Here is a 144,179-nt window from a genome sequence, read left to right on the forward strand (position 1 = left end):
GAATTGTCATAAGAAAGCATAATCAGAGTCTAATACTCTGGGGAATTGAGAACTTGTGTTCATATTTCATATCATATAGAGCATGTCTCTGAAGTGGTATGAACTCACAACCATATTGATATTATTCATCACGTTGCACAACAAACTACGCCAATTATTTATCTTGTTTATATTAGTACTATTGATTTGTTCAAAATTCCCTCGATAATGATTATTCATCCTGAATCTACTATAGGTTGACACACATTAGAGAAATGTTCACTCCACTTTCAATAGTATATGAATTGTGAAGACTATTTTGCACATAAAAGGTTTTTGAAGGGGAAAGATGTTCAAATTTGTAATAAGCACTTTGGAGCAAAGATTTTACAAACAATACACATATGCAAGTGTGGAGGCTCTTAGGAGACTCCTACGTAAGTAGACACGTAGTCGTAAACTTCTCCTCGAGAAAGCTCATTTTGTTCCTCTACCTTATGATTTAGATAGAATAGTGTTGAGAAAGGTTGTGTTGTTCATCTTAGATTCTTTGTTTAGAGGATGGGTTTGATGGATGGAAACTACCCTCTCTACTATTTTCTAATCTTTCTTATGGTTCTTAAGTTCAAATGGTGGAAACACTAGTTTTTATCTAAAGTAGTTTGGACTCTTAAACACATTTTAATGGAGAAACTTGTATGAAAATGGATTTAATCAAAGTTGAGATAAGTAGAGAAAACTTGTATATAAGAGAGGATGAAAACTTGTATTGAAAAGATTAAGGACTTGTATTGATAACATTAAAGCTTGAAGAACATGAAAATGGAGAATAAATAAATAATATTTAAATTAAAACATTTAATCTACTCTTAATGACCAAAGATTAGCTCTAGGGTCACACTACTCCTCACAAACCAAAATAGTTTGGACCCAAAAACATTGGATGGTTAATTCTCTGCATCTCTTTGGTTTATATAGGACACCAATGACACCTATGCCTTTCCTTCTAGAAACAACCTTTTAGCTTAGTGGGCTTTTGACATAAGCCCATACAATAGAAGTCTTGATTTGGTTTTAGGTCCCTGAGTCTGTAGCTTTCAGCCTTGAGTCCTTGAGTCTTTGACTTTGACAGTTGACTTGACTTTTGACTTTGACTTTCTGGCACTTTTGTTCCTAAGTTGGAATCTTCCCAAGCAGCGTGAATAACCATCCTTTTTGTGCTAAAATGCATGTATTAGGAATATGCATCCTAAATGGCCTGTATCCTGCAAACGGTAGCAAAAGCTATAAGTTGTTTGTTCATTAAGCATAAGAAGAGCATATTTGAAGCACTGTAAAGGTAATAAAATGCACATTTGGGGACTAATCAATTACCCCCAAATAGCATTTTACTTGTCCTCAAGCAAAATATGAGAGAGAAAAAACTAGGGTTTTTTAGACTTGGTCCTACGCATAGTTAGTTTATTAGACTATGGTCCAGAAAAGCTTGAATATTATACTTTAGTCCTAGTTCTGTTTGTTCACCGTTAGTCAAGTGAACTAGGACTAAAGTATAATATTCAAGCTTTCTGACTAGGACTAACAGTGAACAAACAGAACTAGGACTAAAGTATAATATTCAAGCTTTTTCGGACCATAGTCTAATAAACTAACTATCGTGGGACCAAAGTCTAAAAGGCCAAAAACTAAGATCACAAATGTGTGATATATTATACTAGGCTTGTTTTGGAGTGTGATTGCATTGACCATATGCAATAAGGCATTAAACTACTAGGACTTCCTTAGTGGACGAGCTTAAGTTTTGTGAGATTTTTCCAGAGAAGGTACTCACAAACTTTCTCTATTTAGTACAAAAGGCCTCGTTTCATTATTTATTCTCAGAGCTTTATACATCTCATTAGCGGGGAAATAAAGAAAATCTCCTTTGAACTCAGAATAATATATATACAGTAGTTTAATCATCTAAAGATAAACATGCAAAACATGAGCAGTGAAATGCAAAAGCGAGTCGTTTCCAAAACTTTTTGAAGAGCATCCTTAAGTTGGGATCTCACAGGGGTGTGTTGCAATCACAACTCTCTAATAGATTCACTAAAGTTTCATTTTCTCAAGTGCAAAGGGCACTTATATTCCTCACATACTCGAATGACGTCCAAAGAAACCGGGGTCGATTGATCACAATATTTACTTACTATCACACCATTCTATTCTTAGTTGAGCTAGAGGTCTTATATTAAGAATTTTAGGGCTAAGGTAATGGTTTAGAAATAAAAGGAAGGGAAAACAAACTCTGATAAGTTGAGAAATTGGGACTTCAGGATATTTGTAACTAGAGAAGAACCTCATTTTGTTCTTTGCTTCCGAATTTGTGATTCATTCTTTAGCCCTTTGGCTTTGTGACTCCATATGATTTTGAATTTTTGGGAGTTCTAACTTTGCTTTTGTTTCTTTTGAAATCGACTCCTTTTAATTTTGAACTTTTGGGAGATTTCGATCTTTGAATCTTTTCTTTATTTTTCTCTTTTGAAGCTTCTAACTATTTTGTTTTTGTACAAGACCTTCTGTTATCTTTTTTTTACAGATCATCAAATTCTCAACTTGTCAGCTGGGTAAGCTTTTTATTGTGTGTGGTAACGGTTCAGGGATTGATGGCGAAGAAAAAAAGGCATTTAGAAATTTGGTGAAGGCTCAAGGGGGGGTAACTAGAGGAAAAATATATTTTTAGGTTTTTAACGTTTATTTGGCTATATCGATCCAAAAATGACATAAATTCTCTCCTAGGATATGGCGTGGTGATCAAACAAGTGGACGTGTTATCTTTCTATCCGGACATCCTTGTGTCATCACTCAATAATCATTCAGATGAGGCTTTTGGCTAGATTCTCACAGGATATGGAACTTAACTGTTCTAACCTTGGTATCGAAAACTCACTGCTATATACAATCAAATGCTAATGCATGCCAATACTAAAAAGATACAAAAACTATTGTATGTATATTAGTCTGAGTTCGAAGAACGAATCTTTACCCTATTTCTATAATGAAACTTCTAAACCATTTATTCATCATAGAAATAGAAAAACAAGAATTTTAGTACTAAACATAAAAATATTTTTGGTGTTTTCGAAATATTTTAAGAAAGAAAGAACTATAGAAAATCTATCTAATATAAGAAATGCTATATAATAAATGCCTAGTTTTTGCAAATGTTACTATTCCACCCCCAAACAAAAATATGCTTTGGCCTCAAAGTATGAAGAAAAGGAAAGAGATTACCATAGGAACATGAGCAAAAATGGCAGTAACCTGTACTCTATTCTTTGTTATGAAAATATACCACCCCCAAACAATTTTGGAGCATCGGTTGATAGAAATAGAACAAGATGTACATGGGTTAATTATACTAAGGATTTACGTAATTATTCTACTAAGAAATACTTAACATGCATGCAGAATTATACTTAGAAGTTAAGAAATAAAAAGATGGGAAATACAAGTATGTAAACAACTATCAATATGAAATATGTGTGTGTGTGTGTGTGTGTGTGTTTTGAACAAGTTGTTTTTCTCAATCTAAATATATCTCTAACCATATAATTATACAAGATAATAAAATCATACATTTATCCAGTATCATTTTGGTTACTCTAGGGCGTAAGATTTTAATTTTTTATATCCTCAAGTTTTTGAAAAACTATGTAGAGATGTTTTAAAGATAACTCGTACAAAAGCTATGATTTCTAATACAAAGTTTGAAAACAAAACAAGTGATCTTAAATTAGGAAACTTTCGTGTTGGCTCTTTATTGAACCCAATCCAGTCAGACTGTGGCTTTGGGTGTTGCCTCCATGGTGCATTTGGTATATTGAAAGCACATACTTCTTGATGGTATGTTGGTGTGCAAGGGACAATTTGTATCTATGTGGGTTAAGCTGAGACAGAAAGTGCATGGTGATATGGGCGGCCCTTAGTAACACATAACTGATCCTCAAACCGCCCTTAGAAGAATGGAGATTGCGTACTTCTAAGGGTTGGTCTATGTGGAATTCATTGCCCGTTTTATTTTTATTTTTGAAAAATCACATGACTATTGATGTATCGAGAACCTTCTATTATAAGAACAGAGAAAAACAACTATTTTGAAAAAGAAATGTAAAATAAAGAAATGACAATTGTATACTCGCTCCATAGGATCACACTTACTCAAACAACGAGTAAAAAGTATTTTATAAAGAATATGCAAGATATACATAGACTAAGGTTCCGGCACTTACAACCACACACTCCAAGTGGAGTGGTCCAGTTACCTTAAGGATGCACTCCCATGGAATGCATCGAGAAAACACGATGTGTCTTTTATAGTCAAGATTATATGTGGGTTGGTTTAAGTCATATTCCCCATAACTATATGCATATGATGGATGATATGTTATTAGATATATACTAATAATCTAAATAGTTGGGGATATTTATAGAAAAACATATAAAAGTATACACCCCCAAACAGAATGAAATGATGCATTTAGAGTGTAAGATGCAGAATGATAAGAGAAAGTTTATGCAACCCTTCATTGAATTTATGCAGTAACTCGTCATTGAATTGTCCAAGAGAGTTTGAGTGTGGTTGATATCTATAAAATGAGTAGTTTACCTACGAAATGAACTATGAATTCAAAACGTAAGTAAACTAAACTTATCCTTTTACGTGGTTGATTATCAATTCTTCTACTCTCAATGCGAATTGCACTAAATGGAGTACGAAGTTCGTTCCACTCCTAGTTCCCTAGCATGGATTGTTTTCTAAAGTCTAACTAGTAAGCTCTTAAGTCAATGAGAGCTTTCACGAAATATTATACTACGATACTTAATTAAGATGATTACTAGAAATTAACTACAAATGCTATGGAAATACTATTGTTTGACTCTAGATAAGGAATTAGAGGGGAATTGAATCCACCTCGAATCTAACTTAATGACCTAGCATAGATTGTGGTATCTCGATTCTTACGTTTTCACGGCAAGAATTTCGAGTCTAATCCCTAGTTTTCATGGCATTTCTACCAAGTACTAACTAGCATGTGAGGTAAGCCCACCCATTCTCATGGCTTAAACACGACCTTCTAGAGTGGAATAGATTCTACAACGCGTTTCTATACTAAACAGCTAAGTTTTCATCAAGGCTTCATCAACCCCTCTAATGGAGGTTTAGCCTTGAGTCATCAATCTAACATTTACCATTGAATCTAAACTAAACATAATGTGAGAAATTGAGAATTACTTAATTTAGCAATAATGAATCTAATTTAATGGTTGGAATGAAACAAGAACAAGGATTGAAATTAGATCTAGAATGGAAATGACAAATTGAAATTGACAAACTAACTATTTTATTTATCTAATCAATCAAGAACAATGATCAGGAGATTTAATCTAAAACAAGAATTTAAATGGAACTAAAACTTAATTTAATTAATAAAACTAGATCTATAATTCTATATCTTAATTTAGGTCTAACTAGCTACCATTAACAAAGAGCTAAGCTTTTGTTTTTATACATCCAGATCCAAAATTCGTGCATGGGCTTGGAGCCATGGGTTGGGGGAGAATCGGGCCCAAAACCCAATTCTTTTCGATCCAAAAGGCCTCTTCAGCTGCAGTTGGCTTCCCCAGACTTTTCGTCCACTTCTGCTCCTCTGATTGGGTCAAGGCTTAAACCATTGGAAAGCTCTTTCCGAGCCGGTCGTTTTGACATAAGGTAGGCCTCAATCCAATGTCTGAGTCCAAAGATATGGCATTCGGAAGTTCTGATGGCTTTTGCTCCTTTATCTCGCTAATGGGGCACATTTCTGCACATAATGGACTTTGAAGCCTGAAATGCATAAAAACACGTAATCAGTATTAACTCTTACTTATTATTCACATAATTGGTCTAACAGTATGATTATTAAGGGGTTAAAACTACAGTTTTGGGCTCTTATCAAACCACCCCCAAACAGCATTTTGCTTGTCCTCAAGCAAATATGAGAAATTAGAATAAGTGACCAAAAATGGAGTTCTAACTACTCTCGTTTTATTTGAGTGCGATTGCATTGACCATATGCAACAAGGCCTTAAACCACTAGGAATTCCCTAGTGGACCGAGTTATAGCCTCGTGAGAGTTTTTCGATTGAAGGTACTCACAAACTTCATCTATACTACTGGCGACTAAGAAAATAAAACTATTGTTTCCTTATTCATGCTCAACTATCTATACATCTCTATAGCAATTACATAAGAATAACAGTAAAAAACCTAAGTTAATATATGCATAATAATCAATCATCTACAATAAACATATAACAATGAGTAATACTATGAAATGTTTAGCGAGGTTTGTTTTCGAGAACTTCGAATAAGCGTCCTTAAGTAGGTCCTCACATAAATGTCAAGACAAAACCTCTCGATTTTTTCCACTCAAGTTTAAGCTACTCCGGTGTAATGCGGTGGGCACACTTTACCTTACAATCTCAATGACAACAAAGGAAGCCGGGGTCGATCAAACACATCGCCACTTACTATCACACTAACCTATTCCTAATTGAGCTAGAGGTCTTTATTAGGTGTTGCGGGGATTAGGAGATGGTTTAAGAAGGAAGGAAATGGATATTCTAGAGGACAAGTCTGAGATAATAGAGTCTTCATATTATGTAACTAGAAAACCTTGTTATTTACTTTTGCTTCTACACTTTGTTTCCATCCTTAGCCATATTTTTTCTTTTCTTTGGCCTTTGACTCCTTTTTTTATTCTATTTTTTGGAGTTTTTATTTATTTCTATTTTTTTTTTTTTTTTTTTTTTTTTTTTTTTTTTTTTTTTTTTTTTTTCTCTTGGATGGAAACTTCTTTCCTTTATTTTCTGAAGCAACTAACTAATTTTTGTTTACACGGGTTTTTCTCTTCTTCTTTCTTCCTCATTCTATTCTCGGACTTATTCTAAATTGGGTAGGTTGATTTTTTATTTTGTTTTTTTTTTTTGTAACGGGGGTAAAGGAATTGTGGTTTATGGAAGGCTAAAGAAAGGCTCGAGAGGGCGACTAGCGGAAAATAATTCATAGGTTTGAATTTACGGCTATATCGATCCAAAAAGCGGCCTAAATTCTCGCTTAGGATATGGTTTAGTGATCAAGCAAGTGGGCGTGTGATTTCTCTATCCGGATTTTACTTCTCCCTTGTGTCATTTCTCAAATGTTTAGCTCATATAAGGCTTTAGGCTATATTCTCACAGGATTTGTAGAATAAGTACTCTAGCCTAGATTTTGAAACTTTCTTGCTAGCAATCATAGATACTCATGTAATAAATTTATAGATAGATGCAAAGATTATTACATACATATTAACCTAAGTTTCTAACAATTATTACGATGCAAATGACTCATTGAGACTTCTAGATTGTTAAGAGCATGGAGAAAGAAAACAATACCAATATTCCTAAGTGTAAGTGTATAGCATATTTTTTTTTTTTTATTTATATTTTTGAATTTTGAAATTTTAACTAGAAAACAAGTGCACATTATACATATCTCTATCCTAACAGGATGTCTTAATTACCGTGTTTCTATGCCCCCAAACAAAAGCATGCTTTGTCCTAAAAGCGTTTAAATAAAGAGGGTAGGAAAAATACCATTGAAACGCGGAAATTCATAAACATCGCAAAACAATGTTAGAGCGTACTAATATAGGAAATAAAAGCGACGCCTTAAACACTATAAGAGTTCCACCCATTATGGGGTTAACAGTAATTAAATTGCTTGGGACATAGCGGACACTAACTTAACTAAAACTTACGCACCCCGGCATTTACTCGTCATCCTCCTCTTCTATATGAGGTTCTTTCGCATCTGCCATGCCATAACAACTTGCCCGCCTTACGCCGTGTATCATCAACTAATGCTAACCTCTCTAGTGTTATTTGGTCTGATGGGGTGTAAGGAGCAACCAAATGTGGTTGCACCTGCCATCCCGACCAAGTCATGGCTCGGAATGATCTTACCACATGATTGGTGGGTCTCATGATTTCGACCCTTTTCCAATCGGTAATCGTGGTATCTGAGAATCACGGGTAGGCAAAGCGTAGCGTAAAGGCGGCAAACCAAGGCAGGCATAAGAAGGTACTTATGCCTCAAGGTATGGGCTCGCTTCAGAGTAGCAACTAAAACTCGGGGAATGTCATACCTACGACGTCCCTCAGCTAAAGCAAGGAAAACGTCACCAGCGGTATTATTGGCAGAAGTAAACTGCCGTTCCCCTAGAATGTTCATCATGATGAACAACATGGTTGTGCCTACATTCAGTGATAGGCTACTCAGGGCGATGTTATATTGGTCTTGGTCCATGATACGAAATACCCTCCCCATAATACTCATGGAAATAGGCATATTCATATAGGTATGAGTTATATCGTCATATATCCCCCGTGTGCATAGAGGTGGGGTAATGGCAATCCGAAACCAAAGCTATCAAGTGCTTATTGAATTCCATAGTCGTACCATCAATAGTAAGGGAAAATTTTTTGTTCTCCTTCTTGGGTACAAAAAAAGTAATATTATTATAGAAGAATTCAGTTAGCTTAGGTGAAAAGAATCGGCATCACTCACCGGAAGATGCCGCCATCCTAACTTGCAAGATCCATTTCGTGAACGATGCTCCATAGGTATAGGTTCCCATCAAGTCTTCAAAAGACTGTTCAGGAATGACTATAGGTGGTGTCATCTCAACACTACTTTGTAGAATAGCTGCGAAAACCTGGAAGAACCTCGGAAAATCTAAAATTCCTGTGTTTACTAAAGAGGCGGCTGGCTTCATTATAAGCCGAGTCGCTCTTTGGTTTTGGAATTACAGAGTTTGAGTTTGGTCGGCTCTCGATTGAAGGTAGGCTTCGGTGAAATTTTCGATTTCCGGTGTTGTTTGGCGCTGGTGGCTTCTACTTGGGCACGGGAGCGGTATCTCTAGTGAATTTTCGATTCTGATAAAAGAAAGGGTGAGGTGAGCTCTCTGCTTGAAGCGCTTGAAGCCTTCGTAGGTGCAGAAAGTGAGTTTCTAAGAAAAAAACAAAGAAAAACTAGAAAAATTTTGGAGTGAAAAGTGAAAGATGATTGTGGGGTGTAGTGTGGGTTGTGAGTGTAGTATGATGGAAGTTTAAATAGGTTCTGGGTTTCCAAAACGAATCGGCAAGTTACCAAATTGTTTTAAGGCAATTTCCGGAAATAGAAAACTGCCAAACCCGAAACCGGAAACTAACCATAGTTTTGATTTCCTAACAACCCTGGTATCTAAACTCTCCTACATATCCTGCTACCACTATTTTCAACTTTTACTCCAAGACAACCTTACGAAAGATGATCAAAATAAATTATATTAAAATACTATGAAATCCAAGCAATCTAAAACAAACAACTTACTACTCAAATCTACCTACTAAAATAAAATTCCACTAACTAAACAATAAAACGATAAGATAACAGGACACGACTGATGGTGAACACCTAGGCGTGTGAAGAAGATGGTCCCTGAGATGGAGACTGGTTCTGTGGTGAAGAATGGCTTGAGCCATCTGGCCTGCGGCGACGACGCTCATGCCTCTCAGACTCAGCTGAGACAGACTCATCCACGAGTGGCATACGTCGTAGCATCTCTATCCTGAACAAGCGCTGTGCTTCCATCTCAGTCTTGAGTACTGCATACTGGGCTTGGTGATTCTTGTGGATAACCTCCAAGTTAAACAATATATCTTGCTGACCCCTTTCGAGCATTTCAACTCTCGTCTGAAAGTTCGTTTGCTTATTTCGAATTACAATTTGTCTATGTCTAATGTCTTCACAGATACGATAACCGCATCGCAAACCAGTTTGCAGCATTATCATTCGCTCTAAATTAGAAGTATGACTATCAAAATTATCCTCAACCAACCATGTCATATCTTCCCCTACATTATCCGACTCAACTTCCTTCTCTGCAGACAACGGCCAAGTCTTTTGGATGCATTCCTTATAAATACTCGCATTAGAGGGCAATTTGATCTTAATAGGAACAGATCTAGCGACGGCTCTAAATGAGAGCATAATCTTAGTGATCAATACGGGAAGAGCGCCGGGCTCTTTCCCCCTCCTCTAATCACATTCAAAATTAAATCAAGGATGCAGAAATTATACTCCTTCGTTTGCAAATTCGAGAGAGCGTCGCGGAGACGAAGTCCGATGTCGCCGACTTTGTCTTTCGAGGGCGTTCTTACCAATCCACCGGCGGCGACCCGGTTGATTGGTTCTCGTGGTCGTCTGGCTTAGCGCAATGAGATATCGTATTGTATTCACCCTCTATGACCGTATCTTTCATCAAAGCAGGAACTGCAGTATCTTTGGGATTCTGTTTGGTCGTATCTAGGTTGGTTCTGGGGTGATTCCTAATAGCTCGACCAACAACCTGTCTCGTAACTTCCCTCCAGCGTTCTGCTATCCTAATGAAAATCCTATTTCCCTCCACTTCTCGTTTCTTATAAAACTGTTCTACCAAATCAAAGTGATAGAAATCCTCTGTCGAATACCACAGTCCGTTCCAATTTCTCTTAAACATCTCCGCGTCATAAAATGGCGCGAAACTGTCGGGCGCAAACGCGTTTTCCGGCAGAATTCTACGTCGTAGCGCCATTGCAGTTTGAACTGGTTTGGGGTTTGTAGATGGTGGTGGATTCGAGTTTGATGAACTCTAACTAAACCAACAGTGGTGGTTATGGTAGGTACGACGGTGGGTATGAAAACTTGAATTGGTGGATGGTTTAATGGTGGAAACGGTTGGATTGTGTGGAAGATTGGTGTTTCACAATAGGCGTGGGTGTCTGATTATTGTGATGTATTCTATTTTTATTATATATATATATATTTTTTTTATTTTGGTTGATAGGGTTTGGATTAAAATTTGTGTAAAGCGGCTGGAGAAGAAGAAGATCGCGATTTGGTTTTGGAAAGGTGGCTGGGTAGGTGTAGTGAAAGTCGGCCCAAGCCCAGTCGATTGTTTCGACTTTTCGTCGATTTTAAGCGCAATTTCAAACTAGATTTCCAGCCGTTATCGGTCCGATTCTTGCGAATGAGATATGGAAATGATCAGGAGAGAATTTCCAATCAATGATCCATAAAACACTCGATTCCAACCGGGGTGACGAATAAGATAGTGGAAAACGCCTCGTAGTGCGTGCATGACGTAAGTTATGCGAACTAATGAACACTAAATTAGATGACGTCAACCCCAATGAACTATACTAATGGACCTAAACAACCCAACTAGAAGGTTCGAACAATCCGGATGGAAAGACTGACTTCCCACCCCCAAACAAATTTTTAAACACAAAATTTGTTTACAACGTGGGTCGTTTAAAGTCAGATTCCCACGACTTGTTGGATTGCTATGTCTATGATTTTTAAGAATTTTAATTTTAATTTTATTTGTTAACAAACACGAAAAACAATAAATACACAATTCACTCCATAGAGGAACATGACTCAAAGATCGAGAAAACATGCGAAAGTGGAAAACGTGAATTGTGTGAACTGTGGACTTAGGATCCGGTACTTACAGCCACACACTCCATAGGGAGGGCCCGGTTACCTGAATGGTGTACTTATCGGTATATGGAAATGAAAGTAAGTACACCAATGACAAGGTCGATCCTCATAGGCGAGGGGTCTGTAAAAGGACTTCCTCCACATCGAGGGGACAAAGTTCGTGAAAATGTTTTAACCGTTGACCATTAACTTGAAAGGTACTTGTTGTCCTTGGGATTTACCAAGGTAATTGCCCGTAAGGGGGGTGACTTGATAACAGAAAAGAAAAGGACCGGACCAAGCGGGTTTTAGTTTCCACTGGGAAAATATGTAGGCGGGGAGTTGTAAAGCAAAACCTTTTTTCCGACCACAAACTCTTTCACATAAGATATGCTTATCATGAACACGTTTCATGTTGGCTTTATAATCCTTGGCGAGATCGTAAGAATCGCTCACGGATTTCTTCAAGCTCATTTAATTGTAACTGCGTTTGGACCGGCCTCATCAATATTGAAGTTAAGGCTTTTTATAGCCCACGAGCCACGGTGCTCTAATTCAACGGGCAAATGACATGGTTTCGAATACAAGTCTAAAGGGAGACATACCTATAGGAGTTTTGAAAGCAGTTCTATATGCCCATAAGGCATCCGATAGGCGCCGACCAGTCTTTCCTATCAGGGTTTACTGTTGTTTCTAAAATCTTTTTGATTTCCCTATTAGAAACTTCTACTTGTCCGCTTGTTTGTGGATGATAAGGAGTTGCTATTTTGTGTGTAACTCCATACTTTTTAACTAGGGATGCAACAACTCTGTTGCAAAAATGTGTTCCCCCATCACTAATGATGGCTTTAGGAATGCCAAACCGACAGAAAATATATTCTTTAATAAAAAATACAACGGTCTTATGGTCATTGCTACGACAAGCTAGGGCCTCTATCCATTTAGACACGTAGTCCACGGCAACTAGAATATAAATATAACCGTGGGAAACAGGGAAAGGGCCCATGAAATCAATACCCCAAACATCAAAAATTTCTACTATTAAGATTGGATTTAATGGCATCATATTACGCTTCGTGATTCGGCCAAGTTGTTGGCAACGAATACAGGTCTTGCAATGCACTTGGGCATCCTTAAAAAGGGTAGGCCAATAAAATCCACATTGAAGAACTTTAGCGGCTGTTTTCATTCCACTAAAGTGGCCACCACACTCTTTGTCATGGCAGAAGGATAGAACTTCATTATATTCCCACTGGGGAATGCAACGACGAATAATCTGATCCACACAATACTTAAAAAGGTAGGGCTCATCCCAATAGTATAACTTGACTCTGGGCAAGAACTTCTTACGTTCATTTCTTGACCAATTATGAGGCATAACATCAGCCGCTAAATAATTTCACGATGTCCCATACCATGGTGATGAAAAAATAGCATCTGGATGCTCATCGGGGAAAAGAGTCCGGTATGGACTCGGAATCACTAGTATCGTCATTTGTAAGTCTAGATAAAGTTGGTCGGCAACTCGTTTTCGACCCCTCTTTTGTCCTTTATTTCTAATGTGAACTCTTGCGGGAGAAGAATCCATCGGATTAATCTACGCTTAGCATCCTTCTTTGCAAGAAGGTACCTAAAAGGCTGCATGGTCCGTGTAAACTAAAGTTTTAGAACCAACCAAATAAGGGCCGAAACTTATCTAAAGCATAAATGACAGACTAAAATTCTTTTCAGTAGTTGTGTAATTCCGTTGGCGTCGTTTAATGTTTTACTAGCATAATAAATAACAGTGGACTTATTATCTATTTTACGTCCCAAAGGCGGCACCAACTGCATAGTCACTAGCATCACACATGAGTTGAAAGGTTTTGACCAATCGAGGAGGCTGTATAATAGGTGCGATGGTTAGGCGGCTTTAAGGTGTCAAAAGCCTGTTTTCTGATTAAAATTAAAATCAAAGATTGCATCCTTCAAAAGCAGGTTAGTTAAAGGCCTAGCTATTTTGAAAAATCTTTAATGAACCGCCTATAAAACCCCATGCATGGCCTAGAAAGGCTCTAATCTCACGGACGGTCCGTGGTTTAGGTAGAATTCGCTATCTTATCTAGTTTGGCTTTATCTACTTGATGCCATCACTAGATACAATATGACCTAGTACTATGCCCTTTTGACCATGAAATGACACTTTTCCCAATTTAAAAGCGAGGCTCTTTTCTTCACACCGTGTCAAAACCTTAGGCGGGTTAGACAAGCGGTCTGTGAAGGAGTCTCCATAGATAGAAAAATCATCCATGAAAACTTCCATAAAGCTCTACCATGTCACTAAATATATGAAGCATACAACATTTGGAAGGTACCGGGAGCATTACAAAGGCCAAAAGGCATTCGTTTATAGGCATATGTTCGAAGGGACATGTGAAGGTTATCTTTTCTTGGTCATCAATATCAATAATAATCTGAAAATAGCGGAGTAGCCATCCGGGGAAACAATAAAAGGCATGACCGGCCGGGCGTTCAAGCATCGATCTATAAATGGTAAGGGAAAGTGATCCTTTCGTGTCATAGCATTTTAAGCGTCGTAATCAATCTGATTCTCCATTTCATAGGACCTTGGTGACAACATAGTCACCCCTTCCCGTTACGATACCATGGTAATTCCGACTTCTTAGGAACTACATGAATGGGACTTACCCATTCGCTATCGAGATTGGGTATATAATACCGCGTCAGTAATCATAAAGACTTCTCCCTAACCACCTCTTTCATGGCGGGGTTCAAGCGGCCGAGGTTGCGCGAAGTCTTGGCGTTATCCTCAAATGTATCACGATGAGTGCGACATTAGGGTCAATGCCCTTAATGTCGGCTAAGGACCAACCAATCGCAGGACCGATGTTCCCTAATCACCCTTATTAAACATGTCTCCTCATCTTTAGTTAACAGAGAAGATATAATTATCGGGTGACTACCATCGGATCAAGTTGAATATATTTTAATTCGGGGAAGAGTTTTTAAGCGGTGTGTGCGGAATGTCGGTGATGTTTCATCGTGTCCTTATCTTGCGTAATGAATACTTGCCCGGTAGCAAGTCTTCGTACTCGATATATGGAGCAACCGGCCGGGTCTACAATTGGTGTGGACTCGGGATGGTGTTGACCTCCTCTAAGTAGGAGTCATTCACAAAATCGAAGTTCAAAAGAAAGGAATTTGTACATATTGTTTTCGGAAGCGTGTTGTTAAAATAATCTTGAGCTAAACTCTCGATCATGCTAACCTCCCCATCTATAGGCGAATCGGTAGCTGTTTCATCATTTTAAAAACATTTACCTCGGCGGAAAGATGGCCAAAAGATAAGGACATCTTTCCATCGCGACAATTTATAAAGCGCGTTGGCGGTTGCCAAGAAGGGCGCCCTAAGATGATCGATGCGGAGTCATTAGCGACTTACGTATCGAGGATAACAAAATCAGCGGGATAGTAGAAATCCACGAACCTTAACAAGCACGCGTTTTCCACTACACCTTTAGGATACTTAATTGACACGTCCGCTAATTGCAGCGTTATTTTTGTAGGTTGCATTTCTGTAGAACCTATTTGTTTATACAAGTATCACGGGGAGTAAGTTAACACTTCGCCCCCAGGTCTAATAAAGCGGTCGTCGTGTGGGAATCTCCTAAGGTGCATTTCTGATGGGGCGACCGGGTCCTTGTACTTAACAATTCCATTATTTTTCGGATAAAGTTGGGGAACTATTCGTTGGTTAAAAAGCGTCTTTGGGTATGTTAGTCTTACGCCTAGTAGTGCACAACTCTTTAAGAAACTTAAGCGTGGTTAGGAAGCTTTTTAATAGCTTCGAGAAAAGGGAGGTTTATCGTTAGATTCTTGAAAACGCGTTCCTAATTTCCTCAAAGTTTGTATCCCTAGTTAGCATGGCTAATTTTTGAGAGGCGGTGGTTTAAGCTCTATATTTCGCGCATATGGCTCTACTTTTTGTGTAACCTTGGCTTTCTGTTTCTTTGGTTGTGATTTAACCGGTACCTCTACCGTGGTAGGCTCCTCGATTTCTATTTCGGTATCTAGTTCGATATCGGTGTAGAGAATCTTGATGGGGTAACTATAAGTAGCTGATTACTTTGTTATCAACCACTCTTCCGAGCGGAGAGTGGTGATGGCATTTAGGTCACCTACGATTATAGTTTCCGTACTAGAATTACCGTTTACCTCAATTTTTGTGTTCTTTGTTTTAGGGTTTGGTATCGGTTGACACGGAAACACGCCTTTTGGTTGGGCTTTCTCTTGGGCTAAGCTGTTGTATGCCCCGATTTATGGATTGTAAGATCTGTTGGTTTGATTGAGTCATTGTTTGGAAAAGTTGTTGGGTAACTTTGTATAAAGGCGTCGATCTGATCCGGTTGTGTAGGTGTAGTAGTAGTCGGGTGGTGCATTTGGAACTATATCTCGTTGATTATTTATGGGTGGGTTGTGATAGTTAGTATTATTAACCTGAACGATACCTCTATTGGTATTATAATTATTATAATTATTCGACCTTGTGCTTGACCTTGCCTAGGTTAAGCTTTGGTTGTTATAATTATTATAATTCCCTTGACTTTGTCCTTGTCCTTGCCTAAGTGGAGCTTGGTTATAATTGTTTGCTTGCCTAACGTTTTGATTATTGTACCGGAGGTGTTACTTGTTGATTATTTCTCCAACCTGAAGTTGGGATGTTGTCTCAAAGGCGTTAGGAATAGGATAGTTATTAATAGAGTAAACATTATCTTGCTTTGGTGGTTGTTGTTAAGTAAGCTAGAGGACAATAATTGTCGTGGTGCTCGGACTCAAACAGAAATTACATGGGTTGGAGTTTACATTCATGGCGGGGATAGGCTTTTGTTGAGCGAAATAGCCTCTACTTTTTAGTTAGAGATTCGAGTAAATTTTTAAGTTACGGATCGGTTTTATTCTCAAACATACCGGTGGCCTTTCTTGTTGAAGAAGAACTATTTGGCCGGGGATATCATCACTACCCCCAATTATTATTCCGTTTAGTTTGGTCTTCTAAAAATTTGTAAGCCTCCAGAGGCTCCTTTACTTAGGAAACTACCCCCATTCATTATGTCAAGGACTTCTTTATGGTGATGTTGAAGTCCTTTGAAAAGGCACGAACTAAGCGTGTCTTTTGCTGGGTTATGGTGTGGACACTCTATAAGGAGATCGGTGAAAGCGATTCCATGCCTCGAGAAAATGATTCATGAGGGGTTACGCCGGAAGAAATGAATCTTGGAAAGCATTTCATCCGTCTTTAGGGGTGGGTAAAATGTTCCATAAACAATTTGAACAAGTTTAGCCCACGAGTCCTGCGAATTAGGCTTGGGCAGGCGTTAACCAAGACGCCCTTATCGGCTAATGTGAAAGGAAATACCCTTAGTTTAATCTGGGTACCAACCGTAGGGGGTGGTGGAATGTTATAAGGACTTGTTCAATCCTACGCGTAGCCGATAGGGTTTTCATGGTCTAACCCATGAAAAGCGGGTAGCAATTAAATATATTTGGGGGATTCGAAAATCCCCGTTGGGTCTGCTAGAGCGATGCAAGACTTAGGGCTATCGCTCAAAGCTTTGTAGAAGTCGGAGAGGAGTCTCTCTTTCTTCACCCATTATATGGGGGTATGGTGTGTGTGATATTAGCTAGAGGTGTCGTGGGTGGTGTACTAGATAGACTTGTTTGTTGTCGTGTAATTACGTTTGTTGTTTTGTTAGACCGGACCTTAATCTCATGCAAGACTAAGTTAAAGCTTAACTAAACATGCAACACTCCAAACAATTACGATATACTAGTAGAAAACCTCTAACTGGAAAATGCGAGGTATGGAAGAAAGGAATACGATAAGCGTCCTTGCCGGCTTATGAATAGCGTCTTGTATGCAGCGTGTTAGGTGTATATAAGAGATTAGAACACTGAAAAGCTTGACACTTCGAAGTTCGAATCAAAGCTGTGGAAATCCTGAATTTTCAGAGAAGCGGGCTGGCGCTTTCGGTATTGAAGCGTAAGGCGCTCAAAGGCAATGTCGAGCTCGGTAAGATAAGCGGGTCGGCTCTCTTTGAAGCGGGTAGCGCTCTCTTGTAAACGAAATTCGGTAAGAAGCGGGGCGCTCTCTTTTTGAAGCGTGTAGCTTCGATTGTATTTTCTCGGAATTTTTCCAAAACTGAAAGCGGCAAAACCGGTATGAATCAAACAAGGGTGGGTGGGTTTAATGGGACTTAAAATAACTACTTCTACAAAGAAAACAATGCTAAAAGTGCAACTAAGATGGCAAAATGGCGCACTTGATATCCAGTAAAATGAGTAGTTTACCTACTGAAATGAACTATGAATTCAAAGCGTAAAGTAAACTAAACTTATCCTTTTCGTGGTTGATTATCAATTCTTCTACTCTCAATGCGAATTGCACTAAATGGAGTACGAAGTTCGTTCCACTCCTAGTTCCCTAGCATGGATTGTTTTCTAAGTCTAACTAGTCGCTCTTAAGTCAATGAGAGCTTTACGAAATATTATACTACGATACTTAATTAAGATGATTACTAGAAATTAACTACAAATGCTATGGAAATACTATTGTTTGACTCTAGATAAGGAATTAGAGGGGAATTGAATCCACCTCGAATCTAACTTAATGACCTAGCATAGATTGTGGTATCTCGATTCTTACGTTTTCACGGCAAGAATTTCGAGTCTAATCCCTAGTTTTCATGGCATTTCTACCAAGTACTAACTAGCATGTGAGGTCGCCCACCCATTCTCATGGCGAAACACGACCTTCTAGAGTGGAATAGATTCTACAACGTTTCTATACTAAACTAAGCGACTAAGTTTTCATCAAGGCTTCATCAACCCCTCTAATGGAGGTTTAGCCTTGAGTCATCAATCTAACATTTACCATTGAATCTAAACTAAACATAATGTGAGAAATTGAGAATTACTTAATTTAGCAATAATGAATCTAATTTAATGGCTGGAATGAAACAAGAACAAGGATTGAAATTAGATCTAGAATGGAAATGACAAATTCGAAATTGACAAACTAACTATTTTATTTATCTAATCAATCAAGAACAATGATTCAGAGATTTAATCTAAAACAAGAATTTAAATGGAACTAAAACTTAATTTAATTAATAAAACTAGATCTATAATTCTATATCTTAATTTAGGTCTAACTAGCTACCATTAACAAAGAGCTAAGCTTTTGTTTTATACATCCAGATCAAAATTCGTGCATGGGCTTGGAGCCATGGGTTGGGCCAGAGAATCAGGCCCCCAAAACCCAATTCTTTCAGTCCAAAAAGGCCTCTTCAGCTGCAGTTGGCTTCCCCAGACTTTTCGTCCACTTCTGCTCCTCTGATTGGGTCAAGGCTTGGACCATTGGAAAGCTCTTTCCGAGCCGGTCGTTTTGACATAAGGTAGGCCTCAATCCAATGTCTGAGTCCAAAGATATGGCATTCGGAAGTTCTGATGGCTTTTGCTCCTTTATCTCGCTAATGGGGCACATTTCTGCACATAATGGACTTTGAAGCCTGAAATGCATAAAAACACGTAATCAGTATTAACTCTTACTTATTATTCACATAATTGGTCTAACAGTATGATTATTAAGGGGTTAAAACTACAGTTTTGGGCTCTTATCAGTGGTAGTAGTTGTTCTTCATGAGACTTAGATGATGCTACATATGGCAAACTGGGTTTTTCAACCACTTAAATAAAGGGATCATCGTATACTCTCAATAACTCATATTCCACCTTAGATTCTATTTTCTCTTTTTCTGGCACTTCAATCAATGCTGGGCTGTTCTAAACTGGAATGATATGATAGTCTCGGTAGTTTGTATGTTAGGCAAAGTCTCTTTACTAGGAAGGTTTAGAAAATTAGAAAGGATTTTGGCTTAAGTGCGAGCTTGAGGTTTCTTTAAAATGGTTTAGTGGTGCAGTCCTCAAAATTTGGTGGATTATTTATAAATAGAGGTTGGCTTTTCGAGATCAAGTGTTACATTGGGATGGTGATAGTTGGGTGGCGGTTCTTCATATGATATCAAGGACTCAGAGAACTCTTCATCTAGCTTTGGTGTTTCCACAAATTTGTGGTTCATATAGGCAATATTAAGGATGTCACAAATTTGTTCCATCGATAAGTCTTTAATGGCCAAACTAAAATTAGATCCACTTTCCACTATAGAATTTATATCCTCTTCTCCAGGCACTTCATTTTCTTTGTCCTCTTTATTTAGAACTTCATAAATTTTCTCAATGTCATCATCCAAGTTTGTCGAAGTTACTCTCCAACAAAGGTTCTAGAGTTCTTTTTTGAAAGTGTTCTCATGCATATAGTCATCATCATAAAATCTAGAATTCACCACGATAGTCGGTGGATGGTGATGTAGTTTTAATTGGTCATAAATATCAGGATGGGCTTTAGCAATTGGCTCTATTATAGCAACATCTTGTTCCTCTTTTTGGTTGGGTTCTGGACTGGTGGGAATAATATTAGTCTCAGATGTGGTATCGATTGAAATGGATTAGAGAGAATAGAAGGTCTTTGCTAGTTGTTGTATTTGAATTGTTTGCTCGACCATTGCTTGGTAAAGTTGGTCTTTAATAGATGGTGGAGTGGAATATGAATTTGAAATGGATGGTGATGTGAATGGTAATGGACTATTAGTGAACCCATATTCTAACTAACCGGGTGGATATATGGATGATGGTGACTATTTGTAGTGGAATTCATATGACTTAAAATGAGTCCAATTGGGTCTTTAAATGTTTAGACTTTTAGACTTTTGGTTTTGGGCCTTGGTTTTGGGCTTTTCCCTTGGTTTTGTCTTGTTTAATTTGGTTAGGACAATGGGTTGAACCCATTTTTAAACATGGGTTTGGGTTAGGACCTGTTTGGATGAACACGGTTTGGGATTTGGTGATCATTACGCTTTGACTGTTGGACCACCAACCCTTTGATTTGATGACCGTTGACTTTGTTTACTTTTTATATATTAAATTTTATGGATTAATCCAATGGTAGCATGTTGTGGAAGCCTGTATAAACTGTTTGTCATTATCTAAGAAAGATTTGACATTGATATAAGCAAGTATTGACACGTGGACGAGTGAAATTTTAAGAGACATGATATTCTTAAAACGCTATAAAAATGTTATGCGGTATGTTGGAGCAATTGTGACATTATGTGGTATGTTGAAATTGTGGTTCTGTTAAATGATATGATATGTTAAGATATCTATTAAATGCAATATCTTTGAGAAATAAATGTAAACGCTCCATCATTATATCTGTGAGATGTTACTATGAGGTAGTATAATATTTGTGGATATTTCCCAAGGGATTGTGACTTAGTGCAATAATTTATGTGGCACGTGAAAGAATGAAAGTTGTTATGAGATGTATTAAGATATTTCTAAATATGGTGGTTTAGTGCAATAATGTATTTGGCATGCACATGATAAAGTTAAATGGTTATGAGATATAAAGGTACGTTACCTGAATAAATTACGTAACGAAAATTCTAGAACCTAGCTACCACAACTCATGTGATTTGGCCCATGTGTTGGGCGTATGTGATATGATTGGCCCTTGTATAGGGTGTATGAGATGTTGATTGACCCATGTGTAAGGCAATCGTAGCCGAATAGTGGCTTGATTATTTCATTCACAAAATTAGACTGAGACGCGCGATATTTTATGCCGAATAGTGGCAGTACCCACATAATGACGTTCGTGTGGGGGTTACCTGGTATGTGATATCCCACTTAGAGTAATTACGCACGGAGTAGTTCATTACGTGAAGGGAGGCATGTGGATGTACATATTCGGCGTTGGGGAGCGATTGTGGTAGCCAGTGAAACTAGGTAAGACATAGAGACGACGTGATTCTAGAGACACTTGAAGAAACTTTAAACAATAATTGTGATGATATATCAAAGTATACGTTAAATCTATAATAAATGATTTATTGTGATTTAGGTTGCATTCACAATGGTTTTGCAGAAGGGTGGGTTGAATTGATTATTTATGCAGGTGTGACCCACTCTGTGATTTGGCTTACACCAGTGTAAGTAGAGAGTAAGTTTTAGTTTGGTTATTCTATTATTAGATATAGTTGATTTAGTACGGTTTGAAGCTAAGGCTCCTCAGTGGAGGAACTACCTGCCTTAATTATTGTATTTAAGAATGTTGTATTATTCGTTGGAAGTTAAGGCGCCTCGGTGGAGGAACTAACTGCCTTATGGATTGTGTATATATATGTATAAGTATATTTTGTATTTCAGGGTTACTCATACCAGCATTGTTTATAATGCTAACCCGATTTGCATGTTTGCTTATCGGGTGTGTTCATAAAATGAACCCAGTTGATAAGTCTTGACAGGATTAGTGTTGAAGACGGTTAGTTTCTTCTTGTGGTTTGCGTTAGCATCGCATTACAGGATATGTTTTGTTTTCCCTTGAGGTGCAATAGATTTTCAGTTGATACAATGTTTTTGTATTTTCTGTTGATACAATGTTTTTGTATTTTCATTTGTAATTATAATTAAAGAGTTGTTGAAAAGAAATTTGTAACTTAATCATATTTGTGAATCTTTGCAATGAAGAGGACTTTTGTTTATTCGAAATTTTTTATAGGTTGTTTTGGAAGGTGAGAGTGCATCACACCTCAAAAATCGAAGAGTCGGGAACAAATATTATTTTTCCGATTTTGTCGAAATTGGGGGTGTGACAGTTTGGTATTAGAGCATTTGGTTAACTTAAACTTAGGTGAGTCTAAGTGATCCTCGGATCGTGGTTTATGGGTAGTGTTTAGGAAATATTATTTTCAAAAATATTTGCACTAGTCGTTTTATTTTTATAAAGAAAAAAAAATATAAATAAATAAAGCGAGTCAATATTTTTCTTAATTTGTTTATATGTGTAATGTATATATTTATATTAGTTACTTTTGTGGAGTGCATATGAAATTTTTTTTTTTTTTTTTTTTTTTTTTATCATATGAGGAGAAGTTACAATTGTTATATGTTAATTATTAACGGATTTGATCAAAATGATGTGTGCTGCTATAATGTTGTTTTATTGTTGATGTTCATTTTCACATAGATTATGGATTAAGTGCGATAACATGTTTGTGAACTTTTTATTTGAGTGTTATATTATTATTCAAGAAACAAAGGTTATGATGTAGACACTCAATGAGAAGATCAGTGAACCGATTTCAGGCCTCTTAAAAAGATTCATGAGGATTCTGGCAGAAGAAATGAATCTTTTGAAGCATTTCATCTGTCTTGAGCGGTGGGTAAAACTGTTCCATGAATAATTGAACAAATTTGGCCCATGAGTTCACAGAATTAGGCGCTTGGGTAATTAACCAAGATGTCGCATTATCGGTGAGGGTGAAAGGAAACACCCTCAATTTAATTTGCTCCGAACCAACAGTAGGATGATGAAATGTGGTAAGAACTTGTTCTATCCTACGCATATGCTAATAAGGCTTCTCATGGTCTAACCCATGAAAAACTGGTAACAAATTAAATATATTCGGGGGGATTTGAAAATCCCCCATTGGGTCTGCAAGAACGATGCACGACTTAGGGCTATCGTTAAAGGCCTTGTAAAAATCAGAGAGAGGAGTCTCTGTTTCGTCAACCATTGGTGCAGGTGTAGTGTGTGGTATTCTAGATAGGTGTGTGCGTTGATGTTTGCGATAGATAACAGAAGATGGTTTACTAGTACCAGACCTTAATCTCATATAAGGCTAAGGCCAATAAAAAACAACCCACAAACAACAGTCAAACAACCCTGATATGCTAGAATTGATCCTCTAACAGAAGAGGCGAGGAGTGGAAGCAGGAGTACCTGAATGCCTCCTTGCTACACATTTGAATAGCGACTTGTATACGCAATCACACTGTATTCAAGAAGATAGAAACACTGAATAACTTAAATAAAATGAGTTGGAAACTAACTTGTGAAAATCGGGCAAATTCATAAGTGGGAGCGGGCGGCTTTGTAACTAGTAGAAGAAGGGTCTTGGTAGCTCTTGCCTTTACCAATGTCCAGTGTTTTTAGGGTGTGCGCTCTCGAGATAGCCTATTATGGGGTAGCTCCATGTAGAAAAAAAAAAAATTCTAAACCAAACAAACACGGTCGAGAACCAAACAAGGGTGGGTAGGTTTAATGAGATTTTTGTAGGGACGAAAAAATACTAAAGGAAACCAATTTAAAACAGAACTAAGATGGCAAATGGCGCCATTTGATAAATGTAAAAACTCTTGTTTACTCCTACTTAACTAATTAAACTTAAAAAAGTAAGTAAGCATTTGAATTTATTCTAAACTATCAAAGTTATCTACTCGTGAATCATGCAATAAATGGAGTAGAGAATTGTTCCACTCCTAGTCCTTTAAACGTAAGTTTCCACTAGTGTAATCGATACTAACAAAACTTAATGAGAGTAATGAATTGAATTAAACTAATATGGCAATTTAACTTAAATAAGATGTATTAACTTATACTATGATAATAGAATATTGAAATGTGAATATGGAGAAGGGATTAGGGAGATTTGAATCCACTTAATGTACTCCTAATATGCTAGTGTAGGTTATTGTTATCCTAATCAACTAAGATTAAGTGTTGATCCCTAATTATTCATGGCAATCTCTGCCAACTAATAATTAGTATGTGAGAAAGTCCAACCCATTCTCATGGCGAATCAACTATCTTACTAGAGCGAAACTCTTAAACGTAATAATTCTAACTAACACATCAAGTCTTCATCAAGCTTCATCAAACCCCTCTAATGGAGGTTTAGCTAGAAGTCATTAGACTATCATAAACATATAAATAAGAATGAAACATAATGAAGAACAAACTTTCTTTTATTAAACAAATGAATACTGAAGAACAATAACTTAACTTAAATTTAATCTAATAACTAAGTCTAAATTCTAACTATCTATCTCTAATTAATTATATCTATCTAAGTCTAAGTATATGGAGAGTTATGCCTTAGTCCTCTTTATATAAAAGAGGCTAGGTTTACAGTTTCGTGAATGGGCTTTGGAGCCATGTTTTGGGTCCTTAAATTAAGCCCAAAACCTAATTACATAAGTCCAAAAAGGATTTCTCTATTGGAAATTAATGCAATAGCCTTTTGGTCCACTTCTACTCCTCTGATTGGGCTAAGGCCTAGACCATTAGAAATCTCTTTCCAAGCCGGTCGTTTTGACATATAATAGGCCCAATTCCGAAGTCTGAGTCCAAAGATACGGCCTGCGGAAGTTCTGTTGACTTTTCTGCTCTATTTCTACCCACGTTGACTTTGACTTTTCAGCTTTGACTGGGCTTTAAAAAGGCTTTTTCTCCTTGAATCTTGGCCTTTAATCATAGAACTTCTTAGCAACCAACTTTTGCTCCTTTATCTCGCAAAAGTGACATGTTTTTTCACATATTTGACTCCAATACTTGAAATACATAAACGCACATAAACAGTACTAACTCATATTTATTATACACATAATTGGTCTAAATATAATGATATTAAGGGGTTAAAATTACAGTTTTGGGCTCTTATCACCACGTCCTTAGCTAACTCGAACGTGTGGCCATCCACGACAACCGTGATGCGGTCATCCTCCTCACTAAGCATATGATTATAAAATGAAAAAGTGAGAGAAGGAGAATAACTCGCACCTTCCAACAAAACCAAGCGTTCCCATCCTCTTCTTCTAATCTCAACCTTGAAGTGCACTTCAAACAGATAGAAATTAAAGAGGTTTTGAAAATTTTGCTCCGGCACGATTTTTAGAACTCAAGCCATTCAGAGTAGGGATTGATGAAATTGGGGTTTTTAGTTGGAATGGGGGTTGAAAATGGAGCAGGCTATAAAAATTGGAGTGGTGGTGTGTAAAGGTGGGTGGGCAGTTAGGAGCTTTAGAGGGGCGAGCACGAGTTGACTTGGTGCGGCTCGGGTATGGGAAGGTTGGGGACGATGATGTCGGTCGGGCGGTTGGGAGTTATAAAAGATTTGATGGCACATGCCTTACACATGCCTTTTTAAGTTAATTGAATTTTTGGCCCAAGCCCAAATGAAATCAAGTAATTTTGATCATGTCCTCAATGTCTTGCCAACTTCAAAAGCCGATCTGCGCTTCGTTACTCATCTGATCCTAACCCATGAGGTACCAAAACGATCAGCATTAAAAATTCTACACAATGGTATAGGGTACAGGCACATCCAATGGTGGATGAAAAACAAACAAATGAAAGAACAGAAAAGAACTTAAGGGAAATATATACAACAAAAGAAGGAAAAAAAATTTAATTAATTTTTTTGGGTTTTAAATAAGTTTCACTAAAATTTTAAAAAGGTGGGTGGTTTTAAGTTAGATTCCCAAAAATTAGAAGTTTTTTTAAAACTTGAGTTAATCCCAACTAGATGGTTAGATAACTCTCTTCAGCTGTGCTCAGTGCGCAGGTGGCTGGCACATGAAAACCTTGAAATCTGAATTTTTACAATGAGGTTGAAGATCGAGACAAGTTGGTGTTTAACAGTTCGAGCACTAGCCTTTTCTCATAGCTCGCTTCTTACATGCATATGAACTCTTACCCAAACCAAGGATGGGTTTTGGTATATGTGTCCATATCTTTAGTTGTACAATCCAATTATCTATACAAAAAAACTCAAATTGAACCGTGGGTGACACATAAGGAGATGAAAAACGACTCGAAATGTGTGAATGACATAAGATATGTGATTGAAAGAAATCTAAATTCATAGATTGTGTCAACACGAATCAAAGAAATCTGACTAAACGGCAAAAGGAACAAGATTGGAAAGACCAAACACCCCACCCCCAAACAAATTTATGAAAACAAGGTTTAGAAAATTTGTTTAAAACGTAGGTCTTTTAAAGTCAGATTCCCGAGACTTACTAGACTAATGTTTATCGGATTTAAATATATTTTTACTTTTTATGAATAAGGTTTAATATAAAAGAAAACAATAAAGCAATAAGGACGTAAATTCACTTCATAGAAAAACACGACTCAAAAACGATAAAACATGCAAGAGTGAAAAGCGTGACTTACGTTAAACGTGAACTTAGGATCCGATACTTACAACTACACACTCTAAAGGGAGGGTCCGGTTACCTTAATGGTGCACTACCAATACATATAGAAATAAAAGGAAGTACACCAAACATCAAAGGGCATTCCTCATAGACAAGGTCTTGTAAAAGGACATTCTCCATAGCCAGAGACCTTAACTCATGAAAAAGTTTTAAACATTGGCCATTGATTTGAAAAGTACTGTTGTCCTTGGGATTTACCAAGGTGATTGCCCCGTGAAGGGTGACTTCAGTAACCAGAAAAGGACTAGACCAACGGGTTTTTAATTTCCCTGGGAAAATATGCAAACATGAGTTGTAAAGCAAAACTTTTTGACCAACTACAAACTCTTTACGCAAAATTTGTTTATCATGAACACGTTTCATGTTAGCTTTATAATCATTCAATTCATGAGATCATAAGAATCACTACAAAGTTCTTCCAGCTCATTTAACTGCAATTTGCACTTGACACCAACCTCATCAATATTGTAGTTCAGGCTTTTTTATAGCCCACATAGCACGATGCTCCAATTCAGCGGACAAGTGACAAAGTTTTCCTAACACAAGTCTAAAGGGAGACATCCTTATAGGAATTTTAAAAGTTGTGCGATATGCCCATAAGGCATCTGTTAGACGCGTTTAAACCAATCTTTCCGGTCATGATTATTTGTCATTTCTAAAATCTTTTAATTTCTCTATTAGAGATTTCTACTTGGCCACAAGTTTGCGGATGATAAGGAGAGTTGCCACCTTATGGGTAACTCCAGATTTCTTAACTAAAGAAGCAATAACTTCGATTGCAAAAATGCATTCCGCCATCACTGATGATGGCTTTAAGAATGCCAAAATGAAAGAAAATGTATTCCTTAACGAAAAACACAACTGTCATATGGTCATTGATACGGCAAGCCATGGCCTCTATCTATTTGGAAACGTAGTCCATGACAATAAGAATATAAATAAAACCATGGGAAATGGGAAAAGGACCCATGAAATCAATGCCCCATATATCAAAAAATTCCACTATCATAATGGGATTTAAAGGCATCATATTACGTTTAGTGATACACCCAAGTTGTTAGCAACGAACACACGTCTTACAGTGTACTTGGGAATTCTTAAAAATGGTAGGCCAATAAAAACCACATTGAAGAACTTTGTCAACTTTAGTTGTTGTTTTCATACCACTAAAATGGCCACCACATACTTTGTCATGGCAGAAGGATAAAACCTAATTATATTCTCACTGGGGAATGCAACGACGAATAATCCGATCCGCACAATACTTAAAAAGAGATGGCTCATCCCAGTAGTATAACTTAACTCTGGCCAAATATTTCTTACGTTCGCTTTTTGACCAAATACCAGGAATAATATCAGAAGCTAAAAAATTCACAATATTGGCATACCAAGGTGCAAAAAAAATAGAATAAAGGTGCTCATCAGGAAAAGAATCAAGTATGGACTTAGAGTCACTATCATTCACTATACCAAAACAGGACATTCCTAACGGCCAGAAACCGTTACTAAAATTTTTAGTAACGGTTTTTTTGCGTCACAGTTTTGGCGTTTCTAATTCGTTATTAATATTCGTAACGGTTTTAAACCGTTACATAATTATTTATTGTAACGGTTTTTTCCATAACTATAAATATTTGCTAACGGTTTTCTTTGCTTAATTGTGTTACTCTTTTCTAACAATAGTAACGGTTTTTATAGAGTTAGTAACGCTTTTTGACCGTTACTTTTTTCTAACAACAGTAACGGTTTTATAAAATTAGTAACACTTTTTTGTGTTACTCTTTTCTAACAACAGTAACGATTTTGTAAAGTTAGTAACGTTTTTTTGTGTTACTAATTTATAGAATTTGTAACGTTTTGGTAACGGTTTTGTTGCTTCGTAAGTGTTACATATTACAAAGCTTAGTTACGGTTTTCCACCGTTACAAAACTATTTCATATGTAAAAAAAAATAATTTCCCCCAAAACCCCCATTTCTGGGAGACTACTGAGTCTGCATAAAGATGCCCCCACTTATTAGGTATTCTACAATCGTCCATAACATAAACAAGAAATCTCACAAATACATCCAATCACATAATCTTTTATTAAAATAATATCACAAAAACGTCTTTTCATAAATAAGACTTGCTACGAATGAAATACACATTGTTTTCCAAATCAATGGGACTTGTCTTTAAACTCAAGCTCTCACGTCATTTGTACAGAACTCCCACCTTCAATAGTTGCAAGCATCAGGGGATGACTTTGGGATGGTATCATCAAAAAAGTCCCTTTCATCGTATACACCAATAGAAATAAATAAAAGAGAGTCAGGCAGTAGAAAACAAATATGTGTAGATATATACTTATATATATCTTATTCTTAAGTAGTAGCTCCTTATACTCAAACTTCATAATTCAAAAAAGAGAGTGGTAGCAGACTAGTAGCAATAGAAGCATAGTATAGACACGAAAGTTTATGTACCGCCCCAAAACCCTATAACTTTGTTAGACACCTTGACGAAAAACATAAAAATTTCGGCAAAATCTCCTCTGTATTTTCAACATTTCATAGACATAAATCCTGTTATAACTTGAAAATCAAATAATATACTTTCATAACATATATTAAAACCTCATACTTCGGTCGTAAACCCAACTACTCAAATATTTATTGATTAAGTAGAACCGGCTACTTAACCATCTCACGACCAATGCGGTTAAGTCAAATAACCAATCCTCGAATCATAAGGACACTATAAATTATATACCAAAATTAAAATGAAAACAACATATACATCACTTCCACTTATATCAGTGTTATACACCTCTATTAGTTCCAACCATAGATACCACACTTCGAATATATATACACCATACATTCACACTACTCATATGTAAGAACTCATCTTCCAAAACAAAACTCATGAATATTCTAACACCCGCATACACTTGTGACATATGAAACGAAAGAAAACCACACGAGGACCTTACCTTTCATTAACCGCTAGGTCTCCATATGGCGATCTCCATTTACGTTCCAATACATCACCAAAACGAGATGCATCCGTTCAAATATACAACGAGACCCTTGAATAGATCTATTCTTGGACCAAAGTGAATAAAAGAAAAAGATACAAAACAAACATTGTATAATATTACCGGATATAAGCCTTACGTACTTTCGAAAATGAAAAGAAATTTCAAGACGAGGGGCTAAAGGCTTGTCGAATTTATCCCTAATAGATATTTCAACAACTAGGTTAAGAAAATTCAAGTACAAAACTCAAAACACAATGCTAATTTGCTAATAAAGATTGAGAAAACCCCATTAAAGGAACATCACTATATCTCAGAACTATCACTATTTGTAGGATCAACACCCTACTTGTCCTAAAACTGATTATGTCTCTACCGAACTCAAACATTTCTATATATTGTTATAGTTGTTGAGAAGAAGATAACTCATTAAATCTACCATCGCAGCCCATCCAATCTTGTTAAGCACCACCAAATAAAGAGAAGCCAACCAAATGATATGGATGAGCTTGAACAGCCATGTAAAAGCAATAAGAATAATATTTACCTTTATCTGAAAGTGCCGCCAAAGAAGCCAATTGACTACAAGCTGTGACCTGCATGTTAGCTATTATGCTACTAGTCAAATGTTGCACAAGCTTCTAAAAAGTCTAGAAGGTAGGAAAAATAACAAAAATGGATGTAAACTATAAACTTGATTACAAATGGATGTATGTATTCACCTCTGCTGAAAGCAAGTTATTGCAAGACAGCTTACTCCGCTTCTCCTCATAGGAAGCTTCCTCTAAAGCTTTTCATCAGACCATATATTTTTTATCTCTTGCCCATAGCCTAAGACTGGTCAGAGGCTCAGAGCCCATAGCTAGTATAATGAGCTTATGAGAAATTATCACATTACCTGTAGAATATAGTCCATTCAGGACAAACATCAGTATAGTTTATTACCCTATTTCAAATAAGTAAATAGAATTCAATTCGCACAAAAGAGATATTACTTGAAAAGAAACGTGGACTTGGAGTCTTAGGCTAGTGTTTAAATTGCTTTCGGTTGTATCAAAGGGTCGATTAATGGTGTGAGATCTTTATCACCAACCGACTCCGCATCGACATAGTTTAAGTCCATTTCAAAGTGAGACAACCTAATGATACTTTAAATTTCAAACGCCCAAAAAACAAAACATAACGAGCAGTAAATGGTTCAACAATATGAAAATATTAAAGGATTAGACTCAAAGAAAATATCCAACAATAAACTAGATTCCTATAATTCTTCCATAATGTACCTTTGTATTCTCCGATCACGATAATAAGCGTTACAAATCAGAAAATGTGCGCGTTACAAATATCCAATTTTGGTGTAGTGCATATATACGTTTCTTTGATGGCCATCTCAAAACTAGTCACGCAGACACCAACTACTTATGGCATGCTACACTGAAATACATCTTACATAGAATTTGCAATGTTAACTTCAATAATAGGTATATCGAACCTAATCCACGGGTGAGATCATGATGATACCTGGTGCACAAAACCTTCCAAACTGGAAAGCTTGCCTAGAGAAAGAGCCATCTAACCCATATAATCGTTTACCCAGATTGTTATAGGAATAGAAACTTGAGTATCAACCTATAAGGTGTCAATGCACGGATAGGTTATTAGGAGGAAAACCAAAATTGGTTATCATCAAGACATGGCTCATTAAATAGACCATGTTACCAGCAATACATAATTCATACAAAGAAAAAAACACATACTTAAAAGTTTAGATTAATAACCAGATGCATAAGGATTTTGGTCCTGACACTACACATGCACTTTTCAGTTTTCAACAGAAAACAACTATTTAAACACCTAAATGCAAGTTATGCTGTCCAAAAGGCAAGGCTAGCTGCTTAATTATCGATCTAAGCAACTATAAACAACCCACAAATTAGGAGTTCACACCGAAGTTCAAAAGATAATGGGTAATGCCAAGTTAAGAGAAAATAAACTACGATAGAGTTCAAATTAATGCATGGAAGACGCCACCCTTAGGATCGGAGATATATATCCCGAAAGCGAGCCAAGAGCCTTTAAAAGACCGGAGCTATACCGACGAGTGGAAGACCCATAGCCCCCGGAGTTTCCAAGTTCCGCGTCGCTTATCACCCGTTGAGCTATCTCAAGCTCACCAGAGAAATGGTTCATGGATTGTGAAACCCCGGACCAAAAGTCATGTGGCATTTCACGAACGCCACCAACTTCATTGCCTTAAAGCTCCATGAATTGCTTTCGTGAAATTGGTCACCGCAAAGACGTGAGTTGTTGTCAGATTGAGCCATGGATGTCCCTTCACCATTCACCAAATTATTGACAACAAGATTGGATGTGTGGCTCGAGGTCCCCATGGTTGATTTGGATGAAGAGAGAGAGCACACCGAGTCGAGACCCCGCAAAACACTCACCGTGAAGGTATTCTAGTATCGAGAAGATCGTCCCAATTCCATCTTGACCTTGCGCGATATGGACGGACGACCGAGAGTAGACAATAGCCGGAGGATTTTCTGGGTCGCCCCGCCATTGGTGTGGAAGAAGCTTTCCGGTAGGAGTGGGCTGGTTGCCATCTGCTTGATTGCCGGTTTTGACGATTGGCCAATCATCCCTTCCTCGGCTGTCTTGTAAAGTCCATCGAAAGCCTCCACCTCTGGCCGCTATTTTTCCCGAAAGATGGCGACATCTACCATAGCCTTGAAGTAAATAAAGATCCAGGTTGTGACTTCCTTCGACGCTCATTGTGACCAGCTAGACGTCTACGACAGCTCCGCTTTCCTTGGTCAAATTCAGTGAGTAGATGAAATCTGCTACACTGCTGGCAAAACCTTTGTTCCAAACCATTAACAATAACTCTAGGAGTCTTGGAATGCATACCACAGACTTTATGCCTTGAGTAATAAGCTTTAACATCACTCAGGTCTAGTTTACACCCTTCAACTTGACATCTAGGTGGTTGCCCTCCTTGCAAAACCCCTCTCCCTTTCTTCGATATCACCGGTGCCCCACCTCCACCTTCAAGAGCCAAAACGGCGGATGAGCCACCCCGGGCTTATTAGGCTGAAACTCCAATACCAACATCTTCAAAGTAAATTTTTTCCCACATACTTCATACTTGTAAACAAACACACGCTAGCAATAAGAATAACTCAATTCAGAATATTATAAATAATAGTAAATAAATAGATAAATAAGTTGATATACAAAATATGAAAGTTGACCAGTAAAATAAGTGCACCAATATAGGAACACATGATACCAACAAATTCTCCAAATATCTCCATGTCTCATGGCTAGGGTATTGTAATCAATTGAATGCACTTATCCAAAAGTAAAGGTTTCTTGAAAAAGGGTACAAAAAGTCAACTTAAAACTTAAGGGAACAAATGCATACTAGCAGGAAAGATAATTTTAGAGAAGAAAAGGGAAAGTAATTAACATAGACATCCAAAACTTTGTAGACTATACCATTTATTATTGCATGTGTGAAAATTCTGAATTCAAGAAAGGTAATACAAACTCCAAATGACAGGAAAATATAAACCAAGTAGTACTTTGCATCGAGATTGAAAGCATCTATAGAACATGCAAAAACAAACGGCGCTTTAGGTGATTAGACAAAACAAATAGCCACTTGATTTGCTATTTCTCGATTGAGGAGCTTTGGAAAAAAAACACCCTAATTTAAAGTCCAATTCATAGTTCAGTGTAGCATTATGTTCCTTAAACTATGATTAAGAGTAAATCTGTGATTATTAAAACAAATTTCCGCGATTAAGTATCATTGCAGATAACAACATATTAAGTACAAATTTGCGATTAAGAGTAAATCTGTGATTTGTGAAGGTTTATTGTAAGAGCATATTAAGAGCATATTCATTGAGTAAGATTATTAGTCTAATGAATGAGGGTGTGAATTGGGGCTTTCAAACATCAAGATTTCCTAATCAGATTAGCACAAAAAATGATAAACAACACATCCATGCTGATTGGGTTCAATGATTCCTTGAAGATCAAAGATCCATTACAATTTACAAGCAAGAGCAAACATGCCGAGTAAGTCATAAGAAAAGGAACACTACATATCGAAATGGAAATAGAAGTCAGCCAAAGAAAAAATGGATATATAAACTTGGTGTACCAAAAAACACTATGACACCAGTAAACAAAGTAACGGCAGAAAATTAAAACATATCGCTAAAATACAAATGAAAAGCTATAGAACTAATCCAAAGAGTAAGATATTCACCTTCACTTTCCAAGGTATAGAACCAGTCCAAAGAGTAAGATATTCACCTTCAGTTTCGAACCTGTTGATTATGGATCTGTAATCGAAATCCAATAAAATAATCACACTAAAAAAACTAGTTGTATACCTTATAGAACTTATACACATTAAGAATATTAAGACCCTTAAAAGAAAAAACACATTCAGAAAACAATTCTTGCAATCAGATTCTGTTTGATATATTTTATGTGGGTTATATATAAAATTTTAAGACTACATCTCGGTTCATTCGAAATTGACATATATCATACCAAACTATTGAAGGCTTTTATCCCTAGTGTACTCAACATTCTAACAAGCCTACAATTAATAAACCGTGTATATGAATATATTAGAGTAACCACTTACCTTCCCTTGTACACCCGTTCAAAGCAAGTAACTTGCTTTCGACACAAGTGAAGATTATCATTATAGCACTTGTTTGCTTATGTTACAGCCATATTTCATAAAACATAACTTCTCACACGGATGTCTAAATACAATGAAACTTGGTGCATTAGAAAACAGACACATTGAACTATCTTTTCTGCATAATGTAGAGGATACCTAAATTTGACTCTAACTATGTCTAAATTTAACTCAAAATCAGTCCAAGATTACTTGAAATTTCAGTTGGAACAGTCCACCTTTCGATAACTGTAACTCCATTTCGAAATCCAAATACCATGAAATTAGAGCCGTTAGAAAGTAGATACAAAGCACTAACTTTATTGACAAGATCACTAAAACACAAATCTAACTCTAACTACTACAAAATCGAAGGCTTGAATCCGGCCGGTAAGGCTTTCTCGGCAGGCTAGAATGCCATCTTTGGACATGCGTAACTCCTGACTCGGATATCCAAATACTATGAAACTGGAACCTTTAGAAAATAGATTCAGAGAACTAACTTTTCATTCTACGTCACTATATCCTAAAACCCACTCTAACTAAGACAAATTCTAGCAAAAGTTAGACCCGGCAAAGAAGTCTCGCTTTGAAGCGATCGCAAAGACAAGTCTTGTATATTTCCAGTTTAGTAACACACCTCCTTAATTCAATGTCAAACTTTCGGGAGACAAAGAACACTGGTTTAATGGTGATTCTAACTGAAATGAATCAGTAATAACTTGCAATCTAGATTATATAACCTACCAGATTACAAACTGAAAGATAATATTAATCAAGCTCTTGTACATTCTTACCTTTGGCTCGATTCCTTGTTGTCTTACCTTTTGGAACAAGTCCATGCATGCCTTAAAAGCATTGAGTGAAGATTAAAAGTCGTGGGTGTTTAACTCGCATGAGACCCTCACATAAGTCCCCAATTTTATTTAATATATATTAAACCAGCAAAAATAATCAAGGATATAGAGAAAAATGAATAAAATACATACACATCCCTTTCTAAGGATATTATTTCTCTTTACCGACTTTAATAAATTATTGTCCAACTTTAAATAATGAAAGCAATGTATGAACAGAGAAAGTCTAAGTATGAAAGCAATCTTACCTTTTGTCAATATATGTCCCTCTAGTTTAAGGACTAACAGTGATCTTCTCCGAAAACATCAACAACAACCCAGCTATTATCTATCGGGGTCTTACGAGGGATATCCTCTTTCCCTCGAGAAAAGTGAGAGATCTTTGAAGCAAAAGTACCACAAAACATGAACATATTCTAAGTTGGACATGTACATACAACACAACAATCTTTTTTCGACACAAACACATTGGCTCAAGTAACAAGAAACAATGATAAAAGAAAATCAACACTAACAAACCACTAGAATGTACGAATAAGATGCAAATCTAACAGGTTTCCTAGTATGTATTCTAGTCAAGGTCCCGATAGCATACTATAAAAACGGTAAATATCTTTCTTCCAAAATAACTAAGTATTTGTGAAAGTATAAGCAATTTTGGAGAAAAACTTCACCCACAGATAAAACAAAACTACATAATACAAGAAACAATGAGAAAAATCCAAACGAAGTAGTGATTTATATTAAGTGATATACTTAATCTCTTCCAAACCCCAAACCCTCGGATAAGTTTTCATTGGTCTATACATGCGACTGCCTTCCCATTTTGGGTGCACATTATCTTATCAAATACCAACAACAAGCAACACTCCACAAACATTTCGCACCCCGACTTCTGGATAAGTACGGGCTCAAACAACTTCAATGGAAAAAATCAATCAGAGAAACAACCAAATAGGAACATTATACACTAAATGGAAAACACTTGATGTGTCAATTAATAGTTGCAAATTTAGAGTGAATTCCTGGCTAAGCAACATTCGATTACCATGGAAGAAAGGATGGATACTTTGATACACACAAACGTAAAACCCACAATGGCATACTCTAACGGTTGATTGAATTTATAACTGAATTAAAAGACTCAAGACCACACAAAATTCAGGGAATGGGGATCACCACGAATACCATATCTGAATATCATAATCTAAAAAATTAAAATTAAAATAAAAGATAAAATTACAAAATAAAGAAAGAGCACAACTACAAGTCGGAAATCTACCCATTCGCAGAAAAGACCACCAAATTTACTAGATTTAATTGAAAAATATGATAAAGGGAAAAAAAAATCATACCTTTAAAACAAATCGTAGTGTAAACACTGAACCAAGACCAGAAAGCTACTAAAAAAATTCGTGGATCACAGGATTACTGCACAATAGTGGAGTAAAGAATTTAGTTTACTAAGAAAAAAAACAAAATTCGTTAGTTTTAACTTTTAAATGACAGCAGTGAGACAACACAAGCAGTGAAACCCTAGATTATTAGAGATTTCAGAGATGGTTGAGAGAGAGTTCGAGAGGAGCTTTTATTTTAGTTCGAGAGGAGCTTTTATGTTGTTCCCAGAATTTCCCTCGTTCCCAAATTTATAATTTTCAGTTAATTTTTAATTTTTTTTACACTGTTAACGTTTGCCTAACGATAAAATTTCGCGACCAAATAACATAAAACCGTTAGAAATTAATTCAAATCTCATTGGCAATTAAACTAACGCTTTACCATAATTCCTCACGGCAAAAAGGCAGAAGAAATACACTAACGGTAAAAAACTGTTACAAATTAAAAAATGTGTGCGTTACAAATATCCTGTTTTGGTGTAGTGATTGTCATTGGTTAGTCTAGATAAGTGATCGGCAACTACATTTTTGACCTCTCGTTTATCCTTAATTTCTAAGGTAAAATCTTACAGGAGAAGGATCCATCGGATCAATCTCTGTTTAGCATCCTTCTTAGTGAGAAGGTACCCTAAGAGCTGCATGGTCAAGATATACACTAAGGTCGTTAAACCAACCAAGTAAGGACGTAACTTATCTAAAGCATAAACCACGACTAAAAATTGACATAATGACATAAAAATATAACGTATTTTTACAGTTTTTACATTAAATACAATGTATTATTTTTCTTGCCTAAAAATACAAGATACTTTTAATTTTTTACAATTGATACCATCTCGTTAAGTAGACCTAAACGGAATCTGATTTGGCCGTTTAAAAAGCCCACGTGACTTGCACGCACCACATTTTCTCAATTGTTTACAAGAGTACGCAACTAAGTTGCCCTCAATTCTTCCGTCCCATTCTTCCCTTTATAATTTGATGTTGAGCCTCTCGTTGTCAACCCTCTCTCTTTGCGTAACCAATTTCTTGTTGGTGTCTTTAGTCTTGGTCTTTTGGTATGTTACAAGTTTGCGAACCAATTTCTCAACACTCTTGCAAAACCTCAGGCGGTCCGTTTTTGTGAGCCAAAATATACTTGTTTGAGTTTTCCTAATAACGGGAAGTAAGCAAAGAAGGACTGATGGTGAAACCTTCTTGATTTCCCTCACCTCCACCTTGAGGAGATCATCTTGAGTGGGTTCGGTGGTTCTTCTCATGATACAGAGTTTGGAACATATATCGCTTTCGACAATGCGAAAAATCTAAAGAGGTTGACCATTTTTCTCTAGCATCTTTGCGGCTATGATGTTCAACCCGCAATTTTGTCTAGCTTAATCATAGAAAGAGATTAAAAAATTTGCAGCAAAAGTCAAGGAAGGCAAGGACAAAAAAAGATGCACGGGAGCAGCTTGGAATCCTTATGCACGCTTGAGTTATTGGTTGCTTAAGTTATGTATGTGTATTTATATCAAGTAGGCTCATGGTTTGCTTTTGAATTGTTTAAATGCTAGTGTGTATGTCTTCTTTTTTCTTTATGTTGCGGATTACTAGAATGTTTTTCAAGTTAACATTTTGGCGAGTAACATTTTCAATCGAAAACTTGTATTATCGAAGCGAGCTGATCACGGATTTATTGTGATAGTCGATCTATCTACAAAAAAGACCAAATGCTTCAAGAAACAAATGAAAAGAATCCAAGAAAATGCAATCAGGATAATGCACCAAGGTTTTGAAGTCAATTTAACATGTAATCTAGCTAGTTAGTCACTACTTTAAACTAAGTACAATATTAGTACGTTCACATGAAGCAAAATGTAGCACCAGACACCAAGGAAGAAGAACTTCAAATGTAATTCAAATCCAGAAGAATCATGTAACACGGACTACATCAACTTCCATTAAAAAAATTAAACATTTCAAAAGAAAATACAATCTGAGAATATTCAACAGTCAATTGTACTTCAGTGAAGAAACCAAACCCATATGTCCTTTTCATCAACTCTTACACCAAAACAACTCTTAAATTGCAACAAAAAACAGAATACATCAACTTGAAAATAAGGACAACAACAGACACTAAATAACAACACCAAAATAAATTGCATTCACTTGAACAAAATGATCAACCAAAGAAGGAGAACGGATAGAATGGCCAATAATTTTATTAACCTCTGGATCCTTTTGTACTTCTTCTTCCATTCTTCTGTTTTTTTCTTCTCTTCTCCCAGCGTCGTCAACAACTCTAACTCCCTTCTTTCAAGACGAAACACATCAATATTTAATTGGTTGTTGATATTCTGCAATGTCGTATTATGATGCTGCAACTCAACCAACCATGAAAAAGTTGAATCAGCACTTCTAGAAGAAGATTGATCGACCCATACAAAATATTCACAAAAGGGTTCATTGCCATAATTGCGACAACCCCATAACTTTCTTCCTGGGTTTCTTTCAGTGTGTGAAATCTTAACAACAGCTTGGTATCCACATTCACAGATGTGTCTTGAGTTGATCGAACTGAAAGACATAACTTAAGAATTAGTGGTTAGTCAATTATTTGAGGCTCAACATCAAAGAATTGCGGGAAATAAGAATTGGAGGGAAGAATGGGAGGGAAGAATTGAGGGGCAACTTAGTTGTGTACTCTTGTAAACAATTGAAAAAATGTGGTGTGTGCAAGTCACGTGGGCTTTTTTAAACGGCCAAATCGTATTCCGTTTAGGTCTACTTAACAGATGGTATCAATTGTAAAAAATTGAAAGTATCTTGTATTTTTAGGCAAGAAAAATAATACATTGTATTTAATGTAAAAAGCTGCAAAGTACGTTGTATTTTTAGGTCATTATGTCCTAAAAATTCATTTTCTGTAGTAGTATAATTTTTTTGAGCATCATTTAAAGTCTTACTAGCATAATAAATAACGGTGGACTTATCATCTAGTTTATGTCCTAACACATCACCAACAACATAATCGCTAGCGTCGCATATAAGTTCGTAAGGCTTAGACCAATCAGGAGGCTGTACAATCGGTGCAGATGTTAAAGCGGCGTTTAATGTTTCAAAAGCCTGTTTGCAGTCATGATTGAAAGCAAAGATGACATCTTTTAAAAGCAGATTAGTTAAAGGCCTAGCTTAGTTGGAAAAATCCTTGATAAAACGCCTATAGAAACATGCATGGTCTAAAAAGGCTATAATGTCATGGATAGTCAGTGGTATAGGTAGAGATACTATTTTATCTAATTTGGCCTTATCTACTTCTACGCCGTCACTAGATACAATATGACCTAGAACTATCCCTCTTTTAACCATAAAATGTCATTTTCCCCAGTTTAAAACTAGATTCTTTTTCCCTCACCCCAATCAACACCTTAGAAAGGTTAGACAGTGATCCATGAAAAGAGTTTCCATAGATAGAAAAATCATCCATGAAAACTTTCATAATGTGCTCCACCATGTCACTAAAGATATGAAGCATACACCACTGGAAGGTACTAGGAGACCGAAAGGTATTCGTTTATAGGCATATGTTCCAAAAGGACATGTGAAGGCAGTCTTGTCTTGGTCATCAGGATCGATAATGATCTAAAAATAGGTGGAGTAGCCATCTAAAAAGCAATAATAAATATGACCAGCTAGACGTTCAAGCATCTGATCTATAAAAGGTAAAGGAAAGTGATCCTTTCGTGTCATGGCGTTTAGTCAACTATAGTCAATACAGATCCTCCATTTCATAGGAACTCGTGTGGAAATATATTCACCATCAGCATTACGTACAATGGTAACACCCGATTTTTTAGGAACTACGTGAACGGGGCTTACCCATTCGCTATCAGAGATGGGATATATGATACCCGCATTGAGTAACCATAAGACTTCTTTCCTGACTACCTCTTTCATGGAAAGGTTCAAGCGATGCTAAGATTCACATGAAGTCTTTACATTATCCTCCAAATGTATGCGATGTGTGTATACGCTAGGGTCAATTCCCTAAATGTCGTCTAGGGACCTACCAATCGCGGAACGATGTTCCCTAATCACCCTAATCAAATGTGCCTCTTCATCAGCAGATAACTGAGAAGATATGATCACTGGGTGACTACCATCCGGATCAAGATGGATATATTTCAACTCAACAGGAAAAAGTTTAAGCACAGGGGTGGGAGGAATGGGTAGAAAGGTTTCCAGAGGGTCTTCGTCCTAAGTAGTAAAGACTTGTTTAGGTAAGAGGTCTTCAAACTCGGAAGATGGAGCTACAGAAGGATCTAAAATAGGAGTAGACTCAAAAAGGGCGTTGACTTCCTCTACGTAGGAGTCATCGTCGAGGTCTAAACTTCTGAAGGAAAAGAATTGGTGCATCTAATTCTCAGGAAACATGTTGTTGAAATAATATTGTGCTAAGTTCTCGATCATGCTAACTTCTCCATCGATAGTCGTATCGGGTAACTGTTGCATCATTTTGAAAACATTCACCTCAACATAAAGGTGTCCAAAGGAAATAGACATCGAACCATCACGGTAGTTAATGAGCGCGTTGGTGGTTGCCAAAAAGGGACTCACTAAGATGATATGAACTGAGTCATTAGCGACTTCTGTGTTAAGGATAACGAAGTCGGCTGGGTAGTAAAAATCTTGAACCTTTAACAAGCACATTTTTAACAACACCTTTAGAATACTTAATAGAGCGGTCAGCTAATTGCAACGTCATTTTAGTTGGTTGCATCTCTTGTAGACCGATCTGTTTATATAGGTAATAAGGGAGTAAGTTAACACTCGCCCCCAAATCTAATAGAACAGTTGTCGTGTGGGTATCCCTTAAGGTGCATTGTACAGTAGAACGACCAAGGTCCTTGTACTTAACAATTCCATTATGTTTAGATAGAGTGGGAAATTGTTCAGTTAAAAGGACGTCTTTTGGAATGTTTATTTTCCTCCTAGTAGTGCACAATTCTTTTAGAAACTTAGCATGTTATGGTAATTTTTTAATAGATTCAAGAAAAGGTAAGTTTATCGTTAGATTTTTAAAAACTTTCCTAATCTCATCAAAATTTGTATCCGTTTTTAACATGGATAGTCTCTGGGGAAATGGTGGTTTATCTCTATATTTAACATATGGGTCAATAGGATTATTAACCTTATGTTTATCCTTGGCCGCTTTCCTCTTGGGTTGTGGTTTAACTAATATTTCTACAGGTGTAGGATCTTCAATTTCTATTTTGGTATCTAGTAAGGTTTCATTTTCAATGACCACTTGTGGTGTATCGACGGGCATAGTTACGGCGTTATCAACCACTCTACCATAACAGAGGGTGGTGATGGCATTTAACTCACCTATGTTTAAATTTTCGTTACTAGGATTACCGATTACTTCAAAGGTTGTGTTTGGCATTTTAGGATTAGGTATAGCTTGACCTAGAAATATACCTTTTGGTTGAGCTTTATCTTGGGTTAACTGTTGTATGGATTGTTGAATGGATTGTAGAATTTGTTGTTGAGCTTGCATGTATGCATCAAAATGATCCGGTTGTGAAGGTGTAGTGGCTACAGGTGGTGTGACAAGAACTATCTCACGTTGATTATTAACGAGTGGGTTGTGATAGTTGTTATTAATCGGGGACGATACCTATATTATTATTATAATTATTATAATTACGGTCCTTGTACTTGTCTTGGTGGAACTGGGTTGTAGTTGTTTGCTAGCCTAACATTTTGATTATTAAATCCCGGAGGTATAACGGTTGATTATTAAGCCAACCTGAAGTTGGGATTTTGTCTCAAGGTGCGTTAGGAATGCTATTAAAGGAGCGACCATTTTAATGTTTGTAGGGTGGTTGTTCATAGACAAGAGGACAATATGAGTTGGTATGCTCAAGACTAAAACATAAATTACATGGAAGAGAGTTGATGTTCATGACAGAGTAGGCTATGGTGGTGAATGAAATGGTTTCTACCTTTTGTAAGGGATTCAATTAGACTTCTAAGCTTGAGATCGGGTTTAACCTCAAACATCTTGTGGCAACCTTTTTTGTTGAAGAAGAAGGAGTTGAGCAGGGGGATATCGTTGCCCCGGTTATTATTACGCTTGGATTGATCTTCTAAAACCTATAAGCCAGCCTCTAAGGCTCCTTTACTATTATATCAAGAACCTCTTTATGGTGATGTGAAAGCCCCTTGAAAAAGGCACGAACAATCGTGTCTTTCGCAAGGTTATGATGTGGACATTCTATAAAAAGATCGATTAATACCGGTTCCGGACCTATGAAAAGGATTCATGAGGGTTACGGTAGAAGAAATGAATCTTTTGAATCATTTCATCTGTCTTGATGGTGGGTAAAACTGTTCCATGAATAATTGAACAAGTCCGGTCCATGAGTCCACGGAATTAGGCGTTTGGGCAATTAACCAAGACGTTGCCTTGTCAGCTAGGGTGAAAGGAAACACCCTAAGTTTAATTTGTTCAAAACCTACGTTAGGATGACGGAATGTAGTGAGAACTTGTTCTATCCTTCACATATGCTGATAAGGCTTTTCGTGGTCTAAACCATGAAAAACTGGTAACAAATTAAAATATTAGGGAATTGAAAATCCCCAATTTGGATCTTAGGGCATGACTTAGGGCAATCGTTTAAGGCTTTGTAAAAATCAGAAAGAGGAGTCTCTGCTTCTTCAGCCATTGATGCAGGTGTAATGTGTGATATTCTAGATAGATGTGTGCATTGACGTTTACGATAGATAACGTTAGATGATTTTTTCGTACTAGACCTTAATCTCATGCAAGGCTAAGTCCAATATAAAAGAAACAAGAATAGCATTCAAACAAGCCTGATTATACTAGAATTAAACTCCTCTGATAGAAGAAACGAGGAGTGAAATAAGGAGAACCTGAATGTCTCCTTGCACGCTTATGAATAGCATCTTCAATCACGACTCGATTGTCCGGTAGAAGCTTGGAACACCGAACCATCAAATATTCCCGAACTAAAATATGACCTATAACTAACCACGGAAATTGGGCTTATTTCTTGAGGCGTCGCGTCGCTTTGTAAAAAATTCAAAGCAGGGAACTAGAGAAAATGCAATTCAAGTGTACTAGAGGTCGAGGCGTATGTGTGTGCTCCAAGATAGTGCAAATATAGAGGCGTCGCGCTCGAAGTTTGCACTTTACAACTTCAAACTTTTCCAGTAAGTTTTCCATGAGTCCAAGAGCTGTTGTGAGACCTTGTATTGAGAAACCTATTGCAGGAAACAGAAACACAGTCAGGAATTCAGGAATAGTGCCAGAAATAACAAAACAGGTGCAAACAATAGGGTGGGTGGGTGGGTGAATTGGGCTGTTTGTAGAATTGAAAAACTAATGGAATTTATTTCTAAAGGCAAGTAAGATGGCAGCGGCGCCATTTGATAAGATGAAAATTATGCTTTTACTCCTACTTACGCTAAAGATACTATGACGAAGTAAACTATAATTTCTAGCTTTTTATATCAAAGTTCTACTCTCAATTATTCATGTATTGAAAAACTAGACAAGAAATTAAACAAACCAAATGATTTGGATCCTACGACAATGGATGGTTTCTCTCTCCCTTGCTTTTAGTTTATATACCCCTACTTTTGCCTTTTACAGATTTGCCCTTCTCCATTACAAACTAGACACCTCACACTTCACTTTTGCTTTTTGGTTTCTTCTTGACCAAGGTAGGTTTAGGGAGAAAGTCATCATATTTTGAGATAAGGGCCTCCATCTCTGGTCTTCTGATTTGAGGGCTTTGACCTTTGACCTTGACATTTAACTTTTACTGTTGACTTTGAATTTTTCAGCACTTTTCCATAGCAACTTCTAGTCTTTATAATAAGCGTGATTAAGGCTTCTTTTGGTGCTAAGATGCAACTTTTATAATAACTGGTTTGAAATACTCCTTAACCTGAAAAAGGTAGTAAAAGCTATGAGTTGTCTTTTCGTTAAGCGTAAGAAAGGTTGTAATGCAGTAAAATACGGGTAATAAAATGCACATTTGAGAGCTAATCATCTTTGCTGCGTTGTTGTTGTTTGTTCGTTCTTTCTTTGCTTTGGGCTACTTGCTATGGGTTGTTGTTACCTTCTTTGCATTGCTTTCTTTGCTTTGGGTTGTTGTTGCTGATGTGCTAATGCTATAGGTGTTAGTTCATTGCTACTAGTGGAGGCACCCTTTTTACATGTAAGCATTGCACAAATACAATAAATGAGTAACAATGATATATAACTTATAATACGAATTATTTTTAGGGTAATAATCAAATGTACCTTTCTTTGTATATTTCTTTTTAAGAGCAGGAACACCTTTACATGTCCTAGAATTGTGGTTAGTTCCATTGCAACATTTACAATGCCTTACTTTTTCAATAGGTGCAGGTTCATCCGGGGCCCTCTTCCTATTTTTCTTAGGTCTGACAATGCCTCTAACAAATGGTGGTGATAGAACTATAATAGGTTCCCATTGGGGATCACCTTCTGGGAATTTAGGCTAATAAAATAAAAAGTAACTCAAAAAATAAATATGACCAATATTTTAAATACATGTGAAAAATCTTTCAGCAACTATAAAATCAAATATATAGATATAAGAAATACTTACATTTTTGTCCTAGTCATTGAGATCAACCATTGGTCTAATATAAACAACATAAGTTTCCTTGTATGCTCTGACATTCATATATGGATGAGTGTAGTCCACCCAATCACACCTCATGGGATGTAAGACAGCCAGTGCATGTACATAAGGGAGTCCTGACAATTGCCATTTAATACAGCTGCATTCTTTGGTCACCAAGTTTACCTCCCACCTAGTTCCATATTGAGTCCTCACCATATACACATTATCAGTTGATGATCCTCAAAGAATGTGTAATTGTTAATCAACTTGACATACTTAATAAGTTTCTTCGCCCTTGGAAGAACCTCATTCTCTCCCAATTCATTTGCAACCTGTTTCCTATCATAAATGTTTTTCATAAATGTAATATGCAACCCATCATTGAAAGTCACAATCGGTTTGTCCCTCAACTTCAAAATCCATTTGTTGAATGATTCCAAGAAGTTGTTTGTTATGTGATCACTCTTAGATGTATGGTCAAATTGTGACCTAGCCCATGCCTGCACAGGCTCCGCGTTGTCTAACCAAGCTTTTGCATCTTTGTCCTCAGTCTCAAGCTTTTCCATGGCTCTATTGAAATCTGTCAATTTATATTCCCTCGCAGCATCCCAAGCTAAATTTTCGGATGACTACCCTTGTGTTCCTTCTTTAAAGTTTTGATACATGTATAATGCGAAACACATCTATCACGAGGCCTATGGTAGAACATCTCCAAACTGCTCCCACAAGTCCTTTCTGTATGTCGGAAACTATCATGAGTGGTAAAGGGTGCATATTCAGATATGGGGCTAAATGCTCAAGAAATGAAATCCAACTTTCAAGATTTCTCACTCCTCTCCGCAAATGTACATAGTTATAGGGAATAACCCATTATCACCATCCAACCCAATGATGTTGAGACATTGACCACCAAATTTTCCTTTCAAAAAGCAGCCATCTAACCTAATAATGGGTCTGCAAACATATATTAACAAATCCATCCAATGAGGCTTTAAAAGCAACACACAAACCCAATAAACGACCATCGTCCTTCTCTGATATTTCATGAATGGACCCAGGGTTACTGATCAAGACTTGGTTACAAAGCTTAGGTACCAAATTATAGCTATCTTCATAACTCCCAAACAAGTTCTGGAGTGCCTTAGCTCTTGCATGCCATGCACTCCAATAACTAACCTTCTCACCAAAACTCCACCACAAATCTTCTAGAATGTCAAATGCCTTGTATGACTTCTGATGATTCTTGATTCCATCTTCCACAACTTCCATTATCCAATTGCAATCAGCCATTGGATTTTTTCTGTTTTCATCAGCAGTACATACATGGTCACCACACATTTTCTTGCATTCAATTGTGTGCTTATTAGAAGCTAACTTTCTAAAATTAGCAAACCAAGGACAACCATCAACCTTACACTTCACCCTGATTCTATAACGCTCATTTTTTTATATTTAACAACAAACTTGTTTTTTATGCAATAATTCTTCAAAAACTTTTTACATGCTAAAATGGTTGGCCACTGCATCCCAACTTGTAAAACATTTTCTGCATTTAATCTAGTGTCTTCATTGTCACTATCTTTATTAGCAAAAACATTGTTTGCATCTTTTGAGAAACCTCCACCTTGAGGTGGGACAAACTCATCATCCGACTCACCTTCGGAGGAGTTATTGTTGTGATACTCTTCTTCTGCGTCGATGTTACTAATGTCAACCTCTTCCATTTTAACCCAACTACCCTTTGATGCTGAGGTGCAGAGTCCAAAATGAGTTCAACAGCCGACTAAACACTAGTATCTCTCATTCTCCTTCTAATATCGCTAGCTTCGTCAACTGCCACTATCGAAAAATCATCATCTTCAACTACAATTACCGGGATCTCATCATCGTCAACTACCACTATAGATCTAGGAGGTGGTAAAACACAAGGGGTTGGTATAATCTCCACATCATCCCAACCAGCAAATATGTGTGAAAATCCATACGGATCAACCTCAAGATATTTCCACATCAACATGACATCTTCGTCACTAGAACAAGTTATCGTAACCCCACCCAATAGATAAACTATCTTTAAAAATGCATCAGAAGGGCATGACACTGAGGTACCTACAGAACTAACAAAATCGAGAAAAAAAAAACACAATTACCATCAACGTTAAGCAGTTTAGTGGTTTTACCATTAACGTACTTATCAACCAAAAATCCCACAGTCCATCACTTAGTGTAACCCTTTCAAACCGACCACCATAATGTATCACAAAATCTCTTTTTTCATAAGAAACCATTATCTGTATACAAAAAAAAAAAAAAAAAAACTTAAGCCACCAAAACAAGTTTTTTGAAAAACAAAAACAAAAAAGGACTTGCTTTCTTCATAAATGAACGTAATATACAACAAAACCAATAAAAGTTTTACCTTTTGGTACTTTGAAAATGCTTGATTAAATTTAATCGCCATTTTTCTTTATACTACAACAAATTAGGGGTAGAATTTAGGTCGGGTTAGCCCAAGCCCGATGGGCTAAAACCCGACTTTTGTTAGTTATGGGCTAACATTTCAGATCCGTGGTCCGGGCTTGGTCTTGTAAAATCAAAACTTGACTCAATTTCGGGTTGAGCTCGGGTTAGAATATCAAATAACCGAAAAGCCCGAGCCCATCTACATATATGTACGTATATATTCCATTCTTTCTATTCTGTTATATTGTTTCCTTATAGGGATTTATTATTGTAAAAAATAAGGTTGAGAATATAAATTTTAGAGAGAATAATTGAATCAATCATGTTAGTTTCCCTTTCAAATAATCAAATCCCTGTGATTTAGTTAGAATATTGAATTTCGGTGTTATTTATCTCTTAATTTATTTATTTAACAGTGAAAAAGCGTTGAGTTCTTCACTGTTTAACATTGAAACCCGACCCAACCCAAGTTAGGCTTGGGCTGAAAATTTAAGGACTGACTAGGGCTTGGTCCCGGGCTCAGGTTGAAGCAATTGAAACTTGGGTTGGGCTCGGGTTAGGCCTCAACCCGACCCAACCCAACCCGCCCGAGTTCCACCCATACAAAAAAAAAAAAAAAAAAAAAAAACCCACCACTTTGATTGGAGTTAATAGAGCATAAAGTCCCCTCCTTTACTGTGGGTGAGAGAAAACCACTCTACACATTTTTCCCTCCAAATGAACTGAGTTAAGAGAGAAAAGAACAATAAAAAAAAGGGAATTTGATTTGACGTGAAGTGCATGTTGCCTCTCCACCGTAGATTGCTTTACTTCTACAGTAATTGATGATTGGTTCAGATGTAACCACGTAGTGATAAAACTACAACCATAGTTGGTGGTATTTTCGATATTAAAACCTCATAAGGGTATTTTGGTCATGAAGTAAAAGACTGACCAAGGTGACCCAGTCACATATTACAATTGGGGTCCAAAACAAAAGTCAAAAAAATTAGGGGTCTGTATCAAATGAGCACTCCAATTGGGGCATATGTCAAAAAAACCCTTAGAGTTATAACCAGAGTTTCATACTTTCATTAGAGCCCGAGACTACTGAATTATGTGGCCGATTCACTCGAAATTTATATACCGACACCGAAAAGTTCCAAAGTACCGACATTTCGGTCTTTTTACTTCTGCTTTCCCAGAGCCTCATTTCATTCTCTGCTCAAAATTTTCAGTCGCAAGAACAAATGGTAGAAGTAATGGAAAATGACGAAACCACCCTCGAAAGAAGCAACAATGAGACTTCCAGTCCCACCCTTCTCTCGAAGAACGCACAAAAGAGACTCCTGAAACAAGAAAAATACGAAGAAAAAAAAGTCCAAAAAAAGGCAGCAATAAAACAACAGAAACAAAAAGAAGCAGAGAGGAAACGAAAAGAATGGGACGAGAAACTGTCGAGTCTAGCAGAAGAGGAGAAATTGAAATTGATAGAGACGAGAAAAGAGATGAGAAAGGAGAGAATGGAGAAAAGGTCAGAGGAGAGAGGGAGGAAGATTGAGAAGCTGGAAAGAGCTAAAGTAGATGGGCAGAAGATTGTTGTTGATCTTGAGTTTACCGATTTGATGACGGGGAATGAGATTAATAGTCTTGTTCATCAGGTGAGAGACTTTTTTTTTTTTTTTACTATAATGCCCTGGTCCTACATGAAATAATCCCATATTATTTGTGCCATGAACAAGTGCTGAATGGTTTCCTCCTCCTTAGTACACATGACACACCTGTTGACTAGGATTTTACCTCTCTTTACGTCAAGGTCCTCCCCCAGCATAAAGCCCAAACAAAAGAATGAGACTTTGGATGGAACTCTATTATTCCAAACATTGCTATATGGAAAATTAAGGCCTCCCAAGTGCAAAGCTTGTATCCTTTTTTCATCAATCAACTCATACGGTTGAACCTTCCCTAAGACCCTAACCACTTCCATTTGTCATGATCTTCATTAACCCTTTGAATAGCAAGCAAATCCAGAAACTCACAGATCACAGATCTGTAGTAGCTCTCTATCGAACAAATTCCTTCTAAATTTCAGATCCCACGACTGTACACCATTATCCCTTATAACATGTTGTTGAACAGTCCCAGACTTGTTACTAGAAACTAGCCAATATGCCGGCCAGTGGCCGGCTTATTACATTAATAGTTGATTAGCTCGAGCACAATAACAGATTATGAAGAAGTTATGAAGAACGCACATCCTTAACACTATTAGATGATATTACTAAGTAAAATTGCTTTTTCTTGGAGGAGGGTTTTAAGCCATGCTTCTTATATTTGCTCCCGAATCAACCAAAGTTTTGAAATTGTTTTGGGCATATAAGCATATTTGTGATAGGGCGTGCCATTTTTAAAGTTGACTTTGGATAACATGCCATAATTGCATAGAAACATTATTGATAGGACTGGTTTTCCTTTCCAACTCTTGAATTTGCTTTTAAGAGATGGCAAAACATGGTGCTTGCATATTAGCATTGGGCCACCATTGGTACACGGTACACATAAGTTTTAGTCTAGGAATTGATAGCTCTGTTGTCCTACCCGCCCCTTGATGTATGCGTGCAGTCTTGAATCATTTGGTGTTGTGAATTTCCTTGGAATATAAGACATAATACCAAGCAAAAGGAAAAGCTAGGAGTTCGGACTAATGACTTAAAAAATTAAAATTTTCAACCGAAACAAAAGGAAATGGGTAACGTTCAACCTTATATGAAAAATGGCTTGAGAGTAATGGGTTTCTTCACACAAGAGACTGTCATATATGGAAAATCTTGGATTTTTTTTTCCCAATAAATGAAAATCTTGGATTCCAACAAAAGTATTAACACTTTCAATTACAACATAAGTAAATATTGATTATTAAACCCTATGGGATTACAAAATGATCGTCAACCATGAATCAACTTTGACAATTAAAAAATCATCATGAAATTATAACCATGACACCTGCTATGTTCATTAGAAACCTCCTTTGGAGGCCTTACTATACAACGTTAGTATTTTAACCAAATGCTTGGTTCTTCATGCGGTTTTCTCCACCAAAGCATGTTGTTTCGTGGCATCAACTATTTCCTTTTCATTATTCTTTCCCACCCGCTACCTTCTTTTCCATTGCATGTCAAGTAATAATACTGGTTGCTTCCTTGTGAATTGGTTTGATGAATATAGTAGCGGCGTCAACCAAATATAGGTATAGCTGCAAGTTAAATACACAATGAAAAAGAGAGCCACAAAATTACATCCAAGAATCGATGTTTAGCATTGCTAAAATCCATCTAAAAAAAAACAATGTTATTTCTTTGCTGAATTTAACTACAATATTTTCAAAACCTAAACCAAAATGAACATCCAAAAGACAATATTGAACAATTTGAAATATGAAAATCAGTCGTCTTATAACTCAAAACTCTAACCTCGACAACAAATTAAATTCATGTTGGTGATTAGGTATATGAATGTACTAATAATAAAGTGTATCTCTCAGTGTAGTCTGTGGTAGACCTAACCTGTTGTGTATTGGGCCTGAAAACCAGATGATCGGATCAGAGAGCATATGTAGTTGTCTGAGTGCACTTTGTATACTTGAAATTCTTCAACCTTTGTGTCCAAGAAGTTCTGTAGAAGAGAAGATATGTAAAATTTTTGAAAGAAGGATTTTGGTCCCAACTTGCTTATCGTCCCAACTGAAAGAAAAATCATCATCGTCTGCACCAAGAGTGTGGCCATTGGACTGGATGTATGCCAAGTATGAACTGTTTTGTGAAGTGTTATGAAGCCATGATGCACCGCAGAGAAGCCCATCCTGGTTAGAAATTGAAGTTAGTCATGTTATAGTAAGTTTTTGTGGGGATTAAAATGAAGGGTCTGAACTTTGATGGTAAGTGTTACATGATATCCTGAATAAGAGCAGTAAAATGGGCACGCCACCCCAAGAGAGTCACTATAAGAGCCCCTGTACCTATCCACAAAATCAAACACCTGCATCAGTACAATTATAAATGTCATGAAACTTGAGGAGGTTAAATAAAGTTTCACTTTTCTCAATAAATCATAGTTTAGGAGATTTTACTTTCATTGCAGTCTGAACTCTGAAGTAGTTTGGAAGAGTACGAAGTTTTGGAGTCTTTGAACACAATTGACGCAGCTGCCAATGCAGCAACAGTCTCTGCTGCAGCATCCGAGCCTGGGTTCTGATTTGACATCTTGTATGCAACTAAGCCTTGCGTGGTGTGTCCATGTCTTCAGGTCTCTCCCAGCCGATGATCCATGTTGGGATCTCCCCACTTTGTGTAAGCAACAATCAAACTGTTTTAATTTGTACTTCAAAAACTTAGGAGTTTCAGAGAATGAGAGTACAATCTTATCTTTCCATTTGCTATTGAGGTAGCATAAGGTGATTTTACTATAGGGCCGTAGTCTATGTCTCGCTATTTTATCATTAGTTGGAGGAGCGAATTGTTGAGCTCACTTGGACGTATAAAGTGTTCTCGGTAAATGCGAGCAACATAAACTAAGCATCCAAGTAAGCCTGCATTAACCAAAATATCATATTGAAAGCCATTTTCAAACTAATTAAAATCATATGTCCATTAAGGAGCCATATTTCTATCAAGTATATGTGTAGGGGTGAGGGAATGTGGTACTTCTATCAAGTATAGTCAGATTTCTAAAGCGGGGAAGTGGAACATGCTTTGATTAGGGAAGCAAACAATCAGTTCATCGGTTAATGTTCATCATTGGAAATGGTTAACTATTTCTCAAATGAATCCAAAAAAAGTATCTCCTATAAATGAAAATGGTTTTCTTGTCACAAAAAGTCATGCAATTAGATATTATCCCTTTCTTGAGGGTGATTCCTACACATGCAAAATTTTGGAAAATTTTTACTCAATAGAAAGGGTCACCAAAAGAATGTATTCACAAACCCACCAATTACCACTAAATTTCATACGATATTTTCTCGATAGGATTCTAATTGTAGTATGTATGTCAATATAAACCTAAGTGCACACACAAAAGTAGGTGTTTTTAGAGGTCCAAGCACATAAGAATATAAGATACACTATGATTGAAGAGTTGATATATGTAAAACTCATTATATTATATCATAGTGAGTACGTGCCGATCTTCAAATCATTGAGGAAGGCTAAAGTTATAATGTGCCTAGATTTTTTATAAGACATTTGTTTCATTTGAAAAACATATACTTAATAGTTATACATGCCTACTTGCCATATAAAAATTTTCCTTTTTATTTAAAAAAAAAAAAAAAAAAAAAGGAAGTTCACAACTTAATTTTTTGACATTCAAAAGCCAATTTAAAATGTTTCATAAGCAACATTCAAACGCAAATTTTACGATTCACTTGACATGGGTAAAACCAATAGGGATATACAATCAATGTACTAATAATGATTCACTTTATTATTTCAAATAATGATTCATTTTGCTACATTATAATGCACACAATAAAAAAGACGTAAACCTTCGAAAAAGAGAGACAGAGCACACACCAACACACCAACAGCAAGCTCGGAATGGACCATCTTAAAGGCTCGATTATTTATGGGAAGCGAGAATCTCGAACCTCACATAATATTGATCCTTTATCCATGCAATTTCAAAAATGAGGCGAATACATGTATTTCTTGTTCAACTTTTCGGGACCCTAAATCAAAATAACAACATGATTAACAACGAATCAAAACAACATTGGGAACTTAAGCGATGGACCTTGAATTTACCCCATCATTTGGGAACTTAACAAAATGAGAAATTAAATCCATCCATCTAACATAAACACGAATTTCCTTTTGACATATTTGTGTTTTAGTGCGATAATTAACTCGAGCAACAACATCGAAGAATAAGTAAGCCACAATAAGATATCCCCTTCTCCAAAGCTTCCCGCCATTTACTATACTAATTCTCTTGATTAAGAAACTAAGTAACTCTTGACCATTGCTTTCTTCACAAACATAGTATGTGATTCATAGTCCTAGTTGTTAGTTTTACTCATAGACTTTTTGCTTAATTTGAGACTAAAAAGATAATTTGCTATCGGACATCGCGATAAAACCATCATTACATTCCAATATTCCAACACCAATTAGAAATAGATCTAATTCATCTCAATATTCCAACTTCAACGAATAATATCTAATTCAAGCAAGAAGCTGAAGTTGAAGAATGAAAAAGGACTTACCCTACTTTCAAGCTAGGCGAATATAAAGTTTTCCTTCAAGAGATGCAAACACATTGGAAGAGCGTTTACCAATGGATACCATTAGAAGAGCCGTATAATTTGCAAAAGGGTAACTACATGTTGATATCTTGAAATTTTGTTCAACACTATATCGCTTTACTTAAGGACTTCGATCGTGAATGGTTCAAAACCCCAGTAACTTTTATGGAGTTTGTTAACACAAACGAACACTTTTAGGTCCGAGGAGTCATGGAAACTTTTGTTGGGAGGCCTCCATTTCTCTATAAATAGTTGAGGATCACCATTTAAGCTATCTTAGATTTACAAATGGGTAGTCTCCTTTCTTGTTTGGTCTCTAAGACTAAGTAGAATTGAGAGGCTCGCAACAAAATTGTAATGTTTTTACTTTTTCATACGGTTAATACAAATTCCACTTTACGACAAAAAAAAGTTGCTAACACAACAAAACTATTAAATTATAGGGCAATTAAAACTCCAAATTCAAGATCGTGAATTTGGACAAATGAGCAAAAACTTACAAACACCGTGCACGGGTGGGTTAAACGGAAAGTTTGGTTACCAAGTTAGAATTGCAAAGAACGATTGCAGATAACCTAAAAAGGTTCATTAAAGTAAATTCATAGTTTCAAACCAAAGGTTTCAGTTGATAGTAACCAAAATCGAAATTGAGCTCATCAATTGCACATACAAAGAACATTATGAACAACCAATATAATGGTAAATGAACCGAACATGACCTATATTGAAAGAATAACCCCAAATTAAGATCTAGAAATAAATAATCTATTCAAGTTCCACAAACAAATATCTTTATAAAACTATCAAATGGAAATACACACTTGGAAAAAATATCAAATAATGGAAATATTGCGAACCTGTTAAGTGAACCAAAAGCAATCTATTATAACTTAAAACGAGAGCAATTTAAAGAAATGGGTCTTGAAAGGGAAACTATGAAACAAAATGATATTGGGAAATGCTAAGAGTTACAAAGAGAAACTACTTGAAATGCGGTTTCAAGCTTTTAAGGGAGAGAATGTACGAGACATTTTCTTTCCGGGCCGAAATGTTTAAGCCGGGCCATGAGTAGTATGCGAAAGCATAATCTTTGGAGATGGAGAGATTTAGGACTTTTTAAAGGGAAAAATAGAAAAAGGAATCTCCCCATAAAACCCTCGCTTCCAACAACTCGAAAACACGCCAACTTAATTCAATACTATTTCAAAATCAAACAACAATCACATTAGGATTATCTAACTCAAATATATCATGAAGCCCCAATTAAAGAAAGAGCTCAATAGGTAAAGACATTATCTCCGATTGGAACCTATATACTAACATTCAAATTTGTTCCTTAAAGTCAGCAAGCCAAAGCACTTTGGAAAGCATTGAACTATATTAGACAACATAATATCCAAAAGAATGTGATGCATGTGCTATCAATAACTTCTTGAATGCTGGAGTTTTTGGAAGTTTTTGGTCGCTTTTAAATGAATTGGAAATGAAGGTAATCCTCATTAGGTAAAGTTGACTTCTTAGTATCACGGATCTTAAGTAATACGTCATTTGAAGATATTTGAAATGAAAACATGACATGGCTAAATCTATCGAGAACATTTAGGCTGGAAATGAATACCGGTTCCTACACTCGGCATTTAAGTATTCAAACAAGGTATTCATCTTCTTTGGTGACCCTAGACATCCAAAAATCTTAAAAAATCTGAATTTATTTGGAAATGAATACCGGTTCCTACACTCAACATTTAAGTATTCAAGCGGGGTATTCAACTTCTTTGGTGACCCTAGACATCATATGGGAGGACAATCGTCATTACGTGGAATGATGAACTTCCAGGGAACGGACATCTGATTGGCAAAGTACAATAAGCAAGTAGAGGAATGGCTATGATAGGGTAAATAGTGGTGTTGATATATGCAAAATCTCGAGCCGTTTCAACCTTCCACCATAACCATACCATATTGGGGCAATGTCGACCGAGGAGAATTTCAACGAACCCGTGAGCCCAATCGAAGAACTTGATTGAGACGATCCGAAAGATTAATAGGAGCGGAGACCCTTTAAAGGGGGGATGAGGCATGTAGTATATTGATCACCAACCACGGGCATGCATTTTGAATCTGTTAGAATATCTTCGTATGAGAACCATAGATCCATCCAATCTGCAGAGTCGAAGTTATCGAAACTTTAAAGGTAGAGCTATTTAAGTGAACATAGAGAACCAAAATGTTTTAGTATGGATAAATGTATATTCCATATGAAGAAAGAACTAAGCAAGATCAACTACAAGCGTGAAGCCATTGAAGCAAAGATACCTCCCTTCCCCAATCCCGACTTGTCCTCATAACCACGGTGATAACATGGATAGCTTCTTTAAAGAGGGTCTTAGGAGATCCGACCGAGGGACACCACCATGTTCCATAAGAGTCGATGCAACAAAAAAGCGATGATGGCCAAATCTTTTCTCGAGGGCTCATGCGTGACATGGAAAATGACTTCTCATCATCAAATCTAGCACCTAATTATGATAGCAGAGAAGACTATCCATTCAAAGATCTCAAGAGAAGCAATCTCTTCTTCTTCTTCTCCCGGATAGAGATTTTAGAGATGTAGCGCTTTTGAGGTTTTTTTTTCCGGAGAATTTGCATTGTTACACGAAGACCTCCTCTTGTTCAGAGTCAAATCGTGAGGTTTCCCATTGTAAATCATCTTCACTCCATGACCTTTTTTTCGTGTGTAGGAGAGACTTGAAACTTCAATAATGTTGGTAAGGTTATTGTAATAGTTTGATTTAATTTTGGAAGAAGAATAAAGAGAGTTTGAAGAGATGATTTTTTTTTTTCTAGAGTTGCAATTGAAAGAGATTATGGAAAGGGGTTTTGTTTTTATCTATTTTGGGTTGTACAATTGAAATAGGCAAAAACAGTATTATAATTCCTTTTTTATGCCGAATTATTGTAAAATATGATGTGTCAGTCTTAGAGAAAAAAAAGGGGCTGACGTGGGTCACTGGGAGCATTTTCCACTACTCAGTATTAATGGTCTTTGATGACATACAAATCTTTGAAACGTTCTTTTAGAGGCATTTGCGAGCACCACTTATCATCCCAGGACATAATTCTTTCTCCATTTCCCAGCTTGAAGCTTAACTCTCTCCATCATATCTTTATGGTTCGTGATTCCTTTCCAAAGACTGCATCCATGTGAGTGGCTGACTTTTTTAGTGAACCATCCTGTTCCGACAACTCCATATTTATCCCTGATCACATCTTTCCGCAGACCCTCTTCTTCACTACCGAAACGCCAAATCCACTTAGAAAGCAAAGAGGCATTCACATCTCGAATACGTCTAAAACCAAGTCTACCATACTGTTTTGGAAGGCACACTCTTTCCCAAGATATCAAATGATAACGCTGCACCTCATTTGTCGTACCCCAAAGAAAGTCTCTCATCATTTTCTCTAGTAATTCAGCCACCGATGCTGGAATAATGAGTAGATAAAGAAAGTATATGGGCGTACTAGCAAGTGTGGACTTGATAAGGATAATCCTACCTCCTTTTGACAAATATTTGCGCTTCCAAATAACTAATCTTTTGCTGCATCTTTCAATGACTGGGTTCCACACACTTTTAGCCTTATACCCAGCAGCTAATGGTAACCCGAGATATGATGATGGTAACGAACCAGTCCTACAACCCAAAACCATGGCCAATGCATTTAAATTGGGGATGTCATTCACTCCATATAGGTTAGTCTTACTCAAATTAACATGCAACCTTGAGACCGCGTCAAATCACATAAGAGGATAATCTTTAAATTGAGCACTTGGTCTTCTTTAGCATAAAAAAAGAAGATAGTATCGTCGGCGTATTGGAGTATGGGAATACTTGGATTTGTAGCTGAAGCTCTAAACCCAGTAATCATACCATTGTCTTGAGCTTTGAATACCATTCTTGTTAGTGACTCCGCAACAAGCACGAACAACAATGGGGATAGAGGATCTCCCTATCGCAGGCCCTTTGTGCTAGTGAAGAATCCTTCAGGGCTGCCATTGACCATGACTGAAAAATGTGTTGTAGATAAACATGCTTTGATCCACCGTCTCCATTTAATTCCAAAACCATATCTACCCAGCAAATAGTCAATGAAGGACCAGCTTACACTATCGAATGCTTTCATAAAATCAATCTTACAAATCAGTCCAGGATCACCATTCCTTCGACGGGTATCAATAAGTTCATTTGCTATCAACAGTTCAACACCTCATCTTGAATTTGTCGTCCCTCTAAAGATGATCCTTGATATGCCCCAACCAGTTTGTGCATCACACTCATAAGCCGAAGTGTTAAAACTTTAGTTGTGATCTTATACACTCCACCCAGTAAGCTGATAGCTCATAAGCCGAAGTGTTAAAACTTTAGCTGTGATCTTATACACTCCACCCAGTAAGCTGATAGGTCTGTATTCCGCCACCGTAGCTGCCCCATCCACTTTCGGAGCCAATGTGATAAAAGTCGAATTGAATCTCCAGTTAATAAAGGAGTTTTCCTGCAGTTCACGGACCACCTCCATGATAGAATCCTTAATAAAGTGCCAGCAACTTTTGTACACTATCATTGCAAATCCATCTGGTCCGGGAGATTTTTCACCTGCCAAAGAGTTGAGAGCCCTTTTGACTTCATCTTCCTCAAAGTTCCTCTCCATCCATACAACTAGTTCCTCCTCTATACACAGTAATGCTAGCCCATCAAGAGTAGGTCTGTCCAAACATTCCTCTTTAGATATATCGTTAATCAGAGAGTTTAGAAACCATATCTTGCATCATAGTCTCTTTAGATATATATATCACTGACTTCTTGTTTGGGAGTCAATTACCATACATTTCACTGATATTAGCTGCAGATTATGTATTGCTATGCAGTGAATGGAAGATGTGATTCACCAGCTCATCTCTGGTTAACTGGATGCAGAGGAGAAATACAGACACAACTGCGAAGGCTTCCTGGATTTGATAAGTGGTTCATTGAGAAGGAGAGCAGGTCATATATTGATGCCTTGGAACAACAGAAGGAAAATCTGGTTTATCTCACAGCAGATGCGGAAACTGTGCTCGACGAACTTGATCCGAAGAAAATATATATTATCGGTGGGTTGGTGGATCGGAACAGATGGAAAGGGATAACCATGAACAAAGCAAAAGATCAGGGAATTTCAACTGCGAAGCTCCCAATAGGAAGTTTCTTAAAGATGTCGAGTTCCCAGGTATAGTTATCCTGAATATTGTTAGTTTCTTAAAGATGTCGTATGCTATTTTCCATTTTGTTGCAACTTAAATGACACCTCCATCATCTTTATGCTATGAGTTTCTCTATGTCCTAAGATGACCTGGATCTTCCATGTCATTTAGCTTATATAAACGTAGATCTAGGATACCTTTCATACCGGTGGCAAGATATATAAGAGTAGTACTACTCCATTTTTATACACTGATGATGTTTAGGCATCAGGATATTTAGCTCAAGTTTACAGGGATAAATTAGTGGGATGACTGAAGGGCCTCGTCTAATCTAGAAGTTGACAAAGTGTTCCTGTAGATGAGATGATTGGAAGTGTGCAATTAATCAATCTTTTGTCCCTTGCTTAATTTGTCCTATCAATTTTACTTTAGGCCCTGCTTTATTCATCAAAATAGTTTGTCATGGAAATATTTCCCATAAGAATTGTTTTAAGAAAATTTGTATTTTTTGTTTAGCTGCACACGAGTGAAGATGTTTTATTTGAGACTTTGTTGGGGTTTTAAGTGTAGAAAACACATGATTAACGAGGCAAATAATTCCATATTTTCCCGCATTGGGTGGTTGTGGTGGTGGGGTTTTACTAAAGAGGGTTGGAATATAAAGTTTTATTCTTACACAAGAAAATATAGATTTTCGTAGTTAAAGCTATAATGCACTCCATGAGATTCGGGAGCTCTTAGATCCCTCCTATTTCTTACCTCGATTGGAATCCTTTGCGGGGGAGGGGGGAGGGGAGAGGGATCCAAGATTTGTTGATGGGGATCACGCCAAAATGGCACATTTATTTAGTCACGAAGGGAGCAAATTATTTAAAGTCTTTCTTAATATAACTCAATGTAGTAAAATTGCTTTCAAAATAATTTCTAAAGTATTTTGTGAAGTGAAACAACTCAAAAGAAGGAAAAATAGAAAGTGCATAGGTAAATTTGGTGGTTTTTTATGTAGGAGCTGTTTCTACCTTTGATTTAGAACTCCCTGACTTGGAACTTGGGAGCGTCGGTTTAAGCAGGGAAGGAACTAATACAGTGGGGTCTATAGGTTCAGGATTCAGATATTAAGTTGGGTAAGGGTTCTAGGAACATATGTTACTAAAACACGTAAACAAACTCATGAGGTTTAGGGCATTTCTAAGTTTTAGATTTGGCTAATATGTTGTAGTTACAATCTCCCAGTCACTTTAAACATTTCCACAAAAAATGTTTGAAATCGGAAACTTCTACCCCATCAAATGTAGTTAACATATTAAGAATTGGATACCGTGCATTTTTCACGGTAATTGGTACTATATTTGGCAAGGTTAGAAACTTTCGAATACACCAATTTTCTGTGACTATGTTTAAAATAGTTAGGAGATCATACACACAGAAAATTAACCTAATCTAAAAATTAGAAGTGCCCTACCGATTTTGAGTTTATTTATATGTGTAAATTAGCTAAGTTACATTGACACAGATTCGTGTGTTCATATGCGACATTGATACAAAATGTCTGACATGACAAAATATAAAAGCAAAAAAACGACTAAAAAAGGTATTGAACTTTACATTTTTTGAAATGTGGGGACTAATTTTTTTTTTCCGGACAAATTGGGGACCAAACGTTTTAATTTTTGCAATGTGGGGACTAGTTACACATGCCGTCTAAATTTCTCACACTATTAACTGCAGTTGGAAGGGATGGGACAACCAAATGTACCTAATAGCTTAGGCTGTGGTTGAAGGTGAAAATAAGAAGAGTTGGATGTGGGAATTATGAAACACCATGTGTGAAAATTTAGACGGCATGTGTAACTAATCCCCACATTGCAAAAATTAAAAAGTTTGGTCCCCAATTTGATTGAAAAAAATAGTTTAGTCCGCACATTGTCAAAAATTGTAAAGTTCGATACCCTTTTTAGTTGTTTTTCATATAGAAAGCTGAGGTATATTACATATAATTTGTGTCTGTGTGTTTTGCACGGACACAAATTATTGTTGGAATATGGCATGTCCATGTAACATAGTAAATTAGTAATGTATGTCCCTATAACCCATCCCTTATAGTTGAGGGGAGTCGAACTTTACATTGCGACTAGTTTTAAAGCCCCCAAAGAACGCGTGTTCTTCAAACTTAAGAATTTGAGGGGGTTCAATTGCACACCCTGGTGTCTATGTAGGTAGGGCCTCAATCTCTCCAATTCTGGTGGTGTTGTGGTCTCCCCATTGAATGTCTTTGTTTCTTTTTTTGTCCTCTGTTCTAATCTCTTGTTCTTTGTAGAATACCTCATCTTATGTTTTGTTTGTATTTGATTTACCAAAGGATGTTACTCTTTTACCGATCACAAAATAAAATAGGATAAAAGAATAAAGATATTGTGATCTCCCACTCTCTATAATCTTGCATTTGGCGAGTTAACGACAGTACTGTCCAGGAAGGTTCCGGTTAATGTACATCTCCCTGTGTTTGACCATTTTCTCCAAATCCCACACGATTCTGGAACTTAATTTTTTTTTTCTTCAACATTAATGGACTTAACATTTCCGTACTTGTGAGCGAATGTGAGAGTGGCTGGGTGCTAGTTACCCTTTGTTGACATACGGGTATACACGATCGCGAATATTTCTCTTCTTGGCTAAATCTTATCTTCAAAAATTTGGTATTGGAGGGAACACCAACAAAACTTTCCCCCTTTGGGGAAGACTCAACCACTGGAGACGCTGCTGTTGGGTTGTTGATCAGTCTCTGCTGTGTTGGGTTCTCTGAAGAGATATTCATGGCAACCTCAAGTGCTGGGACATCGAAATTGGGAACTTTACCATTCGGTTTGCTAGAGGTACTACTCAAACCGGTTCGAATAATTCGAAGGAAAGTTCTGGCATCACTGCTAATGGGAGTTCAGGTGCTCTCAAGCCAACATATGCAGAGAAAGCTAGAAATAGGATGAACCAAACGGTAGATTTTGAATCATTACCAGTTCCAAGTAAGCAAGGTGAAACACCTTCAATTCAGTTACCTGCAATTGCCGTTGAGAAGTTAGAAGCTTGTAAACATGCGTTGGTGGCAAGAATGGATATGCAGAACATCAAACTGGAAGTCATTCGACAAGAAGCAAACTCTGTTTGCAGTCTAAAAGAACAGGTAAAAATCTCACCTTTAGGCAAAGGTTACATCATTCTACGATTCTCAAATGAAGGTAACTTTAAAAGAGTTAGTGATGCAAGGACGCAATAGATTATCATGTGCACAGCACATGCATAATGCTACAGCTAGAGTTTATATTTTATTCTATTTCTATTCTTAGTTAATTAGAATTAGACTAGCTTCTATTTTAGTTTCCCAAGTTCTATTATGATTAGGATTTGTTAACTAGTTCTCTATATAAGCAGATGTAAACCTTAAGATTTTCAGACTTGATTTATTATTAGATTGAATTTATGAAATTCGTTTTTATTCATTAAACCCTAGTTTTGGGTATTTTTATACTTTGTGTATCTATTGTTTTTGCTTCCGCGACAAAGATACATCAAATTGGTATCAGATTCCAGCAACTTTCTTGGTTATTTTGCTATGGCAAATCAAGAGCGAGGTCATGGTAGACCCCCAGAGTTAATACAAGGTGAATCGGTAGAAGACTCAATTTTGGATATGCAAACGATGATGCAAACGGATGATCGTAATCGGAAAGGCAAAGCAAAAGCAATCGAAGTTGAGCAGACTTTAGAGATTGAAAAGGTAGCGACGACAACTTACTGCCCCACGACTCAATCTTGATATCGACTCGCCCAATTCCTCAAGCTCCTCACGCCCTCAACTCTGCGATTGTCGCCATCATGCACCCTCATGCCATAACTCTTCAGCTTCAACTTCCCATTCTAAAGCTGTCGATTTGGGTGTTTCTCACAACCCCACACAGCAACAATTAGACATTCGTCACAGAGAGGAATCACCTTTGACCCCATCATCTCCTATTCGAAAAGATCGGTGTCATCTTCCTCCTATTATTCCTTTTCAAGGCAAGGCCTTGGAATCTCCAATCTATTATCAACATAGAGGTGGTGATAGAAATCTCCAAGCATCATCGCCGAAGTTATAATCGACGACAAAGGTGGTTACCAACAACTCACTATCTTCAAGGTCGACATACGTCTCCTGCTCATCAGCATCGTGGTTTGACTCCATCCGGAGAAAGACGAAGAGAAACAGTGAAACCAGGAAGAGGTGTTTGCAGAGATGATGACTCTCTCACTCCTGATGGTCGGGCTCAATTAAGGGATACCCAACGGGCTTCTAACCACCCAGCCCACAGACGTTTTAAAGCACCTAATGGGTTTGGTCCAAATGCCCACCCACACAATTTGAGGCCTCCCAATCAGTATGTCAAGGGCCCAGCAACTAATAGGCGTGGCCAGCAGGATGCGCCCTACACACTTGATACGTTAGATTCTCCACCACATACACTACGAAGAAATCGCCACCAACCACGTCGGTTAGCACCAGCTTTTGATCCTCCGGACCCTTCAGATTCTCCATCTAGTCCTTCTCCACCAAGGCGTAATAACCACTATAGGCGCAATCAAAGGCTTGAGCCTCAACAAAATGTGCACCATAATGCAGGTAATTTTGATATTAATCGTTTATTGCACATTTTAGAGAAGAATCAGATGGGTGATATTAAATTAGACGTGCCTGAATTTAATAGAAAATTACAGCCTGATGCTTTTGTCGACTAGTTAAATAAGATTGAAAAAGTTTTTGATTATAAAATTTTTGAGGATCCTAAGTGTGTTAAATTAGTTGCGACTAAATTAACGGGCTATGCAACTTGTTTGGTGGGATGAACTTCAATTGACTCGTGCTAAATTGGGTTACAATAAGATTACTACATGGGATGAGATGCGCCGAGAGTTGAAAAAAGAATTTATTCCTCATGACTATGAAAGGGATTTATTCATGCGCCTCCAAAACTTGAAACAAAGGCTTCAAAGTGTGGCTGGGTATACTGAGGAGTTTCTTTTGTTGTGCACACGGGCTGATTTGTCTGAATCCGTCGATCAAAAAGTTGGGTGTTATTTGAATGGATTGCGCAAACCACTTCGAGAGGCATTAGCTTTCAAAGATGTTTATGATATGTCCGATGCTATTAAATATGCTCTCAAAGCTGAAGTTTTGCTTCGCTCATCCCCTTCAACTACTGCTAGTGCCACTTCTACCCATGTTCCTTCGTCATCCAAACCTCCTCCTACTAGAGTGGGTCCAATCACATGCTATGAGTGTAAGGAAATTAGACATGTTCATAGTGACTGTCCTAAACGCAAACGCGTGGGTTTAACACAGGATGAAGAAAATCTCACCCATCCGGAAGAAGATGTCACTGAGATTGATGGCTTTTTAACTTATGCAGATTCCGGTTGTCCCCAATTGATTGTTCACCGTTCTTTAGTTACTCCAGTTATTAAGTATGATCCTACATCATGGCTTCGTCATAATATCTTTCGTACTTGCTGCACTTCGAATGACATGTTGTGTAATGTTATCATTGATAGCGGTTCCAGTGATAATATTGTTTCTAAAGATATGGTGGACAAACTGGAACTCAAGGATTAGCCACATCCTGAACCTTACACTATTTCTTGGTTACAGGATGGTGCCACAGTCAAGGTTACTCACCGTTGTCTAGTTTCTTTCTCCATTGGTCCTAAATACAAGAATGATGTTTGGTGTTCTGTTGCACCCATGGACGCATGCCACTTGTTACTTGGTCGTCCCTGGCAGTATGATCTCTTTGTTACTCATAATGGGCGTGAGAACACTTATACTTTCACTTCTGGTGGTGAGAAAATTGTTTTGGCACCATTGACTCCATTTCGCCCACCTTCTCAGCCACGCCCACCAGTGAAACCAGGTTTTCTAGCAGACGGACGTCATTGCGGTATGTTTCTTGCTCTTATTGCGTTATTTCTTGCAAACCCTACTACTATACCACCTGTGTTTCAACCAATGCTAGATTCATATTCTGATGTTTGTACTGAGCCTGCTAATGAAGGATTGCCCCCTTTACGAGATATCCAACATACTATTGATCTTATTCCTGGAGCTCCCCTCCCTAACTTACGACATTATCGCAAGGCTCCTTCTGAACACGCCGAGTTACAGAGGCAAGTTACTAAGTTATTAGCTAAGATATTTGTCAGAGTATGTCTCCTTGTGTTGTGCCAGCTTTACTTACTCCTAAGAAAGATGGGAGTTGGAGGATGTGTGTTGATAGTAGGGCTATTAACAAAATCACTGTGAAATATTGTTTTCCCATTCCACGCCTTGAGGATATGCTTGATTCATTGCATGGTGCTAAGGTGTTTTCCAAGCTTGATTTGCGATCTGGATTTCATCACATTCGTATCCGCCTTGGAGATGAATGGAAAACTGCCTTTAAAACAAAAGACGGTTTATATGAGTGGTTGGTCATGCCCTTTGGTCTTTTTAATGCTCCTTCTACCTTCATCGCCTTTATTTCTCGGTTTTGAAGCCTTATTTGAATAAATTTTGTGTTGTCTACTTTGATGATATTTTGATTTCTGATTCTTCCGAAGTCCGAACATATCAAGCATATTGAGATTCTTTTGGGTGTTTTGCATACTGAGAAGCTTTATTTACAACTTAAGAAATGTTCTTTCATGGTTGACTCTGTGGTATTTTTGGGTTTCTTGGTTTCTGCCGATGGTATTCGTGTTGATGATTCCAAAGTCTAGGCTATTATTGAGTGGCCTGTTCCTTCTACAGTGACTCAGGTTCGTAGTTTTCATGGGTTAGCTTCTTTCTATAGAAGGTTCATTCATAATTTCAGTAGTATTATGGCTCCTTTAACTGCTTTGATGTGTGAGAAAGCTTTCAAATGGACTTTTGAAGCTAATGAGACATTTGACTTGATTAAGAAGAAGATGACTTCTGCTCCTATTTTGGTTTTGCCAGATTTCACTCAACTCTTTGAGGTAACATGTGATACTTGTAAGTACAACATTGGTGCTGTTTTGAGCCAAAATGGCAAGTCGGTTGCTTTCTATAGTGAGAAACTTACTGGTGCTAAGTTGAATTATTCTACATATGACTTGGAGTACTATGCAGTTGTCCAAGCTGTACGACATTGGCATCATTATCTTATTCATCGTGCATTCCTCATAAAGTCAGACCATGAAGCTCTTCGTTATCTTAATACTCAGAAGGATGACAATACTCGACATATCAAGTGGAACTCTTTCTTGCAGAAATATACTTTCCACTTACAGTTTCAGTCTGGAAAGGATAATCGAGTTGCTGATGTTTTGAGTCGTCGTTCACATTTCTTGGTTACTCTCCGTACCTCTTTGTTTGGTTTTGATGAGTTACGCGACTTATATGCTCAGGATGCCTATTTTGGTCCTATTCATGCCGACTGTTTAGTACATCTAGGGGTGTTCATGGGTCGGTTCTGGGTCGGTTTTTATCGGTTTCGGTTCTGGGATTATTTTTAGCGGTTCCTATCGGGTTCGGTTCTTTCGGGTTTTTTCTTATATTTTGAAAACCCAGACCTATACCCATTAATTAAGTCGGTTTCGGTTCTGGTTCCGGTTCCGGTTTCTTATCGGGTTATACATTTTTATTGCTAAAATTATTATTTTTAGTTATATAACCGATATAAAAGTTGGTTTACGGCGACTATAACACTTGTCATCGCTATTTTTGTCCTCTTATAAGAAGTAATGGTCCTAAATTCAATAATAATATTTAAAAGTTATCTAAAAATTTTAAATACATTCTCATACATTATCATACATTATACGCATGTGTATATTTTAAATCGAACATGTATATTATACTATACGTAATGCGTCATATATAAAATAAATACCACATGTACCACAATTGTTAGTTAGCATTGCATGTATTCGTTATCTAATATATATACATATAATATATTAAACACGTACACGTTCATGCATTAGTTAATATAGACAGTGCATTAGTTAATTCATAGTATACGACTATACGTGTAGACATAGACACGTAAACATTATTATTAATATTTATAATACACATATTTAATGTAAAATTATAAAAGATGCATTTAATAACACACATTTACTATTATGCTAAATGTTATATGTATTTAGTATAATTTTACACTTAACAAATATAGACTATATATAATAATAATGTTTGGGTTTGTCTTTATTTAGCATAATATAATACTAAATTCTATATATCAAAATCAAACTAATCGGTTCTGGTTCCGGTTCCGATTTGGGTATCCATCGGTTTTTTACTATTTGGTTCTAACGGTTTCGGTTTTTTATCGGGTCGGTTCTTGAAGACCCACTTTAAATGGGTCTAACATTTTAGGACCCAGACCCGTTATAAATGGTTCCGGTTCCGGTTCCAGTTCGGGTAATTGGGTACCCATGCACACCCCTAAGTACATCATGGTGTATCTGGTGAATTTTTTCTCCATGATGGTTTCATATTTCGGGGTTCATAGCTTTGTATTCCTGTTTCTTCCCTCCGTGATCAGATTATGATTGAAATGCATGTTGGGGGGTTGAGTGGTCACTTTGGGATCATAACGACCATTGCCTCTATTAGGGAGAAGTACTTTTGGCCTACTATGCGTAGAGATATTAACCGGTTTATTGAGCGATGTTATGTGTGCTAGACAGCGAAAGGTAAGCACACTAATGCTGGTTTGTATACTCCACTTCCGATTCCCGACAAACCTTAGGTTGATGTCTCTATGGATTTTGTGTTGGGTTTATCACGTTCTACACACGGAAAGGATTCTATTTTTGTGGTTGTGGATCGTTTCTCCAAGATGGCTCATTTCATTCCATGCACTCGCATTTACGTGATTCGCACGTGTTGCTCATTTATATTTTCGTGAGATAGTTCGTTTTGCATGGTTTACCTCGCGACTATCACTTCCCGACGAGAGATGTCAAGTTTACTAGCTATTTTGGAAAACATTATGGAAGCTTTTTAAGAGTAAGCTCTAATTTTCTACAGCTTTCCACCCACAGACTGATGGGCAGACTGAGGTTGTAAATCGTAGTTTGGGTGACCTATTGAGGTGTTTGATTGATGATAATCCCAAATCTTGGGAGTTTGTTCTAGCACAAGTAGAATTTGCTTATAATAACTCTGTCAACCGTTCTACAGGCCTTTCTCCTTTCATGATTGTAACTGAAATGACTTCTCTTACTGTTCTTGATCTTGCTCTTATTCCATCGACTGTTCCCGTTTGTGCATCTGCAAAGGAATTTGCTTCCCGGATTACCTTATTCATGAGGATGTCAAGAAGCGTTTCGAGAAATCTTATGCCATGTACAAGACTAATGCAGACAAACACAAGCGCTTGGTGACTTTCGAGGTTGGTGATTTGGTGATGGTTTATTTGAGAAAAGAAAGTTGGCCATCTCACAAGTTAATGATGCGACGATTTGGCCCATTTCCCATTGTCGCCCGTCGTGAAGAGAATGTTTATGAATTGGAACTCTCTCCCGAGATGCGTATATCTCGCACTCATAATGTAGCGGATCTCACTCCTTTTGTTGGCGATAGTATTCCACCTATTCCCCTACCTGTAGATCATAGTGTTGTTCCTGCTACTGCTACAGATCGGATTGAAACTGTCATTGATGTTTCTACTACTACGACTCGCCAGGGTACTTATGATCGTTATTTGGTGAAGTGGTATGACCGTCCATTCTCAGAAAATTCATGGATTTTCGATCTTTGCATTTCAACTCATGGATCCTACTTTCTACCAGAAGTACAAGGACTTAATCTCGGGGACGAGCTCTTCTCAAGATGGGGGGATTGATGCGAGGACGCAATAGATTATCATGTGCACAACACATGCATAATGCTATAGCTAGAGTTTATTTTTTATTCTATTTCTATTTTAAATCCTTAGTTAATTAGAATTAGACTAGCTTCTATTTTAGTTTCCCAAGTTCTATTATGATTAGGATTTGTTAACTAGTTCTCTATATAAGTAGAGATGTAAACCTTAAGATTTTCAGACTTGATTTATTATTAGATTGAATTTATGAAATTCGTTTTTATTCATTAAACCCTAGTTTTGGGTATTTTTATACATTGTGTATCTATTGTTCTTGCTTCCGTGACAAAGATACATCAGTTACCTTTGGGGGTCCTTGTTACCTAGGGAAGCAGATACTAAGATTGTCTAATTGGTCATGAATTTATGTATTGAAACGCATAGACAGTCTACTACACTCATTTGGGTTAAATTTCCTGGTCTCACTGTTGAGTATTGGGAAGTTGAGAATTTAATGGCTATGGCGCGTACTCTCGGAGACTGGGACATCCATATAGAGTTGATGAAAACTCGTTGGACAAAGATAATGGGTACTATGCAAGTGTGTTAGTAGATATCGACCTCTCAAAACCAATCCCAGATAAGATCTTGGTTGAAGCAAGGCCCAAAATATCGTCAAGATATCCGAGATATCGTCAAGATATCCTAGATATCTTCGATATATCTCGTTTTTTGGATACACCGAAATGGAAATATCCGATATATCTCAACCAAATATTGAATCTGTTTTTTTCCAATATATTTCACAATTTTGATATAACGATATATATCGACCGATATATACGATATATCCTATATAAATTGTTGATTTTGACCGATATATTGACAATATTTCCGATATAATTGACGATATTTCCGATATATCGACATACAAAACAAAATTTTGACTGGTCAACAAAAAAATGGATATCTATGATATTTCCGATATATCTCGGTTTTTGGATACATCGAGATATTCACCGAATTCGATATTTTGGTCCTTGGGTTGAAGTGGGGGATAATTATGAATTCTTGCAAGACATTCAATAAGGAAAATTGCTCAAATTTTGTAATCACTGCAAAATCATAGGCCATCTCGTAACTGAATGTTGACAGTTGCAGAAGGACTTGAGCTCAGTTCCTACTGCAGAAAGTCCGAATGGGAAGGAGATGGCGACAGAAATAGTGGACCAAACGGAACTGTCAAAGCGGCAAAAGAAACGATGGAGGCAAAAGAACAAGCAAATGGAAAGTGGATTTGTCAAGTGTCAGGCAGAAACTACCAGTGAGGTGATTAATGTAATTGAGGATACACAAGAGGCAGAAACTCTAATAGATAGTACTCAGCAAATTGAAGCTAACCAAGAGACTACAGTGGTCGTAGCTGAAGGAGTTGAGACATCAAGAACTGAGCAAGCAGTTAATGTAGCAATGCAGACATTGATTGAAGAAGCGACAGACTTAGTTATGATGGATACTGAATCAGATAAGGATGCTGGAATAGATTGTGACACTAATGATGTTGAGGGGTTATAATTGGGTAGTAATGAAGGGATCTATACAGATGGTGCCATTGACGTCGACCTCGATGAAGACAATGAAGTGTACCTTGATGTTGAAGATAGTTTCTTGGTAGTCAGTGAAAATACCAATGCAATTGTGCCTTTTAGTTATAGTATTAATGTCGTGGTGTCAGAAAATACAGAGAAAACACAAGAAGAAATAGTGGAAGCCAGTGAGTTGCCTAGCAAGGAATTGGCTGTAGAAGTTACTAGCAATGAGACAGAAGATGGTATAAGTTTAACCAAGGACTTGCTCTGCAATGAAGAGATGTACATGATATCTAAAGACAATGAACAAGGTGTATGTGAGATTAATCCTGAAGGCGGTTTTGAAATTGTGTTACATGGTTCTGAGCATATCCAAGTTGCTGACCCTGTTATACAGGTGACATCCCCAGGAAAAGATAATATGATAGCAAATGCTATAAGAGTTGCAGCTCTATGTGCTGAAGCAGGAAGTGATGCTGGTTTCACTATTGTGAAAAAAAAGAGAGAGAACTACATAGAAGGTGAATGGGAAAGTACAAGGTGATGGTACTTCTTCCGTTGCTCAAGTAGCAGCCCCAGTAGTTGGTTCCACGCCAAACACTAGGGCTCGGCAAAAGGTAACTCTTCCCCCAACTGGTTCTAAATGAGGATCATCTATTTGGAACATGAGGGGTGTGAAGAAAGAGAAATCAGTTACCAGGCTTCAGGACTATGTCAAGTCCTTTTGTCCAGATTTAGTGTGTATAGCGGAGCCCCTCATTAGGCCTAGTAGTTCTGGTGTTGTCTGTCTGGGTCTAGATAACATTGATTGTTCTTTTCTACATAATGACCTACCCCATAGAAAGGGTAACTTGTGGGTTCTGTTGAAGAGTGGCATCAGTGTGAATGTAGCATCGATTTCTCTGCAGCAAAATTTTAGTTTGGGTGGATGGAAATCTTGTGACTTTTGTACATGTGAATTGTCTTAGTCGAAGGAAGAGAGCTATGGGCAGAAATGTGCAACCTGTACACGACCCTACCTTAGTTAACTATAGGTGACTTTAATGTTATACTCAGGCTTGATGAAAAGAAAGGTGGAAGGTCTCCGCTTAGAATTTCTATCGATGGGTTTTACTCTGCCATCAATACTTGTCATCTACATGAAAGCAGTTACTAAGGTGTTAAGTTCTCCTGGTGTAATAACCAACAAGGAAGGTTTAGAATACTTTGTCAGCTAGATAGAGCCTTTTCTTAATCAAGCATGGGAGGACAAATACAGAGGTTGGTCCTACAAGGTTGGTGGTAGATATAGTTCTGACTACTCCCCCATTTTGGGAATGCACTCTTCAATTCCGAAACCTCCAAATGCCCCGTTTAGATTTAATAAGATGTGGATTGGTCATGACACTTTCAAGGCTATGGTGAAGGCTAGTTGGGCAGGAATGATTGTTGGTACTCCTATTTTGAGATTCTCCCAAAAACTGAAAAGACTGAAAGCGGAATATCAAGGTGTGGAATTACCAAGTATTTGGAAATGTGGACAATCAGGTGAATGAGTTACAGTTCGAGTTTGAGGTTTGTCAGTTAGTAGCAGATGCAAGCCCTGAAGATGAACAATTGCAAGAGGAACTGGCAGTTAAAGAGAGAAGGCTTCTTAATGCAGAATCCAATAGAGCATGTTTATTGAAGCAGAAGTTCTTGTTAACGTTCAAATATTCTAAGCCTCCAGATAAATTCATCAACATTTAGTTTCTCAGTGACTTGTATATGAAAGATATCAAGCACATAGGACTTTAGAATATTTTACATGAAAAAAGGGAATTCTGAGAAAGTGAGTAACAGCAAGGCAGACTCTTCAAAACTGAAAGGCAGCCAAAGCTAACTCTAGATGGCAGAAGACGGAAAGAGTAAATGAGAACGTAGAGTTTTATCAAAGTTTGGGTCGCTCTCACGGGTTTGTATTTTACAAAAAAAGGAGTGTTCTTTGTCTTATGTTATACTGAGGTTAGATTGATGTATTGGCAGCTCTTATGATGAGAATTGTGTTCCTATGGCAGCTCTAGTCATGCTCCGAATTTAACGGTCAGGCAATCAGCACATAATAATATGTTAATGTCTCCACTTAAGAAAATGGTAATGGACGCACGTCTTAAGAAAATAGTCTCGATTGAATGGAAGACCTTTGAGTTCATGAAAAACAATGCGAGGACGATCACAGTTGTCGAGAGGGCTAGGGGTTTCTCAACCAAGGTTGAAATTTTAATAGTTTCTGGTAAGTGGATTGCTGACAAGCTTGCGACTTTTGATAATAAGGAAGTTAAAGTGGGTATTGTGGGAAAGAAGAGGTTTGATGATACTGATATACTGCTCGAGATCAAGAACAACAGATCTGGCTTATTCATATCTTTACTTTTCATTTCGAAAAGGGGTGATTACAATCTGCTGTCCGGTAGGGGAGAGGAACTTTGGCTTGTCAACATTCAAAGAAGCATTACTCTTTTTTTGTAGATCCGCTCCAATCCTGGTTACTCACCAAATACCAACAACTGGCGTGTTACTACAGAATGTTGGAGGTGCAGCAAGAGTGGTGGTGAAACATGGGTATGCAGATCGTGCCGATAGACCCAGAAATTCTGCATTAATGGTGGAGTCTAGGAGGACCAACATCAACTGGTCGAAAAGTCCTGAGCTATTGAAAGACATCTTCAATCTGCATAAACTTCCTCAGTTGACATGCGTTAATAGTCGCAAAGCTATGATGGAGCTGTCCACCATAGAGGAAGTTGAGAGATTGCTCAATGCCCACACGGATTGAGTATCAACAGGCTAAACTCAGTCTTCGAAGGTGGAGACCGGCATCTGAAACGATTGATCCGTCGTGGCTGCACAAGCGTAAACGATGGATTGAGTTTCTCGGAATCCCATTGCATCTATGGTCCTTAGAAGTCTTCAGAAAACTGTGTTCCAGCTTTGGGAGGTTTTACAAGGTCAAGGAAGAGATTGGAGACTATAGAGAAGTCTGTCGTGTTAAGATCTTAGTAGATGATTGCGATCTGCTTAAGATTCCTAACATTCTACCGTTGATTGATGAAGGTATTACTTATCCCGATCGTCTTTGCCGAAATTGATGATCTTCACTTTGGGAAATTAGTTGTTGAAGGAGACGAGTTGCATCCTGGGTCGACTCAAGAGACACAGACTCATTCCTATGCTGAGGTGGCCACTAATGGTAGAGAGTCAGATTAATAGAAACCCACGGGAGCATTGTATCAGTAGGTTGGGGGTTCAAACTGACACACACCGAGCAATTCAAAATTCAAATTCACGTGGAAGTAGAATTGATGAAAGACGCTCGCATAGACAAGCCCATAATGGTTTCGAAGAGGAGATGCAAGGGTTCAGAAGACAGGCCCAAGGAGATTTAGGTTCTGTTGGACCTTTTGTTACAAGTCCTAATGGACTCTATGTTCCAGATACATTTTCTGGAGTTACAGGTCGGGTTTGTAGTGGGCCTAATCTTAATATAGCCCAGACTTCACCATCACCAACCCAGTTTCGCGTGCGAAGTCTCATTGTTTGCACTGCTAATAAATCAGCCAGGGATGATACGAATGTTGAAGGCAAGGGTGTAGATGGGAACAGAATAGTAGAGGATGATGATGGGAGTTGGGGATCGGCTTCTTCTTCATCCTCAGGAGAGGTGGAGGAAGAGAACTCTGAAGATGAAGAGTTGCTTATCGACTCTTTACTGAACCAAAATGAAACAAATAGTTCGGATAATGTCTCTTGAGTTAATGAGACACAATTATTTGAGAATTGGGTTGCTGACACCGTCATTCCTTTGGGTACAAGTTGGGAGTCACTACAGGCAGCAAAGGTGCAGGGGATCTGTTGAAAACCATCAACAGTAGGGCTGAGATGGAATTGCAGATTCTAAAAACGAATACAGAGGTTATTGAGAAGGGAAAATCGGTTTCTAATGTCGACTAACATCATGACATGGAACATGAGGGGATCTATGAACAAAGAAAAAGCTCGCAGATTAAGAAGGCTTATTTGTAAGCATAGACCGATGATTGTGGCATTGCAAGAAACAAAAAAGGAAGTATGTAATGAGAAATTTATCACGCATCTTTGGGGGAGAAGTGCGCATGCATGGGATTTTATCCCTTCTATCGGGATATCCGGAAGATCGGGGACGATTAGTGATATGGGATACGATAGAGTGACATGCGGGAGGATACTCTCAAAGGGGCTTTCTCTTTATCACTCATTTGTCTATCTAATGTAATGGGGTTAAAATGGGTGTTCACAAGTGTATATGGGCCAGTTGATGCAGCAGATAAGGAGCAATTTTGGAAAGAACTAGCTGATGTAAATGGTTTGTGGGATTTGCCATGGTGTATAGGAGGGGATTTTAATAGTATAAGATTCACAGAAGAAAGGAGAAATGGCTACAGAATCTCATGTCTGAATTTATTGACAGTTTTGGTTTGATGGACTTCACTCTGTCAGGAGCTAAATACACATTCTCGAATCACCATGAACGTCCCAAGATGAGCAGAATTGATAGGTTCTTGGTGAGTTCGTCGTGGATTGAGCATTTTTATGAGCATGAGGAGCAAACATTGGGGTATAATCTTTCTGATCATCGTGTTATTCTCTTGGAAAAATGTCATGCTGAAGGAGGTTCTCGTCCCTTTAAATTCGAATTAATGTGGCTGGAAAAGCGAGAAATTGTTGGGTGAATGGAGGGATGGTGGAATGAGACTGATAGTTGTGGGAAGCCGGGGTTCGTCTTTAATAAGAAGCTTAAGCATTTGAAACTCAAATTGCAAGAATGGAATAGGGATAAGCTCGGTAGAATTGATCTGAAAATTAAGGAATGTCATAAAATATTGGGCGAGCTGGAACAAAAAGAGAAACAAATGGATCTCTCTAACCAGGAACTAGTTCTTAAAGATGAAACAAACAAGATGTTGGAACAACAGCTGAACAAGGAAGAAACTTATTGGTTTTCAAGGGCAAAGACTAAATGGAACAAGGAAGGGGAGAGGTGCACAGGCTATTTCCATCGGATTGCTAATGCTCGTTTTCATAGCAATTCGATTACAAAATTAAAAATTGATGGGCCGATGGGTTAAAGATCAGGTGGTAATGAAAAAGCACATTGTTGATTATTATTCCAGCCTATACAAAGAGGAATGTTTGGACAGGCCTACTCTTGATGGGCTAGAGTTACCGTGTATAGAGGAGGAACTTGCAGTATGGATGGAGAGGAACTTTGAGGAAGATGAAGTCAAAAGGGCTCTCGACTCTTTAGCAGGTGAAAAATCTCCTGGACCGATGGATTTGCAATGATAGTGTACAAAAGTTGCTGGCACTTTATGAAAGATTCTGTCATGGAGGTGGTCCGTGAACTGCAGGAAAACTCATTTATTAACTAGAGATTCAATTCTACTTTTATCACATTGGTTCCGAAAGTGGATGGGGCAGCTACAGTGGTGGAATACAGACCTATCAGCTAACTAGGTGGAGTGTATAAGATCATAGCTAAAGTGTTAACACTTCGGCTTAAGACTGTGATGCACAAACTGGTTGGGGCATATCAAGGATCATCTTTAGAGGGACGACAAATTCAAGATGAGGTTTTGATGGCAAATAAACTTATTGATGCCCGTCGAAGGAATGGTGATCCTGGACTGATTTGTAAGATTGATTTTACGAAAGCATTTGACAGTGTAAGTTGGTCCTTCATTGACTATTTGTTAGGTAGATATGGTTTTGGAATTAAATGGAGACGGTGGATCAAAGCATGTTTATCTACAACACATTTTTCAGTCCTGGTCAATGGCAGCCCAGAAGGATTCTTCACTAGCACAAAGGGCCAGCGACAGGGAGATCCTCTATCCCCATTGTTGTTCGTACTTGTTGCGGAGTCACTAAGAAGGATGGTATTCAAAGCTCAAGACAATGGTATGATTAGTGGGTTCAGAGCTTCAGCTACAAGTCCGGGTATTCCCATACTCCAATACGCAGACGATACTATTTTCTTTTTTGATGCTAGAGAAGACCAAGTGCTCAATTTAAAGGCTATCCTTATGTGGTTTGACGCGGTCTCAAGGTTGCATGTTAATCTGAGTAAGACTAACCTATATGGAGTGAATGACATCCCCAATTTAGATGCATTTGCCATGGTTTGGGCTGTAGGACTGGTTCATTACCATCATCATATCTCGGGTTACCGTTAGCTGCTGGGTATAAGGCCAAAAGTATGTGGAACCCAGTCATTGAAAGATGCAGAAAAAGATTAGCTATTTGGAAGCGCAAATATTTGTCAAAAGGAGGTAGGATTATCCTTATCAAGTCCACACTTGCTAGTATGCCCATATACTTTCTTTCTTTACTCATTATTCCAGTATCGGTGGCTGAATTACTTGAAAAAATGATGAGAGACTTTCTTTGGGGTATGACAAATGAAGTGCAATGTTATAATTTGATATCTTGGGAAAGAGTATGCCTTCCAAAACAGTGTGGTGGACTTGGTTTTAGACGTATTCGAGATGTGAATGCCTCTTTGCTTTCTAAGTGGATTTGGTGTTTCGGTAGTGAAGAAGGGGGGTTGTGGAAAGATGTGATCAGGGATAAATATGGTGTTGTCGGAACAGGATGGGTCACTAAAAAAGTCAGCCACCCACATGGATGCAGTCTTTGGAAAGGAATCATGAACCATAAAGACATGGCGGAGAGAGAGTTAAGTTTCAAGCTTGGAAACGGAGAAAGAATTATGTTCTGGGACGATAAGTGATGCTCGCAAAGGCCTCTAAAAGAACGTTTCAAAGATTTGTGTGTCATTTCTAGTAACAAGTCTGGGACTGTTCAGCAGCATGTTATATGGGATAATGGTGTACAGTCGTGGGATCTGAAATTTAGAAGGAATTTGTTCGATAGAGAGCTACTACAGATCTGTGAGTTTCTGGATTTGCTTGCTACTCAAAGGGTCAATGAAGATCATGACAAATGGAAGTGGTTAGGGAAGGTGCAACCATTTACTCCGAAGTCAATGTATGAGTTGATCGAGGAAAAGAGGATACAAGCTTTGCAATTGGGAGGCCTTAATTTTTCATATAGCAAAGTTTGGAATAATAGAGTGCCAACCAAAGTCTCATTCTTTGTTTGGGCTTTATGTTGGGGGAGGACCTTGACGTGCGATAATCTTCGAAAGAGAGGCAAAATCCTAGTTAACAGGTGTGTCATGTGTACTAAGGAGGAGGAAACCATTCAGCACTTGTTCATGGATTGTGAAATTACACAAATAATATGGGATTATTTCATGCATTCTCTTAAGTGTAGTGGTGACGCATCACAAGGTTTGATGGGGCAGTTCAACTGCAAGCCAGATGGTAGAATCTCCACTATCGGTCGGATATTGGCAAAGGTTATAGCTCACGCAGTTACATGGTCCATATGGTTGGAACGCAATCGTCGAACTTTCGATGATGAGTCTAGGAATGTCCAACAGCTTATTGTCAAATGTAAAACTCTTATGTGGGCATGGGTGTCTTTCTTACCTAGTGTTTGAGGTTTGAAATTGGAAGACTTCATTTTTAGATGGGAGTCTGTGATTGAGGGGTAGCATTTATATGTACTTCTAGCAGTGTGAATCTCTCACACTACATCTTCATTATTATTAATATAAAATATTGTTTTGCTGATCAAAAAAAAAAAAAAAAGAGTTGGTCTATAGATATTAAAGAAGATAGTCATAACACTGCTTACTTTCATAAGTTGTGTCAGATCAGACAACAAACACAATATTGTGGAAGTGAAAAATGAAGCTAGAGATTTAATCACTAAGGCTGAGTCCAATGGCTCCGCATCCCCACAAAAGTGGTGTGATTTGTGGCGGTTTATACTCTCCATCCGTATATTACTCTCCATAAATAGAGAGTATTTTTTAGGAATGCGGAGCGCATTCTACGTGAGTTGAAATAACGTAAAATGAAACAAATCCAAATAGTGCCAGTTGAAGGGGCGAATAAAGTAAAATAGAATTTCATTTGGCGCCATTTGAATTGGAGTCATTTGACACTTTTGTCTTTTGCGTCATTTGGCGCCATTTGAATTGGAGTCATTTGGCACTTTTGTCTTTTGCGACATTTGGGTTTCTATTCTGCGCAACTTGAAGAGGCGTCGAATGCTTTTTATTATTATTATTTTTTTTTTCATTGTGCGCTGGTTGAAGTGGCGTTGAAAAAAAATGTGTTTCAAACTACGCCAGTTAAAGTGGTGTAGTATTTTTCACACCATTGAATAACCAAAACCTACTCTCTATCCTTATAACACTGTTTTTTTTAGGAATAGGGATGGGGAGTTGATAACTATTGGACCTAGCCTAAGCAAGGTGATATCGAAGAGCACTTTGTCAAATATTTTGAGGAGAGGTTTGTTGACATATATGAACTTCTAATGTATTAATAGAATTGACCATTCACATAAGTTCGAGCTTATGGAGAAATTGGCAATTTAACATGGTATCAGAGCCACTGGTTTCTGAGAGGTCTCAGGTTCAACTCCTACTAGGTGAAGATGTCCAGTCCTTCTACCTGTGTATTTCCATCGTGTCCCGCTGAGGGGGAGTGTTGACATATATGAGCCTCTAATGTATTAATAGAATTGACCCTTCACATAAATTCGAGCTTATGGAGAAATTGGCAATTTAACAAGGTTCACAACCAGTCCTACTCAAAATAACGACTCTCTCATGAGTCTCATTCCTGCACTTGTAACAGATGGAGACGATGATATGTTGTGTAAAATTTATGATGAAGCTGAGATTAATAACCGTGGTGCAGTCTATGAAAGCTGACAGCTCTCTTGGTCCAGACGGGTTTCAAGGTTGCTTTTATCACAGTTGTTGGGAGATCATCAAGTCAGATTTATGTAAGGCTGTCAGATTAATAACAGTTTTATCGCCCTTGTTCCCAAAGATAGAAATGCGTGTAATGCCCCCCAGTTTCCGCCTATATGCATTGTCCAAACTTATGTAATTGAGATGAAAGCAAATTGTGTGCAAATTAGTCTCTAAAGAGCAATCAGGGTTCATTCAAGGAAGATCAGTTCAAGCAAGCATCGGAATGGCTTCTGAGATGATTAATGCAATGCACAACAGGAAATCTGGTGGATCTCTTGGCATCAAAATGGATATTTCACAAGCATGTGATACACTTAGCTGGGAGTTCTTCGTAGAGGTGCTTAGAAGATTTGGGTTCGATCAGAAATGGATGTGCTGGGGTCAGGAACTGCTCAAGACTACAAAATTTTCATTTCTAGTAAATGGTTGTCCCTGTGGTTTCATATCCCCTTGTCTCCTTTACTCTTTGCTCTGGCAAAGGATACTTTAAGTATGGGTATTAATCACTTAATGGATCTGAGATTGATTAAGGCTTTATGCACTGCCAAAGGGTTTCCTAGCCCTTCACATCTCCTATTTGCAGACGATATATATATCTTTTTCATGAAGGGTGAGCTCAAGGATATTGAATGTGTTTCAGAACTCCTTGAGGTGTATCAACTTGCAGCTGGTCAGGCTATTAATAAAAGGAAGAGTAAACTTTTCTTTGGTGGTATGAATACTGCTAGAAGAAGACAAATATCACTTGAGCTGAACATACAAGAAGGTGAACTTCCAGAAAAGTACCTAGGCATTCCTCTAGTGCAAGGTAAGGTGAAGTCAATGGTGATAGCTGGACTTGTAGACAAGATCAAAAGCAGAATCAGCTCATGGAGAGAGAAACTCTGTCTTTTCATGGTAGAGCAACTCTCATTAAATCTGTACTCACTAGTATTCCTGTATACAACATGAGTATATATATAAATGGCCTACAATCACAATCAAGCAAGCAGAGACAATTCTAAAAAAAAATCTCTGGACCGGAAATCCTTCTACTAGTAGGGATGTTACTACATCGTGGGAAAAAGTGTGTAAACCATATGAAGAAGGGGGTCTTGGAATTAGAAGATTGAAGGAGATCAACCTAGCACTTCTTATGAAAAATGCATGGCATATCCTTACTGCAGAAGATGACTTTGCAAGATACATGAGAAATAAATATTTCACTAGGGATGGTGAGATGATTAATTATTATTTGAAGTCCTCCATATGGTATGGGATTAAATGGGCTATGAAGGAATTGCTACCTAGATGTCAGTGGATCATTGGCGATGGCAGCAAAGTTGACCTTTGGAGAAATGGTTGGATCAGTCCTGCGTCTCTCAAACAAGCTTTAAACATCTCTGATATGGAGCTGAAAGGATGTAGAGCCAAAGTGTCTGACCTTATCTCTAATGGGAATTGGGAAATACCGGAAACTATCAAGGAGGTGATTGAGCTTGCAGGGTTGAATGCAATATCTCTCCCTGAACCGGATGAGACTAAAGAAGGCCACTTAGTTTGGACTGTTGATTTGAGGGGTGAGTTCACTGTCAGGTCAGCATTCGAAGAAATCAGAGTGAAGAGAGACAAGAAGAGTTGGCATGCAAATATTTGGAACTCTCATGTACCAGTCAAGGCTGCAGCCACGGCATGGAAGCTCTTAACTAACGCAGCAGCAGTAGATGACAGCATTTAGAAGAAAGGAGTTCATTTAGCATCAAGACGCTATGTATGTACGACTCATGATGAAACTCTGAAACACTGAAACACTTGCTATGGGAATGTGAGCGCGCACAGAAACTTTGGAAGTGGCCGAGTATGAAAGTTGGCATGAGAGTCCAATGCACATCCTTTCTAGAAGCCCAGTAAGCAGCAAAGTTTAGAAGCCCATTGATTAAACAATTATGGGATTCAGCATTAGTTGCGACTATGGTAACTCTTTGGGGCCATAGAAATTTGATACTCCACGAAGACAAGACCATCAACTTCCCTCTTTACAGGGACGATTAGAAGAATGATTAGAGCTGCTGCGGTTCTTCTAATAGGTCATTCTTTTCATTAAATGGCTGATTTACATGTGATGAACTCTTGGAATCTGAAGGTACTTTTGCCTAAAGCTCCTAGAATTAGGAAATGTTGATGGACGCCTCCTCCTGTCGACACAGTCAAGATTAATTGTGATGGGTCTGCACTGGGGAATCCTGGGCCTGCTGGTATTGGTTCTACTTTTAGAGTTGCTTCAGGAGATTTTCTTCTGGTGATGTGGAGAAAAATTGGAGTCAATACAAACTACATGGCCAAATGCCTAGCTATTGTAGAGAGTCTGGAGATAGCAGTCCAAAGAAATTAGGTAAATGTTTGGGTAGAGTCTGACTCGGTGGCAGCGGTGTCTGCCTTTGGTTCGGGCAAACTTCCTTGGCAGATAAAGAATAGATGGAAGAAGTGTATCTCGGCAGTGCGACAGTTCATGGTCACTTCAACCTGGAGAGAAGCCAATTTCTCTGCAGATCAAGCGGCCAAGACTGCAATGGATATGCCTTCTGAGACCCCTTTCTTGTAATATGGTAAGCCCCCATGGTTACTTAAATGGGAGGCTTCCACAAGTACGTAATTTAGATTTGACTGAGATGGGTTAGGCACTTAGGCATTGGATGAGTGTTGGGTTGGAGGCCTTCCTAGTAGGGTTGCAACTTTATTTACTCAATGTCCTAATCACAGGGAAAGGCTCATGCCGTGACCCTGGTTTTTTCCTTTCTTTATTTTACAATTATACTTGTTTGTAATTCCTTCCCTTTTTCCCATTCCTTATACAAAATCTTAGCTCACTTAGCAAAAAAAAAGTGATTGCGAAGACAAAATTTGCTAGATTCTCATCTCTTTTATGCTTTGTAAGAAGCGACACTAGACAGGTGATTCCTCTTAATAGATGCATAATGGTTGAAGTGTTTTTTATAATTAAAACAGTTTGGTTTTCTATTTGTAACTGATTTTCTTCCCTGTCATTACCAATATGTGCACAATATACATTGTGGTCTCGTTCATGACTGAAATGCTATTATTTGATTGAGCTAATCAGGTCCTCACTGTGAACCAAGTGGTCGAGATACTACTCCGGTTTTTGGAAACAAGAGACTGGAAAACTTCATTCTTTCAGGTGATTCCTCAGAGAAAAAGATGTGAAGCTGAGGTGGATGTACAAGACACAGAAGACGTTGACATTGAACCGAAAAAGAAGTGCACCGAGCGATCCTCTTATGCTGAGACGGAAGTATAAGAAGGCAGTGATGTCGAAACGAAAAAGAAGCCTGAACAACCCTCTTATGCTGAGGGGAATTCACCGACTTGAGCCTGCTTATTTGTTTCGATGAAGAAGAATTTCTGATATTTGTAGTTTCCTACTTGCCCTGATTGTGATCATATTGGTGAATTATACAATATCCATCAATGCATAAGGTTTCTCGACATATTTTGGCTTTACTTCAAGATGGCTGAAACATTGATCGGTTTATCCAAGGTGGGATAGTTGTGTTTGACATTAACAGGAACAGTGCTGTGTACCACACTGGCAAGTATGTGAATAAGGAAAATCTACAGTAAGAAAATCAGTAGATTTGGTAGCTCATATATTTTGCCTACTCATAGGCAGTTGATCAAAATACTCGGAAGATTCCTTAAATCCAATTGTAGCTGTAGCATAAAAATGTATAAGACTACCAATGTATCTCATTAGGTTGCCATCAAGAGGCCTCTTAGTAGGTAACAACCTAAGCTTAAGAATTACCATGTGGCAATCCAATTTAACTGCTGGCATAGCTAGCTGTGGAATCTTAACAAAATTCTCATTTTGTTACTTGTTGAGCAGAAGTTCGCAACCTAATCATGTATGATGGAATCATCAAAGATTTGATCTATTAATTTATGTCTTGACAAACAGAATCAACTACAGAATGGTAGTCATCTTGGAATTAAAAATGTTAGTCATGTATGCAGAGGAGAGGTGGCGCTATAGGTGGTTTACTAATGAGATATGACTGGGGCGTAAAACTGGATAGACACAGATGTGCACGGTAGATTGGTTTTATGCTACCTGAGCGGAAAACTGTATAATGACAGAAAAATGCTGTAGATTGGCCTTTTAAATCCTAAAGAAGTGAAATGCTGGTCTACTAGGGATACTGCTTATGGTTTTATATAGAACTAGCATTTGTACGTACAGTATGTTGTTTCTTAGCGCTTCAGAATATGAGAATACACCCAGGAAACATTGCAAAACCAAAAGGTAGATTGAGAGAGTTGATGCAGGCTGCGCGATGTTCGAATGAGTTGACAGAAATATCGTGATGAACAATTGTTCTTCAAATACAGAAGAGATCAAGGACTGAAGATGTGAGATTCCGAGGAATCATGGTAAGATATACTGGAGTGCAGCTGCAATACTCTTATTGGGCAAGTGGCACAGTTGAGAAATAGGGAAATCAATAGCATATTTTGATTCAGTTCACAAGGATCAAAACATGGTTAACAGCCTAGTAAATATAGGTTCGGTTCAAGAAACACCACACCTTCAAATAAATGGAATATATAATCCTTGTCGTTACATAAAAAATAATAAACAATACGAATCTAAAAAAGCAAAACTGCTAAACTGCGAGCTTCCATAGCATAGTGGTAGTGCGTTCGCTTCGTAAGCGAAAGTTCGCGAGTTCGATCCTCGCTGGGAGCTTGAGTTGTTTTTCGTAAAATGACAATTTCTCTCTCCTTCTCTACCCCCACCCACTTGAATTAAAAGAAAACTTAAATCATAAGACAAGTTTTGAATCGGTTCCTTTTTTCGTCTTGATGCATATTTGTTTGAGAAAATCTCTAAATATAATATTCCAGTAGTGTATGGCTCTTACATACTAGTGCACCTGAAAACCTCCCATTCTTGGAGTTTTTTCAAATGTTGCTCTTGTTACTTCATACATCTATTTGAAGCTAATCAATGTTGGGTTTCTTTCTTTTTACTTTTCTAGGTTTGTCTTATATAAGCCTCTGCTAGATCAAATACTCGAAAAGAAAGTGCCAAAGTTAGAAATTGAAAACTGCATAAGAAGGTACATACTCTTTTTTTTTGCATGCACACTCATATAATTTGCTTAAGTTGAGCTGTTGTATGAATTAGTAAGATTAAGGGGTTATATTTATATACAACATATTGGTTAAACAAGTATTGATCAAGAATGTTTTTCTGTTGTGTGTCGATTTTTGCTTCAAGTATTGTTGGACAAGTAGACCCCCATGTTGAAGCCTGGCCCTAATACTGTACTAGGATATAGTATTGAGGTCTGCAATGTTTTTAGTGTGAACCTACTTATGTTAATGTCTGCGATGAACTTGTTAATGAGCAAGTCAAATCTGCTCAATAGAATATAGGATTGAGCTAGTGAGGTGATTTACTTTCTTATTTATCTATGTTTTTGTAGCATCCTCGTTTTTCTGTTGCTAGGGGCCGAGAAAATGTATCTGATCTTAAATTCTTAATGTTGGGTCTTATTTGAACTTGACGCTGTTCAGTCTTCAGTTATTTGAATGGCAATCAGCAATCCTTCCAAGCAAATACGCTCACGCCCCCACTGCAATGCAGTATACTAGTTCATGTTTTTTTCTACCTGTCTCCACTCTTGCTTAACTTTTGTTCGCCAGAATTATGAATGAACTCAGAACCAATAAAATTCAATGAATGGACTATTACCTGCAAAGTCACAATGGATATTCCACTGCCCTTGGACAAACTATCTTTCCCATCACCGAGTAGTGATGCCACCACACTCGATGCTGTTAATAGGTAAAGCTTATATTATATTTGTTTTTTTTTATCATATTTATGAATTACAACAACTTGCATAACTTCTTAGAAGCATTTTTTTAAGACTTTTCTTGTATCTTTGGTAAACTAGAGACCAGACATGCATTGTTTTATTAGCAACTGGAAGCTTCAATCCTCCTACATATATGCACTTGCGATTGTTTGGTAAGTTCACTTATTTGTTAGATGGAAGGATTTCTGTCAAAGTAAGTAGACTCAGTCACTCGAGAAAGGAAATAACTTTATTTCTTTGATAATTGAGTACACAATTGGTCAGCTCGCATAGAGGTTCCATGGTTTTATTGGCATTAATGTGGCTGGTTGTGACGTCCAGCATGTTGGCTAGCCCACGTCCACACTCTCACTGCTGCTTGGCGTGTTCTAAAGGACGTATGTGGCACGACAAGCAGAAAGCAGCAAGACATCGACCTTCCCACTTTTATATAATCCATAAATTTGTGTTTCATATTAGTTTTAGAATGCATAAAGAGGCAAATGTTGAAACATGTCGATTGAGTTTTCACCGAATCAATTACTTAGTGACCTTTTGCTGCAAAAAACTTGTTCGCTCATTGTTGATAATCCTGAAAAAGTATGCATCAACCAATTTTCTTTATGCAAGAATTGTCGTGGATAAAATATGTGAACCATTACAACTTGTGTGAGTGCACGTTAACCCATATTTCTCAGATAATAATACTTTTATAGTTTATGTGGATATATGACCTGTCATAGCAAAATACGATATTTTTTGTTAACTTCTCTGAAACCTCTAGTATGCATTTAATTAATTCACTCATGTACAGAACTGGCAAGAGATGCACTGAGTTTGGACGGTTGTTATGTTCTTGGAGGCTATATGTCACCTGTAAATGACGCATACATGAAAAGAGTATGTAGCCATCTGTTGCCTGTTATCAAAGCAATGGATTAAAATTTCATTATGATAACATACAAATCATCGTCTGTTTGTTTTTCTTTTGAGAAGTGTTATTTAGGTTTTATGCATTTCAAAGGCACCAAGTGCAGTAGTGGTTGCACAATTGTGCCTCTTATCTCTAGTACCTTTGTCAAAAGGATGTGGAAAAGGAATTAGGTATTTTGGTCCCGGAAAATGAAAAATAACACGGTAAACAAACTTACCAAATAAGTAAAGCAACAAATTGGAAGGAATCAGAGGGTTACACTGTTTTCACGAAAAACTATGTATATTATCCTTAATGATTTAACTCTTTTGAATAAGCATCACTTCTGATAGGAGATACTAGAAAGACAGGATCTCCTTCTAAGCAATGATTGTGATTAAAGGAAAAAATAATGAGGACGAAGATTGATGGATTTGGGGTACAAATTTTTATGAAGTTTGATGAATTTATAGGAATCTTTTCTTTTTTTTGAACTAGATTAAGGGTTATGGCTGACCCTGACCTATATTAAAACCTCATATAAATCTTTGCATCTGTATCCTCTTTTACATATACGTTGAGCTTCTCATCAAGAGGAGGTATGAAAAAGTTACAAGATTGATGACTAGATATGCTAGCTAAATAGTCAACAGCCCTGTTTGATTCTCTGTAAACATGAACCACAGACACAGTGCAGTTCATGATGCTCTTAATAGCAAGTACCAGGTTTAGGCAATACCATGGTGGCGGTTCCTTATCTGTGAGTATTCTTACATCTCTGAGAGAGTTAGTAGCTACTATAATCTCAGACTTGTTTATCTTTAGGCACCCTTGCAGCCTAAGTTGAATGCCCTTTAGTTCTTGGTAAAGTACCGACCTCAACACTCCTTCACTGGTGTAGATAAGTAGAACCTCCCCTTCGCTATCTCTTATAACCCCTGCTGTACTACATCTCTCCTCTATCATTGAACCATCAACGTTCAATTTCACTATATTTTCTAGAGGTTTGGTCCATAGACATGGGATTGGATCCTTTCTCTTGTACTTTTCTTGAAGCCCAAGTCTTTCAATTAGAATCCTTCCTCTCATTGTGTCATCAATCTCTGAAATCTGGCTTTGCAGGTATGTTTTCATTTATGAAATCAGGTTGTTCAGCACCACCGTACAAGATAAGTTAGTGTTCCTGAATCTCCTTGCATTTCTCTCTTTCCAAATATGGTTCATAAGGATCCTCCATTCTCTCTTTGAATCTCCTTGAATTCTCAGCCCAGCAGATTTTTGATACTTTTCCAAACTGTATTTGTGAACGAACACTCAAAAAAGAGATGTTTTGAGTTTTCTCTGGCGTTGTGACAGAAACAACGCTTCGATTCCATTAACACCTTTTTCTTGATCGGTCTATCTTGAGTAAGAAGGCGCCACGACATGAGTTGCCATGAGGAGAAAGAATGTTTTGGAACCACCAGTTTTCCCCACACCATATTATACCACATGACTTTCTCTCTAGGGATCCTTAGGGCATTATAGGCTGACTTTGAATTGTACATCCCATCTGGTTCTAAAGTCCACACCACTCTATCCTCCTGTACATGATTGCATATCTCTGTACTTAGAATCTTTCTTTTCAACTCTCCCTCCGGCAAACTGTGGACATTAGAGTTCCATACTCCATCTGTGATCAAGTCACTAACTTTGGCTTCCAAAGGTAAAATGCAATTGATTCTTTGCAACTGAATCATTAATAAGAATGTTGTCACTGCACCATGGCTCATACCGTACTTCTATGTTTCTCCCAAAACCAATGATATATCGGATGAACTTTGAAGCCACTTTTCTTATATGTAATATGTTTCTCCATGCCCAAGAGCAATCTTGTGGTACCTTTTGGTACCTTCTGGTACCTTCATATGCCTAAACTTCTTTCCTTTAATGTGTTGGTTCCACACCCACTTAGTCCATAGACTCTCACCTTTAGTTACGATCTTGTACACTAACCCACAATAGGAAGCTTTATTCCAGATTCTAAGATCCATGATATTTTGCCCACCCTCCTTTGGTAATGCAGTTTTGAGACAGCTTGAGTGGTGCATGCTACTATTCTTAGAAGAGCCACTCCATAGGAAGTCATTACAAATCTTGGATACTTGATCAAGCACTGTGACTGGCAGTACAAATGTTCTTGCCCAGTATACATGGAAAATTGTAAGCACTGAGTGTATAAGTTCAAGTCTTCCAGCATGGGATAGGCATCGGTTCTTCCAGTTTTGAATTCCGCAAGTGATCTTTTCTACTAGAGGGTAGCAGTCTTTAATGCCCAGCCTAGTGGAGGGTGAGTGGCAGTCCAAGGTATGTGACAGGTAGCTCATTGAGGGTCACTCCCATATAATCTCCTCTCTCATTCATTCATGGCACCAGTGAGGAGAGTGGTTTTCAAGGAGTTTGCTTTTAGTCCAGTGGCTGCTGCAAAACTCTCAAGAACATCTGAACATGTTTAACAGCTGACATAGATTGAATATCACCTTTGAGGAAGAGAAGTAAATTATAGGAATCTTATTTGAGTATATATGTCACAAATGCCTTTTGGCGTTGAAATGAGGAATGAGGCCTCTTGAGGTCTTAACCTACATTATTATTTTTTTATTTAACGTAATCGTTTATTTTATCGTACATTTTTCTTATCTCAGGTTTTGCAAACTTTTTATTTACTGTACATTTTATTTATTTAATTTTCGTTCTACGTGTCTCAATATGGAAGCCACTATTAATTTCGCATACTTTATAGGGCCTGGTATCTGCTGAACATCGACTTCAATTGTGTGAACTAGCATGTAGAAGCTCGTCTTTTGTAATGGTGGATTCATGGGAGGTACTTAATATGCGAAGTATACTTTGATTTCCCTTTTCTATGACAATTATAGTCTTTTCTAGGTTTATGAATAACCATCTTTTTTTTTTCGTGGTTGTGTCTTGAAATTGTATTAGCAGTATGTATCTGTTTGTCGAGTTGTCAACCTTCACAATGTCCTACTTTCCTATTCTTTTTCTTTGAACAAATCTTGGAGTTAGACAGACCCCTACATTAATATCTTGGATAAACCTTGCCACTCTATCATCAACGGTATTTCAAATCCAGAGGAGTGAAATAACAGTTACTATCTAGTTCATTGCCAATACTAGCTAAGTGATCTGTTGCCCTATTGGTTTCCATATAGTGATGGATACAGGCATTAGCGGAGCCACATTAGAGTGACTTGGGGCACGTGCTCCAGGTGAAATTTTGAACACTAACTAATACTATTGCCTTGCTACTGATAATTTAACATTAGTAATTCTATTGCATTGCCACTGCCTTGTTTCTTTTCATGTAGTGGACTGTTACGAGCCGTTGTCTTTTTAACTTATAAAACACATGTCAGGTTAGCTCATATTAGGTTATAAACTTCTACAGAAACATGTTAAATCCAACTACACATGATTCCTTTTAAATCATTTTGTTCACTATAGTATTCAACTTGATAAATTTACAGTTTAATGGTCGATTGATCACATGGTGTCTGATTTTAGTGCGCAAGTTAAATCCTACATGACGACTCCGCGTCTCGTTTGACTCCTTTTAAATCATTTTGTTCTTTTGTAGTATTCAACTTGATAAATTTACAGTTTAACGCTCAGTAGTTCACATGGGGTCTGATTTTAGTGCGCAAGTTAAATCCTGCATGACGACTCTGAGTCTCCACTTGACTCGTCCGAAATTCTCATTTGAGTGGTCACCCGTGAAAGCAAGTAGTAGGAACTACTCCACTTCAAATTTTGGTAGTTTTAGTTAGATTCATACTAGATGATAACTTTATGACGCAAAAGACAATGTTTGAAGAGGGAGAAAAAAGCAGTTACTCCGACTCTCTAAGTACCCCATGTGTAAAAGTTTCCTGGCTCCACCCATGGATACAGGCTTACAGTTAAGGCCTGTAACCAATGTGAAAGTTCATGCATAGCTGCTACTACTTAGCACAATAGCAAGGTAGATTTTCTATCTTTCTGACTATGTTCATTGCCCTCATACAGTCAGTTGCAACTATGATTCTCTTCTGGTTTTGCTTGTTGCATCTTCTGCATCCCAACAGTATGGTAGTTCTTGGTAAATGTCTGGTTTGATATCCTTTAAAGTTGTGTGTGTGGGTCAGGAGAGTATTGCCCTCTTCATATCTTATAATTCACCAGCATCACATCTGCATCTGTAATTGCATCATAACTTTTACTTCCCCAATGTTACACTTGAATGCTTGATCCATGACTACTGAATTAAAGTTCACATGCTTGAACTCCACCATAATACCAAGTCTATTCAGAATGATCTTGCTTGACATGATCCCTGATACTACTTAGTAGTCCTGATAGCTAGGTTTTCATTTCTTTCATTATGTTGTCACAACATGCCAAGGTTGGCTCGAGCTCCTGAACCTTCTGGATTTGCATCTTTCCAAATAAAACATAGTAACACAGATGAAAGCATTGTATATTTCAGGCTTTTCAGAAAATATATCATTCCTTATACAGATTTGCATCAACTTCAGCAAATCCATGTTAACATTGTTGTCACATACCCGAATTCCTAGGACCTGTTTGATGCTAGACTAAACTGCATTGCTATAGGGACAACTGAGAAATAGGTTTTTCTAGTGCTCCATTTATTGATTGCATAGACAACTTGAGGTCTGAGTAAGCATGTATTGGGTGGATATGTTGCCTGCAAAGTGTTCCCGTGAGGTAAACAAGTGTTTTGGCATAAGTTACTTACCCCATACAGTGGTATACCAGCTGACTTAATTCTTGGAATCCTTAAAGTATAGTAATAGATTCTGAACTTCTTCAAATAAAGTGTTAGGTACCATATCCGTGTCCTGGATGTCATAAGTTCTTTGTTGTATCCCATATCAGTTTTACGTATATCAGTGTCGCAATGTCTTCTATGTTAATGACTTTCTAGAATTAGATTTGCTTTCAAAACCAATTGAATTCTTCTATGGGTAGAAAAAAAAATAGATTCTTCAACTGGAGGGATACATTAATCTCTCTATTCAATGGAGAATAACACGTGTTTTTTGTGTATTAATGTCATGTTATTTTTCTAGAAGATAGAGTATATTTCTTACTGTGATTTTAATCTGAAGTGAATTTCACATTACATTGAAAATTAATTAATTATTGAGAAAGCTTTATAATTTATTTGCAGGCTAAACAAAGTAATTACCAGCGCACCTTAACTGTTTTGGCTAGAATTTCAAGTTCCGTTTGTGAGAGCAAATCAATTCCTAGAGGTAACATATACCAATTATGTGCATTGAGGTCCATAATCTTTCTTTTGATGTATACTCTTACATTGCATGGACTTTTAATCTTAAGCAAGAAAGAGAAATGCAAAGGGCAAATAAATTTTCGGTCTTCATAATTCCTTGTGCATGCTAAGAAACAGTGGTGGCGATGGTTAGGTTCTAGACAATTGGACTTGACGTTCATGATTTTCTCACTAAACGAACCCTGTAACCGGATTGATTTTCTACTTGGCACAAATTAGTTTATTGACATCCATAATCCAAATCCAACGATTCTAAGAAGTTAGATATTATAGGTGAAGGGGAGTTTGTGGTAATGAATACTTGAGACACACTGTTGTATCTTTTCATTGTCTAGCGTGGTTTTCTTAGAACAAGTTTGGTAGATCTCGTGCAATTTATATTTATGACATTGTCGTCTTATTAGTTGTTTTTTCTAGGAACAAGTATTGTACCTCTAATATTGACAGCACCTAATTGTAAATACAATTAAATTTGAAGTGTCATTTATCGTGGGATATGTTTGGTATATAATGGGAGTCTGTTGCTTTCATTGTGTGCCTGGTGAAATTTTAAAACTACAATTTGTTTTGTGATATAGAGTCCCTCAGGGTAATGCTGGTCTGTGGTTCTGATCTGCTTGAATCATTCAGTATTCCTGGAGTATGGATCCGTGAACAGGTACTTGAACATTTATAAAGGAAAGAGTGGAACTGGTCTCAAATAAGTAGATCTTTCTTAGATTTTTTTTTTCCTTAGAATTGTTGCGCGCGCTTGATTAAAAATTTCTTATTTATTGAGGGCAAAGAGGTGAGGGCTAATGCTAATTTTTACTTTACATATTGAACAAATTGTTATTTTTTTCATGTATGCTAAAAACTTGATTAAGTTGTTCTTATTCTTTAGGTCAGGGCTATTTGTAGAGATTATGGTGTTGTCTGCATAAGAAGAGCAGGAAAAGACATTGAAAGTGTAATTTCTGCTGATGACATTTTGAATGAATATAAGGTAATAAAGAGGAATATTTGGTTATACTGCGCATTGTTGTTTCGTTCTAACGTAATGTATGATGAGTCGTCAATAAATCACAATTATTTAATTAATCAAAATAATATCATCCATCTATGTACTTATTAACACATTTCCAGTCCATGGGTGAATATTACCAGAGTGTGAAGTCTATAGAGGAATGCAGTCTAAAAATTTGTTACTATGATTTTTTTCTCCTCCAGAATAACATCAAAGTTGTCGACGAACTGGTGCCAAATCAGATAAGTTCAACAAGAGTAAGGTAAATAATATTTACTTTATCCACTGAAAACCAGCCAATAAACTGTATAAGGAGTCTTATGTTTGTCTCTCATTGCAGGGAATGCATTTCGAGAAGGCTGTCAATTAAATATCTAACCCCAGATGAAGTAATTGAGTATGTCAAACAACAATCTTTGTATTTGGATTCAGCGAACAAATGAGCTATTTGGGCTATCAATCATGGTTCAGACCTTTATGCTTAACCCATGAATTGAGTTTACAGACCTTTCTTAGTAGGACGGTGTTATTAATGTGGGCGTAGGCATTTCACATGAAACAAACAAGTTACTAGGTGTGCTGGTAGAGTGATTTTGTACAGCGTCTCTTTCATGTAAAATGCGGATCTAAATCTACTGCATGCAAAGTGTTTTTATATTAATTATTTTATTTGGCGTTGATCTGGAGAGTGTAGGGGAAGTACAGGACCAGCTCCGGGGATCCAGGCCAGACCACTGAGGGCCTACCATTTGGTTTGGTGTTTTTTTTTTTTTTTTTTTTTTTGAGAGGGGAGCAGTTTAGAAGACAAGTTTTTCTTAATTGTGTCACCCTCTGTTTTCTATCCTCACTTCAGAACCTGGGCTCACCTCACCCTCATTGCTATGCAATTAAATGCCCAGGGAAGGGAGTAACATTGTTGCTCAGGTTGACGGAGCCTATAACTACCAAACCTCGCTGCTGCAACGGAATGCCCCTGGGATGGGATCGTGGAAGCATTATAAAATTCCCCGAAGTGAGCAACTCTTAAATTGCTTTGAGCAGGGGAGAGTAATACTCTCGCTTGAACTAACTTTTTTATCATTAGAGCTCCCTATTCATAACAATTTTCCTTCTGTATTATAAGAGCTAAAAATGCGCAAAATTCAGTGATTAATTTGTTCACAACCATGGAATATTATGTCATTCAAGGATGCGTTTAGAACTGACTTTCAAGAGTTTAGACTTACTTCGAAATTTATCTGTTATTTTTTCATGGAAATGACTGCGTTTTGGAAACTATGAGAATTCTCACCCTAACCAAATTTGGTGAGATTTCGAATTCTAATGTGTTTTGGATGCCTATATCTAATATCGATGGCATGGACTCCCTCCTAGGTGGGAATTTAGTTAATATGTTGAGACTGTTCAAAAATTTGTTGAGACTGTTATAACCAATTTTATTCTACCATCGATAAACAGATGATGCCGATAGTTAGCATGTAGTATTGAAGTATTCTTCAAAACCATCTAAGGTGCGAAGGCTAATTATGTTTATCAGAATGCAATTATGGTATATAAAACAAGCAAACAAACGCTTACTCCTTTCATTCACCAGAGAATAGTTTCCTCACACGCCCACTGCGTGCAGAAAGGAATACACTGATACACTAGAAGACTGAGAACCACTGATAAGTAGAATAGACAGAGTGAAAACTAAACCAAGATAAAAACTAACAAAACACACAACCATCCATGTCTTCTTCATTCTTCACTTACAATACTCATCACCTATCAACCATGTAAACCCATCTCTCCAGAAACTGAGTCTATATGTCCTTGCTAGGATAGAAGGACATTTATCTAAAACCATAAGGATCAAAGCAAGCCATTGAAGGCTGATGAGCTGAGTTCATATTAACCCCATCCTTGACAAACCCATTGGCCATTGGTGGTGTTAAAATTCCCTGGTGAGGAGCCACATGAAAAGGTGGTCCATATGCTGCAGCAACCAAGGGGGCCATCTCCATAGTTCTCTTCGCCAAAGGGTCACCCCTTATCGAACCACGGTCACCTTCAAATTCACGATAGCGATGGAGAAACAGAGTCAGAGGTGCAATGTACTCATCGAAACCAAGCTTGCCCATGGCCCAAAGTACATCCTCGGCAGTGATGGTCTTGCGCTGCTCACGTTGGCATCGTTCATTTGCCTCACTCGTTATGAAACTGATGTACTCAGATACACATTCCTGGATAGTTTCCTTGGCATCATCAGAGATCTTTGCATGAGAGGGGAGGATCCTTCGCATGATTCGGATCACATTGGCTATTGGCAAGAAACGATCCTGCTCACGCACAGTACAAGTGGAATTCTCATCGTTGTTGTTCGCACTTTCAGACAACTTAACCCCTAATAAGATTAAGAAATTAATTAAAATAATCCATTCAGGTCATTTAGCAGCTGGAAATACCGAATACGAGACGCATGCGTTATGTGAGAATCAGTAGATGCTAGTGGCGTGCACAACATTTTCAAACAGTTTACTAAATGCTTGTGCATGCACTACAAAGACCATTAATGGATCTCGTGGTAATTCTCCCAGTCTCATGTTTCTAAACTGTCGCCAAGTGGGTTTGGACTTTTGGCTTTATGATGACAAAATCTGGGGTACGTAAGCTTATGTGTCTCCTACGAATTCAAATGAGTCCAACAACAAAAAAAGCATGCTTTTTGTTGCCACATAAATATCTCGAAGAAAATGACAAAAGTCAATGCGATAAAGCAAAATACACAAAGCATTAAAAACGAAATCATACTGGAATACTGGATCCAAATTTTAAAACCTTTTTTTTTTTTTTTTTTTTATATATATATATATATACTTATTTTTTCGTAACGCTTAATCTTAATCTATCACATAAGATTGAAAAAAAAAATGAAATTTTCAACTGTTATGTCATTAATAAAAAAAATCCTTTATTATACTTCTTCATTTGGGCAAGAATAACTATGAGTACTCAATGACTATATCGATTATGTTGGAAACTGCATAATTAGCTCTAGAAATTTAAAGCAATAACATTAAGGGTGTCTGACTTTTTTAGTAAATGGGGCAGGGGGGGGAGAGGGGGAGGGGGAGGAAAAACCTGTAAGCTAGCTAGCAAAAGACAAACGTGAAGTTAAAAAAACAATGGTTAAATAGTCAAGTACACCGACGACGGTCACCAAGAGCATTAGTATTCTCTGAAAGACAGGTTTATTCTTTTTTTTTGGCAAATCCAGTTTTATCACAACAAGAATCACGAGTTTTCTTTTTTGCTGGAAGAATCATGAGTTAACGTTGCATGATTTCCAAAGGTCTGCCAGGGGAAGAGCACGAGGTTTCCCCAAACAACACTAGGTGGTAACAAAAGGTAGAACCCAAGTTCAAGTGGGTCCTACTGAGTGCTGACTCCTGGTCATGGAACAAAAATCAACAGTTCAAACCAACATAAGAAAAAAATCAGAACGATGCATCAGTTTAAATTAGTAAGGAAAACAAAAGTGAGATCGATCCTTTTTTTTTTCTATAATCCAAAAATAAAGTAAGCTCGATCATATAGAGAACTGATATGAAAAGAGCATGCATGCAACCATTGTGATAAACTTTTTCTCAACATAAAGATCAAATCGCATATACAAAGGGATCAGGGAGAATATCTATCCAGACTGATGAGACCCTTGGGAGATTCCAAAAAAACCTAGGAAGCAATGAAGCATTACTTGGCATGGAAGAACAAATAATAAAGCAGCAAACTTTAAAATACAAGAGGGCCGGGCAATATAAGATATATGGTACTAATTAATGGTATAGGTGGTCTTGGACAAAAAAATCAGGAGTTGAAAGATGCAACAATTCATCATAAAGTAATGGTGCCTGCATGCAAGAAATCAACAAGTAAGATAAACTAAATTAGGACACAATTCACAGTAACCTCTAGACAACTTTATCTATCAACTAACTATGAATTTAAGAAGAACATGCAACTTGCAATTTAAGAAGAACATGCAATAACAACGGAGGAACAAAACAAAGAGCACGAAACCAGTTCAATTTACTGTACAAAAATGTTCTAAAGGTATTCTATGAATCTACATTACCAGAGCTTGATTTTGGAATCCTTTGAAAGCCATTAGAAGCACCTCCTCCTTCCATCTCCCTCTCTTTCTCTCTCTTCTTTCTTTTTTAAATCTATGTATGCCTTACTAGTTGAACACTAAGTAGGTGGATTTATAGAACAGAAATGCTTTTCCACGTGGCAATCGGCGTTGGAAACAAGGAACCATGCATATATAGCCTGTGGTTACACTCTTCATGGTTGGACAAGACTCAAGAGTGCGTGATGTACGTGTTACAGATGGTTAAGGGTAGTGTGGTGTTTTCCAATTTTTGTCTTCTAAATTGTTACTACACCCAGGAGGCCAGGAGTTGCTTATTGTTTCTGTATACACTCGTGTCACATTTTTAAAGGCCTATTAAGATCAATTGACCAGTTTTCACCCTCCCAAACTCCCGACTCCCAACTCCCATCTCAATGACTATAATTTCAAGTAGTAGGCCGGCTTGGCCCACACACTACCTGACCCATCTAGTTTGAAGCCCACTGTAGTATTATTTGGAAAAGTGACTAAACAAAGGAAACTTCTAAAAATGCTCTTTTACTAAATTTAATTCTTGTCGATCTACTAAGTGCGACCGCGTCGACCACAATTTTAACAAAATTATTCCCCTAAAAATGGCTCCATTGGTCCGATTGTCCGGGGTGCTAAGACAAGATATATATGACGATGAAATTTGTCGTAATGCAATTAATTTTTCACTCTTTTTATTCTGGCTTGCAATTAGTGAATTTGCGTTCGACATTATGCCAAAGTGGCGCTCGCCATGGATTTTGGTGTCGCTAGCCTTCCATATGCAGATAGCTCATCGACCACTTTTTCCAAATGACGTGTACATTTATTTTTATTTTATTTTATTTTATTTATGAACAATCGATAGATAAATGCATTTTTATTTGATGGATCTCTTGATATACACATACTCTATCATCCATTGCCCATTTTCAAGAGGATCTAGTCCATAGATTGTCCCTCTCCAGGCCCATAAGAGCAGGCCTTAAAGTGGGATTGTTTTACTTTTTCAGATTACTTTTATCAATGAGACCCTTGGACATTTGGACCAGGGATAATTTGGGTTCTTACAAAATCTCATACATACCAACCAAAAAATTCCAAATTGAGGGCTTTTCCATTGCAATGTTACGCCATTTAGATGGAGAAGACTAAGAGGCCACTTCTGGCCCAATGATTTTCCAGCCTTTTAGTTGCAGTAAAAGGAGTATGGACGGGCTTTCTGAAGACCCATTTTCCATTTTATTAGCTATTATTTACGGGCCTCTCCAGATTTTCAATTTGGGTCTGGTGTTAAAACCCCTTTTAGTTTCTATGCTTTTGCTGATTTTATTTGTAACACTTCATATTGACTTTCAAGTTGTAATCAAATTTTTACATGGGTCGTTGATACATGCTACAAAACATTCAAGAGAATGCTCATACACTTCAAGCGGTGATAATCTGAGCCCAGTTAAGCGTGGGCGCATGGCTTGCCCCCCTCTTACAAGTGTTTTTTTTTGGCAACTAAGTTTGTTGTTCTTTGTATGTATCTGATTACCAAAACAAACAAGAAAGGGAGTTTCTCTTTTACATGCTATATGATGCTGTGTATATGTTCATGCAGATAATTTCAAATATCTACGTCATACCAAACAGTTCTTTGACACATGGCTTGACAAGTGGTACACTGTTCCCATGTGGCATCTAAGCCAGGTTTCACAACAAGGAGATGAAAATCCAAACCATGCACATGATCCAGTTAGAGGCAGAACTTATCATTCAATCCTTCTCCAAGTAAGATATCTCATTCTCTCTTGAAGTCAGTCAAGAATGGCACTTGCAAGGTTCATTTTCCTTGTAGCATTTTCGTTATCAACAATAATCTTCACAAGCAGCAACTGCAGTGCAGATATTGTGGGTGGAGATAATTCTCAAGACAACACTGGCTCACCAAACAACATAATTTGTCCCAACTGCACCACCAACTGCCCGTATCCATGCTCTACCATCCCTCCACCACCCCCATCAACACCATCGATTTATCCATCATATGCACCGCCACCACCACCTCAGGAGCCCAGTGGTGTTTATTGCCCACCAACACCTGTACAGTGCTGCCAACCAACACTACCAGGTCCTTATGGTTATAGGCAACCACCTTACTACCACTATCCAGAATCATCTTCTTTGTGTTCTGTCTCAATCAATGGACTCTTCCTATCAATTTTCTCCTTATTTCTCTTCACGCAAGTCAATATTTTCTAATTGAACTGTAACTTATTTTTTGTTCCCAAAGTAATTAAAGTTTGCATGAATGTTTTATTCAAGCGGGATATTCTAATAAGATTTTGTTTATATTTGTAGTGTAAGTATTAAGTAAGCTGTACGTGCTAGTTCCCGTGTTGTAACTCAGTAACTTTTTATCATTGCGCAAATACATGATTATCTTGTTCATGCAAAATCATTTTTGTGTGTGAGAGAGACGTTGGTCCCATACCTGTGATTTGTTTGTTTAGTTTTTCACCTGGTATTAACATAACTGTAAAGTAGCGTTTTAGTTTTCTCCTAATTATAGTAGAAGAGGTCGAGATGGGTTTGGACTTTGGATGGGACCGAGGTCGCTGTGAGCGAACTGCCTACGTATCTTCTCTTGTTCTTCCTTTTGTTGGGGAGAGAAGAATCGTCCCCGTAGTTCCAGTAGATGGTATTTATAGGATTCTAGGGGTGGAGATCCTTCAGACACGTGTACCCTTTGTGTACAAATGTAGGGTAGAGATCGTGAATGAGTGCTGGAGTGGTTTTGGTGTGAGTCATACTCTGATTGGGAGTTGGCGCGGTAGTCCCTATTTCCGGTGGTGGGAAATGCAAATAAGATTTTGGCAATGATTACATCCGGTGGGGGCGTTACGTCTCGCCAAGTGTTAAATCTTGAAGTATCTTCGTTCGTACCACCTACTTGTAAGTGAGAGTCGCCGAAGATCGGTCTTGGAGGTCGATGCGTTGAGGTTCTTTGTGCTTCGCCCGCGCAAAACACACCTACTTGTAAGGAGTTGCTCACAGATCGGTCTTGGAGGTCGGTGCGTTGAGGTCGCTTGTGTTTCGTCTGCAATGTTCCTTAGTGGGGATATTGCTCCCCTACACAGCCCCCTCTCAGTAGAATGGCTGGGTTCATGCAGGCGATCTGCTGAGAGAAGACGCAACACTTGGGTGAAGCATGAGCGAGCTATGGAGATCGTTCTGTTTGGGATGCCGCTGAGTTGGAAACTGGCGGGAAAGAAATTTTTGCGTGTTGCAGGCACGTGACAGAATCATAGCAGTTGGAAAGGAATCGTGTCGCCGCGGTATTCGGAAGTCAGGAAAAGACAATTCCTTGGACACGTGTGTGGGCTATATCATAGGCCGTAATCATAACTTCTTGGGAACTGAACAGGCGGTTGTGCAAAATCAAAATTGAGGCAACCAAAAAGGCATTTCCAGGTTTCTTCTTCCGCAAAAAACGCAAGCGAGGGATTTGCAGGTGAGTGCTTCTGTTGCTGTTTGCTTTTCATTTTCGCTTTGCTTTCTTCTCGTTCCAGTAGGGTTTATTAAGTTGGTAGGTCAGTGTTAGGTTATAGGGTTTAGGGTTTGGTGATTCGAGAATAAGGTGATATTACAATGTCGGATTCTGATGACACTCGTTCGGAAGAGGTACGGGAGGTTTCACTGAGTTGTGGAGAGTATGAAGAAGAGGATGAGGATTCGTTGAGCGGCGGTGATGATCGGACTGTAGTGGAAGAAGAAGTTAGGGTAGAGGAGGTTAATAGCCGATCTGGGTCAGAGGATGAGGTGGCTAGAACGTCTGGTCGAGGAGGGATGGCGCGCCGGTGACCCACCCCTAAGAGTCTGTAAAAATCGGTCGCCAAATTCGTTTCGAGCCGCGAAAGCGGCGTATGGGATTAATGTGCCCGACACGGAAATATACGAACCTAGGTTGAGTGAAAATGTTAAGTAGTGAAGGGGTACAAGCCTCCGAATGGTGGAGTAATCATATGTGAAGGTCGGAGAGGCGTTCATGCAGCCTACCGTTTCGAAATTAGTTTGTGACTTCTTGAGCTATTGTGGGAAGTCTCCATGGGATTCGTTGGCAACACCGGCGACTATTCGGGTGTTCAATCTGTTAAATGCGAGTGGGGAATTCCACATAGGTGTGTCCGACATATAATAGAGCATTACGTAATGAGGCGGTCCGGTAATCCCGAACTTTAGCTTGCAAACCATGCCGACGCGTTAGCTGGTGCGGCTTGATGGTGTAAGCAAATGAGGCCCGGACGAGGAGGCATTTGTTGCTAGTGGGCAAACATCGTGCCGGTGGATGTAGGTTCGCGAACTAGGATGTGTAGTCTAGCCGGTGGGTAGGATTGGCTTCCTCTTGTTGTGTTAGTGGGTGAGCCACCGCTCCTCTAAACCGGTTCATCTCTTTGTTTTGTTTGCGATATTCCTGTCGGCGGACTCGAACGATCGTGGGGAGATAGAAAGGTTCGCGACGGTTGAGTCGGGAACAAAAGCGAGCTAAGCTTTCGGAGTTTGCTCATTTCTTTGAGGAAAAAGGAGGTGCTGCGATCCGAGAAGAGGAAGGTGCAAAAGGAGCGAGCTCTAAGTCGGACGGCGGGGGTGATGGAGAAGCGCACAAGTGATCGATAACACGGGACCGAGGGCCGGGGCGCCTCGGTCGGGCGGCCCTGTTGTGGGAGGCCGCGGGGCTGGTAGCTCGAGCTTTTATCCCGGAGGACTGACCATTGATGCTCCTGTGGAGTTGGAGACTGTAGTTTTCGCTGCTCCTCCCAGGGGTAGGTCGGAGAAGAGGAGAGCTGAAGTGGCAGAGCCAGAGGGAGCTCGAATGGCTAAAGTGATGCGACATGCCTTGGGGGAGGGTTCGAGTGGAGGAGGTGGTGCTAGCGGTGGGCGCCGGAGTCGGGGCTGGCGTCCGAAAGGTGTCATGGACTTAGCCACCTTCGGTCGCGGGATCTAGTCCGCCGACAAGGACGGAACCCGATCCCGGTGAAAGTGAAGGCTCCCGTAAAGGCGAAGTGGAAAAGCGGCCGTGAGTGGCGATGAAATTTGGAGGCCCAATTTTGTGTACCGACGAAAGCACGGAGGGGCCGAATCGTAAAAAGCGACCGACTGCGGCTTCAGTCGAAAGTAAGGTAGCGGCCGCTTTTGCCGAACAGATCATACGGATGGGAACCGCAAGGAATGGATGAGAAGGGCTAGCGGATACCATACGCCGGATGGAAATCGCGCAATGTCCGTAACGTAGAAGAATTCGTCCGTTAGTATAGCATGTTAACCTCTATTCGTTGCTTTGATCTGTTTGCGTGTGTGCCTTGTGGCAGCTTGTCAGCGGGTTCCAAAAGTTGAAAGAGATTGCGCAGTTCGCTGAAACAGATAGGGAGTCTGTGCTGAAGTTGACTGAAGAGCTGAAAAACGTGCAGGACGCGGCCAAGATGGAGCGTGATGAGCTCGAGGGTCTGCGGAAGGCACATGAAGCTCGACTGGTCGAAGATGCCGAAAAGACACCGGTGAAGATCGGGCGAAGTTAGAAGGAGCGGAAGGTAACGCGTTCGGCCCGAATCGTGGAAATGGGGAGGTCGAACGATTACACCCCGCGACCGTAAGAAAATTGCTCGAGACGCTACTAAAGGCGCATCTGACGATCCGGATGCCGACTCACGGAGATCCTGGAAATGGAGTACAAAGCTTTGAAGGAGGAACATGCACGCCGTCGCCCCGCACTACAAAGGGAAGTGCGAGGAGGACGTCGCCGGGCGGCGATGGGTCTTCCTTGATCATACCGTAAACCGTGGTGTCCGGTCGAACCGCTGCACGATCGTTGATGAGTTTAGAACTGGACGGGATATCGATCGAAGTGGAGGGGAAGGCTGCTGAGGTTGATGAAGCGTTTGAGCCTGGCGAACTGACTGTGGTGCCCATGGAGGGCGAGCTGTGAATTTATTTTTTGTTTCTTGTCGCCTTATATCTTTGGATACAATAACCGGTTTCTCGGGTAACCAGGCGATTCGCTTTTTCTTGTGTTGTTGTACTATACTCTTGAGCAAAGTTTGGTACCCGTCTTTGATTCGGGTAACCATGCGATGTTGGTATTTGTGTAGCCGGGTTGGATTTCCTGAGTAGTCTCAGCAACTCGGCTAAACAACGATCTGAATGAGAAAACTGGTAAACCAGGTCGTTCCTTGTTTTCATGCGGTGCTGGCTATTTGTTTTGCTTTGTGTGCTTGACTCGTTTGCTTGGTCATAGCTGAATGTGATTAGACTGCGCATAACAGAACGTGGTATGTGCGTTGCGGTGACCACTTGGCTGCTGATGACTGGTAAGCGTGGATGAGCGTCCTGCTGTTGGGTTGTACCGCCGAGACGTTGTTCGAATTGCGATTTATTCAGTGCGGCAACCCGAAGTGTTGCTTCACGTGCGTGACACGTGTAGGGAGGCGAGGGGTTCAGGGGACATAATGATGGCGGGAAGATGGCGTTTGGCGTCTCAAGGCAATTATGAGGCTCGTAGGAAAAGACGTTTCCTAAGGAATATAAACGGTTCTTTACATACCATCAAGGTATTTGGCCATCGTTGAGTCTGCGCTGCTCTCTGTCTTCTTCGCTCTAACCCTATCGCCGTGCTCTGCTCTTCTTGCTTCTTCACCAGGTACGTGATTCCTTCTTTGTAAATGTTATTCTGTTTGAGTAATACCTAGAGTAAGTGTTAACTGAAGCCGCCGTAACTTTGCTGCTAGGTTGGGATGGCTAGATGTCGTGCGTTTGTGAGAGAAACGTCGCCACTATCAATGGAGGAGATGGAGTTTGAGCCTCATGTTCATGGCGATCGGGGGAAGAGAAAGGTTGCAGAGGAGAAGCCGGGCGGTCATAAACCATCGAGGAGAGATAGTCGCTCTATTTGGCGGCATTGTATTCAGTCGCCCACAGTGGAGTGGGTGAAATCCATCGGTCGTTTTGGTCGAAAGCACAACGAAGTTGGGGCAAGGTCGCCCGATTCACATGGTGAGAGTTCGGCCCCGCCATGTAAGGATGTGGGGAGCGAATTCTACTACCTGGGGAAGACGGGGAAGAAGCGGATGGTAAAACGCTCGGACTGTAGCTTCCACTCGGCTCCCATAGCGACTAGCGTTCTGAAGGGGATTGTGCTAGATGGTGATAAAGCAGAGGTTGAGGACGAGGACATGGGGACACTACTGGGGACGATGGATATGGCCGCTTGTTTGGTGAGTTCCTGATAGCTTAAGCTGTTGTACCGACTTTCAGTGGAGTTTGGTGGTCTAACTGTGTTCATGCAGTTTCTTGCAGGGTATGATAAGCTGAAAGATGCTGTGCAGCGTTCTGAGACTAGTGGGAATCCGCACGTGGAGCTGGGGTTGATGCGAGCTGCGTGGGGGGTAGACAAGAAGAAACTAGAAGTGATGTCCACCAAGTACTAGAACGTAACTGCTGAGAACGCTGTACTGGTGACGGATGTGACTGAGCTGGAAAGGGAATTGGCGGTTGTGACGGCTTATGCGAAGAAATGTCAGAAGGTGGCGCGAAAGGCGAAGAAGGCGTATACTGAAGCCTGTATCGCCTATGCCGCTCTGGACGAAAAGTATGACACGCTGAGGTCAGCTCGACATACTGCTTCGACTAGCGCAGCCCCGGAAGACAAGCATGTCATTACTGAGAATTGATAAGGTGATCATCATCTGACTCTGTCAGTCGTAAGTTGTGAGTATAGTCTACATTCCTCTCTCTTATACGAGAGCAAACAATAGAGCTGTGTTTTCAGGCTTTTGCCCGAAAGCAGTCCTTTTGTTCGGAGAGGATCTGGTTTCGCCGAATGGCGCAGTTCTATATTTTGTTTATTTTGTATGAGACGCCGATCTGGATTTTCTAGGTAGTCCCAGCAGATCGGTGGGCATATCTATTGCAATGCTTGGTCAAATATTGTTATTGGTTGTATTTCGCATGCATGTTATGTGTTCTGTGTATGATGCATGTAGCTTGCGATAGCTGAGTATTTGCTCGTGGAGAGCGTTCTCGCTTTAGTCGATCCTAGAAATATAGGTCCTCGACGTTACAAGAATTGGAGAGGCTATGTAGCCTGTGAGCTCCTGAGAGCTGTCTGCTCGCTGAGAGCGTTCTCGCTTTAGTCGATCCTAGAAATAGAGGTCCTCGACGTTACAAGAATTGGAGAGGCTATGTAGCCCCGTGAGCTCGAGTCGGCTGCGCTTTCGCCCGGAGGCGTTCTCGCTTTAGTCGATCCTAGAAATATAGGTTCCCGACGTTACAAGAATTGGAGAGGCTATGTAGCCTGTGAGCTCCTCGAATATGCGCTACCGTGAGGCGTTCTCGCTTTAGTCGATCCTAGAAATATAGGTCCTCGACGTTACAAGAATTGGAGAGGCTATGTAGCCTGTGAGCTCCTGAGAGCTGTCTGCTCGCTGAGAGCGTTCTCGCTTTAGTCGATCCTAGAAATATAGGTTCCCGACGTTACAAGAATTGGAGAGGCTATGTAGCCTGTGAGCTCCTGAGAGCTGTCTGCTCGCTGAGAGCGTTCTCGCTTTAGTCGATCCTAGAAATATAGGTCCTCGACGTTACAAGAATTGGAGAGGCTATGTAGCCAGTGAGAGCCCGCTATAAGAGATGCGCCACCGGCCGAGGCGTTTCGCTTTAGTCGATCCTAGAAATATAGGTCCTCGACGCGTTACAAAAATTGGAGAGGCTATGTAGCTTGTAAGTTGTACCAATACAACTAACCGGAGTAGAGATATATCAAAGACAAAAACTTGTCTTACATTAATGAAAACAAAAGATTTACAACATGAATGGCGCTTACCGATAAAAATTTTTGGTAGATAAGTATTCCAAGGTCGAGGCAACATCTTCCCCTCTTGGGTTCTTATCCAAGATGCTCCATTGCCAACGACGCGTTCCACGATGTAGGGGGCCTTCCCATGTGGGGCTAACTTGGAATCGTCCCGTCTTTTTGAGCACTAGGTCTCCAAGTTGAAAAACCTAGGATGAACTCGCTTATTGTAGGAGTTCTTCAGAGTTTGCTGGTAAGATGCGACTCTGACGGCAGCTAAGTCTCGCTTTTCTTCCAACAGGTCGACGTCTCGGGATAACACGGAGTCGTTATACCCTGACTCAACAAGTTCTGATCGAGTTGTAGTGACGGTCAGTTCGGTGGGAATTACGGCTTCTGTGCCATAACATAAGGAGAATGGCGACTCGCCGGTACTGGAGCGAGCTGTGGTGCGGTGAGCCCATAGAATGTTTTCCAACTGGTTTGGCCATTGGCTCTTATTCTTTTCAATCTTTTTCTTCAAATTTTCCAAGATTGCTTTGTTACTGGCTTCTGCTTGGCCGTTACTCTGAGCGTACTGCGGAGTAGAGAACGCATGAATGATCTTCCACTTGGCTAGGAACTCTTTAACTGTTCGGCCTTTGAATTGAGGCCCGTTGTCCATTACTAGTGTATGTGGTAAACCAAATCTGGTGATAATGTGAGTCCAGATGAAGTTTCGGACATGGGACTCTTTGACGTGGGCGAGAGGAATGGCCTCGACCCACTTGGTGAAGTAGTCGGTGGCAGCTAGGACAAAGCGGAAGCCAGTACTCTTCTGTGGAATGAATGGTCCCATGATGTCCATGCCCCACATGTGAAATGGCCACGGGCTCGCTATGCCGACCGGGCCATGAAAGTTGGATGATATCGCGGGCTTAACGTTTGGCATTTGAGACATTTGAGGACGATGCTTTAGCATCGACCGCATCCGGGCCGAAATATCCTCGAGAGATGGCCTTGTGGGCTAACGAGCGGTCGCCGCGTGATTTCCACATTCGCCTTCGTGGATTTCGCAAAATCAATCGACCCTGTTCTGGGGTAATGCATCGTAAGTGTGGGCCACCAGCTGATTTCCTGAATAGCTTGTTTTGGACTAAACAATAACGCCGAGCTTGATAAGAGACCTGCCTGGCCTTGGTACGCTCCTCAGGGAGCGTGCCGTGCTGGATATAATCGATGATGGGCTGCATCCATGTTTGGCTCAACTGACTGGCGGAGAGAGGAAATAGGTCGCTTATCATCAAGGTATGGTCGACTTGGTATGCAGGTCGGTCGACGACTTCTATGAGAACTTGTCGGGGAACGCAGCTCGGGGTCTGGGTAGCCAAATAAGCTAAACTGTCTGCGTGGCGGTTCTCCTCACGCAAGAAATGATGTATGTGTACCTGCTTAAAAGAAGGCAATAACTGATGAACGACCTGAAGATACTTGGAAAGGTTACCTTCGTGGGTAGTGTACTCTTTTTGCAACTTTGGCGAATCCACCGATTGAAGTCACTAAAGACTTGGAGCTCTTCGACAGCCGTGCGGCCATCCGTAGTCCCCTAATTAGCGCCAGACTCCGGCTTCATTGTTGGATGTTGCAAAATCAATGCGGATCGACTTTTCAATCATATCCGCCGTGGGAAACTAAGACGACTCGATGCCGCTTCCACCGAGATTACTCGAACCATCCACAAAGAGAGACCAACGCGATTTGACTCCGTTTTGTGTCTGGGAGCTCGGTTTCTTGTTCCCAGTTGGGGTCCTCGACTGGGAAATCTGCTAGGAAATCGGCGACGACCTGACCTTTCTGAGAAGTGCGGGGGACGAACTCTATGTGGTGTTCTCCGAGTTCTTCGGCCCAAACTGCCATTCGAGTAGTCTTGTTTTCTTTGTGAAGGACTTTCTTCAATGGAAGGTCGGTAAGAACTTTAATTTGATGTGCTTGAAAGTACGGCCTGAACTTCCGTGCGGAATACAACAAAGCAAGTACGGCTCGTTCCAGGAAGGAATAATTCTTTTCGGCCGGCGTGAGTGTCTTACTCGTGAAGTAGATCGGCTTCTCTGAATTGTTCTCCTCTTTAAAGAGAACCGAGCTGATGGCTAAGTCGAAATGGCGGATAAAGCCCCGGTGTCTCTCCATATACTTGGTTTGGCTAAGGCGGAGGCGTGGTGAGATACTCTTTCTTTGAGAGTAGCTTAATGCATGATGACATTGATCGCTTCCATGAGAACGGCTCGCCTTTTTGAGGAGCCGCAGAACGGTCGACATTTATCCGAGGCCCTTGATATGAATCGGTTGGAGCGCGACCATTCCCCGACAACTTCAGATGTTTCTTCAGGCGTGGATCGGGCATATCTAAGAACGCCGGATCCGGGTCGATTTTGCCTCGATCCTGCCTGCGACACTCGATAATACCCTAAAAACTTTCGGGAGGGGCCCCAAAGAGGCATTTTTCGGGTTCAACTTCATGCCCGTGACGGGCGAAGTCCGGAGAACGCTTGTTCTAAGTGGGTGAGGTGATCACCGGCTTTTTGTTTTTGACCACCATGTCGCCAATGTAGACCTCCATGGTGTCTCCTAACATGTCTTGGAACATATCCGTGACCAGGCGTTGGTATGTCGCTCCAGCGTTCTTTAGACCGAACGGGAGGACGTTGTAACAATAAATCCCTTGTTCCGTAATGAACGAAGTCTTCTCTTGATCTGCCTCGGCGAGTGGGATTTGGTTGTACCCACTGTACGCGTCCATAAAGGAGAGGAGTTCATGACCACAGGTTTGGTCGACCCGGTTGGTCAATCAACGAGGCAAAGGGAAAGCTATCTTTAGGCGCGTGGCCCGATTGACATTTGTGAAATCGACGATAAGTTTAACCGCGGCCATTTTTTGGGGGACGGCAACAATATTGGCAATCCACTCGGGTAGTCTACCTTTCGATGAAACCGACTTGCTTGAGTTTTTCGACCTCGTCATTGATGGCTTTTGAAAGCGCAGGATAGTCGACGAGGTCGTTGTCGAACTGGTCTCTAGCATTGGGGTTCACGCGTTTAATTTGTGGCAAGCGAGGTTAGGATCGATTCCGTGCACATCGATATCTGACCAAGCAAAAACATCTTTATTCATTGATAAGAAATTTACAAGTTGGGATCCGAGTGTGGGGTCGAGGTTAGCCCCTACATATACAAACTTCGGTCGTCTTCGTGCCAAGATTCACTTTTTCTTTTTTACGCCATCGGGGTTTTACAACTGGTGGCTAAGCACTACTGGGAGACTCACTTCCGCAGAAGGGGGAATCTTTGGTGGACGATCCGACCGGTCGCCGACGGTGGGTGAGCGATTTTGTTCGCAACGCGCCGGGGTAGCCACTTAACCGGGGAGTGGGATCCGGCCGCAAACACATTGATGGATGCGGCTGCTATTGGCACCGCGGGCGACGCGGCATGGGCTGAGACGATCTCGAAACTTTAATCGACGGGCCACCGTCGCCGGGTCAAAGCTAGAGGTCTTCGCCCGGTGCATTGAGGACTCGGGCGCGAAAAGTGTATCGGCATGGAGAGAACTTCGCTTGGAAGAGCCCCCCCGTTCCGCTTGGCGATTCGGGGTTTGACTTCGCGACTAAGTCACGTGCCATTGTGGAAATTGGAGGCTCCTCTGTATGGTGGGAAGCAATTCACGAAGCAGCGATTCGTTGATTGGACCTGGTTACAATGGTACGCTTCAAGTTGATTGCTTCTAAGCTCCATCATGCCTCGAGGTCCTGGGAAACGGAGAACTTGATGTAAAGTGGACGCGATGCATACCGCGATCCGATGAATCCAATCCGCCGTCCGAGGATGGCATTGTATGGCGATTTGTTTGTCGAGAACTTGAGAACCGAAGTATTGCGGGTAATCTTATCCTCTCGAGAGCCCACCGATACTGGTAAGATAATGTCACCAATGGGGTCGGCTCTGGAGCCATTGAACCCGTAAAGGGGCGATTGGGTCGACGAGAACGGACTTGGGGAGGTTCATCTCTTGCATGGTGTGGTAAAATAAGATGTCACAGAACCGCCGTGGTCGATCAGACGCTTTGATCGGATCGGGTCGCTGATTTTGACATGAACGACCAAACGCGTCATTATGATGAGGGAAGCGGACTTTGCTTAAGTCGGCCTCGTGAAAAGTGATATCGCCACAAGGCCGCGACTGAACCACGCGGGCGGAGCTGCCTGTGAAGTAAAATGATAGACTTCGAAGAGCCGACCGACGTCTTTTTCTCGGGAAGAAGTCACGGAATCGTCCGGAAAGGTAATCACATGAATAGTGCGAGCATTGTCACGATCGGACGAGTCTTTGCCTTTCTCGGGGCGAACGATCACGGAACGCCCTCGACCGTGAGGACGAGCTTGTATCCCTTTGGCGGTGACGGTGAGGTGGAGATCGACACGCATTACCACGGCGAAGCGGCAACTTGTGACGCAGTCGCCATCGGGAATGCTAATGTAGTGTTTGATATAACCAAAGCCTTCCACCGTGTCTTGGAGATAATGCTTGAGCCCCCAGCATGCATCAGTTTCATGGCACTTTGCTTTATGAAATGCACAAAAAGGCTTGCCAGGTCGATCTGCGGGCTGCCTGATTGTCGGCCGGAAAAATGAGGCGCGCTTAATCTTATCCAGTATGTGACTGGGAGAACGTGTCAGGACAGTGAACTCTCTGTTGTTATCTGATCGTGCACGAGCTGCGGGGGCATGCGACCTGGCGCGCTTCTTGCCCCGAGGGGAACGATCTGAGACTTCGGCGACCTCATGGCTCTCTGCTAATCCATGGAGTTTTAAAGTTTCTTGCAACTTGATGTACTTATCCACGCGAGCGTAGAGCTCGGACAGTGTCTCTGGGCGTTCCTTCATCAACGACCTAGCTAGGTCGCTATTACGCACTCGGCAAGCATTGGAAAAGGCCAGTGTGGCGAAAGATTCTTTCAAGCCACTTTCCATGCACAGCAGTTCTGCCTTGAACCGTCCTAGGAATTCACGAATAGTTTCGCCCTCCTTGAATGATAATTGAAACAGAGAATCAAGATCGCCTTCTTTCCTGCTTTGTGGTGGGATCGGCCGGGCGAACAAATCGATGAAGTCGTTCGAAAGTGTTTATAGAATCAGACTCCAGTGAAAAGAACCAATCTAGAGCGCCATCCTTGAGGCTGGCTGGAAATAATCTGCAGTGGAGATAATCGAACTCGGGTGAGCTATAGAGTGCCAAACTCTGGATATAGCGAGCCACATGCTGACCAGGGCATGTGCTGCCATCGTACATGGGAAAGCGTGGCTGGATAAAGTCGTGTGGAGAGGATTTACTGAGGACCTCTGCGGTGAACGGAGATGCGCGATACGTCTTAAGCATCTTGTGCACAATCTGGGTCGAGTCCTTCTTCGCGGAGGTCTGGCCAATCCTTTGGGATAACTCGTTAAGCTGCTGATTAACGTCATTGATGCTGTGTTCGGCTCCGTTTCCGACTTGTTGTTGCTGATAACTATCCACCTGAGCACGTAAAGTAGCATTTTCCTCCCTGAGCAAGGAAATGCTCTCATTCGTTATTCCTGGCGGTGGGGCGCAGGCTCAACTTGATCTGCTATGCTAACCATGCTTCGTGGGCTGGAGAATTAGAGATGGATGAAGTGATCTAAAGTGGCTCTCCAGTAATCGAACCCACAGACGGCGCCAATGTAAAGGAGCGTTTTAGTTTTCTCCTAATTATAGTAGAAGAGGTCGAGATGGGTTTGGACTTTGGATGGGACCGAGGTCGCTGTGAGCGAACTGCCTACGTATCTTCTCTTGTTCTTCCTTTTGTTGGGGAGAGAAGAATCAGTCCCGACGTAGTTCCATGTAGATGGTATTTATAGGATTTCGGGGGTGGAGATCCTTCGCATGACGCGGTACCCTTTGTGTACAAAATGTAGGGTAGAGATCGTGAATGAGTCTTTGGAGTGGTTTTGGTGTGAGTCATACTACGATTGGGAGTTGGCGCGGTAGTCCCTATTTCCGGTGGTGGGAAATGCAAATAAGATTTTGGCAATGATTACATCCGGTGGGCTGCGTTCGTCTCGCCAAGTGTTCAGATCAAGAATCTTCGCTCGTTAAGTACCACCTACTTGTAAGGAGTCGCCAAGATCGGTCTTGGAGGTCGATGCGTTGAGGTCGCTTTGTGCTTCGTCAATGCGCAAAACACACCTACTTGTAAGGAGTTGCTCCGCAGATCGGTCTTGGAGGTCGATGCGTTGAGTTCGCTTGTGTTTCGTCTGCAATGTTCCTTAGTGGGGATATTGCTCCCCTACAATAACCTATAAGACAAAGTGGTTATTTACTCTTCGATTCGTAGCTTACTCTCGTTTATTTATTCCTTTGTTACAATCTCAAGCCACGTCTAACCACTCAACCAAAGCTGAATCGAGATACAACTGAGGGCTAGCCACGTCTAACCACTCAACCAAAGCTGAATCGAGATACAACTGAGGTCAGCCACTAATGACTAGAATTTCAAGCTTATTAAGGACTATAAAGTTCGAATTATTGGAGTGGAAAGTGTTGAATGTGTGTAAATCAAAGGTTTAGAGAGAGAAACATCTTATAATTTCAGCAATGCCGGTTGCAGCAAAGGACCATGATTTTTAAATTTTACTTAAGTTCACATAAATTGATGCATAGGTTGCTTTTGATAAACCAGAAAATTTAGCAAGGCTTTAATGTTTAAGTTAGAAGTAACACTTGATGTGCTTGGAGGGCTTCGACAGTGTTGGTGGGACGTAGAAAAGCCAATTTAGGTACTTTCGACGCATTTGGATTTGGCTCCCACGATTTTTTTTTTTTTTTTTTTTTTTTTGTTTTTGATAAAGTTTAATTTAATTGATGGGGTCAAGTGCAAAGCACAGTTACATAAGTGAGTGAGTTCCTCACACTATAAGAAGAGAACTAAACATTTGTACCCCTACTGGCTCCCACGGAATGATGGAAGGACTTTGCATTACGATTGTTACTATGAAATGACTACACAACTACTCTAGGTGGCGGTATACGGCTTGGTATTAAGCCCGAGTCTTGTAAGAATTTGATCTAGCTTAGCCTGAGATGGAATTAGTGGGAACCTTTAGAGAAACAAAAGACATCGTAGGAAACTGCCTTCCTTAACTGCAATACTGTATTGCAAGGCCATGCCAGAGCCAAAATTTAGATCTTTCCAAGATTTCGCAGAGCCACTCCCACACTGTTAACACTCCGAAATGAAAGGAGCATTTATCCGTCCAACGAGTTACTAGAAAGCCACAATGTCACCCGACCCTTGGATGATTGTCCTCCTGTTATTTCAATCCCAAGTTCTTTATGCTCTTCCACCTTTTCCATGATTTATAGTCATCAGTGTTGTCAGAGACTGATCAAATTGATACTGGCATAAGCTATACTTTTAAACATTTCGTTTTGTTTCGGGAATTTGCACTCTGTTCACCAAATGTCTAAAGGCTTCCTCCAGTCCTCTTGCTTCTTTAGATTCCAGCCAACCCTAATTTCTACTCTTTCTTCCCCAGGAATTCTTTCCAGATATCAAGCAACTTTAAAGGAAGAAGCCGAAGACATATAAAGAGACGAACAAGTTCAGCAGGCAGAATAGGCCCAACTCGATATTTACTGGCAACAGAATAGGGGATTCATCCAACTAACAAGTTAGTGGATGTGCTCATTGGCTTTCGACCTGAGCCAGAGATTGTGCAAAGGTAGATCATTAGCAGCCACAGACCTACTAATGAAAAAGGTTCTTCGCCAGGAGGTCTCCGTTTAAGGAATCGCCATTTTTCACCGAAATCCCTTCACCGTAGAGCTATGGCGAGTCTCAGACCTCCCACCTAACCTAAAATCCCCTCCACTACTTTGATACCTATAACCTCTAGTTTCTCTTCGTATTTCAAGATTACACAGTTGATCAAGTTGATCATCAATCAACAAAGCTTACAAGAAAAGCACCTAAAGCAAGGATCATAGCAGTGTGGCAGAGTATTCCAATAGTTAAGGAAGCAAATTAAAAGACGAAATGAAACAGTTCCAGACTAAGATCTACCTGTCATATCTCATACATCACACTAGATGGATATCCATGGAATGCGATTCCCTTTACAATTCCTGACAATGAAATGGGTAAACAAGTGAGACTCAAAACTTCGTGCTAAGGGGTTTGGAGGTTTGAGTCCTGTTACAAACATATATTGTATTGAGATGCTCACTAAATGGGAATCAATGAGAGATCTCACACCAAATAAGAAATATAATAAGTATCTGTAGTCTGTGGAGACGAAGTATTCCAGAAATCCCCAAGATCCCAGTCCTGGCTACTGTAAGTGAAATAAGCTTGGCAGCATAAAATCTAGGCAATCTGCGTTGAAGGTCTTCGACCTACACCCACCCCTGACACTAATCACAGGGGTATAAAATAGAAACCTCTGTTCCTCCATTAGAAAGACGCCCTCTTCTCGACTAGCAAGTGGGATGCCTAAGCGACTAAGGAGGTAACAAGGCTGACTGCAAGTGCAGAAATCTTTCGACTCTCCCCAATTGTGAATTTGTAAGGTGAAAGTACGAGATTTGCTGACAACACATGGTTCTTATAGCTACTTGTATCAGAGGGTTATAGGGCTTTGAAGGATAGCTGGTAGTTGCGTGTTGGTAAAGGCACTAGACATGATTCAAATCTAATTTCTAGTCTTGGATACTGAGATCGTTATAGCCATCAGTGTTGTCAGAGACTTATCGAATTGATACAGGTATCTGGGCTATTAAATCGTTGAGTACTTGCTTACTCACTGCTTAGCCGACCCGACTAACAATTTAATCCCTGATCACAATCGGGGTCAAAAACTCCCCGAGTACTTGGCCGATTAGGCCCGATTAGCCGATTAGCCAAGTAATTGTATTCACTATTTCAACTATTTCAATGTTAAACATTGAACTCGACATTTCGCTGATTCGACCAACCCTCGATTTTGTAAAGTTCTATACTTTAATCATATTTATTTTAGTTGATTGAGTGTTTTAATTGTTTATTGATTGATTGGGTTCTTAATTGGCTTTATTATGTTGGTATTTCAAAGTTAAATATATTTAATAATTATTTGTAAAGAAATATAGTGTTATGAAAAAGCGTCCGATTAATCCCCGACCGATTACACCTACTCGCTACTCGCTCTTCAAGCGAGTTGCGACCGAGTAGCGATTTAACTGCACAGACAGGCGTAAAGCTACACTATAAAACATTTCCTTTCTTGCGTCTTGCTTCAAGAACTTGCTCTCTGTTCACCAAATGTCTGCAGGCTTCCTCCAGTCAAAACCTTTTTCCAAAAACCACCTCTTGCTTCTTTAAATTCCACCCCCTATTCTCTACTCTTTCTTGTTAATTATGACAAAATCTATTTTCCACTCTTTCTTCCCATGAATTTCTTTCCGAATATCAAGCGACTTTAAAGAAAGAAGCCGAAGGTATAATAGAGATATAAAGACACGAACACGTTCAGGTGCCAGAACAGGTCCTACTTGATATTTACTGGCAACAGAGTAGGGATTCATTGAACAAACCAGTTAATGGATGTGCTCATTGGCTTTCGACCTCAGCCAGAGCTTGTGCAAAGGTAGATCATTAGCGGCCACAGACCTACTAGTGAAAGGGGTCTTTCGCCAGGAGGTCTCCGTTTAAGGGATCTCCATTTTTCACGGAAATCCTTTCACCGTAGACCTATGACGCGTCTCAGGCCTCCCACCTAACCTAAAATCCCCTCCACTTCTTTGATACCTATAACCTCTAGTATCTCTTCGTCCATTTCAAGATTACACAGTTGATCCAGCTGATTATCAATCAACAAAGCTTGCAAGAAAAGCACCTAAAGCAAGGATCGTAGCAGTGTGGCAGAGTATTCCATAGCTAACGAAGCAAATTAAAAGACAAAATGAAACAGTTCCACACTAGATGGATATCATACCCATGAAATGTGATTCCCCTTCAAAATGCCTGACGGTGAAATGGGTAAACAAGTGAGACTCAAAACTTCGTGCTAAAGGGCTTGGAGGTTTGAGTCCTCCTACACACATATATTGTATTCAGATGCTTTCTAAATGGGAATTAATGAAAGATCTTACACCAAATCAGTAATATAAGAAGTATCCGTAGTCTGTACATATGAAGTATTCCAGAAATCCTCAAGATCCCAGTCCAGGCTACCGTAAGTGAAATAAGCTTGGCAGCATAAAATCTAGGCAATCAGATCACCTCAATCTGCTCTATATAATGAACAGGCAGTCTTCACCCTCACCTAGGGATGTCCAAACGGGTACCCAACCCGGCCCGAACCGATTTTTCGGGTTACCCAAACCCAGACCAGTTTTCAGTGGGTCAAGTTTGGAGTCGGGTATTTTGTTGAGAAGTGTGACCAAACCCTACCCTAACCCTATATTTCGGGTACCCATCATGCTCGGGTTCGGGTAGGATAAAGCCTGGTATAAATGAAGAAAGAAGACAATAAGAAACTTTATTTGAAATATATATCTACAATTTATTCCTTCTTCGGCTATCCACTAATCCTTCAAACAAAATAAAATTTCTAATAAACTTGGAAGTAATTATCAACTATACTCGGACATAATTATTTGATATGATTTAAAAATAGATTGACTCAAAATGAACTATAGACACATAATCACGTGCAATTACTGAAAAAATTGGAAATCCCGACATAAATTTTTTCATAATCCAATATATTAAATAATTCATCATTGTAAACATGAATGAGATCATAATCCAAATATTTATCTAACTCATTCTTTTATATGAGATTAGTAGTATGCAATTGAAACCGGATTTCGATTTCAGTCCGGGTTCGGTTTCGGGTTTTTTAGCCCTTTTAACGGGTTTAGGGCAAAATTGTCGGGTCGAGCTCGGGTTGGTCTGGGTTTAGAGAGTGTGACCAAACCCTACCCTATGTATTTCAGTTCGGGTTTGGGTTTTGTCGGGTTCGGTGCAGGTATTTTGTTCGGGTTTTGGGTGGGTTTCGGGTTTCGGGCAAGATGGACATCCCTACCCTCACCCACCCCTTCCGCGAATCACACAAGGGTATAAAATGAAAACCTTTATTTCTGCATAAGAAAGACCTCCCTCTCCTTGACTAGCAAGTGGAATGCATAAGCGACTAAAGAGGTAACAAGACTGGCTGCAAGAGCAGAAATATTTCGACTCTCCCCCATTATGAATTTGGAAAGTAAAAGTACGGGATTTGCTGACAACACATGTTCTTATAGCTGCTTGTCTCATAGAGATTATAGGGCTTCGAAGGATAGCTAGTAGCTACGTGTTGATAAAGGCACTAGACATGATCCAAATCTAATATCTAGTCTTGGATACTGAGATCGTTATATGTTGATATCTACATTAAGTCGCTGAAGGATTTAATTGGCTCAGAGAAAAATATACTAAATTCAAGATACAGACAAGTAACATGTGAAGCATTAGGGTATTCCTTATGTCATTAAGATGTACAGTCAATACAGATAACATGCATTTCCGCAGTTTTTGGAGGAGAAACCGCCAGAAAGGTGGACAACCTAAGTGACATGCAATACGAGTGTTTGTGTCCGACAAGTACACAAAATGTCCAACACAGTGAACTAAAGAAAATAAAAAGTAAAACTATTCTTCAGTTACATAACTATTTCTTGAGCTCAAGACCGTACAGATTATTGTTTGGTAGTTATTCTGGACGAAATATACACTGTTACAAATGAATGTGAGTTAAAAACAGTAAACCACACACATGAAGCACTATGAATAATGACATGGAATAAGGCAAACTAACCAATTCTTCTAACATGATTGGAAAAACCAGAAAGCAGTAAACAATGGATTAGCATCCAAGCATATAACATTATCTTTCAATTACATTGCCAAAAAAATTGATGAATTTCAATCATACAACATCCATTCTAAAAAAAGTTACATGGATCAAGGAACTTGCCTCTCAGCAGCTTCAGCAACAATGGGCAATCTAGGAATTTGACCAAGCAAGCAAGAAGTGGAGCCATAAACCAAAGAAACAAAAAGAAAGAGAAAAACAGTACTATCCAAACTCATGATTAAATCCAAACCCAGCCCATCCCTAGGATTAAAAGTCCTTTCCAACAAATCTGGAAAAATCAAAAGCACATCAAGTACAATAGCCTGCATGGTATTAAACCTAACATACCTAGTAAAATTCTGATTCCTAACAACAAGAAAATAAAGAGTTAGAAAAATCAAGAAACCATTAAATGGAAAGCTTTTAAAAACACGTATAGCTGGAACTAAAGGTTGTAATACTGTCTGAAGTGGTGTGAATTGTGTAATGACGTATTTGCCATATTGTACCCCGTCGAAAAATGGGTACAAGTAAACAACGGCTGAGATTATTCTGTCTGGTGGGTCCGCTGAGTTTGGGTCGTTGTTGGATGCTGAGATAGTACTACGGGAGGTTTGTTTTCTTGAGGTGCTCAACGTCAGACTACTGGTTTTCAGGAAGTAACTTTTGTGTGAGAGTGGAGTTATTATTAGTGAGGAGGAGAGTAGAGTTGCCATTTTCAAGATATGAGGATTTTTCCTGAGAGCTCTATCGGGTTGGGCTCTATCGGGCTTTTCCCTTAATAATCTACTTTGGGGATTTGGACTTGGGTTAATTGGCCAACTTTGAAGATAATTCTGCTGCCAATAATCGGTCCAAACTACTTGCTGCAATCTCTTCTATGGACTCACAATTGGAGCATGCATACCAATTTTTATTAGTGTCAACTGTCAAGTGGATCTTTTCACTAGGAAAGAAATAAACCGTTCTCTCTTTTCAGTATTTGGAAGCACCTCCTGTAGGTAATCTGTCAACATCGAGCATAGTATATAGCCACCATAACCCACAATTGGGTGTAACATTCAAGTCTCCATCCTCTCTTACATGGTCGCTCTTCTTTTCAGAGCCACGATGGATTGCGATATTCTTCAAAATTAGAATACCCCTTTTTCATAGCCGAATTACAAAAAGGAAAAGTGACCCACTTTCACAAAATCAACTCGATATCTTTGGAGATAAAGTTCCAAGGCAAGACCTATTATCCTTTCCAGAGTAAAAATCTTGTCAACTACTCTTTTGGATAACGTTCCTTTTCTTTTGGCGGACACCATTGCCATGAACAAAAATAACTTAGATCTTACCTCAAGTTTAACTGGACCACTGTGAAAGTGCACACTCTCAGAGTTTTTGTCAAATCTGCTCCAAGTTAACATCATCTGATCATCCTCAGTTATTTGACAGTTTGACCTTCATTTAAGGGTATCAAAAAGTTGCACTTTTTAACAAATTTGCTCTAAATCTAGCCTACATTTGGATCTTTTAAATCTGTCAAACTCTCAAGTTTCACCACCATCAATCCATTATCCAATTACAGCAGCTGAAAGTGCACAATGCATAGTGTTGCCCACTTCCATTCAAATTCTTACTCTAAATAATCTAACGCACTCACTTCCTATCTCTCCCTATTCTTTTGATAATGAATCCTACCAAAAAAAAAACACAACTTCAGGAAATAATTTGACAAGAAAAACAACCAACCATAGTTAAACCTCAAAACTAGAAATCATCATAAAATTCTTGTTCCAATTCCTAGAGAAATTGTACAACACATATCTTAAATTACATTGTCATTCTCCATCAACAACAAAATGCTACTTTTTTTTTTTTTTTTTTTTTTGCATTTCATTCAATGTTACAACATAACTTACAGAAGAAACCTTGAGATTAAAATCTACTTATCTAACAATTATAATATGCAACAAGTTATCCAAAAATTACAAAAATCAATTAGAAACAAAATATTGAACAAGTTGAGAGAAGAATTAAAGAGCATACTAAACATTGTCACCAGTTTCATCATAAACTCCATCAAACACCTACCTTCCCCTCCCACTTGAAGCTCCACCGTGACTACGCGGACTACCCAAACCAGTCCCACCAGCACCCATGTGATGATATAAGCCTGATCCTGCTCCTGCTCCTGCTCCTCCATACATCTGTCCTTGATGACCCATCATCATCATATTTGGTTGCAACCCACCATACATCCCTCCACCACCCCCGCTTCCATTATACCCACTACCCAAAGTAGCCCCAGAATTAACAATATTATTACCACTCCCACTCCCACTCCCACCACCATCTTTCTCCCCAGGCCGACCCATGTTAGTCTTTTCACCTTCCATTTCCCTAAACTTCTGTAAATAAATCTTCAAAGGTTCCACATACTCTTCAAACCCTAAAGTAGTCATGGCCCACAACAAATCATCTCCATTAATTGTCTTCCTCTTTTCTCTTTGACACTTATCTGATGCTTCACCCGTTATAAAACTTATAAACTCAGACACACATTCTTGTACCGTTTCTTTCGCGTCTTTTGAGATCTTAGCGTTGGCTGGTAATGCTTTTTTCATTATTCGGCTCACGTTTGCTATAGGCAAGAACCTGTCTTGTTCTTTTGGTGAAAACTCGCTGTTCGCGTTGTTCCCATGTCCACCTGACTCGTTGTCTGAATCCGCCATATCGACAAAATTTTTTTTTTTTTTTTTTGGGGAATTGGGGAAGAGAGAATGGCGGGTCCGTTGGATCGAGTTGGGTAATAACGCTATCGTGAGTTACACGTGGAACTATAATGACCGTTCAGTTCTCGATAAGTTTGGTTATCGTGGATTGTTTTCTGCCCTTTTGATTGCTTCAGAAAGTGGATCATCTGGACGGCTGAACTTATTTAAGCATGTGCGTGACAAGTCTATGACACACATTTTTACGAATTTTGATTGCTTTGTTGTTTGAGGGAAAGTAATTTTCTGCACCTAAAAGTTCACTTGAATAATTCTCAATGCAGTCATTGTCTATATATCCCTTCACATCCTCTAAAGATTAAAACTGTAGAGTTGCGTTGCTTAAACAGTCGACCGACTTGCAAAGCACAGTGACCAAGAGTAATAAAAACCAAAGAGACCAATTTAAGAAGCGTAGTATTGCACAATAACACCCTCCTCCCCCTATGCGGAAATGGCAGAATGGGTGCCGACTTCAGTGACTTGCTACAATAGGTTCAGTTTTAGTAGCACACTGGCTTTCAACATACAATACTACAAGGCCGCAGTTAGCAGAACACTTGGGCAGTGTTCTCAAAGAAAGTGAAAAACCATAAATAAATTTGCCAGAATCCGTTGACAACTACGGAACTGCAGGCGAAAGAGAAAAGTAAAGAAGGAAAGCAACTTCTTTCTTTTTAAAAATGATGTTGTTTTCCTCCAAATTGACGCTAAATGGAAAAGGTTTTCTATGTTAATCACTTTCCATAGTCTACCAAACACCCAAGAGAATTTAGAATCCAGGAAAATACTTTCTTCTCTCCCATTTTCCGTAAACCAAACGTTGCCTTAAAGAACAATCCATTCGGGGCTACAAGAACTGTACCACAACTATATTCAATCATACTGTAAATACACTGTAACCTGCACCATCCGCTTCACAAATTTACATCCAAACATATACCACTTAACAACTGAGTCACTGATTAAGCTATACTTACTACTTTATAATGCAGCATGGGGGAGCTAGCTGAAAGAGCCGTGCTACCCCGTTTGCACTATTTTCTTTTTTTCTCCTGGCCCCACCCAAAATCAACCAAAACCCTTCATACCTATTTTTTTCTCTAGAAATGGGCTCCACAATCTATAACCAACATGCAACATACGTGCACAATACTAGTGTGAATAAAAGCTCGTGATGTTACGGAGTAATTACATTCATTTTGTCACAAAGACACAGACAGACACATGTACGCATTAAAAAATAAGTAAAGGAAACAGAAGGTTTTTAACAGTGGTAACTTAAACACCACAAACAGTGCACCAAAGAAATGGCGTTGGATAAATTACAGGTAAGAAGACAGCTACAAACATATGTATAGATTTACAAAGGAGGAATATTAAGGACCATTCTTTTCAGAGTAGGACCTTAGCATTTCTTTATATAACCACCAACAGTTGAGCAATACTTCTGTCTATTAACCCAAACTATTCATTCTAGCCTTCTCGGATGATATTGTGGATAGCCTACTAGTGGTCAGGTAGGAGGTCACTAACAGTTAAGACTAAAAAAAAACGACTGCAACCATACCGCCTAATGCAGTAAAACTTCATTCTGCCAATCAAGTGCTTTCTTCAGAACCTGCAGGTTCAGAACCTGCAGGTTCTAATTCTTCTTCCTTTTCTGTGTCAGATTCATCGTCTTCATCCTCATCATCAAATTTCATTAGCTCATCTTTAACTATGGGTTTTATTTCCAACTTTCTAGATGTCAAATCCATTTTAAAATGCTGACCTGCGAAAAAAAACAGGTGGAGTTCAGTTATCGACAGAAACGTGTAAGAACATTGCCAAATGCAGAAACTTATCCTTAGTTCGTACTATAGATAAAGAAAACAACGGTCGTGTGTGCGTGTAAATACAAACTGCATGCTGTATTTTTACCATACTCAAAGGAGCATGCTGCGTGCTATCTATCCTAAACTTTATGATGTTATACTAAAAGGGCTGACACGTGATGGTGTTTATGTTGCTAAGAAAGAACAATTTAAGCCACAGAACAAACAGGGCTGAATGTGAGCCACATTGAAAGAAACACTAAAGAGCACTGTCATGCTAATGATTTTACTCTAGATGGTGTGCTCAAGTGTTCATGATGCTCTGGACGAAACCAGAAGATACTAGTTTCAACAATCAATCCCTTGGAAAGTACATTTATGGCAGTAAATGCCGGAATTTTTTTTCTGATTCAAGTAAAAGCAGCAAGTACGTAACAGCAATATATACACAGTATAATACTCCACATCTAATGCCAAGGCAACAACCAATGAACTCATTTTCTTTAAAGAAATTCAAAATCATAAGATGTGTATAGATCTCAACAGTACATACCAAGCTGCCCAAGGATATCTAAGAACGTCGCCTGCAATCACAAACCAAGAAGAACAAGATTAACATCTGGAAAAGATAAAGCAATAAAATAAATTCAAGCTGAAGAAGAACTGAATGCTTTTTACTGATAAATCAATTAAAAAAATTCAAAAGGACCTCGAAGATGGGAGGAGAGGGGGATTTCAAGTTAAATGAGCCCATCTTCAGATGCCCGTTCAATTTTGAGTCAAATCCACAGTCAATGGCCCCCTTTAGTTGAGACCAAACTAACAATTTCCCGAAGATACTGCATAAAGTAATCTATTGGGGCAAGCCTGGTGTCGTTCCACAAGTATAATCAATTTAAGGACAAATCCACCAGAAGTCATGTGATTGGTACACGTCTCTTGCGAAAATTTGAAGAGGTAAGTGCTCTATTCAACATAATCTGTACTTCTAAAGGATAACTATTATCAGGAGAGATATAGCAGGATTCTAAATCTTCCCTGCAATCATCAACACAAAGGAACCTTCTCCTCCACTAGAACTACGACTAGGAGATGTGATCCTAAGTACATTCTTTACTAATTGCGTAGGCAGCCTTGACAACGGTTCAGTCTCACCATAATCGACCAACTGATCCACTTAGGGATGGTAACAGGTCCGGTTAACTTACCCTATTTCTAAACCCGGCCCACCCTGACACTTATATACATCTAGCAGAACAAAATCTGAATCTCTAATTGAAGCAAAATTTCCAACTTTCACCCGACCCAAGCCCTACTTATATAGATCGTGACAACATAAACATTCAGAAATATTGGGAGCTTGGTCCAGATTTATGTCTAACCAGCTGTAAAGAAAAACATAGTAAGCATTACAAGAATAGAGAGAGAGAATCAAAATGGGATAGAAATTAAAAACAGAGGAGAGACTTTCATGTTAGAGAATTCTGTCGTGAAGGAGATCACTTTATGCCTATATGATCCACTTGAGAGATCAGATACGAAGCAAGATCAGACAACAAACTCTAGGTTGTCTCCTCTAGGGTTTCTACGAGAAGTACAAGGCGAGAGATAGATTTAAGGTTTAAATTCATAAGACAAGGTACACACACACACACACACACACACACACCTTGACAACCTATTCTTACATCCTATCTTGACAGCTAAGTACGTCCATTAGATTCTAGACTATCCAAAGAATCAGGAAGGGTACAATCGTCATTTTACTTTATATTTCTCAAATCAAACCCAAAAATCACCCAACTGTTCTCCTTCCTCTCAACAAAACCCATCTCTACAACTCCCTCTCTTCTCTCTCCTTTAAGCTTCAATAAACATGGTGAAGATGCCGAACCAAGCTTTAAAGTTGCCAAACGAAAAAATAGTTAATAAAGAAAAAAAACGAAAAACTAAAGTTTGAAAAAAAAAAAAAAAAAAGTGAAGGTCAACATTTTAAAATTAGAACTACCCCATTTCTTCGTCTTCACCAATTTTCGCTGTCTATCTACCCCATTGAAATCGGTGAATCTTTCTCACTTCACTTTCTAATTAAGTTTTTCTTCCCCATCGCATTATTCAATTTCATCCAACATTAAAAAAAAATCAAATCTGTGATTTCACAAGTTCAAAGCACATCGATAGTCACTCCTGTTAGAATGAAAGACCCATCTTAGTGTTCCACACAGTACATGGAAAATGGAGTGCCATATGTGCTAGAGATTCATTTACATGTGTTAAGGATCTAATTTGTAGTATTGTGGGTGGACATCATGAAGAATATTGCATCTCTTAAATAGTGGTAGGAGACAAAATTACACTAAAGCAAAAGCCTCAAAACAGTATTATAACTTGAATTTTGCCGCAGCAAACAAAGTCTGGGAAGGAAGAACACAACACATGCACTATATTTTGTACCCAATTCCATATATTTTCGGCAGAATTCAATAACCAGCCCATGTGTTAAACATCCGATTTCTACCCAATTCCTTATAAAATGATTTGAAGAGAAATAAGCCCTACAAAACTCAGAACAAGAGATGAAGTTATGTCATTTTGATCTTCAAAAATCGTTTTCAAAATGTCGAAGAAAGGAGATGGAATTAAGATGAAAGAAAAGATAAATGGGGCTGGGATTTGAGAGGGAGATGAGAGGGAGAGAGTTGAGCTCAAATGGGGTAGAGCAGCAGCAGTAATGGGTTTGAAGGGAGAAGAAAATGGTAGAGAAAAGGGTTTAACTTAGGAAATTACTTGCCTTCCCCGACTAATCCCTTTGTTACTTGAAGGAAGATTTGACTGTTGGATTAGACCAGATCTAACAGTTAGAACAAGCTGTTAAGATTGGCTGTCAAGGTAGCCAGCCCCTATATAAATCTATACGACGAAAAAAACCATGTAAAACCTGTTCTGGCTTGGGATAGGAAAGGATAATACCACAACCGATTCAACATGAGATGTGTTCTTAATAGTAAGCTCGGTAGGTCGGGTTAAATAGCCATCCATAGATCAACTTCAATTTGTGACTCTTCCTTCTTCACCTCTTTTGGAAAGTCTTACATAGTTTATGCTTAAATAAGTATTTTATTCATAACTCGATTCTCTTAAAAATGTCAAGTTAAATGTCGGTTCAATCTTATCAATTCACCTCAGACAGGATTCAACTCTCCATAAACTAGCAATATCAAAAATTTAAATGAATAGAAAACATACGACAAGGTGCTCTACTTGACACAACAAGCAAACCAAAAGACAGAACATGGAAACTTAGCAACAACAAAGGAAATAACCGCAAGTTCTCAACAGAAACTCTTGTATCCGTACAATCAAGACTTAATTAAGTCGAGTTCTCACGGGCAATAAGGACAGTACAGTCACGATAACCACAAAAAGATATCAGACGAACAGTTTACCATATAAATGGGTGAATAAAAAAAAACAGGCGTACCGTCTTCAAATCAGATCTACTCAGAATCTTATAGATCACCTTCCTGAGTTCCTCGTCAGTTGGAGTGCATGCCTCTTTAACTTTATCCTTCCCTTTCGCACTCTTTTTACCTTCAAGAATTATAGACAATCAGGTTTTAGTCGAAAGATTTTGCTCTACTCACCTACATGGACTACCAAAAGTAAAAAATCAAGTCAAACTAAACTATGCATTCTATTATTACTATTTTAATTTATTTTTTTCTCAAAATTTGAGACAGAAAACTCATTCTGCGGATTGACATATTAAGAAGCCTTAACCAAGCTTCTATTCCATTTTGACCAGTCTTTAAAGTTTATCCTAACTCACTTAACAAAGAAGAAACACAAAATCAAGATTCAAAATTATTTTACCAGATTTCTCCATACTGTCATTTTCCTTAGAAGTACACTTCGATGGAGCAAAGGATTTCTTGTTAGTTGTTTCTTGACTTTTCTTCCTCCTGGAGAAGACAACTGGACTTTCACCAATGCTATCATTGGCCTTAGAGCTGTTCGTCACTGGGACCTTTTTAGGTGACTTGACTGGAGTTTCTTTCTTTTCAGTTGCTACTTTCTTGGCTTTATCTTTCGCCGACGATGTGGTCTTTGCTGATGATCCTTTCGAACCTGAATTATGGTTTCTTGTTTCTTCTTCCGAATCTTCTCCAGATTCACTTCCCTTTACGTCACTTTCGGAGTGCTCAGCCACCTCATCATCAGATCCATCAGGAACAGAGTTCAATCTTTCTTCAGCTTCCTCCTTTTCAAACTCATCATCCGATTCAGATTCACTCTCCTTTTCCACCACATTCGGACTATCTTCAGTCTTTCTCTGTTTCTGGAACCAGAGTTTAAAGATACATATAAGAACCAAAATAGCATTATCTTGTAAATTTGGAAGAGTTAATCAAGGATTGACTCACAACACTATCCCAGGTTCCTCTTAAATGTCATTTTTCAAGTTTTGCCATTTGATCACATCCACATGTGTACAACATAAAATCACAATAAAATGCCAAGAAACATTAGTTCATAGCAGTGTTAGCCTACACTGGTGCAGGTAGAACGAAGTCAGCTGTACTTCAAGGGACTACGGGGTTGTCTTGCTTATTTGTTACATTGTACAAAAATTATAATTGCATCTGATTCCAAAAGATCAGTTTATATACTGAGAGCAGAGGAAGAAGCTCCTTGGTGTGTTTGGAACCTGAAGGCTGCTATTCTATCTATAGCACAATGACTACACCGTGTAGAATTCATTCATGTATATAAATAAACCAACAGAACCGCAGATTATATGGCTGGTCTTGAAAATGTAAGCAAGTGGTACTTTGTTCGCCCAAATGAGTATATATGTGGAGGATAAATGTAATTAAGTTTATTTGAGATTTTAACGCAGGTGAGGGGTAAGGCTAACACCCAAATTCAGTTAATAAAAAAAGTTCATAGCAATGTAAAGTTCAAAATAACTATTGCATTTTCTTTGATCTAATTTAAGATATTCAATCTCACCAATACGTGCACATGACAAAAAAGAAGAAGATAAATCAGTAGAACCATTTGTATAGAATTGGACTGTGTTAATGGTTAAATACACTTGACTGTGATTGGGCTCACTAAAAACTAAAAACTATATACTTGTTTAATAAAAGAAAATAATAATAAATACAATATTTCAAACCATATAAGTGTACTTGTATATCACAAATTCTGTTTCATCAAGGTACCCATTTCTGCATCCAGGTACCAAAGATTGAATCAATCAATTTACTCTATAACATTATCGTTTTGTCTCATACTTTCATCAATCTCCCTCATAATATCGTCACAATCTTCAGGTAGTTTGCCCCTTCTTCTAATTCCCCCTTCAAGAACTTTTTTTTTCTCAACCTTTTACCTATAAAATATACAGCAAAGGAATTGGTTAAGAAACAACACATACCGCGGATGAGCGCTTTGCAGCTGATCGTCCAGACTCTTGCATGCTTGTTTCCACACTCTTACGCTTTTTAGTAGTACCTGACTGCCAATACATACAAAACACTCATAGAACAGGACCACGGCAACAAAAACCAAAGAGCATTTATCACACAGCTTAGAAAATAAAACCACCTCCTTTTCTGCAAGTGACCTATTAGTTGTAGATTGGGGGGCTGCCAAAAAATCTAATAGTTTTGTCACAATATCTTCCTGCATGTTAGGAAAACACACACTTGTAAGTGTTGAAAAGACAAGAAATGCTATTTTTTTTAAAAACAAAGTTCCAAGTCCCAACATTTAATGGCAAGATTTTAACCTTCTTTATTGACTTTATTGTAGTTTTCACCACACCTATGTCGAGAACATCGCAGAACTCCAACAATTTCTCCTTCACGCACTTATCAAGTCTTTCTTTTATTTTCAATCTCTGTTTCTCCTGAAATTAAGAAAAACTCCACATTAAGGAAGTTCCAAAGATATATACAGATAATTTGTATTGATCAAACCAGAGTGGTGAATAGACATCATAAGTAAATCAGGCCAAGTAAACACACACACACAAAGTTGAAGAATACAAAAGTGAGATCAGGATTCGTTCTAAAACACTTACCTCGTTTTCATGCCATACAAAGCCAGAAAACTGGGATACATTACTTCTAACGTGTGTTGCCTGGAAAATATCAAAGAGAGATTTTTATTCTTCAATGCACCTATATAAGAACAACAATAAAAGACTCCTGGAAATGATAATTAATCTACTCATGGCTTCACACACACAATAAAATGAGCCCTAAAATTGACAACTAAACTACTCATGGATTCACAGACAATACCCATAGATTAAATATACAAAGGATGACTAACTTTCAACGCAACACATCACCACACCATGGACTAGCATCATTCAATGGAAGCACACAATCAATTGCAACTTACTTATTTACATTGCAAGAGACTGCCCGCTAATTAAGTCGGACTGGAGATCCATCAAGCAAGGTGGAACAAAGGATTGAAGCATTCTCGATTCCTAATTTATAGGTTTTTTTTTCTGGTAAGTAACAAATTCCAAATAAGTTATATGTTTAAGAGAAAAGAAAGTTGGTACGGCTCAAATAAAGGTTGTTACATCAACCTTTGGGTTACTGTGCAGATCACAGAATGGAGCATTCAAAAAATCACAAAAATTCAACTAAGATACCAAAAACCACATATATAAACATAATCTGAAAGACATCCAATCATTTGACACACAAAAACGTGTTTAGGCCTAGAAATTCCATGTCTGACACATTTATAACATCAAAATTATTATATAACTCTATTTGCATTCACTCATTTATGATAAAATTCAATTATGGATGGAAAAACATTCTTAGCAAATCCTAAACTACCTTTCCCCGCCTTCCAAAAAGTATGACATGAAGCGTCTTCAGAATTTCCTCGTTCTTTTTCCTTGATAGCTTGTATTGCACTGAATTATTATCGAAAAGCACAAATTAGAAATATTATAAGTTGATGAACAGGTAACTCGCACTTCATCTTCTATACTTCTATGTGAATCACAACATTACCAAGCAAAATTGAGTAAATCATTTGTAGCCATTCATTCATACTGACACCCCAACAAATCCATTGAATTAGAAAAAGTTGCAATAAATCATGAAAAAGTGCCAATTCCAACCAAACTCTCACGATATTGCCATTTAATCTAAGCATAATATTCCATTGCTGACTCAAAATGATATTTGGATCTACTAGTTAGAGTTGGAAAATTTCACACCCTAAACGAGAATTCATGCTGCGCCACTAGCCTATGTTGGAAAACAAGCCCAATGGTTAAAGTATTATTCATGGCCTTCCCAATCCCCCAGGCGACCAACAATCTACGCAGGTTGTACCGTAGTACAAGGTGCCACCAAGGAGCACACTTGGGAGGTCTCTCACCTCACTTTTCCCTTAACAATTTACCACTGCCTACAACCACAGTGTTGACCTTCAATTATTACAACCCCAATTGTTGAGTTTGTTTATCTAGTGTCTGTGCAGTTAACACACTTTAAAGGTCATTTAGTCAACAATTTTCACATGTACTACTTCAGCTCTCATGCACAGGAGCATGCAGATTGATCATGTTCTTCTCAGTTCATCTTGAAAAAGGAATATCTTCTAGTGCAAGATTTGAAGCTAAATTAGGTAATTGGCATGAGAAGGTGGCAGGGTAAACAGATTTTATCGTACTACATTGATGTGCTTTTGCTTTACCTAGGTCGTGCGTTTATCAATGTTCATGGAAATGGAGATGTTTGATATATTATATGATAGGTAATGTGTTTGGTAAATGATTAGAAAAGAACGGTCTAGAACAAAAAATAAAGACCCGAGAGTTCAAAAAACAATACCTTTAGGTATATCTTTAAGGGCAGTACCATTACCCTGAAATATTTGAAAAATTATATGGAATAGAATCTCAGAACTCAGTTGGAAAAAAAATTAACACAAGTCAGAATGAAGAAATGAAGAAGAAACGAATAAAGAACACCTTTTCAATGCGGAGTTCTCTAACAGGCTCTTTCTCAATGGTGGCTACCAACCTGTCCACAGACCTGCGCTCACGAACAGGACGATTTATTTGAAATGCAGTTGGAGTAGTTGATTCCCCAGCCTCTCTCTCATCCATGTCCTTTTCAGCTTTCCCTTTGTCACTAGGCTTCCTTGATTGTTTCCCCTTTGTACCAACTTGAGCCCCAGCCACAACAACCTCAGCTTTCACATCTTCTTCCAACACCTTGACCCCATTGTCGTCCTTTTTCCCAGTTTCAGCTATCCCATTGTTATTCTCATACTCTTGTCCTTTCTTACTACGCTTCCTTGATCTCTTTCCTTTGCTCACTTGAGCCCCAGCCTCCTGCTTTTCAACATTTATCTTTTCCTCAACCTTCTCATCTTCATGTTTGCTTTCCTCTTGTTCTTTCTCATCATGGTCCACCGCCTGATCTTTCAAATCGTTTTCCATCGACTGAACCCCATTTTCATCCTCTTTTCCTATTTCTGCTATCCCATCTTTAGTCGCATCTTCTTTCCCTTTTCTACTGCGTTTCCTGGATCTTTTTCCCTTCGTATTTTGAACCTCGACCTCCTCCTTTTCTTCATTTATCTTTTCCTCAACGTCATCTTTGTCTATAGAATCATTCTGTTCTCCTACTTGATTCTTTTCTTTCACATCCTCATGTTTGTTTTCCTCTTGTTGCTTCAGGTCATGGTCAACTGCCTCATCTTTCGCATCTTCAACCGAATTAACCCCACCTTCATCCTTCATTTCTTTGTCTGACATAACAGCTTTCTTTCCATCATCTTGCCCTTTTTTACTATGCTTCTTTGATCTCTTTCCCTTTGTGCTTATTGGAGCCTCAGCCTCCTCCTTCTCTTCATTTATCTTTTCCTCAACCTTCACATCCTCATGTTTGCTTTCCTCCTGTTCCTTCATGTCATGGTCAACCACCTGAGCTTTATCATCTTCTTCCATCGACTTGGGATTTTCATCCTTTTCTTCTATTGCAGCTATACCATCTTCTTCCATCGACTTGGGATTTTCATCCTTTTCTTCTATTGCAGCTATACCATCTTCTTTCTCTTTTGATGTCTTCCCTTTTCTACTATACTGCGTGGACGTGTTTCCCTTCACAGTCTCAGTTTCCTCCATTTCTCCAATTACCTTTTCATTGACCTCATCATTTTCCTTGGAATCATTCTGTTCATCCACTTGATCGTTTTCTTTCACATTCTCATTTTTCGTTTCCTCTTGTTCCTTCAAGTCAGTATGAACTGCCTCAGCTTTCTTCTCATCTTCTTCCATCGGCTTAACCCCATCTCCGTCCTTCAAGTCAGTATGAACTGCCTCAGCTTTCTGCTCATCTTCTTCCATCGGCTTAACCCCATCTCCGTCCTTCATTTCTACTTCCACTTTCCCATCTCCTTCCCCTATACTACTCACCTGACCATCATCCTTCCCTTTTTTACTACGCTTAACATATGTTTTTCCCTTCACAGCCTCAGCATCCTCCTCCTTTTCTTCACTTTTCTTTTCCTCAACCTCACCCTCACCCTTAGAAACATTCTCTTCATCCACTAAATTTTTTTCACTCCCACCCTCATTTTTAGTTTCTTCTCCTTCCCTCAACTCAGAATCAACAACCTCATCTTTCTTCTCAGCTTCTTCCATCGGCTTAACCCCATCTCCGTCCTTCACATCTTCTTCCCCTTTACCACTCACTTCACCCTCCACCCGTTTCTCTTCACTAATCTTTTCCTCAACCTTGGAACCATCACATTCCTCATTTTTTACTTCCTCTTCCCCCTTAACATCACACTCAGCTCCCTCAGCTTTACATTCTTCTTCCACCAAATTAACCACATCTTCTTTATTCCCCTCCTCTTGTTCCCCCTTCCCTTCAACTCCCACTTCCCCAACATCTTCTTTTTCTGTCCCCATTTTTTTTCCTACAAGCAAAACAAAGTAACTATCTTTACCATCAATTTAACTCACTACACCTTAAATGTGACATAAATTAATAATAAAACTGAAACCCTAACAAAATTGCTTGAGGTAAATAAATGTTACAAATTTATGTAAAAGAAAGACAGTGTATATAATAAAGTAAAGTTTTTGGGCACTTACTGAAACTATGAGCTGCAAAAGAAAAAGAAAAATAAAAATACTCTCTATTTGACTTTTCAGCTTCTCTCTCTCTCACTTATTATGTTACTCGAACTGAATAGAATCAAGTGTTTATTTAGTGGTGTTTTGGGCACCGGACTTGAAACGCGGACTTAAAATGAGTTTGATATTTAATTTATTGTACGATTTTCAAGAAAGAGATTTACTTGACTTCATTTGATTTCATGGCTCAGATTCACGCTTCTTTTTCGGCCCAAATTGTAAGCCCAAACTATTTAGCTCTCGGTTCGGCTTTGTCTTTTGTGCTTCTGACAGAAAAATTAAATTTTTATTTTTTTATTGTGTCTAACTCAATTAAGCAACAGGCAAGGGATGTACAACTCAATTATTAGGGTGCCACTTACCCAAAAAAGCTGGTCCACACTCCACGCCAGCACTGAAGGTTTGCTTTAATTAACTAAGAGCATCTTCAATGACTTCAACAACAATAAACTTCAAAATTACATGTCAAGAGTTTTTAAAAACCAAATTCGGAATTTACGTTGTTAACCCTATATCACCATTTCAATATCGTTTTGAATTTTTCAAAAACTGAAATATTATATGGAATTTTGAAATTCCATTCTAAATCGCGAACTACGTGCCAAATTGTACACCATGTGCCCAAATCCCCTGCGCCAAGCTCGCGCCAAGCTTTAGTTATCATATATATGGAGAAAAAGCCATGTTGACAGTTAGATTGATTTGGTGTTATCATTGAAAATGCTCTAACAGTTGGCTCAATCAACTACCGATTGCAGCGCAACAGCAAGCAACCTATTGCCTACACCGAGCAATTAGCTAGGCCTTGAACATAAAAATTACCAAACTACTTCTTCCCAGATGTTCTGATTCTATTATACATAAATTCAGATAAATTATATCCATCGTTTATTACAATGCAACTTAGAGTTCATAGGTTGAAAGATTGTGTATAATGAAAACAAATGTTAGTTAATTAACCATAAACAAATAGCTATATATGTAGTAGTGTTCGGTTGACCAATATGCATCCTTGAAGAGAATGTGATTCGTTTGCTGTAGGTAAAACTTTTCCACATATCTTGTAAGTAGATTGGGGATGAAGATATAGGTCGGAGTAATTAACTTGGTTTATTCACCTTGTCGGTTTTTTCCTGACTTGTTAGTTATTTGTAATATCATTTGATCTTATCATAAATAAATTTAGTAGTTTTATCGAAAATAAAAAGTTAGCTAATGTTAGTAATGTGATTAACTATCAATTCCTCATTTAATAGGCCGGTTTAATTCATCAACATACAATAACAAAATTATTATCTCTAATGAATGGTCAAAAACAAACAAAAATATGTTGCAAATATATATACAAGAGGTGATACACATATATTAACAATAACTTTATGTTGTAACTCCAACAGTGTATGGTTTTGTACTTTTGTTATGACAAGACTTCTAGGAGGTCACCCATCCTTAAAACTATTCTCACTTAAGCACGCTTAATTGTGAAGTTCTCACTAACCTCACATCTAATTATGCTTGAAAAAAGTTTCGACATTAGAATTTAGAGGATAATTACTCTTAACCAGAATCTTAAACAGCCGCCTAAGCGAAGTGGGATTACATCATGGTACAACCGTCACTTATACTAAGGCTAGCTAGGCACATTTCCATCATACCCCTTCTCAGGCCACGTCCAGAGGTATTACATGAGCAATTCAATTAGGTATTCGTGGCTTAGCTTAGATTCCATTAGCTTCTTACTAATTCCAATTTCTGTTCAAATACTCATTGACACCACTCCTAATTTAAGCCCAAGGTACATGTGAAAATAAAATGTTAAAAAAAAATGTAAAATTATTCAATTATACTATACAAAAATAGTATATAGGTCAACAATACATCGATATTTTCCAAAGAGACCTCAGTAAATAAATATCTTGTTTATTCCATGCATTTATACATGAAAAGTGTACAATATTGTTACGAAAACGAATGCGATGCGAAAGCGTAATAATTAGACAAATAAGATTAAATGTGGTGATGGAATTGCCGGAACAATTAATCAAAAATATTTACTAAATATTTACCAATAGAAATACGTGAATACGAGATTTACATAGTTTGACATTAGCCTAATCCACCAAGCAAAATAGGAAAACTTTACTAATTAAGATAAACAAATAGAGTACAATCACTTACAAACGAATCCCGAAGAATTCACACTCTCTCTCTCACAATCTCTCAAATTAAACTAGTAGAGCTTGTGTTTCTAGCTTACAAAGTTGAACATCCAAACTTGAGCATAACTGTAAAACCCCTATTATTTTTGCATTATTATTACATAACAATATTTAGTATTTTTGGATTAGGTATTTAATGCATGGTCAATGTGCTAGTAAATTTGGTTTGACTTTTTATTATAGAAAGATAAAGGAGGGAAAATAAGAAAATATTTTTGAAATTGTAATAAAAGAATTTAGTGTTTTGAATTTTAAATTTTTGTGTACAGATTTTTAATATTTGAAAAGTTTTCAAAAAAGATGAAAGAAGATATTAATATAAGGTATATAATAAATAGAGTGCTTTTAATAGAGAATAATATTCTATATTTATTAATAGAGATATTTGGTAAAAAGGAAAATTTCTTAAAATTAAGCATAAAATATGATAGAAAATTATTTGGAATAGAATGACTTATCATAAATTTAGGGTTTTAAGAAAATAAGGTTTTTGCTTAGAACTAAACAAGTTAACTAAAAGAAATGAGAAAGGGCGGATTTGTGCATCTCCTAGCTAGCTTTGGATTCGATTGTTGGCGTGGTGTAACATAATTTCTATTGTATATATATTTTTTTGCGGATACAAGAGGTGAGTTGCCATTCTTTTTATTTGTATCAAAATATAATATTCATACTATGAAAGAAATATTTTGGTGGTTGTTGTTGTGTGCGAACGAAAACTTGAATATTGTTAAATTTATGATTTAATGTATGCTATTGTAAATGCTAGTTTAATATAAGAAATAGTTGATTTTGTTAACTTAGATTCCATTAAAAGTTTATATGTTAGAATGAAAATTTCATTAATGGTTATGCAACCAACGAATTTTTGCTTTGCTTTTAATAAATCACGTTGTTTTTATTAAGTGCGCGTTATAAACTTTGTTTTTCTAAAATGCTATGAACATGCAATGTATCGCGTACTGTAGCATTTGTAATTATTAATGATGTATATTGTAGTTGTAGCATGCACTGTAGCGATTGTGATTATTAATGATGTGTGTTGTAGATGTAGTGTGTATTGTAGCACTGTAATCATTACTGATGCGTACTGTAGCGCTTGTGATCACTGATGATGATGTGTATTGTAGTCTTTCCAAACCTTAATGGCATTTCTGTAAATATTAAAATTAATGTTATAAATGCTATATAGTGATCTGCATCCTATCACTTTTTATGATTATTTAGTACATCTAAAATACACTATATTAATTAACTACCAATGTCATGGTGTGTTATATATGTTGCATTCTCTTGGCCATTCTAACTCCATTTATTAATGATATAATATCATTGTTATTTTAAGGTGTGTGTCCTCTATATATGCAACATTTTTTAGGAATAATTACGTAAATAATGTTGGTGTTATATTTATGATTGCATTGCTATGAAATAGTATAACAATGTCTTTGGATAAATTTGAGACATGTTTAAATGTGGATATTTAATTGGACTTTCCGTTGACAAGTTAAAGTGTCACTTAGAAATTTTAGAACACAAAATCATAGTCCCTACACTACAACAATAATGCCCTATGATAGCAGTTTTATGATAGCGTTTTTCCTTAAAGGCTGTGAAAGAGTTTGAGTTATTGCATTTGGCAAATGAGCGCAATATTAGGTGTCACACTTATGAGAAAGTCAGTAAATCAAAAAACAAAATATTTCGGTATGGAAACGTCCTGAATATCAGGGCAAACACAATAATATTTCCCATAAAAAACCACGTTCCTTTTAATGTGTTATTGTATATTCTCCTGCTGCCCCCACTAAAAATATTTTGGTGAAAATTGAGAAACCTGCCCTCTCTTCCCTCCAAAAACCCCAATTATTTTTGCTTCTGTCCACCAAACAAAACCCCATAGATATTAGTCATGAAAAGTGGAAACTCTTTTTTCATATACTTTCTTCACACTATTGACTACTTCCGACAAAAATTTCGAACCCTATCTCTGTTAACAAATTTAAAACTCATAAACTTGCTTGCTTCGAAGATTTGTGCAATTGGGGCTTCTTTGCTTCTCAAAGAACATTCTTCCCCAATTTGGGGATTTTTTTTTTTTGTTCTAATCTTTCCAAATTTATTTTCTTTCTTCATTAATGTCGTATTTTTTTATCTTTTGTTTGATTGTGTTTGTTTAGGTTTTTGAATATTAGTTTATAACTAAATGCCCTAACTTATTTGATACATGAGTTGTTCGTGTGTCAAAATCGTATTTTTTTGCTTTAAATGCCCTAACTTGTTTCATTGACTTGTAATTTGTTTATGTAGGATCAATTCAAGCCTTGCAAAGCTAGGATTAATTGTTCCTGTAACTAAGCAAAAGGTTGTTGGTAGTCGACGTTTTTGGTAGTTGACAAAGTTTATCTTTTGTTTTTTGATAAGAGCCCAAAACTGTAGTTTTAACCCCTTAATAATCATACTGTTAGACCAATTATGTGAATAATAAGTAAGAGTTAATCTGATTACGTGTTTTATGCATTTCAGGGCTTCAAAGTCCATTATGTGCGAGAAATGTGCCACTTTAGCGAGATAAAGGAGCAAAAGTCGTGAGAACTTCGAATGCCATATCTTTGGACTCGGACCTCGGATTGAGGCCTACCTTATGTCAAAACGACCGGCTCGGAAAGAGATTTGCAATGGCCTAAGCCTTGACCCAATCAGAGGAGCATAAGTGGACGAAAAGTCTGTGGAAGCCAACTGCGGTGAAGAGGCCTTTTGATTTGAAAGAATTGGGTTTTGGGCCGATTCTCTGGCCCAAAATATGGCTCCAAGCCCATGCACGATTTTTGGATCTGGATGTATAAAAACAAAAGCTTGACTCAGTGTTAATGGCAGTCAATGGCAGTTAGGTTAGGTAGATAGCTTAGAATAGAAAGTAGCCATTAAAATAGCTTATAGATCTAGATTTAATTGTTTTATTTAATTAGTAGTCAAATCCTTTATTAGATTAAACCTTTGGATCTTGTTCTCCATTTGATTAGATCAATAAAGTAGTATTTTTTATCAATTTCGATTTTGTCATTTCCATTTCTAGATCTAATTTCAATTCTTGTTCTTATTTCATTTTAGTCATTAATTTAGATTTCGTTATTGTTTAAATTAGTAAATTTTAATGCTTATTATTATGTGTAGTTTTAATTTAAATGGAAATGATTTGAATGATTCAAGGCTAAACCTCCATTAGAGGGGTTGAGAAGCCTTGATGAAAGCTTGATTCCGTTTATCGTAGAGTCGTCGTAATTTCTATTCCACGAAAAAATAATTAGTTCACCATGAGAATGGGTTTAATTGTTCACATGCTAGTTATTAATTGGTAGAAATGCCATGTGTAATTAGGGATTAGGAAGAACCGCTTGTTCTGCGTAGCGATTCAATTCGGATTCTGACGACTTCGTCGTTAGTGGATTAAGTTGAGTTAAGGTGGAATCAATCCCCCTCTAACTCCTTATCATAGAATCACCGTAGCATTCCCATAGTTGTCTGATAATCGACTAGTTGCATCTTGTGGGTAGTTGCACCATAGTTTAGTTGCCCCTTCGTAAAGCTCTCATTGGCTTTAAGTAGAGTATTGAGACTAGAACACAAGCATACGGAAGGACTAAGAGTGGAACGAACTTCCTACTCCACTTTATCTCATTACATCGAGAGTAGAAGAAAACTTTGATAAATAGACTAGTAAAAGTTCAGTTTAGTTTACTTACGTTTTGAATTCATCGTTCATTTCGTAGGTAGACTATACATTTTACATTTATCATTTTTTCACACTTGTTAAAAGCTGCAGAAGTCGACTTTTTTTCTAAATAGAAAGCTTATACGCTACAAATGGTGGGAAAACTTTGGCGAGCATATAAATCACGACTAAGGGGAAACTTACCAAGTCTAAGAGAAAGGATTTGAAGAAACTTAAGCCTGGTGGCACTGTACAAGTGGAGTGGGATATATTTAAAAAACGAAGGTTATCGAAGGACTTCATCGTAAAGATAACAATGGAACATTATTTTTTTTTCTCAGCATTAGATAAAGTTTTGTACAAGTTCCTTTCAATAAAGTTTTCTTTTTGTTGCAAGAGATGAGTAGGAAGTTCAAGGCAATGAAAGGGAAACAAGTCCTCCCTTATACAGGCAGTCGCAAGGGATATTCACGCATGGAAGAAGAAATGGTATTCTCTTGGATCACTAGTATGCTGACTATACTGTTTGACATTTGATTTTGACCTAGAAAAGGCACCTTATAGGAGGATTAATAAACTTTTTAAGATTTGAATTTGTTTGTGTGCTACCAACTAAAGCGTCAGACTTGGATACCGTCTAAAAGGTTTATTACCACAACTGTTAATTGTTGAGTTACCTGCTGGGTTTATTTGGACACGTGATATAGGTTTATTTGAACATGTGATGTTTTTAGTGTTTAGAAATGAAGTTGTTAAATAATATTCAATGTATGATTTGTTTTGTGGATACTCTATTTGTAGAAGAAAAAAAAAGAGTTCAGACCCTTCATCTATAACTCGTGTCGATGTTTGGTGTCGTGGCCATACAAAGAAGAGTGGTGAAGCATCCAATGAAGTTGTTGCTGATTGTTTGGTAAACATCGAAGTGCATATTCTTTTGATTTTTTTGAGTTACAAGTTATTATTTAATGACTGATTTCTTATGTGTAAATCAGAAAAAAGTTCAAGAGTTTAAGGGTTCACAACCTTCAAATGTGTCTCCCCTTTCCTATAGAGAAGATGCATTTGCACATGTACTTGGACCCAAGCGCCATGGTCGGTTTAGAGGGGTAGGAGCTGGAGTTACTTCATCTCAGCTTAAGGTTAGGGCACAGAGCAATGCAAAAGTGACTCAACTAGAACAAAAAGTTGAAACAATGATGGAACAAATTCAGTGATTGGGTCACATAATTATCGATCAAAAGAGTTTGATAGATAAGTTGATAAACCAGGTAAGTTCAAAACTTTCTTCTTTTTGTTGTTTGGGTATGAATTCAAGTGCATTAGAAAGACCTATCAACGAGAACTACTTCATAAGTGTATTTTAAACCTTAACATGGCTATTTTGTTTTTGTAGGATCAACAATCCGGAGGAAATGAGCAAATGATGTAACAAAATGGATTTACCCAAGAGGTTATACTAAATTATTTGTATGTCCTTTTATTGTTTTTGTTACCTTTGGTAGAGGTTTCTCTTGGTTTGGGAAGTGTATCTCACAACGTATTTACAATCTTATTAGAGCCATGAATCTATAAGAAATGATCAAGTGATGCAAGAAAACTCATATGCTTCATAGGTTCGACTATTTCTTTTATTCCCGTGGCACTGTTATTATTAACTCTAGATGCTTAATTCTATATTTTTTTTCTTGTATTCCCTTTTATCGTGGTCATCGCTTCATATTTGTAGAGGTGTGGTGCTGTAAGAAATAATCAAATGATACAAGCAGACTTATCTCCTTAACATGTGATTTTTTATATGGACCTTGCGATATTAGTGGGTTCTTGTTTTTGTGTTGTACATGTTTTTATGCAATGTCATTTTCTAGCATGTAATATTTTTAGATATACCAGCCTAAATATTTCTATGATCAAGTGAAACTTTGCAATTAATAGCAACTTATGTTCAGACTAAGGAGGGAGATTTTCTTATGTGATTATGAATTGTTATGACGCTTACTTAGTTGGGTTTATATATACTTTTGTTTAGATCTATAATTGGGTTAGGACTTAGTTTTGACTTTTCTGGTCTCGTAAATTTGAGTGTTTTGTTCATAGGCACAACGTGAAAATAATGTTTGGAAAGAAAGTGGCGAATGCAAGTTGCTTAATTGGATGAATCCTAGTGAAATAGTAGCTAAGGGATGTTGGGTGACAAATAATCCTGATAAAGTGGTGCACTTCAAGCCTCTTGGCAAAAATGCCTCAAAAGTTTGGGTTGATAAGTCCCTAAAAGGTTCATCATTGCTGTGGAGGAAGCCAAATTCTGACATAAAAAAAATCTAGGATGCTGTAGGTACTGCAATTGCTTGGCCAACCAATCATATAATCATGGTGCCCTCAAACGACATTGTGGAAGAGGAAGACGAAGACGAACAGGTGACGAAATGGAAGAGGATGAAGGAATGACAGAGTATTGTAGGTATGATATATAACTTACATGATATTTTTTTTATAAGTAGTATATAGTAGTATCACAATATCCTACAATAGTCAATGCTTGCCCTTGATCTATCTCACATAGGATCTCTTAATTAGAAGCCCCCACCTCATTTGAATGCCTGTCCCTTTTTTTATGCCACCATGACTGCACTCTTTAGGAATTTATAGAAAGCTTATGATGGATGTTCCTAAGGCAAACCACACCCCCCCCCCCCGGCGGGTACGAGGGCCAGTCCCTGCTCTATTTCCTCTCCCCCTAAACTAGCACCGGGACAAATAATGGCATATAATCCAGCTTGTGGTAAATCTGGAAAATATGCTAAAATATGAGTTCCACACTAGCTTGAAATGAGAGGCTCTTCCCAACCCAGCTTGTGATTCTTCTCAGTCAGTGGTGCCATTAAAGCTTTAGTGACTCTGCCTTGAAATAGTGGGATCCCCTTTTTCGGGGAGTTCTCCTTCTTTGATGCCTAGTAGCTCCTCTATCTCCTGCATTTTGTGATGATGCATGTTGCTTAAGAAGAACTTGCACTTTTCTTTGGTTATATTTTGGCCTAAGGTGATTTGACATCTTTCCAGAATTCCCATCAAGTTTCTGAGGGTCCTCTTGTTGGCATTGCAAAGGAGAACTAACAAGTTTTTTGATAAACTTGCAGGTGATGGTGATGGTACTACATTCCGTCTCTTATCAATTTTGGAGCATTGGTGGGTAGCTGAATTTTGCTATATATCATTGGGTCATGTACTCATGTATCATTTTGTAATTTTTGTGAAAAGAAGAAACTTATATGTACTGTTGAAACTATGTTAAGGTAGTGTGTCTGATCTACGTGTATATGTGCATGTATTAGACAATCGTTCGTTCGATTTGTTTATGTGAAACTTGTTCAAATGTTATAAACCTTGCATGTTTAACTTGCAGGTTTAACATGATTCCTTCATATAAACCATTAGGCTTGGTTGAAAAATTCGGCTATTTAGATTTAAAAGTGTGAGCGGTAATATTGCATTGCATATGATAGCATTTAGAATTTGGTTATATTTTGTAATCACTAATAGTGCATAATAGAGCATGCTAAGAACGTCAATAATTATGCATTCAATGATGGCTTCTAGAGAGTGTTATCTTTGTCTCATCTATTATTGCACTCTGTTACAATTATATGAGTAGATTCTATGGTGGCATTCAGAAAGTGATACAAGTACTCAATAACAACGCTAAAGAACTGTTGTGGCTTATTTAGTAATAGCACTTGAGAATGCTATCTTTTCTACGGACCTAAGATAGCATAGTTTGCCTTAGCATTCTAGAAATGTTATCATAGATCTATGATAGCACTCGGCACATGCTATTGTATGTTATTTATGTTGTAGTGTTAGCTACCACAACTCTTGTGATAAATATAAAAGTTGTATATATTTTTAAGATAATTTGAAGAGCTAACTTGAATTTAAGGGAACTTGGAGGAGTTGGAGCCTTTGTAACCAAATGATGGCTTTGATTATCTCATCACCAATTCAGAACGAGACGTGCGATATGTTATGCCTAGTAAAGGCTTACTCACGTAATTTTGGTATGCAACATCCCACTTAGGGTAATTACGCACGGAGTGGTTCTATTATGTGAGAGAGGCATGTGGATATGCATGTTCGGCTCGATTGAGGGGAGCAATTGTGGTAGATAAGACTAGGTAAGACATAAAAACGATGTGCTGCTAAAGACACTCGTTAAACGTTATTGAAATAATCATTTCCTCTTGCATATATAGTTATTATTTTAAGACTTACACGTTACGTTTTGTTTTATGATATTACAACTAAAGGTTGTTTTGCAGGATAGTGGATTAAACTAATTGTTTTTGCTGAGATGGGGTGACAGAGCATGCATAAAGGTAAGTGTAGCATAAGTTTTATTTGTTATTATCTAGAAGCTAAGGTGGCTCCATAGAGGAACTAACTACCTTAAGCTAAGGCGTCTCGCGGTAGAGAAACTAACTGCCTTATTAATGTATGTATATTTAAATTGTTTTATAACTAAGGCTATTTATACCAACATTGTTTATAATGTTAACCCGATTTGTATGTTTGCTAATCGGGTGTGTTCCTATATAAACATAATCGATTAGCCTAGACATGGTTAGTTGACGTTCAAGAAGGTGGCTTGCTGCTCGCGATTTATGTCAGTTATTTCAATAAGATGTCAATTTTTTTCCTTTGAGATGTAGTGGAAATTATTTGTGGTAGATGTTTTTATTTATTTCGGAATTGTCAAGTAGGGGAGTTTGTAACTTAACCTTATTGGTGAGTTTTCATAATGATGATATATTTGTTTTGAGTATTATTATTATTATTATTATTATTATTATTATTATTATTATTATTATATACTTTAGTGTTATGTTACATTATGTTGTATGTGATAGGTTGAGATTTGAGGTTGTTGTCACACCTCGGTATTGAGGAGTCGGATATTAATTATGTTATTTGATTCATTGAAATTCGGAGTGTGACAATAACAAATCTCACAACTCAAGTTCATATTTATAGACTTCAGAGCATGGACGTATGGAATTGGTATCCTCATTGAATTATAAAGGTTTATTTCAATTTAGCATGCCAAGTCCAAAGCCATGAAGGCAAACCAAATAAGAATTCAATTCCCAAAACTAAACAGGCGGTGTTGCTTCCAAATTGAATTTGGAACCAAATTCAATACCCAATGTCCCATGTGCCATGTATCTAACACAATAATGATATATATATATATATATATATATATATATATATATATATATATATATATATATATATATATAATGAGAACCCGATCTTAAAATTACATACTTACTTTAAGTTAAAATATGTAAGTAAAATTTCACCTAGAAAATGAGTTCAAACATAATTTTTTGTGGATATTATTTACTCACCATACACATCATCTCTACAAAATTTCAACTCATTTGGAAATCTCTAACTTAGGCAAAAAATGATTGCAAAAATATTATTTTCTGGACCGTTAGATTTCCTTTTAAAGATGACAACAATTTTTAGCTAGGTTAGAAGTTTCCAAATGAACTCAAATTTTGTGGAGATGATCTTTATAGTATGTAGGTAATACCCACAAAAAATTAGAGTTGAATTCATTTTCTAGGTGATGTTTTACTTACGTACTTATTTTAACTTTAAAATAAGTATGTACTTCTAAGATCGGGCATGTATATATATATATATATACCGGCTAGGTCGACAGACTATTCTAAC

At 38.3% G+C, this 144,179-nt stretch overlaps 8 protein-coding genes, 2 long non-coding RNA genes and 1 other non-coding gene across 16 annotated transcripts; 4 read left to right on the top strand and 7 right to left on the bottom strand.

The window, feature by feature from the left end:
• Positions 1 to 31,938: 31,938 nt before the first annotated feature.
• Positions 31,939 to 34,482, bottom strand: LOC147473493 (squamosa promoter-binding-like protein 14). Its single transcript, XM_086587376.1, is given in 4 exon segments — positions 31,939 to 32,111; positions 32,114 to 32,172; positions 32,476 to 32,800; positions 34,422 to 34,482. Coding segments are annotated over 4 exon segments (618 nt in total).
• Positions 34,483 to 48,908: 14,426 nt separating this feature from the next.
• Positions 48,909 to 83,338, top strand: TRM10 (tRNA (guanine(9)-N1)-methyltransferase-like protein). The gene is made up of 3 exons (XM_086587363.1): positions 48,909 to 49,486; positions 59,032 to 59,391; positions 82,793 to 83,338. Exons 1-3 carry the CDS (start codon positions 49,076 to 49,078, stop codon positions 82,988 to 82,990), a joined length of 969 nt encoding a protein of 322 aa, XP_086443489.1. The 5' UTR covers positions 48,909 to 49,075; the 3' UTR covers positions 82,991 to 83,338.
• Positions 51,014 to 52,157, bottom strand: LOC147473495 (endoglucanase CX-like). Of its 2 annotated transcripts, XM_086587371.1 has the most exons (4): positions 51,952 to 52,157; positions 51,771 to 51,840; positions 51,389 to 51,684; positions 51,014 to 51,078 (listed from the first exon to the last, which is right to left on the bottom strand). In XM_086587371.1, the coding sequence occupies exons 1-4, from the start codon at positions 52,082 to 52,084 to the stop codon at positions 51,059 to 51,061; spliced, it is 519 nt and encodes a 172-aa protein (XP_086443497.1). In that variant the 5' UTR covers positions 52,085 to 52,157; the 3' UTR covers positions 51,014 to 51,058. The 2 variants fall into 2 exon arrangements, 1 of the variants encoding a protein (XP_086443497.1); XR_015210412.1 differs by having other exon boundaries at positions 51,389 to 51,860.
• An 850-nt stretch (positions 83,339 to 84,188) lies between the features above and the next one.
• LOC147473496 (nicotinamide/nicotinic acid mononucleotide adenylyltransferase-like) lies at positions 84,189 to 93,511 on the top strand. Of its 4 annotated transcripts, none has more exons than XM_086587364.1 (10): positions 84,189 to 84,812; positions 85,182 to 85,543; positions 85,656 to 85,729; positions 86,371 to 86,456; positions 89,252 to 89,335; positions 91,703 to 91,787; positions 92,404 to 92,483; positions 92,709 to 92,810; positions 93,035 to 93,093; positions 93,172 to 93,511. In XM_086587364.1, the coding sequence occupies exons 2-10, from the start codon at positions 85,410 to 85,412 to the stop codon at positions 93,272 to 93,274; spliced, it is 807 nt and encodes a 268-aa protein (XP_086443490.1). In that variant the 5' UTR covers positions 84,189 to 84,812; positions 85,182 to 85,409; the 3' UTR covers positions 93,275 to 93,511. The 4 variants fall into 4 exon arrangements, with proteins under 4 accessions (XP_086443490.1, XP_086443492.1, XP_086443493.1 ...); XM_086587366.1 differs by having other exon boundaries at positions 85,273 to 85,543; XM_086587367.1 differs by having other exon boundaries at positions 85,402 to 85,543.
• TRNAT-CGU (transfer RNA threonine (anticodon CGU)) lies at positions 84,368 to 84,439 on the top strand. Its single transcript has one exon. It is a non-coding gene; the product is annotated as a tRNA-Thr (tRNA).
• An 872-nt stretch (positions 93,512 to 94,383) lies between the features above and the next one.
• Positions 94,384 to 97,105, bottom strand: LOC147473498 (nuclear transcription factor Y subunit B-4-like). Its single transcript, XM_086587369.1, has 2 exons — positions 96,949 to 97,105; positions 94,384 to 95,217 (listed from the first exon to the last, which is right to left on the bottom strand). Exons 1-2 carry the CDS (start codon positions 97,001 to 97,003, stop codon positions 94,667 to 94,669), a joined length of 606 nt encoding a protein of 201 aa, XP_086443495.1. The 5' UTR covers positions 97,004 to 97,105; the 3' UTR covers positions 94,384 to 94,666.
• A 16,658-nt stretch (positions 97,106 to 113,763) lies between these two features.
• Positions 113,764 to 114,043, bottom strand: LOC147473499 (uncharacterized). Its single transcript, XR_015210413.1, has 2 exons — positions 113,919 to 114,043; positions 113,764 to 113,824 (listed from the first exon to the last, which is right to left on the bottom strand). It is a non-coding gene; the product is annotated as an uncharacterized LOC147473499 (long non-coding RNA).
• A 3,683-nt stretch (positions 114,044 to 117,726) lies between these two features.
• LOC147473500 (protein TIC 20-v, chloroplastic-like) lies at positions 117,727 to 118,544 on the bottom strand. The gene has a single exon (XM_086587375.1). The coding sequence runs from the start codon at positions 118,446 to 118,448 to the stop codon at positions 117,840 to 117,842; it is 609 nt and encodes a 202-aa protein (XP_086443501.1). The 5' UTR covers positions 118,449 to 118,544; the 3' UTR covers positions 117,727 to 117,839.
• Positions 118,545 to 119,494: 950 nt separating this feature from the next.
• On the bottom strand, positions 119,495 to 120,507 carry LOC147473501 (nuclear transcription factor Y subunit B-3-like). The gene has a single exon (XM_086587374.1). It carries the CDS (start codon positions 120,450 to 120,452, stop codon positions 119,808 to 119,810), a length of 645 nt encoding a protein of 214 aa, XP_086443500.1. The 5' UTR covers positions 120,453 to 120,507; the 3' UTR covers positions 119,495 to 119,807.
• A 1,228-nt stretch (positions 120,508 to 121,735) lies between these two features.
• Positions 121,736 to 132,646, bottom strand: LOC147473502 (uncharacterized). 2 transcript variants are annotated; one of them, XM_086587372.1, is made up of 12 exons: positions 132,465 to 132,646; positions 130,329 to 132,286; positions 130,189 to 130,222; positions 129,181 to 129,260; positions 128,400 to 128,459; positions 128,106 to 128,225; positions 127,922 to 127,999; positions 127,752 to 127,832; positions 126,182 to 126,647; positions 125,790 to 125,899; positions 122,862 to 122,892; positions 121,736 to 122,265 (listed from the first exon to the last, which is right to left on the bottom strand). In XM_086587372.1, the coding sequence occupies exons 2-12, from the start codon at positions 132,276 to 132,278 to the stop codon at positions 122,093 to 122,095; spliced, it is 3,183 nt and encodes a 1,060-aa protein (XP_086443498.1). In that variant the 5' UTR covers positions 132,279 to 132,286; positions 132,465 to 132,646; the 3' UTR covers positions 121,736 to 122,092. The 2 variants fall into 2 exon arrangements, with proteins under 2 accessions (XP_086443498.1, XP_086443499.1); XM_086587373.1 differs by having other exon boundaries at positions 130,329 to 132,306; positions 132,465 to 132,545.
• Positions 132,647 to 140,856: 8,210 nt separating this feature from the next.
• LOC147473503 (uncharacterized) lies at positions 140,857 to 141,745 on the top strand. The gene is made up of 2 exons (XR_015210411.1): positions 140,857 to 140,898; positions 141,575 to 141,745. It is a non-coding gene; the product is annotated as an uncharacterized LOC147473503 (long non-coding RNA).
• The last annotated feature ends 2,434 nt before the right edge of the window (positions 141,746 to 144,179 follow it).

This window comes from Coptis chinensis, unplaced genomic scaffold (assembly GCF_015680905.1).
Source record: "Coptis chinensis isolate HL-2020 unplaced genomic scaffold, ASM1568090v1 utg2425_pilon_pilon, whole genome shotgun sequence".
NCBI classification, from domain to species: Eukaryota; Viridiplantae; Streptophyta; class Magnoliopsida; order Ranunculales; family Ranunculaceae; genus Coptis; species Coptis chinensis.

Excerpts from the sequence above, each read along its gene's own strand:
- TRM10 (XM_086587363.1), top strand. The coding sequence starts at position 49,076 with ATGGTAGAAGTAATGGAAAATGACGAAACCACCCTCGAAAGAAGCAAC. Across the intron at positions 49,487-59,031 it reads TTAATAGTCTTGTTCATCAG|ATTATGTATTGCTATGCAGT; the intron begins GTGAGAGACTTT and ends TATTAGCTGCAG. Across the intron at positions 59,392-82,792 it reads TAAAGATGTCGAGTTCCCAG|GTCCTCACTGTGAACCAAGT; the intron begins GTATAGTTATCC and ends TGAGCTAATCAG.
- LOC147473495 (XM_086587371.1), bottom strand. The coding sequence starts at position 52,084 with ATGTCAAATCAGAACCCAGGCTCGGATGCTGCAGCAGAGACTGTTGCT. Across the intron at positions 51,841-51,951 it reads GAGTTCAGACTGCAATGAAA|GTACAGGGGCTCTTATAGTG; the intron begins GTAAAATCTCCT and ends TTTTGTGGATAG. Across the intron at positions 51,079-51,388 it reads TCAGGCCCAATACACAACAG|CTATACCTATATTTGGTTGA; the intron begins GTTAGGTCTACC and ends TTTAACTTGCAG.
- LOC147473496 (XM_086587364.1), top strand. The coding sequence starts at position 85,410 with ATGAACTCAGAACCAATAAAATTCAATGAATGGACTATTACCTGCAAA. Across the intron at positions 85,544-85,655 it reads ACACTCGATGCTGTTAATAG|AGACCAGACATGCATTGTTT; the intron begins GTAAAGCTTATA and ends TTGGTAAACTAG. Across the intron at positions 89,336-91,702 it reads TAATGGTGGATTCATGGGAG|GCTAAACAAAGTAATTACCA; the intron begins GTACTTAATATG and ends ATTTATTTGCAG.
- LOC147473498 (XM_086587369.1), bottom strand. The coding sequence starts at position 97,003 with ATGGAAGGAGGAGGTGCTTCTAATGGCTTTCAAAGGATTCCAAAATCA. Across the intron at positions 95,218-96,948 it reads GATTCCAAAATCAAGCTCTG|GGGTTAAGTTGTCTGAAAGT; the intron begins GTAATGTAGATT and ends TAATCTTATTAG.
- LOC147473500 (XM_086587375.1), bottom strand. The coding sequence starts at position 118,448 with ATGGCAACTCTACTCTCCTCCTCACTAATAATAACTCCACTCTCACAC.
- LOC147473501 (XM_086587374.1), bottom strand. The coding sequence starts at position 120,452 with ATGGCGGATTCAGACAACGAGTCAGGTGGACATGGGAACAACGCGAAC.
- LOC147473502 (XM_086587372.1), bottom strand. The coding sequence starts at position 132,278 with ATGGGGACAGAAAAAGAAGATGTTGGGGAAGTGGGAGTTGAAGGGAAG. Across the intron at positions 128,000-128,105 it reads CAATAAAGTCAATAAAGAAG|GAAGATATTGTGACAAAACT; the intron begins GTTAAAATCTTG and ends CCTAACATGCAG. Across the intron at positions 122,893-125,789 it reads GTAGATCTGATTTGAAGACG|GCGACGTTCTTAGATATCCT; the intron begins GTACGCCTGTTT and ends TTGTGATTGCAG.